Here is a 117,109-nt window from a genome sequence, read left to right as displayed (position 1 = left end):
AACATATATATATATATAAATTTTAAATTTAGTAATAATTATATTTTATTTACTATTAGATTTTTAATATAAATATATTTATTTAAAAATATATATTTAATATACATATTTTAGCATTACATTAATTAAATATAATAAATAATACTTTCTCATAATTTACGGATTTATTTAGATATTATTAAAATAATATATTAGCAACATCAATTACATAATACCTTAATATTTATATATTATCTTTAATATATATTATTAATTAATAATACTATATAATAAAAATACTATTTTATTTAAATGCTTAAAAAAATATTTTACATTAACTACATTGATTAAATAATATCTTAATACTTGTATTTGATTTATTATTATTATTATTATTATTATTATTATTATATATATTATTTTTATATATAACTTTAAAAATATTTTTTTAAAGATAATAATGAAAATAGTTTTTTAAGATATATAAAGTTAATTTTAGCAAAATTCATACTAATTTTAAAATTATAATTTAATATGTAAATTAAGAGATAATGATTAAATATGTTTGAATTTGTTAAGGAAGGAAAATGTTTATTTTAATATAAGGGAGAGTCGTGTAATATTTATACTTATGAGAAATTGTTAGTATAAAGAGTGTTTGATGATAACTTTTTTTTTTTTTTTTTGTAATGGAAGTTAGCAAAACTTTAATGAAAAAATCTAAAAATAGATAAAGTGATATACTTTAGAATCTGTTAAGGGAGGGGGCTATAATTTTTAATATAAAAGAAGAGAATATTGTAATATTTGTATTTCTCAAGAGAGGGGTATAAGAGTCTATTTGGTTTCACCATTTTCTATTTTCATTTTCAAAGAAAATAAAAAGTAAACATGAAAATATGTTTATTTTTAATTTTAAAAAATATTTTCTTTGAAAATATTTTCAAAAGAAGCCCAAAATTGAAAATGAAAAATTGTCATTTTCATTATTTTCTATACTTTTGAAAACATGGTGGCATGTAATGGTAATTATTACATCCTTTTACGAACTTCTAAGTTTGGAGTCTTGCATACATAATTCAGTAGACCTATTTTTTTTTTATAATGTAGAAAAGTTTTGTTTGATGCTTACATATGTATTATGTATTAATATTAATTTTATAAGATTAATTATATATAATTATTCTATAGAATTTTAATCAAATTTACTATTTATATTATTAAATTATTTTAATTAAATATTATTTATTAAATATGATTAATATTTAGTGTGATTAAGTTATGATTGCTATATTTTAAGATAAATAGTATTAATTAATTAATATTTATAAAGATAATATATATATATATATATATATATATATATATATATTTCAATTTGATATACAATTATGCTTGTTAGATAATAAATTGTTCACTTGATACAAAAAATATAAGAGACATTTATTCGTTTTTAATTAGAGTGAAATTCACCTATTATGAAATGAGAGTATTCAAATGAAAATAAATATAAGATAGAGTGGAAAGAGTGAAATATTTACAAAATAAAATATTATTATAATTCATATATAGAGAGAGTAATTTTGATTGTAAATTGTATACCAAAAATATTTTATGAACTTTTATTAAAAATAGTCAAACCAAACAAATTTTCTCAATTTTAAAATTAGAAAATAAAAAATATTTTCTAAAAATGAAAATAGAAAATGTTTTTCAAAAACCAAACACACCCTAATTTGTTCTATTTGAAATAAGCAAATTAAAACTCAAGAAGGGAATTTGAATTGGTGTGTTTAAAACCTTTTTGTCAAAAAACATTTTCCAACCACATTAGTGTAAAGTGTTAGACGATAAGGAAATAAAATACTTGCAAAAATATGAATAGTAGGGAAAGAGAGATTCACATAGGAGATTATACTAGTTTACTCTTACACTTTAAGAGTTATATGTCGAGTCCCTTCCAACACCGAAAGAATTCACTACTCAATCAAAAGTACAACTAAGTATAATCACGTCTTGAAGCTCACAAATTTCTAACTACAACACTTATTGAACTTTCACAAGTATTCTTTTTAAACAAGTCTCTTTAGGTTTACTAGCTACTCAAATAGTAGAAAGTTTTTTTTTCAAGTCTTTAAATTAGAGCAAGGATATGAAGGTTACAAAGATTTAACTAGGAGCAAACTCTTAACATGAAGGCAGGGTTGACCTAAGCATAAGGCAGGCCAAGCTCAAGTTTTAGGTCCTCAAAATATTTTTTAACTTATAAAATTTAATGAATTAGTTGTATCAATACTAACTTTTATTTGTTGGTCATTGTTTAAACTTAACATTGTAAGAACTAGGATTCGATCTTAGTACTATAATTTTTTGCTGAAAGTTCTCTTTTATCTATGGGTAACTGTTGATTTTCTTGTCACTTTTTCTTATCTTAAAAAAAGCTTAATTACTAAACTCACTTTAGATCTTAAAATATGCTGGGTCGGCCCTACATAAAAGTTATAAAAAGTACAAAGATGATCTACTAAGTAGTCTACTCATATTTCGAGTTGAGAGCTATAGATATTTCTTAGAATTAGTAAACTTTTCTAGCTATATAATTCACTTTCTTGAAGTGCTCAAAGCAAGGCAACTTTGTTTTTTTCATCCCTAATTGTCTTCTAAAAAGGTCTTTTTTTATAGCTTCTTGAAATGAGACGTTGGGAGATAATGTCAAAAGGACAAAGCATTCTATGTAGGCTTGATTTATCGCACTCTGAAAAGGTTCAATCGGTGAAACTTTGTCTTGTAGTGCCATGTGAACAAATGTAGGTATAGTATTTATTGTTGCATGGATCTTTGTTATGCACTCAATACCTTAAAAGGATAAGCATGTGAATATCCTTTCTTGTTTAATTCCAAAGAGAGTAAGGATAAGATCAATTATGCATAAAAAATAAGAGCACTATTTTTTTCTTAAAGAATGTGTAAGTTAATCCCAAGGAAAGATATGTGAATACACACAAATTATATGTGTGTCTGATATACAAACTAGATGTTTATTTATGTAGGATGACCACTAGACGGTTCTTTTTCTAAAATCATAACTAGATGTTCTTCTTTAAAAGAACAATTTTTCTTGAAAATTTGTTTTATTAAAACTCTTATTATAAATATTTTTAATGCCAAAACTAGATGTTCTTTTTTTTTTATAAAAAAAAAACAATTTTTCTTGAAATATTGTTTTATTAAAACTCGTATTATAAATTTTTTTAATTCCTAATATTATCATAAAAATCTTTATAGCAGAATTAAGACTTCCATATCTTTAGTTCCAACAATATTTAACTAATGAAACACTGTCTTCTACCTTTGCTTTTATTATGCAATTACATATGATGTTCCAAATACCACTGTGTTGAGGATAAAGTGGATTTTATATGTAGGTCAGTGTTGGAGAGGATTCGAGACGAATTTGACTAGCCAATATGTATATGGTGATCTTAGTGATTATAAAAATCCGTTTAAGCAATATCAATTTCTTGACGAGGAGAAATGATAGAGATTTCGGGAAATCCAACTGGACTTGCCTTTTTGGTTAATTAACAATTTTTATAATTAATTTTTTTAATTTATAAAACTAATTTATTTTGATTATTGAATGTATCTTTGTAATGAATACAATATGCAAAGAAAAATATCACAGAAAATACAGAATAATGTACGTTCACCCCACAGATTGTCTCAAGGGGGCTATGATCTTGCTTTTGTTAGTTACTCTTCCATCCCCATACCCTCCTACTAAGGCAAATGGAAGAGAGCTCGACAAAGAAGCTAAGGAAATTAAACATCAAAGGAAGAACATCTCGTAGCTTATAAGATTGTAAGTAAACATCCTCAAAGTCATTAATGTAATAATCTTAACTAAAAAAATTTAACACATGTATTTAAATTTTTATTTTGTGGATTCTTTGGTTTATCAAAGCACGCATGGATCATTTGTTCCCTAAGGGCATCATGATATATTGACTACTCTCATCGGTTGTTGTCATGAGCATCTTAGGCGTGTTTATGTCGTGGAATGAGGTGTAGGCTTTCAAAAAATTGTTTTTAGCACAATCTCGATCTTCTTTCAGTAGATCACAACTACGCAATGCAACATTTAAGCACATCAAAGAGGAGGTTCAGGTAGAAATGGAGCCATAAATAAGGGATGAGTAAATGTTACTGGATATTACAATGGAGTAAGTAAGCATTTCTTGATATCTCCATGCAACATACTAATAATGTGATCTAGTCAAGAACACAGGGTTCTGCTGTACGTGTCAGCACAAAGGAAAGTTATGTTGGTGTTGAGGATTTCACCGTATTCTCAAAAGCTTTTGATAATAACAATGAGCATTAAAATTTTATGAAAAATTAGTTCAGAAGTTGGATATTAATTTCAAGCTTAAAATTGATTATTGGATAACTAATTTCTTTTTTAAATATATCGTGATTAAATTTTTGTAAATAATGTCATTATTTTAAAATTAGTTGTGTTATGACCGATTCTAAAAGTAGCTATAAAATCGGTTACACTCTCCTCGCCGCCATTCACTTTGTTTGCATATCCTCCATTAACGTGTGCTTTGCCATAGTTCCCTCCATAGTTAGTGCATTTTGTCTTCTACTGGACTTGGTCACAGATGTACTGCTTAAAGTGTGGATTCGTAATTTTCTAATAAAATATTAACTTGTTGGAAGTTGGCAACTTGGTTTGCCTGTGTGTGCATTTATGTTGCTACTCTCTTTGTGCAATAGCAAACTTAAGTGGATTCGTAAACTTTGTGTAATTAAATTAAAGCTTAGATTTTAATAATTGTTGTTTTGATTGCTATTTATGTGGTTTCAGGTGAGTACAACATCATGGAAGAATGGGTGTAAATTTATTGTATTTGGATTCATTTGGTGGAAGTGGAAAGGCTTTTTCAAAGGAAAACTACAAATTATTTTAAAACTGTTAAACATGGAGAAAATGGCTTTTAAATTAAGTTATAAATAACTGATTTTGAAAGTGAGTCTTTTAAAATAAATTATTTATAATCGATTTTAAAAGTTTATACATATAAAATCAATTTTTTTATAATTGGACAAACAATTGATTTTAAGAGTCAAATTTAATTGAAACTTTTTTTCTTCTAGTGAAAGATCTTTGATAAAATGAGTGTTTTTATGAATATCTCGAAGAAAATCAATGCATCTAATGATGTTTTTTTTTAGATTGTCGAATAGTTTTTTATGTAACACCTTTCTACTCTAAATAAATAAATAATAATAATTTTGGAGATAAAATAAAAATAATAAAAAAAATCTTTCTCATAATTAGTTAAAGATTAACAAAATTTTATCCATCACTTTATTAACAAAGAAAAGTATATAAAATATTAATCAAAAAAGACACAACCTCCTAATTAATAATGTTCCAATAATAAAACATAATTAAAGAAAAATTCAATAATTCAACAACTACTAAAATTAAAACTCTGCCTTAATGTCATGTTGTTAGAGCATAATCTCCCTTTATGTCTTTCCCTCAGTAAACATTTCCTGTACTTGATCTAATCTTACAAATAGCATTCAGTCCAAATACAAATTAACATACAAACATAGGGAGTAAGAATACATCTCATCTATAAATAACATATACAAGACATAAAGGTAGATACACACACATTTATACCTTAGTAACATCTCATATACTCATAAACATTCTCACTTTATATCAATAATGACAATTAACATATTGTCATCCATCATTCTTTATCATTTCATTGCAAAATATAACACAATCATAATGTAAGACTCATGCAATGCATTCTACTAACGCCATAGGCATGTGGTATTATATATCATCAAGAATACAAAATAACCTAGGAAAAATGGAACAAGATCACCCCATCAAATAATGTAGGGACCCTCCATTAATAGTGATCCCCCTCGAACCACCTCAATTAGGGGATGTCTATCAATGTCTTGCCGAAGTGTTACACCTAGCCATGGTAGTCTCTCATTACCATAACACCCCACAGGACATGGGTAGATGACCTATGATATCCCACCTTGATAGACTCACACTATCTCGCAAAACAAAGTATAAATGCAAGGATTCAATATAACAACACAATATGCATACTTAACTCTTCGAGTGCTAGTATGTAGCATTGGACTTATTCATCATATATCATCATCAACATTCACACAATATTCATCATCACAGAATCTATCATAACCATTCAATGGTATCTCAACATAATTCTTTATACATCATCATAGGTATAGCATAGTTAATCACATCAATTTCCATATCATTATTCATTAATTCCTTTTATTAGTGTTCAATCTTAATTGCTCCTCATGGTCCCTCATTTATTAATTAATTCATAAGGAAAACATTTTAAAAGAAAAAAAAGGCATGGAGCCCAAAAAGATTTGATTCACGCTCGGTTTAGAGAGCTCAAGGCTTCTTTGTCAAACCCACGCCCAACATGGGATTAACCATGCCCGACATGGTAAGGTCTCAAACCTCTCTATCTTAGTCTTGCCCACTGTGGTTTGGGTCATGCCTAGTGTCACCATGCTTGTAAAATCAATACCAAATGGCATTAGGCGTAGCACCTCAAGCCCAACACTAAGAGGTTTGGTACCTCTCTAGTAGCCTCGTACTTAATGTGACCATTTTCACACCCAAAATTTCAACTACAAGAATGTTAACCTCTTTAAAGTGTTCCATCAATGAAAAATGTATACCATCTTTTTTAGAGCCCCACAAATTATTGGAGTTTATCTCACAACCCTCATCCTCCTTTGTTGACTTCGTCCTCCTTTTAAGTATCAAACATTTTGGCAACTCATAAATGTTAAGATACACCAATAGCCTAAAAATATGATCACATGGAAGGCCAACTGATTCCATTCTTTGACACGAACACTTAACCTCAAACATAGATGACTAAAATGATACATGGCAAACTTTTTTCCGACACTTCATACTTGGAAACTATATATATCAAATAGTAAGAAAAAAAACTCTTTAAAACCAATCACCTAAATAGTATCTGACTTGTCAAGCTTTGGGCAAATTAGTTTAACTATCTCCTTGTAAAGAACTTTGTAGCAAAACCTTCTAACTTACATTATGAGTTTGCAAAACCAAAACTCCATGAATAAATTCAAAGTCGAGTTCTACCTCACGATTCCACATTAAATTCAAACAATGTTGAAAGTGTTGTACACTAAAAAGATTATAGCTTTAGTACACAAACTTTGCTATCTGGGAGTGCAAAGCCTCACAACTAGAAGTTGTACTAAAGCCATCACAAAAAATTTCCCTTATATAAGTTATGCACCATATTTTTCTCTTTTTGTACAACTCTAACACCCAAGGATGATTATCAATTAAGTCCAAACTTTGAAATCATTTCTCACCATTTTCTCTTAAACTCACCAACTTCATGTTGATCAAGATCAAGTTAAAACTCTTATGTTTTGATGATTATAAATGTAAATGTATATGCCTCTTGATGTTAAGAGTGTAACTTATAATTTGTGTTATGTGTTTTTGCTTTTTGCATGTTTATTAGTTTTATGCTTTGGTGCTAAATCATTAGTTAGTCTAATAATCTTCATGTAAGTTGATGATTGATAATTTAAATTTGTAATTTTGAAGCTTTTAACTCAAGTAATCAAATATCTTTAAATTTAGTTGATTATTTACCCTACTTTTAAGTAACCAAAGACCATTAAGGAAATAATTGATTATTTCATAATGAATTTAAGAAATAAGTGATTAAACTATTGTTGGTGAGTTTTCAGATTTGTGAAGAACAAAAAAATTTGATTATTCTTGAAAATAATCAATTATACATTAAAATAATCGATTATCTCATAAAGAAAATTTATATAACAAATTTCATTTTCAGAACTTTAGGTAACTCATATTTTACATTTTATAAACATTTGAGTGAGCTTTTAAGCTAAGAATTCTTGATAGAAGAGTTTGAAAAACTGGGTTTTACTTATTGAGGTTTTTTTTAATCATGAATCAAGGAAATTGAATCATCATCATCAATCTACATGAAGTGTTAGGATTCTATGGTTTAGTTCTTACGTGTTCAATTTGTTATGTACATCAAGTGATATTTTTCCTTATTATTTCTTTGTTTCTTGAGTAGGTTTCTCAAGTTACAAAGGTTTCTTGTAGTAGGTTTCGGCAAGGAGTACTTATTAGGGTTCAAGATGTTGGCGACTTTAAATGTATGAAGAACTGCATTTGATTTGTGATTATAAAACTTTGGATATTAAAACTTAGTGGAAATACTCGATCAGATTGATTGGGAACTAGATGTAGGTCATAATGATTGTGACTAAACAAATATAAATTTTTGTATAAGCTTCTCTTACCCTTTCTTGTTTAATTTGAATAATTTTTCATTAATTTGTGTATTGAATCAAAAGCATAACATGTAGGGATTTTGATTAAGGCATGCATAGTTTAATTTTTAACATATCTATTCCAAATTTGGCTAAGATCAATTGATTTAGTTAAAAAATTTAAGAAAATCCAATTCACCCCTCTTACATTGGCCACATTTTCTAACAATTGGTATTCAAAGCTAGGTTCTTGAAAGTTAATCAAGATTGTTGTAAAAATAGCTAGAAATAATCTACCTTATGGTGAAGGATTTTCAATAAATAGACCTTTTGTTTTTAATGGTGAAAATTGTGTTTATTAAAAAATTAAAATGAAAATTTTTATTGAAGCAATTGATATAGCCATTTGGGATGTTGTTGAAAATGGACTATATATACCTATGAGTGAGGTAAAGGTGAGAAAATAGAAAAATATTGGAGTGAGTGGAGTGATGATAAAAAGAAGAGAGCATAACAAAGAACATTATCTACATTATCACATTATGAGTTTTTTTAGAATGTCACAATGTAAATCATCTAAAGAAATGTATGACACTTTGCAATTAACTCATGAACAAACTAGTGATGTTAAAAGGTCTAAGAAACATACACTAGTTAGAGAATATGAATTGTTACATATAAAGCAAGGTGAAAACATTTGTGATTTCAAAAGCACTTCACACATCTCATTAATCATTTGATTGATCTTGGCATAAAAGTTTGAGAAGGAAGAATTGAATCTTTAGGTGTTGTAATGTTTGGACAAATCTTGGCAAGCTAAGGTGACTATAATTGAGGAATCAATATACTTAACATTTATGTAATTAGCAACCCTCTCCGAAAAGTTGAGGGAGCATGCGCAAAAGTTGCATATATTTGATGAAGGTATGGGCACCTTGACAAGAAAAATAAAAAAGTTTCATTGAAAGCCTCATACTCTGGAAGCGGAAAAGAGATAGTTAAAGAATCAAACTTTGATGACTCAAATATGGAGCATTTTAATCTTATGGTGAGAGAATTCAACAAATTCTTAAGGAGGAAAAAATAGATCTACTCAAAATTTTAACAAGAAAAACAACAAGAAGAAAGAGGGAAATGTTGTTCCATTTACTTATTATGAGTGTGGGCATATCAAGATCGATTATCCTATCTATCTAAATAAGCGATAAGACAAAGAAGGCTAATATAGTTTGGGAGAACAATGATATGAGCTCCTCTAGTGACTCAAAGGAAGATAAAGAAATTAATTTGTCCTTAATGACTGAAGTGGATCACCAAAGTATAGTGAATGATTCAGATCTTGAATCTTTCCCAAAATATGATCAGTTGCAAGAGGCTTACACTTAAGTGCACAAGGAAGCACAAAGAGTTGGAGCCATAAATAGTAAGCTAAAAGAAAATTAAGTTGGTATGAAGATACCTTGATAAAAACTAAACAAGAGCTAGAAGATTTAAAATTGAAGCATGATGCTCTTAAAACAATTAATAAACTAAATGAATGCTCTTTTGTAGTATCTTCCTCTATGACAAAAAATGATTGTAAAACTTGTTTAGTATAAAGACAAAAATATTATGATTTGAAAATGATAGAGCAAATTTAAACATGTTGGGTGGGAAAGTAAAGATATATCTTTGATAAAGTTGGAATTGATTTCAATTCAAATAATAAAAATGTGTTTTATAAATTAAAAAAAAAACCTCTAGCTTTATTCAGATATATTCTAGGTCATCTATTACATGTTTTTATTGTTATAAGAAAGGTCATGCCACCACAAATTTCTATACTAGGAAATATGGTAATCTTAAATGAAGATTTAAGTTTAAGATTTAAGGATAGAGGTTGCACAATGGATGGTAATGGAGATTGTTCTACTGACTAAACATCCATTATTGTAGCTATAGTTTCTAGTGAAGCATCTGATATTATGACATATGTTGTATCTGCAATAGAAATACTAATCTCTATACATATAGCACACATAATAGAATCATCACAAGTACAATTAAAGTTAACAATAGATAACTCAGTTGCAATGTCAGAAATGTCAAGTTCATGTTCAGATACAAAGTCAGTAGTCACACACATAGAGGAATTAATACAAGATGAATCAATACTAGTATAATCAAGATCAAGAAGTCACTCACTAAGGTAGACATAGATGAACGTGGTAACTATAGTTGGTTGACATATTAGAAGTCAATTGATCAATTTGTATTTGCAAATCTTGAGATGCAACATTTCACTCTTGTTGAAACTTCTTATTGCATTCATCCATTTGTTTCATCATTTTCTCTAATGTAACTCCACAATTTTGTACAGGTGGTGGTTGAACATAATCCTCAATTGAACCTCAGTGATGTCCTATCTAGATAGAATTATACATCTCAGAGTATTGTTGTGGAGGATCATAATATGTTCCAACAATATTACCACAACTGGCTAATTGTTGGACTAAGGAGGTCAACTTAGTCAAAACATAATTCATAACAACTCTAAAATCACAATTTAAAATAGAAACAAGACTCACAATGCTACACAAAACAAAGTGATGAAAGTCAACAAAAAACTGAAAAGTCAACCATAAAGTTAATATCTAACAAAGAGAACCTATAACATGCAAAAGACTACCAAATAAATTTTAAAAAAAAAAAACACAAGACTACCCGGAACTCATTTAATATCAAATTTTCTATTTTTTGTAACTTTTTGGTGATTTTTAAGAATATCAAAAATAGTAAAAAAAATGAAAAAGTGGTCTAAATGATGGAATTTGGCAATTTTACGCAAAGTTTACTCCTAAAGGAGTAAGTTGTCAAAATGATGGTTTACCTTTGGAGAAAAAGTTTCAGCCCAAAGTGAAAACTTTGAAAAAGTGTGTGTGAACAAATATTACACAAAACCATAAAACTCAACAAAAATAAATAGAATCAAGATTAGTATATACAAAAGCAATTTCACAAACAGTTAGTAAGCGTGATAAAATCAAGACACAATGACTTGTGTCCCTGGAACAGCGTCATTTTGATAGCGTTGCCGAATCACTATAAAAAATTACTAGATTTTTTTCCAAAAAATTGTAATATAGGGGATAACCTAGGTCATTCTTCTCAAAGATACAAGCCAATTAGATCTAAAATTATCACACAATTAAGGAGAGAAATTTTATGAACAGAAAAGAGACTTTCGAATATTACAAACACAAACAAAAAACATTCAATCGAAAAATTTAATCAGAAATTACATCACTAAACAAATCCTAACATTACAATCTAAAATTAAACAGAAAATATTGCACAGGGCCGCAACCTTACAACGCAGTTTTGGATCCCTGAAAAAATAAAATAGCCTTTACTCCCAATAGAGAAGTTGTAGAACTCTCTTTTATCTTTTCATAGACACCAAGAACATCCAAATCTGATATCGAGAGCTCCAGAAATGGCCTACACAAGAACAAAGCGTAAAAGTGGGTAAAAATCCAAAATTTGAGTAAAAATTACAACAATCATCAAATAATACCACTATCATAAAGCTAAGCTAAAACATGAATATAAGACAAATAAAAAGGTCAAAAAGGCCAAATAAATGCATACAAAGTTGCTTTCCAAAATGCACTATCAATTACTATAAGTGTTTATGCCCCTTATGATCATGGTTTTCTTAGTGGCACATTGAGAAGCAATGTGGTCTCTTTCAAATCACTTAAAACACATTGTTATTCTTAGAACTAGTGTTAGGGGTTTCTTTCTTTACAGAGATTTTTTATTTGACCTCTTTTTCCCTAGGTGGCTCACTCTTAGAGTGACTCTAATATGAGTATTCCTCTTCCTTTAAGTTTTTAGGGTATAAAAAGGTAGAGGATTCCTTCTTGTGAGAAGTTTCCTCTTGATTTGTTGCTCTACCCAAATGCAAAGTTGGACTAATTCATTTAAATCTTTATAAGTTAAAAGTTCAACATTATCTCTAATCTCAAGATTAAGTCCACTTTGGAACATAGTAATAATGGTTCTTTCTTTCTCCCTAACTCTTGCCCTCATCATATAGAGCTCCATGATTTTTTTATACTCTTCTACACTAAGGCTTCGTTATTTGAGTCTTTGGAGATTGTCCATTAACTCTCTCATAATAGGAGGGTATATGCCTTCTTTTCAAGACACTTCTTAGCTCATTCAATTATTGGATTAAAGGCTTATGATGTACTCTTCTCTCTCTTTCAAGGGAAGTCCACTAATACATGACATACCCTTAAAAGTTAAAGGTAGTCATGAGAACTCTTTTCAAATCGCTAACATTGTGGTAAGTGAAGAGTTGTTCCACCTTTATTTCTCAATCTAGATAATCTTTTGCATTATCCTTACCATGGAAGGGAGGAAGGTCCATTCTAGGTTCCCTATGTGAGTATTGTTCTTGCCTAGGTTTCTGTTGCCTGTGGGGTCAGTCTTTCATAATAGTCATCATCATGATAACTACTATAAAACCCTTTACTTAAATAATGTGGATGTGTATGTTGGCTTTTGAGCCTAGAGGTTCCTTCTACATGTTTTCCTTTAGAAGGCTTGGAAATCCCTTCACCATCTTTTCTTTTAGGCTTTGATGGCCCAAAATCATCATGGGCTTTAGACTTATTAGTTTCACCCCACACCACTAGCTTAACAAATAAATGTTAATGAGTCAAACTTGGATAATCTTAATATTAGCAAATTTTATAGTGATTATGACTCATTTGTGAATGATACAATTGAAACACAAAAAAGTCTTAAATAAAGCTCTACTTGGAAGAAAAAATTTTGTCTATGAGTGCTACTTTTGCATTCTTGGATGGTGGAAAACAAATGGGATCAAGTATCCAATTTTGCAAAATATTGCTAAGGATGTTTTGATAATCCCAATTTCAACCGTAACTTCCACTACAAAAAAAAATTGCATTTAGCGACCACCAAAATTGGTCGCTAAATTGCTAAAATCGGTCGCTATTTGCCTTAGCGACCGAATTTAAGTAGTCGCAAAAATCCTAGTCGCAAAGCTATATAGCGACCAAAAAAATTTCAGTCGCTATTTAGCGACCAAAAAATTTGGTTTAGCAACCGAAAATTTTGGTCGTTGTTTAGCGACCGAAAATTTCTGTCGTAAAATGGTTGAAATGGTTTTGGTCGCTGATGTGTATGAGGACCAAATTAGTGACCGAATAAATCGGTCGCTAAAGATTTATTTTTTATTTTATTAAATTTTATAGACGTTACAAATTTGGTCGCTACGAAATACTTATATTTGGCCTCTCAAGGATTCTATTTTACAATACTTCACTTTTCAGCATGTTTTGTCCTTAATTACACAATTTTTGGGAAACTTCTCAAAAGGGAACCCATCCCTATACTACTCCAAGTCAAGCACGCTTAACTGTGGAGTTCTTATGAGATAAGCTACAGAAAGGCATATGCATATTGTTAGTATAGGTAGTACAAATTAATTCATTTAAGTCATCCTCAAATATACAATCTCATACTTATACTATCTTTGGATCCTTCTCATTTCGGTGTATCCGAACCGTTATAAAAATATAATAATATATTTAATAATTATATTACCAATAATAATAATTATATTATATTTAATTAATCTTTATTTATATATACTTACTTTTATAATTAACAATCTACTTATTTCTATTTACAATTAATATTATGATACAATTTAAATTATCTATTATAAATTTAAAAATTTATATAATAATTTTTATATTTTAAAATGAGAAGGGTTATAATAACACTGGTATAACTTTTACTAAGTATTACATTGTTCAATAACTTTATATTAAAAGTGAATTTTGTAAATCCAACCGTTAAATTGAAAGTTCATATCACTTTATATGTTTATATCAAGTTTTGTTAAAACTGAACAACAACTTGAAAGTAATCAAAGTGCTCATATTTTAATATATTTTGAAATGTATATGTTACGTCAATTTTATTTAACAAGAATGAAGTATCAAATCATCTTGAATTCATATAAAATTTTGTATATATGATCTAAGAGTAAAAAAATTTCAATCTAACGGTTGAATTTATAAAATTCACATTTAATATAAAGTTATTGAGCAATGTAATACTTAGTAAAAGTTACACCTGTGTTATTATAATACTTCTCATTTAAAATATTATTTTTATAAATTAAATTTTAACATTTTAAATAAATTATTAACTAACTTAATATATTTATTCATCTTAAATCTAAGATATAAAATTCAAAAAATGTATTTATCCTTGTTTTATTTTCTAATTATCAACCATTAATAAAATACTAATTTAAAATCTTATCAAGTTATATCATAATATTTTCATATGAAGTTTAAAACCAGATATTAGTTATAAAATATGTTAATTTGTGTTGGAATTTTATTTCAACATGAAACTTTAAAATAAATGTGAGAATAAAAAAATCTCCGTTAGAACAGTCACGTATTCTATTTAATAGAGAAAAAAGCAAGGAAACGCATTGTGATGTATTAAAAACTGATCAAAAAGAACCAGCGAGTGGTTTGCCCAATTAGTTAATGGGGAAGACTTAAGATTTTCTCCACGTAAGTATGTGTAATTGTAATAAAAAGGAGGTGTATATATCATAAGTTAAATACTATGAACATCTATGAGTAAATTAAAATCAAAGGATAATAATTTTTTTAAATTACTAAAAAATATTTCATTTTATAATTGTTTCACAAATTCTTACTAATTTTTGTATAAGTCAATTGCTTTTAAACAATGAAACTAGCACGATTATATCAATTGAATTGAATGATTAAGCCTAACTTTTAAAATAACAATTGAAATAAAATAAGATTCATGAAAATAATTTCAAAATATATTAGGTAAATAATTTTTATATATAATAAAATTAAAGACAAGGATTAAAATAATCAATGGAGTTAATGTATAATATTCATTTATAAATATTTAAATAAATTATAAGTAGCAAGGTATTATTTAATTGATGTTTAAAATAAAATATTTTGTAATATCTAAATGAATTGATTTTTAAGATAAACTATTATATACATATTTAATTAATATAATTTTAAAATATATATGTATAATTAAATATATTTTAAATAAATACTTTTTATATTAAAAATTAATTTATCATTAAACAAAATAAAAATATTTCAAAATATGGTTATTGATGAACCAATTTCCAATGGTGGAATCATATTCATATATAATAATAGAATCATGTCTCTTCAAAGAAGCGATATCTACCTCAAAGTAATACCAGCATAATCGAAGATAGATGGTATAACGTATTTTAAGTAATTGATCTCATGTATTATTGGTGTATATATTTGTATATATAATTTATTTTATAATTTTTATTTATTAAACTAATGGAACATTAATTATATTTTATCAATTTTAGATTTGTTTGATAAATTTTTATTAATCCTTATATAAGTTAATTATTTTTAATTTAATGGAACTAACGTGTTTATATCAATTGAACTAGATTTTTAAGTCAATTTTGAAAATAATAATGAAAATAAAATAAGATTTATGAAAAGAAGTTTATTTATCTTAACAAAATTGGAAAGCACAATAAATTATGTATTTTCATATTATCTAATAATGTAATAAAATATTAAGCATGGTAAAAGAGAAATAAATTTCTCAAGAGAAAAATAAATAAATTTTCTAGATAAATTATTATTTAAATTAGTCTAATTTTTTTAAAAAAGATTCAGTTAAAAATATTATTTAATTTTCTTTTATAGGATTATATTTCTCATTTTTTAATACATCATGATATATTAATTATCTATTTTAAATTATATAATTTGTATTATTTTAAAAAACAAATTAATTTTATTGGGAGGGTATTGATTTTTATTTCTTATTATTAATATTTTTATCATTATAAAAATTATATTATATATTTTTATATTTGCTTTCATTAAAAAGAAATATATTTCTAAAATTTTTAAAAATTTACATTTAGTCGCTAAAATTATTATAAATAATAATATTTTTTATTTCTTTAGCGACCTATTTTAGTTTGGTTGCTAAAATTATTATAAATAATAATATTTTTTATTTTTTAACGATCGATTTTAATTTGGTCGCTAAAATTATTATAAATAATAATATTTTTTTTAGCGATCGATTTTAATTTGGTCGCTAAAATTATTATAAATAATAATATATTTTTTTTATTTTTTTAGCGACCGATTTTAATTTGGTCGCTAAAATTATTATAAATAATAATATTTTAAATTTTTAGCGACCGATTTTAGTTTGGTCGCTAAAATTATTATAAATAATTTTTATTTTTATTTTTTAGCGACCAATTTTTATTTGGTCGCTAAAATTATTATAAACAATAATATTTTAATTTTTTAGCGACCGATTTTAATTTGGTTGCTAAAATTATGATAAATAATAATATTTTTTTTTATTTTTTAGCGACCAATTTTAATTTAGTCGCTAAAATTATTATAAATAATAATATTTTTTTTATTTTTTTAGCGACCGAAACTGTTCCGTCGCTATTTTAATCAACAATTACTATTTTAGCGACCGATTATTTGCTACTAAAAAATTCGGTCGCTAAATTGGTCGCTAAATTAAATTTGCAACCAAATCAGATTCGGTCGCTAATTATGTCGCTATTAGCGACGGAAAAAAATCGGTCGCTAAATTCGGTGGCTAAATTGACTTTTTTGTAGTGTTCAAAATTTGCATTTAACACAAGAGGTAAATTTTTGAGTCCTCATCATTCTAGACTTCATGAATTTACTTTGAACACACTTATATGTGCACAAGGTTGGTTGAAAAACACGCAATAAGGTAATAAATAATTAAATTTTATTTATTAATAAAAGTTATTTTATTTTTTATTGTTGATTTTAATTATTAATTTAAATTGTTGAATCATTCATTTTCTTGTCATATAATTTCTATTGGTATTACTAAACGAAAACAATATATAGACTTGGAAGACAAACATTTGCAAAAATATGGAGAAGTTGATTCCAATGATGAGGTCAAATATTGTCTACATATTTATTTTTTGAAATTTATAGTATATAATTTTAATCTAACTAATTTCTGTATATTTTTTTTTTTTGCATGTCTTGATGAATATTGTTAACACATAATTATGATGTTAAAAGTTTAATTACAACTTTTATTATGTTGAATTTTTTTAAAATTTTATTTACAAAAATTTAATGTTTTGCAATATTTATTTATAAGAATTGTTATGTTAGATATTTGTAATGTTAAAGACTTGAGAAATTAATATTATGTTTACTTGTATGAAATGTTATCTCTTTAATTTATTAATTTATTTACTTTATACATAAGTAAAATGTAGGTAGTGGGTGTGAATATGGATAGACAGTTATCCAAAAGGTACTGGAATAGGGGTTAAAATTGTTATCACGTGGGTATGAGACTAGATACAAGTATTATTTTTAAACATAGTTATGAGAACAAGTATTATAAGATCCTACTCAAACTCTATCCATTGTCATCCTACCCCTTATATGAAAATTTAATGACAGATAACTAGGGTAAAATTGACACATTGTAATTTTGTTTTATAAACTCAATAAAACCAATTAATAAAACTACTTATATTTATGTATGTGATTTGATTAAAAATGTTTTATAATAAAAATTAGAAAAATAATTAATTTTTTATGCATCCAAATTATAATTATGACATTCAGTTCATAAGTTCATAACCTAAAAGTCTGCACAAATTGTTTTAATCTTGCTGCAAAACTGACCTTCAACAAATAATTAACTACATATAATTTTCATTACTTCTTTTTAATATCAACCCGCTACCATATCATAGTCAAAATATGTACCCAAAAAAAAACATCATAGTCAAAATATCATGTGCAAAGATGGTTGATGTAAGTAATTTGACTCCATCCATATTTACAGTTGAATTATTGATTAGCAACTAATAAATGCCTTTTTCTTTGTAAAAAAAAAAAAGACAAAATCAATTCATTCAAATAACAATTTCTCTAGGCATTACATCCTCCCAAAGAAACAATCAACTTCCTTATCAATACCTCATGAGTTATAGGAACGTAGAAAGTTTTGTAGGCAATTTAGAGTGCACGCATGTACATATCTTAATTAATAATTGACTATTATAAGCTTGGTGTTCCCATTTCCTCTTTTTGTCTTCCTTTCAACAACTACAAGTGGAAAAGTTCGACACACTATTAATCTAACCATGCCAACTTAGAGAGAGAGAGAAACAAAGTATCATCATATGACAAACACCTAGTATTACCTATATATGTCGTGATTAGCGCTCAGTGCCCTTGGATTCTCAAAAATCAACTAGTTCTTAACCAACATTTGACCAAAATTTGTTAATACAATCATCTTTGTCAGAAATTTCATTCTATGCCTTGGTCACATCTGTAACCCATGTTCCTCCACGTTTTCATGAATAATAATAATAACAATAATAATAATAATAATAATAATAATAATAATAATAATTTACACCAACTCCTTGGCTTTGTATGGGTTTGTGTGCCACAGATTGTGATGTGAGTGCGTCTGTGTTTATTTACTTTGCTCAGGAGAACAAAATCCAATACGCCTCCATTCATTCATGTAGGAAACAAACATATATATCTAATTTACTGAGAATAATGAAAATAATTAAATTAGTTAGTTTTAATTAATATCATAATTTAAAAATAATAGCCAAGGGTTTGTGTGTCACAGATTATCTGATTATGAGTGCGTCTGCGTTTATTTACTTTGCTCAGGAGAACAAAACTTAACAAGTCTCCATTCATTCATATAGTAAACAAACATCTAACTTTTAACCAAAATAATTAAATTAATTAGTCTCAATTAATAATGTTATAATTTAAAAATATTTATTGGATTAAATAGTGTAAGTTGTATTTATGAAAAATTATGGTGTGTGTGGTAGTTATGCTTGTGAAACTATTATAAATGAAGGAATAACTTTTTTAACTAATGAATATTTTATATTGTTAGTAATTTAATGAATGCATTTACCTTCATTAAAAAACAAAAGAGTGAATAACCTGTCACAAGACTTATATAAATTAAGGGTACAAAAATAAATTACCAATTATTATATTCACTAGTACATAAAGGGTCTTTTAAGTCGTGTATTTTGACCCTTTTACGTCGGAAAAGGGTCCGACGTTAATACGGGAGTCGTAAATTTACGTCACCTCTGAAAGACGACGTAAATTTACGTCGGAGATTTTTCCAGACCGACGTAAAAATTGGCAAAATCATGCCACAATTTTACGTCGGACGTGGCGTTGTCCAACGTAAATTTACGTCGGTCATTGTAATGACCGACGTAAATTTACGTCAGACAAGGCCACGTCCGACGTAAATTGTGGCAGTTTTTTTTTAAAAACGTTTGTAAATTGATATACCCAACACCTGCATATAAATATAATCCAGAATACCAAATCTAAACCAGGCAGTCCAGAATAGAAATTCAAATTGTATTTCAAAATTGAATGACAAAAAGAAAATAATATATAAATCTTAAAAAACATAAATTATGACAATGTAAATCCTATTATCCTAAAAAAGCTATAAAACATGTTTGTCAATGCTATCTAACTAACTAAACTAACTATCAAACTATTAACATAATATCTAACTAACTAAACTTAGAAAAAAAGTTGCCCATTGTTCTCTTATCTTGAGCATCTCATCTTCGGGCAATGGAGATGGATCTTGAAAGACCTGAAAGGGTAATTTAAGTGTCATTAATATGCAATGTTAATTATTCTAAAGGTAAATATAGTTAAATAAATTTTGATATGAATTACCTGCACCCAAGAATCAATAATACCCGCAGAAACTATGGCTTTCATCCAATACATGATGTAACAGCCACATTCAAACGAGTCTTGTTGCTTATTACACTAAAATGAGAAACAAATAACTATTAATTCCAAAGTCAATAAATTTAAATATTATTGACTGTATGAATTAATTTGCTAACCTTAGGGTATATGAAATGCAATGACTTTGATGATCTGGCTCTTCCACTTAATATATTAGCTTCAGACACGATTCTAATTAATTGAAATAAAAACAAATGTTAGCCAATATATATAATTACAGTTTTAAAACATAATGAAAAAATTTAGTTACCCATGTAATTGGCTTTTAATTTCGTGGCTTGGTTTTCGATGAAGTGAACAAAACCACACCACGGTATATTCCTTAGGAATGATTACCATTAACTGCCAATGGGACCTACATTGTATGACAAACAAATCAGTTAAAAAATTACCATGATTAAAAAACCAATTAAAAAACTAACCCGTCAATGTATGGAGCCATGTATATATGTCTTCTTGAGTCACTCATCCATGTTTGCATATATTATTGGATCTGGACCTGAGTGTTTCCTGATTTTTGGATGGATTGAGGCTCAATAAATCCATATACTTCTGCTTGTGCTTGCTCCACACTCAATTTGTCCATGTACCTAACACAAATAATTATTATAAGTTAAATGTAATTATTGTAAATTTAGACTCATAAAAGAAAATATGACTTACATGGCCCACAACTGTATGACAGATATATTTAACATGCAGTTTCCCCCAACAATCTCTAATGCATCAGGCAGAGATATGTATAGTGGAACATCAGAGCTATCAACTCCAAAAACTCTAATGTCCCACTGCAATTGAATTGGATGCTTCTTTATTCGTGGTAATTTGATTAGAAGCTTAGATATGAGATCATCCTCAGCTTCTGCGATATTGGCATCATGAACATGAGGTTCTCTCATGACCTCCTTACCACGATTGATAAAATCCTAAAAAAATAATCAAAATTAGTTAAACAATAATAGAATTATATGAATCTAAAAGAGCAATAATATAATTACCTTTGCTCGTGCTGAAAGCGGCATGACCAAACGTTTTGGCCAAGCTAAGAATGTGCCGGTTGCTTGCCCCACTAGTTGAACCTCAGTATTGGGCAAAGGCACTGGAGCAACAGCATCTTGAACTTGGTCAACCACAACCCGTGTCCAGTCTGGCTGTAGAGGGACACCATGGATGGTTGAGCCACCCTCAAATACTCGGCCAATAGCCACTAACCGTGGGGGGTCATCCTCAACATATAACTCACACTGGTTTGGTACATCAGTGTGAGTCTGATCCGGTGAGGGATCTGGAGCAGCACAACTCCCTTTAGTGCTGACTCGAACACCATCATGTGCAGTCTGTTGCTGAGAACGAGCCAAAAGTTCAAACTTCTGTTCAAACTGTTTTTCAATATTCTTCAGTTTCTCTTCAAACTGCATCTCCAATCTCTGCTCCAATTCCTGTATAACCTCTTGACTGCAAGAGTTGACAGTGCTCCTCGATGATCGGCCACCAAAGAAATCTCGGTGGCTCCAAGAACCACCAACACCACGCACACGACCTCCGTGCTCTGGCTTTCCTATGGCCGTTGTGAGGATATCATTCCGACCATCGGAAACAAATGAGCCCTGGGTGCTCTCCTCAACTAAACCCTCCTGCAACAATAAGGAAGATTAAAAAATAGTATGAATTAAATGAGTTGAAATGAAGAGTCTTAGTTTGTATATTTTTACTTACTATTTTACTAGCAACGACTCTTGCAGACTCAGAAGTCATTTGCCCATCTGGTTTTGTCCGGGCTGCTATCCACATCTCATGGCGGGGAGGTGACTCCACACGGTCAGCATCCTCAACCCTTGCTGCCTGTGCCTTAGCCTTCTTCATTTGCTTTTTTTTTCTTTCATATCCCCCTCTTGACAGTAGATGGGGTGCATCATTCTTGGCCTGTCGTTCTTAGGCAGCTATTCTTTTAGCCTGTAATAATACAAAAAAGAAAATGAGATAAATTAAAATATACCTTAAGTATTTGTGTCAATGTAAAAGTTATCAATAACTAACCTGCCACGAAGGGTCCAATCTAGTGGCACGAAATTGCATCCACTCCTCATCAGTGATCTGGTACTTTAGACAGGGAGTCTCATTTTGGCGCTCTCCAAATACATACTCCCGTGTCAAGAAAGTCTTGAAGTCTCTCCACCTGGTGGCAAGGGCAGATAACATCTTCCTCCTCATGCCCTCAGTGTTGGGAATGTCAAAATTTTGCTATGAAAATAACAACAAATAATAAATAATGTATTTAAGTTATATAATATTGAAAGGATGTGAAAGTATATACCTGAATATCCTGCCACATGAGGTTCTTGTCAACCTCCTGAACGTCATCCCATGATGGAATGATAATAGAAACATGTCGTCGAGCTAGGACTCCCAAATAGCTCTTAAACTTGGCAGCATTTGGGCCTGATGCCTTGCCAGAACGAGGATCCACCTCAACCGGTGTCCTCTCCTTGGCAATGCGCCCAGCTGTCAACCCAGACAATCGGGTGACAGATCTACCTTCCCTTCTTCCACTGCCAGACCCAGAATCCTCCATAATCCTGAAAAAATTAAACTGTCATTATTAAAACAATGAATTAATTGAATAGACAAATAAAGTAAAAAAGATAATAACAATATAGCAATAAAATAACTAATAAAAAAATAAATAATACATAAACAGAAACCTATTAGGTTGGAATATTTTCCCATATTCCTTCATCATGATCTCTTCTTTAATGCATCTGGAACGGCCCGTACTGAAACTAGAACGGGCCGTTCCAGATCAACAAATTACAACAACAAAAATTCCAGCAGAACGCCCCGTACTGCTTGCAGAACGGGGGAGAACGGCCCGTTCTACAAGGAGAATGGCCCGTTCTGCAAGGAGAACGGCCCGTTCTCCTTGCAGAACGGGTCGTTCCAGCGGAACAAATAGCAAAAAAAGAACAAAAAAAATTACGGGGACAACAAACTAACCTCAAACGACCAACGTGCTGACACTTAGAGACTTGGATACGTTGAATGTAGCAGTAAACGCAGTGGGAGACTCAGAAATTCAGAGAAAATGAGAGGGTTGCTTGTAAACTGTGAGCGCGGGAATGGAAAATGAAAAGCGGGGGAATATAGGGCCATTTTTTACGTCGAATTGTGTTGCTCTGACGTAAATTTACGTAGGTCTGGAGGGGGCCTGACGTAAATTTACGTTGGACTAGTGGGGGCCCGACGTAAATTTACGTCGGACTAGTGGGGCCCGACATAAATTTACGTCGGACTATGAGACTCTGACGTTAATTACCACATTTACGTTGGACTGGAGGAGGTCCGACGTAAATTAGTCTCCACTTATTTACGAAACTGCCATCGCGTTTTTACAACGTCAGTGTTTAGTGTTTGCGACGTAAATTGGATGACGTAAATACCTTTTTTAGCACTAGTAATTTAAGAATAAATATATTTTCTTATAATTAGGATCAACAATCTCATATCTATTCCTTATGAAAAAGTGGCTGTAATTTGTAAAATCTGTTTAGGACACAAAATCAACCTATATTTTCAAGATCAATTTTATATTGTTCAAATGATATTTGATGAGTAAAAATTATATCTTATAAATATAAGTTAGTCCTTTAATTTTGAGATATTGCAGTGTGACATGTCAGTAGAAAAAGAAAAAGAAAATATTATATATATATATATATATATATATATATATATATATAAAGGGACTGTAGTATTCATTATAAGTATTATTCTTCACCCGTTTAGCTTTATTCCATTACCATCATGAGAAGAGGGGAAAGTGGAGAGCAAATTCACAAGGCATCCAAGAATAAGAATTTCACTTTGTCTTGCAAATGAAACCTCCACTCTAAGATAAAGGGCCATTATTAAGTCATTGTTTCACTTTCCTTGTACTTGGGGCATCGTGTGCAAATCAAGTGGCTCCAAACATAGCTCCCCAAATCTAATTTAATATTCCCATCTATGGTTCAGAGAATAAATTATTGCTTTTCAAGATAAATGTGACAACACAGTCACGGTTATCATTAATTGTATATGAAGACCACTTAGTTGCTTTTCAAATAAATTAACGATAATAATAAAAGAGAAAAAGAAAAAATAAACTTTCGTACTATAAATAAATTTATTCTAAAAAAATTTAATAAGTTGGCCAAAAAACCTTAATTATAAGTTTCTTAAATATTTTATCGAACATACTCTCAATATTTAAATATATTTTTACTTGAAACCTTCGATTCTTGGCTTCAGTTGATTTACTTACAGAAAGTTCTTAGTTTAATCTTTAAAATTTTAATATATATAATTTAGAAACAATTGATTACTAGATTAATCTTTTAAAATTTAAATTTATAATAAATTCTCATCTTTCGTTTTATTTGTTAAAGAAACTACATAAAAATAATAATGACATATCACATATGAATATCTTGTATTACTTTTTATCCAGTTTTCTTCACAATCGACACGTGATCGTCTCCACGAAGTTGTAGTAATCTATTCCTAGTGATTTTATGAGATTTGTCAAACCAAAATAATAAATACTCAACCCAATTTAATCCCAAAAGAAAGAGAAAGACAATAAATAGTCCTTCAAAGTTACAAAGTAGTTAGACACTTCCATAATTCTTCCATTTATTTGAGTTAACATTTTCAGTGACCAATTTGAGTCTCTATGATTTTGTTAGGGACTAAATTAATACACGATTCACATTTTTAAGGGAAAAATTGTGTATTATAAATGGAAAGAAAATTATAAAAGAACTAAAGTGACCAATATTTTTGTAACTTTTTTTTAATAGACCAAATTTAGTCGGGGGGAGATTTTTTGTGGCCTGAATGAGGTATTCATTCAAGACTAATTTTTATTAAATTAGTCTTTCAAATATATAAAATGTCATTATATTAGTTTAATTAAATAATTGATGAAAAAGAATATTAAATTTTTTAATTTGTTATTAATTAAATAGTTTTGGGAAAATATTTAAAATTTCTCTACTCTAGTCTTCATGTACCACTAAAGCAATGACAAAAAAAAAACACAATGACAAAAAACCTAAATAGCTGCAACCATTTAATTTTCTCTCTATATTATCATTTCCATTGTTTATATATATATATATATATATATATATATATATATATATATATATATATATATATATTATAAAAGACTTTGGTCCTCTTACAATATATTCGATCCGTTATTTTCTTTTCTAATTTTTAATTATATAATTTTAGTTCTTAATTTTATAAAATTTACAATTTTGATCTAAATATTAAATATTTATTTATTAACTAATAAATTTATAATATTAGATAAACTAACTGACACGATAATTATTATTCTTCAATAATATATAGATTAAATTTGTACTTTGCTTCTTATTTTAATGGTCAACTGATAGACATTTAGTGTAGGTCAAAATTGTATGCAAGTGCAATTAATGATATTCATATCTATAAGTATTTTTTAATGAAAAATTATTGAAAATTTCGTATCAGTTTTTATTGCTTTCTTTAATTTGTGCTGTATCCAATAATATATACCTAAAAGGACTTGCTCATATAGTTGACCAGTTGAGCATCCTCTGAGTTGTTTAATTCGTGTTATTCACAACGCACAAGGGTTAGACTTGAGATTGGATTCATTATATCAAATGATATTCTAATGATTATTTTGTTTTAATAAAAGTTAGGCATACTTAGCATTACTATATGATAGAAACATCTCAATAACGTTAAAATTAATAAAACAGATGGAAAGCTAGACCAAAATCCATAGTAGAGAATTAAAAAAAAAAAGCAAAAAGAAGGAAAACTATAATGATTACGAAAAAACTCTGATAGAATAAAAGATGACATTTAAAAAAAAAAAAAAAAAAAAAAGAATAAAAGATGACAGAGAATCCCATCAGACAAAGTGAACTTTTATTAAAAAACAATATTATATTCTAATAATTATAACTTAAGAGAGAAGGGGATTTAGTGTTTTTATTATCTATATTCTATAAATAATTTATATATATATATATATATATATATATAATATTAATGAATGAAATATCTTATTTTGGTGTTATATTTTTTTATCATTTTATCTTTTAACTAATTTGTTTAATTATCTGAATATTTTTAAATTTTATTATTTTTTATTTAATTTTTTATGAACAGGCACGAAACACTTCATTTTCATTAGTATATATAAAAGAGATACTTTTTTGGTGTTCATTTCTTTAAAACAATTATACTATATATTTTTTTTTGCACTAATTTATATTTAAGGATAAAATGTGAAAAATATATATACAAAAAGGAATTGTCTTCTTTAAAAAAAATAAATAATCACTTTTTTTATGAAACACTAATTTATTTTATTTTTTCACAGAGACAAAAAGTGCCTTTTTTCCTATTACTATATACTAAAAGGATACTTTGTTCGATAATTACTATTAGTCTCCACATTTTACAAAACATTATATCCTTGAATTATAAAAAAATTAAAAAATTATAAACTTTTTAATAACTACTATTTTCTATCACATACAATCAGAAACTTAAAAACAAACAAATAACTACCTATTATTATCTTTCTTTTTATTTTATTTTTTGTAATAATTTGTCAGGTTACTACACTTACTACGAAAAATCGAAAACAAAGCAGAAGTTAAAACATGCCTTATAAACCACCTAGACAAATCAACGTACAAAGATAACTTATTATTTATGCATAAGATAAAATGTATGGGATATACACAACTTATAAAATCTTGTACATATACTATATATATTATATTTTAAACAACTACATAAATATCTTCTAAACGGTCGATCAAGAACTCCAAAAACATGACTCCACTAGAAGAGTCATACAAAACAAGCCACCTTCAGTGTGACTCAACATTATCGATCCAACTAACTACCTAATCATGCCATGCTCGCATACCAAATATGGTAATAATAATCCTAATCACAATATAAAAAAAGGATAAGCTTATTAAGAAAACAACTTACAACAATATGATAAGTGCAACAAAAGCATATATCAACAATAGTACAACTCACAACTTAACAACGTGCTCAACATTTATCAACTTCATTATACTCGATGTTTATTTACCCTACTAGTTATAAAGAAAGGGTGTGTTATATGTAGCATTTAGAAAATATAATGGATTATATATTGCAGCGTTTATTGTTATATGGAAGCTTTGTGTACTGTCTATTGAAGTTACTTGCGCTGCTACGCAGAGCACTTGCCGATATAATAAATAAACCATAATCATGTAGTTGGTTGCAAAATGCCAACTCAACTTTTTCAATATAGTGGTCCAATACTTTTATTATTTTCAGCCTCATGATACGGTCATTACTATACAGAGAGAAATTAAGAGAGAGAAGAGCTTTATATGTTACATTGTCTTTTTCTCTTGCTCCCTTAAATCAAAGTTCCAAATTAAAACTTCATGTGATATCTTGCTCTTAAAATATCGAAATCCTCGGTTATGAACATGAAAACTATAGGAAAAAAATTGAAATTAATAAAAAAAATAGAAAAATAAAAAGAAAGAAAAGGTATGAATAAAGGCTCCCGATGGAATATATACCTTCCTACATAACTTTATGAAGCTAAATGAATTTCTTTTTGTGTGCTTGTTGTGGCAATAAATGGGGAGCACACAATTTAAATGTCATAAAGGCTTTGGATCATTGAAAGAGCACCCACTAGGCTATATGCTGCTATTTAAAAGAAGTGTGTATTTGGTGCTCGACAGATACCCGAAAATTTTGCAAACATATGCATAGTTAATTATGCATATATAACTAAATAGCACGTGTTGTATTGAAGATTAATTTCGCAAAGAATTATGTGTTCGATTTATGTAAATTATGAAAAATTTTGGATTAATAATAATCACAATACTACAAGTAAAATTAGATTGTGATTCAATAGGTTAAAAAAAACAATAGCAATAAGATTACAAGTCTTGTTTTAATATCGATGATTTTCTCTTTTAATAACAATAAGAATACAAGTCTTGTACAATTTTTGTTATACATGTAGCATAATTCCTCAACAAATTTGATAGATGAAACTATCTTACTAGGGCTATCAAAATGTAATCTAAGAAAGAAGCAATAGATTATAATTCATCATGTCCAAGTCATTACATTCACCGAATATATAGACAATAATTTATGCAACAAGCTTAACATCCTAGGCCTTAAGGCAAAAAAACTAATTATTCAAAGAAAAGGAAATGCAACGGAATGGACTAAAAGCATATAAGATCAATCTACACATAATCATTCATCCATGCTGGGTTGAATGTCCTATGTTTGAGCCTAAGTGTTAGTGAAGGTGGTCCACTATCATTGTCACTTGGTTAGGAAGAGACCTTGTCGTCAAGGTCACGAGGTCACATAAGAGAATTGGTGGAGAAGGAAGGCACATGGATCGGGGATATAGCATATGTGGTGGATAAGAATTTGTGTTTGTTGATGTTGGATACAACGAGAAAATAGCGAAACACATAGGCGACGTGGGTGATGGAACATGAGGTAGTGGAACATTGATTATAGTGAGAGGAAGTGGAGTTGTTGAGACAGACTTAGCAAGGTGAGTTAGATAATCAAACTCCATCAAGGTCGTAGGATTCAAAATAGAGGGTGGAGATGGCTCTGGTGGGTGGTATAATTCATTAATTAATGCCTCAAAGGAGATGAGTATTTTAAGGGAACGCATTATGGGTAGTAGCATGCATGTGATGAAAAAAAAAGGTCGTGAGAAGATGAATCTAGAGGGTCTCTTATAGAATTCAAAGAGGGAGGAAGAGTGTGTTAATAGACATTTGGATCGAAACCATGATAAGGACGAAGCCTTGACACATAAAACACTGGATGAATACATGTTGAAGGAGGAAAACCTAACTCATACGCCACAACACCTACACAAAGAACACAAAAAGGCTTGTAAAAATGCTTGGCGAGCTTCTTGGAGGTATGCCGGTGAAGAGAAATTTGTCGATATGGTTGTATCTTCAACAATGCCCAATCACCTACATCAAAGGTCAAATCACAGCAACTTTTATCAGCATAAGTTTTTATTCTCTAATAGGTGTTATTAAGACAATGTTTAGCCACTAACAATATTTCCTAATGCTCCTTCAGATGGAAGCTACAGAAGGAAGGGTGGGATTACTCTAAAGAAGGTCAATGATAGTGGGAGGTTGGCGACCATAGAGAACTCAAAAAGGAGAAATACCCAAACTGGTGTGGAAAGCCATGTTGTACTAGTACTTAGCCAAATGAAGATAGCAATACCACAAACATGAGAAGTTGCTCACAACGCATCGCAAATAAGACTCCAAACATCAATTAAGAACCTTAGTTTGTCCATTAGTCTAAGGATGGTAAGAAAAACTAAAACAGAGATGGGTGCCCTTGGGCTAAAAAAAAATTCCTTCTAGAAAGTGCTAAAAAACACAGGGTCTCTTTCCAAGATGATGGACTTATGGACACCTTGAAGTTTATAAATATTGGTCATAAAATGCATGGCTAACTAGGGCTCAAAAAACTTAGAGGTAAGGCCAAAAAATATGTGTGTTTCCTTAGTCTATCACACATGACCCAAATGGTGGTGTGACCGAAAGAACTCGGTAAGTTGGTGATGAATTCCATGGTTATGTCCTCCCACACTTTATTAAGATTCTATATAAGTTGTAATAACCCCCATTTTCTTTTGTGTAAGGTACTTATTGTGTTGTAAAACATAGCATTATTGTTGAATGAAAAGCTTCAAGTCAAAGGTCATGGAAGGCTAGTAATAGAAGGCAGCAAGCCAATAGTGTTTTGGTTTGAGCCTGAAATGACCTATGGAGGGAGTAGAATGATATTCAAACAAAAGTTGTTGACGAAACTTTGGAACATCAAGGACATACAAATGCCCCTTGAAAAAGATAAGCCAGCAGTGAACAAGGGTCTATGAAGAATCAACTATTGTTAATTATATTTAAAAATATTTTGTTTTTATTTTTAGATATATTATTTTTGTAATTATTCCTATCGTTTATTTTATTAGAAGTTAACAATTAAATTTATAAAATTATGAGAATTAAGAAAAATTAATATATATATATATATATAGATATAAATAAATAAAAATATATTTATTAAATAAATTAAAAGATAAAATTATGAAACTATAATACTCAAATGTCATTTTTTATTAATATTTTTGCTTGCCGACTGATCCTTATTATGAAGTCTTTATTTACGTAGATGTATAATAACATATTTCAGTCAATCAAGTCAGCAAGATACACGTGACACGATATTTTGAGATCATCTTTCCTTGATAAGAGATATAAATGTACATTGTGTTAAAGTCAGACAAACACATAAAATTTAATGTGCAAGAATTTTCATTTTATTTCTTTTTTGGGATTGAAAAAATAATTTTTTGATTAGAGAACATTGCATTTTGTTCTTCAGTTTAGAAATTAATTCAGCGTGTATTTTATGTATAGAACGAGATGTGTAAATAAATGTAAAATATAAAAAAATATATATAAGTTTTAAATTTTTACTATTTATAAAAATAAATTAAAATAAAACAGATATTCAAAAAATAATAATTTTAAAAATATTAAAACTAGCATAGTTAATGATGTTTTATAAATGTAATGCTTAACGTTGATTAAAAATGAAAATATATATTAATCAAATAATAAAAAATAGAAAATATGTTTTATTTGATAACTAAATAAAATAATAAAATATTAATTTGATGACATGGAATCCATAAGACTTGTATTACAAAATGAGAAACCAATATAAGTGTTTGTCAATTGGTTGACTAATGTATGTGAGTATTATAAATTCCTTAATCAATAATAGAAAGTTTGATTTTAAGATAAAAACAATTTTTATTGAAAGTAATTTATTGTCAGATTTAAAATCAATGTCCTGACATTTTACTTTTTCTTTCTTGTGTATATATTCTTTTTAACTATTTTATTACTTTTGACCTTATATTTTTGAGTCAAGTAGTTTAGGAATTTATATTCTTGTAATTTTTTTTATTTTAAGGGTGTAAATAATATTTTAGAGAGATGTTACTAGAAAATGAGATATAAACTTGTTGAACTTGAATGACCCATGAGAGAAAGCACCTTTTGATTGTAAGGTCCTTGAATAGGATGTTCACTTGTGGAGACAAGTGGTTAGATGTCCACATCCACTTGTGGAGACAAGTGGTTAAATGTTCACATCAATGGTGGATAAGGTGTCTCGTAGTCTATTCAAGATTCCAACAAGTCACGTGCCTTTGTCGAGTCACACCTTTGACACTTTGTCTTATGGCAATCTCCCATTGACTCTTTTACATTTAAGATAGTGATATTTTTAAGAGGAAAATTCAAATTCCAAAATGTAAACTAGAGTTAGTTATCTTGAGTACAAGTTAACCTAACCTTGGTTACACTTAATCATGGTTAGTCTAACTTGCACCCCAAGCTACCAAACTCTATATATAACTTCCTCTTATGTACAAGCCAATTTTGAGCATTTGAGAAATAAAAATTTAGTTTTCTCTTTCAAAAGTTTTAGTTATCTCTTTGGAGAAATTCCCTCCTTATGAACTTTTATCAAGGAATACCTCATTATGACAAATTCTTCACATTCATGCTTATCTTTACTTGAAGTGACGCACACCATCTCCTACCTCTCCATCATTTCCAAATTTGTTTTGGATTTTGGAGTTCCATGGATGAAGATAGGGAGCACCAATGGAGCTAGTTGAAGAGAAGCAAGCACTAATCATCTCTTCTCTAGGTTTATCATATTTGGTATCATAAGCTTTGGTTCATCCATGGAGGTTTCTTCTATAATTTTTTTTTGTGTTCTCTAGTATTTCTTACATGTCTTGTGTAGTGTTTGTTGCTTAGATATTTTTTTTTTGTATGCTATATGATAGATCTAAAATGTCTTGAAAAATTTTGGTTAAAAAAAAAATGAGTGCTAGTTTCTATGAACCAAATCTATTGCCTCATAATTTTTGTTCTGAGTTTTCCTTTATTTTTTGATGCGTAATATAGTGTATGGTGTATGATATATAGTTCACATGGTTATGTGTCTTTTCTTTTGAAATTTATGCAAATGTTGATGTCTTAGAAGTCTTATTTAGTATTTGTTTTGTCATCACTTCTAATAGTCCTTTTTGATTTTCAATCTTACAAAATACACACTATATGTGTTTGGACCGAATTGTATAATGTGTTTTTATTTAAAATCTTTGAGTTCATGCATGTTATCATATTTCCATATATCTTGTAGTTTTCACTATTTCTTGTTTCTTTGAATTTTTTGTTATTCAATTTGATTTCAAATTTTTGTCAAACATTTAGGGGGGTGTATTGGTTTAGGATTTCGTAGGATTTTAAAAGACTTTTTTAAGTAAAAAAGTTCATTGGTATTCAATCAGGATTTTATGTCACTTAAAAACAATCCAGTGGTATTCAATCTGGATTTTCAAGATTTTTTAAAGATTCCATTAAAATTCACTGGTATTCATTTGAGATTTTTTACAACTTAAAAACAATCCATTAGTATTCAAAAATATAAGGATTTTAAAGGATTGTTGTGTGAGAGGGATTTTGAAGGACTTTCTAGTGTTATCTATAAATACTAGATTCATAAAACAATCACATCCAAACACATCGGGTTTTGAAGGATTGTTTGAAGTGATTTTTCAAGTGTTTCAAGAATTTTTAAGTGAGTTTTTTATCTTCTTTTTTTCTATACTCCTGTCTTCTCCATTTTTTTCTCTACTAATAATACTACACTATTGTTCATTTCTCATATATAATATTGTAGTACTGTTCTCATCCCATTCTCCTATTTTGTGAAACTCTGATATGTAAATGATAGTGTCATTAACTTGCTCTATTTTTCTGTTCGTTCTCTTTAATTGACTTACTTTATTTTATTCTATGTAGTTGAATTTGTTCCTTTATATAACACAAAAAAAAATGCTTGAAATTTTAACTTTTAAGTGGTAATTTTTTTTATAACACATGTCAAGAAAAGAAAAAGGTAAAAGATGAAATTGATATCATAATCTCTACAATATATATATATATATATATATATATATATATAAGATGAATTTGTTAGGGTTTCTGTGAGTAGAATGAGATGAAAATGGATCTTAGTTGGGGGAAGAACCCTCTCAGCATAAAAATTGCGAACTCTCTCATTCCCTTGAATTTGTTACTCTTATCCCTCCTCCTTTTATGACTCAACAATTATTTTATTTTTTACTATGAATTTTTCCTTTTATTTTTATATTGTGAAATTAAGATTTTTTTTATATTTTAAAAAAAGAAAATTAACATAGGACATTGCAGTATCTAATTTTTTAGGGTTTAGGATTTATGCCTTCATTAGCTTATTTTTAAAAAAAGGAAATATTGTTAAAATATTTGTTAGAATAATTTACATTTATAAATATCGTTAAAAATTATATAATATATAACTAAAATAATATATATATATATATTCTTTATATCTAAATACTTTCGTTTATATAAAAAAAATTATATATCTAAATATTTTCTCAGTATCTGATTTTTTTTATATAAAAAATTATCTTATGTTTCTATATTTCTGTTTTTACATTTTTTTTATAATGACTGAAGTATTTGATCCATTTGGATAGCCAAGATATATTCGATCTTGTATGATTGGTGTGCTTCTAAAAATAATAATATAATTTTATTGATTTTGTCTCTTATCCATAATTATTTATATAACTAGTTTTCAACATATATTGTTTTAGTAATTCAAATGGGAGATTCACAAGGAAATAATAAAGAAAAAGGAAAAGAGAAAGAAGATTATGAAGCTTGGACCAAGGAAGATTTCGATGAATTGTTACAATTGATAGTAGATGCTATAAAAAGATGATAGGATATTATGGAGAATTATTATTATTATTTATCTAGACATTATTGTTTGTTTTTTTTTATTATTTTTGTCTTTGACTCTTTTTAAATTTGAATGTATGAATTTTTTTTTAAATCTTATCAAATGTCAAAACTCCACAAAATCCCACAGAATCCATTAAAATCCTGATTTAAAAGTCTTGCAGAATTCATTAAAATCCTGATTTTAAGTCTTGTAGAATCCTGCAAAATCTTAAAAGTCATGAAAATCCTACAAAGTCTTTTAAAATCTGCAGGATTTTTTTTAACTAAAAAAGTCCTTTAAAATCCTAATCCAATACACCCCCCTTAAACTCTTGAGACTACAATTAAATCATATTTAAACCCTCTCTTTGAAGTTCAAGAATTTTGAAAATCAAAAAGCCTAAGCTAAAACAAGAGCAGTAGCATTATTTTTTACCAATTTTTGAGTCATTTTAAATTTATCTACTTCTAAATTTTTTGCAATTTTGAGTGTCTTGTATTGGAACCTTCTGTGAAAATATTATAGACACTAGAAGAAGAAAAAAACACTACTACAAAAGCACTGTTCTACATCGGTTCTGGAAGGTAATTTACATCGGTTTTATAACTGATGTAGAATAGACCGATGTAGATTTGCGTTCAAATCTACATCGGTTGTCAGAAAACCGATGTAGATTTGCGTTCAAATCTACATCGGTTATAAATAAAACTGATGTAGATTTGAACGCATATCTACATCGGTTCTACTTTAAACCGATGTAGATTGCTTTTAAAAAAAAATTATTTTTTTAGATTCTTAGCTGGTGCTCCACCAAGTGCTCTCCCGCAGCCAAGTACCGCACTAGATCACATCTCTGCAACCCAGAATACACAAACCCAATCGCATTCACCGACAAACTATACCTGCAAAATCACACACACCACATAAAACCAATCAATCAAAACCTAATCACCAAAAGAAAAACAAAAAAACAAAAAAAAGTTACTACCATAATTCCAGTCATTTGCTAAAGAAAAATAGTAGAGGGAAGTCATATGCCTCATGGAACAAAAACTTGATGGTGAAGAATTGTATCATTAGGTAAAAACCAAACCTTGGAAGATAATAAGCATAATAGAGTTATAACATTTTATAAATAAATTACAATAAAACAATCTCTAAGGAAATATATTGCAAATTGTGAATAACATAATATAATTGGATAAGTTGTTTACCACACACTCACAAACTGAGCAGTAGTATCCAGCCTGCAATGTACATAATTGAATTAAAAAATTGTACATGATCTGTGTAAAGAAAGCAAAAACAAAAACTCTGAAATCATTGAATAACTCATATTCCTTGCACTCCTTGGTGCCTCTATACGCCTGACACACCAACAAGGCTGAAAATTTCCCCAAGGAAGAGGCAGCAAGATGATAATCCCAGGTCTCTAACTCTTCCATCTTATTTCATTTGTCACATAGTTTATAGATAAACTATCACACTACAATCAGGTATTAATAAGCCCAATTGGGTTCTCAAACCTACCTAAAGCCATAATTCAACTGAACCTGGGAACCATATGCAAACTGTGCACCAAAAGGCATTCTCATGGGTCACATAGAAAAGAGAGCTGATAAAGCTTATGGGCATTGACAATGGCATACATTTCTAACAGTGCTACTATAAAATGCCAGACTTCACTAAGGAGAGTTCGACAATGTCTTGGGTCTCCTGGCAATTAACAACCAGAATTGTGGATATGGTTAATTAATCTTTAATAAATTAGAGACTAAATCAGAGAAACAGGTGATCTTCTAGGCTGGATGTGACTGAGATGATGATGCCTTGGCTGAACCAAAGAAAATGAACAGAGACAGTAAAAAGAAACACAGGGCAGAATTGCTGAAAAATAAAAGAAATTGCAGCAAGGGCATATTGCAAGTATGAACTATGAAAAGAGTCACAAAGAAGGCACGGATTCAACAGAAGTAAAAGAGCTGCTAGAAAACATTGAGCTGCTAGAAAAGCAAGACTATCACTGGAACAGGCAATGCTGGCCAATGATGGGAGGACTTTCCCAACAACCTTCACACAGGAAAGAAAAACTGAGTATAATCAAAAAGTTATCTGTAAACAATATAATATCAATTTATGGTAAAGAGCCAAATGCACCCCACATATAGAGTATTAAATGTTCACCTTGGCAGCTCCAGTGTTGCTAGGAATGATGTTAAATGAAGCAGCCCTTCACGTAAAACCCTTTGTTGGCTTCGCATAACTTGAGAAACCTCTCGGCAAAGCGTAGATGAACCTAAGCATCAAAATGATGAGTTCAACATCTCAACACAACATAAAATCGAAGTTATTATCACCAAAACGATTGGAACAACAAAAACATGGGAAATCGCTCGATGGTACTGGTCGGAGTCCTTGTGAAGGCCGCGCAATGAGAATTCGTAGTCAACGACGGTGGAAGCGACCTGCGAGATCGAAGAGATAAGTGAAATTGAACTGTGAGAAGAGCTGAGCGAGGAAAAATAGAATAGAAAATGGAAAGAATTGGCACTGCTGAGACGACACGAGCGGTTGTGGGTGGCGTCGTCGGTGGCACTGGTGGCCTTGATGTAAACGTCCCACAAGATCTTCTTGTGGTCGGAGACGACCTAGAGGAGGAAGGAGGGGAAGTCATAGCGGCAGCGGTAAGTGTTGGGGTTAGGGCTGGAGCGGAGGTGGACGAGGGTGCTGTCGATGGCGCCGCACATGTTGGAGAGGGAATAGCGGGAGGCTAGGGTTTTGGCGGAGAGGTGTGGGCGAGGCGCGAGAGGACCATGGCGACGGCGTAGTCGAAGGGGAGGGAGAGGTTGGAGAGGGCGATGTGTGTCGAGAGGGTTCAATCTTGTGAGAGTGCCCACCAGAGTGTTGTGTCGAGAGGGTGAATGGGCCACGAAAATTTGGCTTGAGTTTTACATCGGTTAAATGAAAAACCCGATGTAGAATAATATTATCAATCGAATTTTACATCGGTCAGAAATAGACCCGATGTAGAATGGTTTACTTCTTTAATTTAATTACAAGATTACCACCGCTTTTTCTTATTTACATCGTTTATAGAGAAACCGATGTAGATGTAATGATGTAAAATAGTAATTTTGTAGTAGTGAAAGTAGTAAAAAAATAGCTCCAATAGAAAGAAAAATAAAAGTGTAATAATAATAATAACAATAAAGAAAACAAATAGAAAAGAAAATATAAGAAAAAAGAGGGGAAATATTTGTTATATTAAAAAAAATATATACGGAGCATTTTGTGAAAAACATTTCACGAATATTTGTCACATTTTATATTCATTCAATTTGCATTTAATTTGGAAGTGGATTTGAGTTTTTCTTGTCTTTGTAATCTAATTCTAGAATCAATCTTATGACTAATTCTTTGATGTTTTAGTTTCCAAATTGTACCTTAATTTTTGATCGCATATTTTCTTATAACTCTTTGAGTTTTGTCACGCCTAATAACTCTGGTGTAACGCCTAATCGTATTAATATTAATCTCAGTAATATTTTATATATAATATTTGTAGCTAGAAAACACATGTATAATAATATTATACATTATACTATACCATAAATATTTTTCACTACGCGCGTAGTTGCTTTCCTTAGATATATATAGTACTGATTATTACATGCCTATCTACATATCATAGTTTTTCTTTTTCTACTTCTATAATAATTACATGGGTGGTTGGAACAAATTTATGATAGGATTCACATGATTTGCTGGGGGTAAGTAAAAAGTAACAACGATGGGTCCATCTATCACCGTGGGAATTTCTTGATAGGGAGAAAAAGTGAACGAAGACACAGCTACTCCATTAAAAGTTACTGAGTTGGCTAGAGCATCAACACTATGTTGTGCCAGAGAAGACTGCATAAATTACTGAAGGAAAAGGAGCAGGAATTGCTAGAACATCCATCTATATTTATTTAATGATTTTTATGATTTTATTACACAAGAAACATAAGGAGTGAGAACGATTTTCAAATAAATATTTATAATCACATAACATGTGTAGCAATAATTAATAATAAAAAATATATGTATATATATATATATATTAATAATGATTAACATTAAAATTTGAATTAAACTTGTAGTGACTAGTAAGGAAGAGGGTATCCTGATCTTAAATCTATCTTAGAAAACACAGTGGCTCCTCTCAATTGATCCATCAAATCATCTATCCTAGGAAGAGGGTATTTATTCTTTATGGTAAACTTATTTAATTGCCGATAGTCTACACACAGCCTAAAACTTCCATCTTTCTTTTTAACTAATAAAACAGGATCCCCCCAAGGACACTAGGGCGTATAAATTGTTTTTCAAGCAACTCTTCTAATTGTTTCTTAACTCTGCTAATTCAGAAGGTGACATCCTATAAGGTGCCATTGAAATTGGTCCAGTTCCAGGTATTAAATCAATCGAAAATTCAATCTCTCTTTCAGGTGGTAAACCAGGAATATCATTGGGAAAAACTTCAGGAAAATTTTGAACAACAGCTATGTTTTTCAAGTTGACTTCCTCTTTAGTTTCCATAGAGGATAAGATTAAATATCCTTGAACTTTACCCCAAGAAAACTTGCTTATTGGTTTGGATAATGAAATCAATAGGTCCTTAGAATCAGAAAATATTATAGACTTTTTTGCACAATTGAGAAGAACATGGTTGGAAGATAACCAGTCCATACCTAAAATCACATCTAATTGTAATAAAGGTAAGCAGATCAAATTTACAAGAAATTTTTTATCGCCAATAAAAATAGGACAGTCTGAACAAACTTTATTGGCAATTACAGATTTGTTTGTAGGGGTTGAAACAATTAGATTATTCTCTAAAGAAGAAATTGGTAATCGGAGGTGTTGAACACAATCATTGGAGATAAAAGAATGAGTTACGCCTGAATCATACAGTACATTTAAAGTTTTGCCTTTAATGAAACATTTACCTTGTATTAGATCGTTGTTTTGAGCAGCTTCAGTTCCAGTCATGGTATAAACTCTCCCAGTTGTAGGAGGTTTCGTTTTGGGTCCAGAAGTATTCGCGTGCGCCTTTGGTTGTCCACACTCAGAAAACACATGACCAGGCTTTCCACACTTGAAACAAACATGTCCTTTGAGATGACAGTCTTTAGTATAATGACCATGTCCACACTTAAGACACTTAGCTTGATTATTCATGGGTCTACTGGAATTTCCTGTAAATTGAGAAGATTGGGGTTTCCATTGTGGTGGATCATAAGGTTTTCCTTCATTATTCCTTTTCTTATTAAATTGAGGGCCAAAAGATTTTGGTCTATTATCCTTATTATGATCAAAACCTTCCAAAAATCGACACTTGTGTATTAATGTGGGAAAATCAAAGATTTCTAATATTCCTACTGCCTTTCTTAATTCTGGTCTAAGTCCATCTTCAAATTTAATACATTTCATTCTCTCATCAGGGTGATAAAAGAAAGTAGAGTATTTTCCCAATTCCTCAAACTTAGAAGCATATTCTCCCACTGTCATGCTCCCTTGTTTTAACTGCATAAATTCTATTTCTTTAGCCCTCCTAACATCATTAGAAAAATATTTTTGAAAAAATTTGGCTCTAAATACTTCCCATGTAATGATTATTCCCCCTCCTTCTAATAATCTCCTGGTACTATCCCACCAATATTCTGCTTCTCCTACTAACATAAATACCGCATAGTTCACTTTTTGGTTATCAGGACAGTTCATAGCTCGAAATATTTTTTCTATTTCTTTAATCCATAATTCAGCTTTTTTAGGATTATATCCTCCGTCAAATTGAGAAGGTTTATTGCTTCTAAATTCTACCAGTCCTTGTGATTCCACCATTCTTTCCGGTCGTTGATTCCTTAACAAGGTGGCAACCATGTCCCTAATAGCTTGCATAGCCTCAGTCAGTTCTGTATTTCTCCTTCCTGCCATCTGAAATTTATAGATTAGTTTATTATACTAGAAACATGGTTAGCACATTTCCCCAAGTTACACATGGAACGTTGCTCTGATACCATTAAAATGTAACGCCTAATCGTATTAATATTAATCTTAGTAATATTTTATATATAATATTTGTAGCTAGAAAACACATGTATAATAATATTATACACTATACCATACCATAAATATTTTCCACTACGCGCGTAGTTGCTTTCCTTACATATATATAGTACTGATTATTACATGCCTATCTACATATCATAGTTTTTCTTTTTCTACTTCTATAATGATTACATGGGTAGTTGGAACAAATTTACGATAGGGTTCACATAATTTGCTGGGGGTAAGTAAAAAGTAACAACGATGGGTCCATCTATCACCGTGGAAATTTCTTAATAGGGAGAAAAAGTGAACGAAGACACAGCTACTCCATTGAAAGTTACTGAGTTGGCTAGAGCATCAACACTCCATGTTGTGCCAGAGAAGACTGCAGAAATTACTGAAGGAAAAGGAGCGGGAATTGCTGGAACATCCATCTATATTTATTTAATGATTTTTATGATTTTATTACACAAGAAACATAAGGAGTGAGAACGATTTTCAAATAAATATTTATAATCACATAACATGTGTAGCAATAATTAATATAAAAAAATATATGTATATATATATATATATATTAATAATGATTAACATTAAAATTTGAATTAAACTTGTAGTGACTAGTTAGGATAAATGAGCATTATCATATCAACCAATAAAAGGATATTTCACCTTAATCAACAATAGGATATTTCACCTTCATTTCTTACTCATTTAAATCCCCAAGGTCAAACTTCCAGCTACAAATAATTCAAATTTTATCTTCTATGACCATAGAACAATATTTATCTTTAAAACGAATCAAAGACAATTTAACAAAATTATATTATAATCAATCATAAAAATAATCACGCTAAATAAATTTGAGAGTTTATCATTATTTAAGCTTTAATCAAATAATATATACGTATATAAAATATTTTAAGAGCACCAATTAATTAAATGACAATGATAATTATTATAGAATAATTAAACAATATAAAATATAAGCACCTTAACAACTATTATAGATAAAAATAATCATAGATTAAGAAAATAAATGAGGTTAGGGACACCTCACTAGATAAATGTACAAAGAAAATAACATAAATAAATAAACATAATGGTATATAAAATTTTAAAGAGACAAGGTTCTCCTTCCCCTTACCTTGAAACGTAGACTTATCAAGAAGGAGTTGTGTAAAAGGAATTTTCTTACTTCGCTCTCTTTCTCTCTTCTTTCTCTCTTTTCTCACCGCTGTTACAATGTTTTCTTGTTTTTCAACTTTCCGTCGAGGTGAAAGCACTATTTATAGGCGCGGTTTCCTTTTCCGTTTCGTAAGCGCTTGCGTAATTTTTTTCTTATCTACTTATCTACTGCTGTACGGGGAATATTTACCCTGAAAATAATCTTAAGCATTTATGAACATTGTTATTCTCTGATGCACGAAAGAATTCACTGACCCAGGTCTATTGCTAGCATGTGCAGATAAGGTAATTCTTATCTTTGAGCTGTTCAGAGTAAATTCTTTAATTCCTTGTCCTTGTGCCACGTAAATGTTCACGGTACTATGCCACGTAATGCTCACGGTATTGAACTTGCACATCACATTTTTGGTAGTCACGTTGCACATTCCCTGCATATATATATATGCACATTTTCAATCGTAGCATTTTTTATATATATATAAAAATATATAATCCTAATATTATAAACATTTATAATATTATTAGATGTCATCTATATATATATATTTATTTATATATGTGTATTTTTAAATAATTTATATATATATATATATATATATATATTTATATATACATGATGTTTAAAATATTATTCTAAAAATATGAATTATAACTATCTAAAAAAATTAATACAACCAATATTTATTTTAAGTAAGGTAACTAAAATTTAAAAGAAATATTATTTTTAAATATATATATATATATATATATATATATATTTATATATATATATATAATATAACATTGTATTATAAATTTAGAATATTACATCTGGAGTTTAACCTACTTTTAATTATGCTTTTATTGTTTATCTTCTAAAATTTCCTTTATGGTTTGTTTGGGAGAGAGGGAGGAATAGAAGAGAATAGAAGGGATATGTGAGAATTGATTTGATAGGAAATAAGTAAGAAATAGAGTGAAATTTTTAGTTGTTTAATAGAGTGGAATTAGATGAGAAATAGAGTGAAATTAGTATTTTTTAGAGCTGTCAAAATGGGCTCAGCCCGGTGAGCCAACCCGGCCCACCACGGGTTCGAGCCGGGTTGGGCTAAAAAAAATTTGCAAATTTCAGTGTGGGCCAATTTTAAATAATTTTATATATACATATATATATATATATAATTTTTTATAAATAATTTTATCTAAAATATAAATAAAAATTATTATTATTATTATATTTGTTTATAATTATTAAGAGTTTAGTTATTTATAAATTTATTTAAGAGTATATAATTATTTTCATTATATATATATATATATATATATATATATGAGGAGAGTTCAAACGACACCGGTGTAACTTTTACTAAGTGTTACACCGCTAAATAACTTTATATTAAATGTGAATTTTGTAAATCCAACCGTTAGATGAAAAGTTCATATCTCTTAGATTATATATATATATATATATATATATATATATATATATATATATATATATATATATATTATATAATCCCTCCCCCAGTTTTGAACGTAATTTTTTTTTTTTTTTTTACAGTTTAAAACTGCTAAAATGTTACGAAGAAAATTGAATCTGGTTGTGTATCGTCAACAACAATCATGTTTTTAGTTGAGACTAGAGGATGAGCATGTTGTATTTTAACAAAGGATGAAGACACACAGCAATTCATATTCCTTATAAATAAAAGTATAGATCTTTAAAGGTAAGAAACATCCCTATTTCCCCCTTAAACTTAATTATCATATATTATGGATGTATAATTTTTTTTCCTCTTAATTATAAATAGAAATAAAGTTAATCACCTATATACTACTGTCAGTGTAATATTATTTTTATATTAATAATTAATCATATTTTTTAATAATAACATGTTAGTTACTTATTTAATAAAATTCTTTCTCGCTTATTGCATAATTATAAACAATAATTTATTTTATCCTTTTGGGCATTGTCCATGTCCAAGTCGATTCTTATGAATCCATAATTTCCCAATGCAAGATAATAAGCATTTAATGCTTTTTGATTTTGATAAATTAAGTAGTTTTCTCTTGAGGATTATGTGATGTATGTGCTTCTTTGCTTCATCTTAACCATCTGTGTTATCCCTTTCATGACTGATCCAGTGGGGCCCTCCGTGCAACTAAAAGCTAGACTTTGGGAGTAAATAAAATATTAGGGCATAGACTATATAAAATATTCAAATGAAATATCTTAATAGGAATTTGCTAACCAACTAATCTTTGCCTTTTTATTAGAAGAATATTTTAATGAGGGTTACAAATGTATTTATATGATTTTAATTTTTAAAATTTTAAAATTGTAATTTAAGTTCTTTAATTTTATAAAATTTATAATTTTAGTTTTTTTTGTTAAATATTCTACTATTGATATTTAAAATTGATCTTTGAAATTATAACATTGATATAAACAAAATTTAAGTAAATGAGATGATAATTAATATTTAATAATATTTAGATTAAATTGTGTTTTTAATTATTATTTTTTTAATCTTATTTTCATCTAATGATAATACTTTGTTTAAATATTATTAAATGTTAATTTTTTATCATTTATTTAAAGTTAGATCATTATTAACCATACTATTTTAATAATTAATATATAAATACTTAACAGTTGCAAATTTTATAAAATAAAGAGATTAAAATTGATGAATTTAAAAAGTCGTTGGACAGAATTGCACATTAGACATTACATAGATATTAGAAGTGTAATTTATTCTTCAATAATAAGTTAAAATTTTGATTTTTTTAAATATATCAAAGATATATCTTGTCAAATTACTTTTTTTGAAATAAAAAACTAAATCACCTTTTGTTTGTAATCCAATAATTATATATATAATTTATTTTTTTATCATAGTATTAACAAAACTATTTATTAACTTTGTTAGAAATTAATTTTTCTTGAGTTCTTAACCGGATTAAGGCTATCCTTTTTAACGTGATTTTTTTAGTCATTAATTTATAATTTGTAGGGTATAATGAATATTGATTTAAGAAATATATTGATTCTAGGTGTATAACGAAAAATTAAAATAATTAAAAATATATATAAAAGTCTAAATTAATGTTTAAGATTTTTTAATCAACAAATACAATGTACGAGGAATTAAAATATTAAAAAATAAATATAAAAAGACTGAATTAATATTTTCGAATCAACAGAATAGAGTTTAAATTATTTACAGAATAATTTTGGTGTTAAATATTTAAAAAAAACAGTTCAAGTATTTAGTGTATAAAAGTCATATAATTTTTTTCTTAGACATTTTTTTTATCACTTGAGTAGTGGTTAAAGAAACTAAATTCAATATACATATATAATAATGAAAATTTAATTAAAATACGAGTAAATAATGAATACACTCATAATATGAAAGAGTATTTTTTATAAACATAATTATACATAAATAAATATTTATTTTATGCAATACATATATTAAAAAAATACTATTTCTATATAAATATCTTAAAGTTGTTTATATCAATTATTAATTAACCATTAATAATTTAATATAAATATATTTTTAACAATATATAAAAATTAAATTCTCCTAATTATATCCAAAATGTTGGGTCAAAGATGACAATGGAAAAATTCAATTTAATATTATTTTTATTATTAAAAGTATTTTTTTATACAGAAAATTAAAAACTAATCTCTCATAATACAAAGATTCATAATAACACATATCAAACTCTGGACTACATAATTAAAGACCATAATTATATCCAACTATACTTCAATTTCAATAATGATTAAAGAATACTACAATTTCAATTTTAATATACTCGATAACGATTGAAACCCACCAAAATATAAAATGAAGGTATCATGAAATTGTTGCTTTGAAGTATTTTGGATTAATTTGGCTTCACTGTTTACAACATTCCCCTTGTTGCCTCATTCATAGTAATACATAATTTAATAGATTCCACCGAAAGAAAAATAAATTGCAGATTTGGGTCATTTGACCATGAATGATTCAATAATAATAATAATAATAAATCCTCATTAATAGAATAATTTCCATAAGAAAACTTTCTACCAGTTCATGATTATAACAACTAAAAAGAATTCTAAGGTGAGTCAAACGACCAAATAAATGTGCTTTCAGCTTTAATTTTCCCCCTCAATTGAAATGTTTTTCCAATCTCAAGCCACTTATTTGGCAAAACAAAAACAGACCCACCATGCAAAAATTCAAAAATATAAAGCAGAAAAAGACAGCCTTTCAAAGCCAATAATAAAATAAGGTCAAACTTGAAAGTTTAACTACATACCCAGCGAAAGCTTGATTATTTTTCCCTTTATTTTATTTTATCATATTTATCTTAATATTATATTTTAAAATATATTAACATTTACCTTTAGAGTTAAATTTAAGTATCTAAAAATAGTAATTTTCATTATATTAATATAAACATGCAATCAATACTTTATTAAAATATCTAAAATCAATCTTTAAAGTTTCTATTAATAAAATTTATTAATAAATAGTTGGTTCAAAAGTTATAGGGTTGAATGCCCTTAAGAAAAGTCTCATATCCAAATTTTATAAATAAAAAAAAGGACTGACAAGGAAAATCTCACCTAATATGACCAACTAACAACATTGTAATTTTTTTAACAAAATCTTATAATTTTTGTACAAAAGCTTAAATTTCTAAACCTGTTTTACTTGTTACATTGTTCCATATGAAATGGATAGTAATACTACATGTTAGTTTTTGTGGGATCAATAAGGACAGGCTGGAAGGATCCAAACCCAACCCCACTCACCATTATTGTCAGACAAGAAACAATACACACACACTCTCTCTCTCTGATAAAGTGTATTTCTACACAGAACTGTTCACCAAGGAAGCACTGATAACAACTAGAGAATAAAAAAAATTAAAATTGAAAAAAAAAAGCCTTACAAAAAGCAGAAAAAGGAGGCTTGGTTTTTTCTTTTCCTTGCTGCTTCTGCTAAGCAAGCATCTTCCTTTCCCTCACTTTTTCTTCATACTCTTCTTCCTTTGCTTTCTCCCATCATTTTTTTTTCTTCTTTTTCAAAAATTCCCTTCCTTCTTCCACCCCCAGAAGATCCTCCTGCAGATTAATTCTCTCAGTTTTTCATTTTTCATCTCACAAAAAGCCTATCTACTCCCCTCAAAAATCTCCCTGATTTTCATTCTGGGAATTCCCTCCTCATTTTCTGGGTTTCCCTAATCAACCCTAAAAAAGACATTTTAAAAAAAAAAAACAGTTCCTTCTCTCACTCTCTAGTGCATAACTCACTTTTTTTTAATTCTTCTGTTTTTCCCTTTTAATTTTCTTAATTTTACATTTGAGCTTCAAAAGGCCCAGAATTTAGAACTTCCCTAATCTCAAGTTTTGAACTTTGGTGAAATCTTTGCTTCATCTCCTCATTTTTTTTTGAAGTTCCTCCAAACAGTCCTCTCTCTCTCTCTCTCTCTATGTAACTACACAACCCACTTTATTATTTTTCTTTTTTCCTTTTCAATTTTCTTAATTTTGAGCTTCAAAAGCCTCTGAATTTGCCACTTCCCTGATCTCAAATTTCACTCAGTGAAATCTCCACTTCTCTCTCTCTCTCTCTCTCTCTCTTCTTTCTTCTTTTGCAACTGCTATTATTGTTTTGAGTGGTTCGTGATTTAATGGGAATCTGCCATGGCAAACCCATCGAGACCCAACAACAAGAAAGTTCTCATGAGTTCCCAAACGAGGTTGCACCTTCGACTACAAAGCCCACGAAGCCCGCTAAGTTCCCGTTCTACAGCCCAAGCCCGCTGCCGAGTTGGTTCAAAAACTCGCCATCGTCGAACTCGAACCCGGGCAGCGTGGGCTCGACGCCGCTGAGGATCTTCAAGCGGCCCTTTCCCCCTCCCTCTCCGGCCAAGCACATCCGGGCCCTGCTGGCCCGCCGCCACGGCTCCGTCAAGCCCAACGAGGCCTCCATCCCCGAAGGGCCCGAGTGCGAGCTTGGGCTCGACAAGACCTTCGGCTTCGCCAAACACTTCTCGGCCCACTACGAGCTCAACGAAGAAGTGGGCCGCGGCCATTTCGGTTACACCTGCTCCGCCAAGCCCAAGAAGGGGCCCTTCAAGGGCATCGATGTGGCCGTCAAAGTCATTCCAAAGCCCAAGGTCTCATTATTATTACCATTAGAGTAAATTATGCTTTTAATTTCTCTAATTATTATTATTACCAACCTCAACCTCAAAAGGTCCTTCTTATGAACTTTTAACTTTTAATAATATCAACCATGTAGTTTATATATAATCATGTTGTTTTCTTAGTATGTCATTAAATTAAACTATCACGTTGAAATAGTCAAAACTTTTAAATTGATCTTGTATGAATTAGATTCCCACTCTCATGTGGGATAACGTGTTTAGAAAAATTAGAATGTTCTAGGTTTTTACATTTATTGAAGAGTAAATGGTTAATTTGGTGATTGAAACTGTAATTGATTTTTTTTTATCCATAAAATGTAATTTTTGAAACTAAAAAAAAAACATGATTAGCTTTCTAATTTTTCAGGGTTTCATTTAATTTCTTAAAACTAACCATTTTTTGAATTTTGGTCACTGAACACAGTAGTTTCTCCATCTCAATTATTGCTGCAATTTAATATTTGAAGAAAAAAATTCAAAACAATTAATATCTTACTTTTAATGAAATATTAATTTCCTTCTCAAATTTATTCTTTTATAAATTATTCAATTATTAGAGTTAAAAATAATGTATTTATTGAGAAAGGAAAATTATTTTAGTAAAATAGCATTAGAAATTAATACATTTATTAGTGTTTTTAAAACATTAGTTTACCGAAATCGTGTAAAAACATTAAAAGTGACGTGATTGTAGTCATAGTTGGAACTAAAAACATGTGATTATGTTAAAATGTAGGTATTAAATTTTTTATAGTAATTAAATCTGACATCTTGAAATATTTTAAGAAACCAATCATTTTTTTCCATGGTACTGGCCTATGCATGAAGTGGATTTCTTTCACTGTTATTATTATTGGTTTTAGTTATTGCTTTAAGTTGTAGTTGCCGTTGTGTTGTTTCTAGTAAAGTTGCAGGCAAAATGTGTGGCCGTAATTGTCGTTGAAATACGGTTGTGAAGACCTTAAAAGCCTGCACTGTTTGATGTGACACTTGCGGTTGCTGGCCTTAATATTAAAACCATGTCTGATTTTATGTTTTTATTACTTATTGCTTTTCCTTTTTTTATTTTATTTTTATTTTTTTTAATATTTTTATCGGTTACTAGTTTTTTTTTTTTAATTTCATATATGTAGAATTTTTTTTACTGAAATATAAATAAAGGATAAAATAATTCATGTAAACCAAAAATAATTATGAAAAAAGGGTATATATATATATATATATATATATATATAAATAAATAAATAAATAAAAGGTTTGTGGCCATAACGTAAGTTTTTGGGTTTTTCTACTGTAATAGCAGACCTATGTTTTCTTTTGTTGAATATTAGCTTTGTAATTTTTTTGCAATACTGTGACTGGAATTTAAAAGCTTGGTTGTGTGCTAGTTACAGTTAGGTTTCAGGGAATTGTTGTGGTTGACCATAACTACTCTCATGATAGGAAGATTGTTTTTGTTGGGAAAATACTATTTTGTCAAGTTGATGGGAATAGCTGTTTTAGGAGTGCATTCAATGTGTTTTAAGTTGAACTCTCTAATTTTACCTTTGCATATATTCAGGTGTAAAATGGTTCAATTGGCCAAACCTAGAACCATAGTAAATATATAGGATTTTGATGTTTCTTTGGACCTTTTTTTTTTTTTTTTTTTTCTTATTCAAATTGGTGATGATTGGCAGATGACCACAGCAATTGCCATAGAGGATGTAAGGAGAGAAGTGAAGATATTGCGTGCTCTAACAGGACATAAGAATCTGGTGCAATTCTATGAAGCCTATGAAGATGATGATAATGTTTATATAGTTATGGAGTAAGTTGATATTAGTACTCTTTTAAACCATATTGTGAATCCCCTTTACAAGCTTTCATGCTACTGAACATGTTACTTTAATCTCAATCTGAACGATTTTTCTGGGGAAAAGAAGACTTATTTGCATGCGACCAATGTTACTAATACTGATTGACACATAAGGCTTCCTTTATTGGAATTTACTTTTACTGTAAAATAATTATGCTGTTTGTTTTGAAATGTCAAGTTTATTAAGAGCTCATATTCTTATTTATCTTATGGTATTCAGGTTATGCAAAGGAGGAGAATTGCTAGATAGGATACTTTCAAGGTAATGATGTTTGTCAATTTGCTTTCCTCTGTACCACAAAAGTGGGGAAAAGTAAAGAGACATTCTGATTTAATTATTTTACCCTTGCATTTATTAACATTCTAACCATGCACAAGTTCAATTGTGGTATGTAGGGGTGGAAAGTACTCAGAAGAGGATGCCAGAGTTGTTATGATTCAAATATTAAGCGTGGTAGCTTTTTGTCATCTGCAGGGTGTTGTTCATCGCGATCTCAAGCCAGAGGTGATTAAGTTATAAAGTTAATTAGAGTCTGTTTAGATACAAGTTTAAAAATGTTTTTGAGAATTTCTCTACGGAAAAATATGTATTTCTAGTAGAGAAGTTCTCAAAAGTGCTTCTAACTTGCACTCAAGGAAATTCTTAATTTTATTAAATTTATTTTTGGGGTAGCTGCGGAACTTAGACATTGGAGTTTTCTTTTCTTTGGGATTAATTACACCATAGAACTATATTTTCCACCATGTTTCATTTTTAATTTCATCAGTGCGCTAGCAAGTCCTGGAAAACTTTTGCTGGACTTAAATAATAGACAGGAATCAACTTGTTTCTTGCGCCAGTTTCCATACTGTTTAATTACCCAATGCAGTTTCTTATTAATTACTATGTAGCATTTATATCTCAATATGTTTCTTATAGCTAAGGATTAAGAATGTTGTTTTGCTCTTTCTAGAATTTTCAATAATTTGGTTAAATACTTCACAGTTAGTGGAACATAACCTAAAATTTATTCTCAGCTTTGGTTTTTAAGTTTAACTCATTTGGAATCCAGTTGTTACTGTTTTAGACTTTTAGTGATGCTCGGTTCATCCGAGTTTTGGTGTCCCTTTATCATATGTTACCACAATGTGTGTAATGCTTTCGAATGTACCTTTCCACTTTAGAAAGAAACAAGTTTTTATGCCACTGCTGGCCTGGAAATGATGGTATGAATGCCATATATTGGAGTTATTTCAAACTTCATTCTTTATTGGTTAATGATCATTCTAAATGAAAACTGTTTGTGTTAAAGTTACAAATCAAATGACAAGTTCCATTGAATATTTCCTTTACATGGGTGTCTATATTCCTTCTTGGTTTGTTCTTCTGTTTTGCTAACCATGAATATTGGTTTTATACTTCAGAATTTTCTTTTCACTTCTAAGGATGAAAATTCCACGTTGAAGGCCATTGATTTTGGACTGTCTGACTATGTAAAGCCAGGTCAGGCATATTTGCGTGCTTTCTATACCTGTTTTATTGACTGAATATGACAACAGTGCTAACAATCCGAAGCTTTTTGCAGATGAGAGGTTGAATGATATTGTGGGAAGTGCTTATTATGTAGCTCCAGAAGTTTTGCATAGATCTTATGGGACAGAAGCAGATATGTGGAGCATTGGTGTAATTGCTTATATTCTTTTATGTGGAAGTCGTCCCTTTTGGGCCCGGACAGAATCTGGTATATTTCGGGCTGTATTGAAGGCAGATCCAAGTTTTGATGAGGCTCCTTGGCCTTCTTTATCTACCGATGCAAAAGATTTTGTAAAGAGGTTGTTGAATAAGGATTATCGTAAAAGATTGACTGCAGCTCAGGCACTTAGTATGTCTTCCCATTTCCCATGGTGGTGTACATGGTATTGATATGCTTATTTATTGATCTCATTAACTCTATGCTTATAGCCTGATTTTATGCATAGGTCATCCGTGGTTGGTGAATCATCATGATGATATGAGGATACCTTTGGATATGATAATCCACAAGCTTGTTAAAGCTTACATTTGCTCGTCTTCTTTACGCAAATCCGCTTTAGGGGTATGTGGTACTGGTGTTATTTGGCTATAGTTTTGAATTTTATCTTTGGTATTGTAAAATTTTCTTACACTGTTATCCAATCATGCATTATGACATCGTTAAATAAGTTTGACTATGACAACTACTTGAAAAGTGAACCATGTATAATCATGTGCCAACAAATGATTTTGATGCAACATTCAATCAATATTGAGACTTCATATCTCTTATTAATAAAGCCTTATCTCACTAGGTGAGGTCGGTTACAAAGATTACTCAATAACATTCGACTTGGTTAAAAACCAGAGTTTAGAGATATTGTTAATCATGAGATTCTTCTTGACCACTTCCTCCAATGTCCTTGGTTTCCCTCTCCTCATTTTTCACAGGACTAAAATGTAAGCAATATACTTTTTTAATCTGGTGCCTCCTAGAGCCTTCTTTGTAAGTATATAAATCACCTTAACTGATTCTCGGTCCTTTCCTCAATGATCAATCGGTACTATACAAATCATTTGGTATCTGGTGGTCCTTTCTTGTGTGGCCACACATCTAACTTAATATTCTCATTTCTGCTACTCCTACCTTTTTCTCTTGTTCCTTTAAAGCCGAACATTCACTACCACAAAATAAAGCCAAATTATAGAAGTATGATAAAACTTATTTTTGAGTTTTGTACTTTGCAATCAGAAATAGCCCGTAATGCCTTTCTCCATTTTAACTATCCCACTTGTATCCGGTGTATGACTTCCTCATTAGTTTCCCTATCACTTAGTAAGTATTTAAACTAAGAAGCCTGTGGTATGAAACTTCTCCCATTTTTACTTCCTCATGTCTCTTGTTGAGATTGCAATGCATATACTTGGTCTTCGTCCTACTTAAGCAAAAATCCTTTGCTTCCTAACTATGTCTCCAAGTTCAAGTTTAAAGCTAATTGCTTCCCTTAATTCCTCAACCAAAATTATATCATCCACAAAAAGCATGCAATTAGGCTTTCAAATTTAAATGGGTTATTTTGAAATTTAATGTTTGAATTCTTAGTTGTTCTAGGGGCAACCACAATAAATATTCTGGCTAGTATGATAATGAGAGGGCCCAAAAGGAACATAAAAGAAAGCAGAAAGGATGATTGCTAAAATTGGTAGAAACTCAAACTATAATGTTTTCAGATAGGGATTTAACCGCACCTATCTAAAGGGAAAATTTTTAAGAGAAGAATGAAGCAGAGAGAATCTTAAAAGGCTCTTCAGGCTGTTCAATTAATAACTAGTTAACTTATTGATTAGTTGTGAAATGTTTTTTGTGCTTGTCTGTCATCATTTGCAAGTGTAATAAACTATTCCATGTTTCTTGATGTAACCATTAGTTATTTCTGTTAGAGAAATGGATAAATATTTGATTAAACGGTTGTTATTTTTTCAGGCTCTTGCAAAGACGTTAACAGTAACTCAGCTAGCTTATCTCAGAGATCAATTTACTCTGTTAGGGCCAAACAAAAGTGGGTTAATATCTATGCAGAACTTCAAGACGGTCAGCACATATCTCAAGCTTGTTCCTTTTACAAATTTCTTCCAGGCATTAATATTTTTATTGGCAGGCTATTTTGAGGAGCTCTACTGATGCCTCAAAGGATTCACGGGTCTTAGATTATGTGAACATGGTAAGTTTGTTGGAACATCCCTTCTCATTAAATGTTTTAACAAAATACCTTCACTGAATGTTAATTTGTTATTCATGTGGCAGGTTAGTTCTATCCAATATAGGAAATTAGATTTTGAGGAATTTTGTGCTGCTGCTATAAGTGTGCATCAACTTGAGGGAATGGAGAGCTGGGAGCAGCATGCAAGACGTGCCTATGAGCTTTTTGAAAAGGATGGAAATAGACCGATCATGATTGAAGAGCTTGCCTCGGTATTTTCACATCCCATTGTCTATTATACCATTATGAGTGTGTTTGGAAAAATTGTGAAAATTAAATTATTTCAATAATCGATTATTGCTATGATCAATTATAATCATAATGAAATATTGTTTGGATTAATTTGCTGAAAAATGAATTTAAAATGTTTAATTTCATTTGGATACAATAAGGAAATCAGTTTTAGGTAGTAAATCAGCTTCAAAGGAAAAGAAGCTGTTGAAAAATAATCACAAGCTTCAAAATTTTAGCTTCTTAAAAACATCTTATTTTTCAGATTTTTTTTTTTGTTTTTTTACAAATTTAAGTTGTTCCAAACATATAGCTTATTTTGTAAATAGCTTTTTTCTTGAAAAAACAGCTAAAAGTGAGAAAATTAATCTTCCCGAAACATGTTCTATGTTGCATGATTAAATGTAGTGAATGCTGCCTAAGCCGCTATATTATTTTTGTTCATTCTTTCTTTTGGGGCACGATTAGAACAAAGAACATGCAATCCTGATTAATTATTCCCAACCTGTTAACTACTTGTGTTTGCCCTCTTTTAATTGCAGGTTCTTCTTAAGAGTACTCCTTAACTTCCTTTTTTAATTGTCCTATGCATTTTATCAGCATGATAGATACCTCAAATGAGATTCTTTATTAGTTTTTTATAGTATAATACTTCATCGCATGCATAATGATACTAAGTACTAAGCTCTTTAAAATCGACATGTTTCAGGAACTTGGGCTTAGTCCATCAGTACCTGTTCATGTAGTACTTCAAGATTGGATAAGACACTCAGATGGGAAGCTTAGTTTCTTGGGGTTTGTCAGGCTTCTGCATGGGGTTTCTTCTCGTGCATTTCAGAAGGCTTGAGAGAATGCACACATAGTTGATATTATTTTTGCTTGCCCCTTTTACCTTAAAATATTTTAATGGAAACTAAATGCATGAGCTAACTCCATCAGCAACCACTATGATGGCTTCTGCAAGTTAAAGACAGTAGCTGATAGGAATTTGTAGCTGATGAAGCTGTATGCAACATCATATATTAATCCCACTTTTCCAAGATTTCAAACACAACCTTTTCCCCACCTTGTTTCTCACTCACTTTAGGTTGGTGGTTCTGGAGTTAGAAGCTTGTACAGATGAAAGCTAGACCAGAAATTGTACTTAGGACCATCAGAACCTCTGAAAAATGATGAGTTGTTTTAAGGGTTTACCCCTTGTGTACCCATGACACTTATCAATAAGCATTCTTATCACGTGAACTCTTTGATAGTCGACAGATTTTAGCTTTTCTTGTTGTATTTATGTTATTATTATTATTCAAAGCCACAAGGGATGGTACTTTTTATATACAATAGCAGCATGGAGTTTTGAATCTATAACTTGCAAACTAAGCAAATACAAAACCCTTTTCCTCAGGTATGGTTGGCATTTGATTAATGAGCTATGCACAGTATCTTTAAATGGTTCCAAACTTCTAATGATATCAGTGTAAAGTTTTGCAGACACTCGAAAGCTTCTGGAGTTCAATTTTCAATATGTTGGTGATTAAGTCTTAATTTTAGGATAATTATTTCAGATTTCTAGCATTAAAATTCCATTTCGTATAGCTAGAAGAGCATTAATTTTTATTATCTTAAGATGTCTTGTATACAGTTTCCTATTTTAGTTTGCTATCTTTAAGAGAAGAATGCCTTCTGTTAGTGTAGAACTATTGATCTATATTCCTATTTATCTCCCTTGTAATGAATCATTCATACCAAAATATAATTCTTTCTTCGGGGTATTAAGAGTTTGATAAACCATTGTTGATTCTAGACACTATCATCAGCTCGCATTAAGAGTGACAAACCAGAGGGTCTGTCCGTGTCTTGTTTAATTGAAGGACCTAACCTTCCTATTACAGCCACATTGAGTATTCAAAATTTCAACCAATGAACAAGATCAGTTTGAATTATTCTTCAAGGGAAGGGAGAGTAATTACCTCATTGGAGAAGCCAAACCCCAATCCCAAAATGGAAGCTCAAGAACAACTTGGTGATGCCATGGTTGCTTAACAGCATGACCGATGAAATTAGAGAAAAAAATTATGGATTATAGTATTGCTAAAGAAATATGGGATGCAACATAAGAGACATTCAGATTATGAAGAAATTGAATGGAAGTGACTTGAAGACAAGAAACAATACATAGCTCTAGTAGAGGAAGTCAAGATTCACAAATTTATAGTTGGACTGAATAAGGATCTTGATGAAGTATGCAGAAGAATCTTTGAACCTAGCCACTTTCAAAGTTTCGTGTTTTCGAAAGTTAGGAAAGTAGGAGAAAACTCATGTTGCATATATATATCTAAAGTGGAGCAATGGTAGCAAGAGGACATCAACCAAATGAGTCTGACTCAATAGGAAAAAGACTAGTTCATGGTGCGAACACTGCAATGTAAGATAATTATGTCTCATGTGAGAAATATGTAATATATAAAAGGATTAATAAATAATTAATTAAATAATTAAGGACTAAATAATAAATGGGTTTAATGGAGCAGTTTTGAGAATAATTGTTATTTGATGAGAATAACAATTTTTAGGGGTTATAAATATCCACTAATGTGAAACAAGGTCCACACTCCTGACAGAAAGTATTCTCTCAAATCCTAGCCATCATGGAAGATAGACAGTAGAAAGAAAAGTCAAAGGGAGTGAAATCTTGATTCTCTTCTCAAGAAGATCAAAGTATTCTAAGGATCAAAGAAGATTTTCATTATAGAGAAAGGTACACATTTTTTCTTATTTTTATGTAAGTATCATAAATTTCAAAGATCCTTTAATTTTCTATAATTAATTTATTAAAAAATCATTAAACTTACATGTAAGCCAGGCCAGGCCACACATAAAGGACAATTTAAAAAATTCATGGAAAACAAACTCATGCAAAATTATCTTGTAATAAAGAGTACCATGGCAACATAGCCTCAACATATGTTCAGGAGGTAGACATAATAAGGACAAATCCGATGCAACTCATTCTAGAAGAAATTAGATGGAAATTCCACAAAAACTACTTCAACAAACTATGCAAGAAACTGGAAAAAAAACATTGGTATAATAATTGTAGCACATTGATGACACATTTTCAAAGGTTAGTGGTAAAGGTTCAATTGTTATCTCAAAGGATATCTTTAGACTCACTCCTGAATGTTACTAGACTAGAGTATTTTGTGTTACTAGACTAGAGTATTTTGTTGTCATAAGTAACTTGATAAAAGATTTCAACTATGTTACCAAGATTCTACCAAATTTGAGCGTATTATAGGCTTTGGAAGTGAGGAAGGTAGACAATTGCCAGTGGTGAAGAATGTAATGTACTCTATCTCTTTTTGGCTGATGATTACGAGAATAAATATAAAATTAATAGTAGTGTAATAGTTTCTTTTTTCAAAGAAGTGTGTTAATCTATAGCTTGTATATAGAATACTTAGTTTAGATTCAATGCGAGTCTAAATTCACCCAATTCTTAATGTAATGTACATGTTTCGCAACACATAACAAGAAACATGAAAATAGAAATGCAAGAATGAAAATAGAGAAAAATGCTTGATCAATTTACATTGGTTCAGCTACATCATTTGTGACCTACATCCAGTCCCCAATCAACTCGATTGAGATTTTTTACTAATCTTTAATATCAAAAGTTTTACAATATCACGTGTAATACACTTCTATACTATCAAAGAAACCACTTCTTGAACTCCAAGAAGCACCTACTTGTAGTATCTATCTACAAGATTCTCTCTTCATAAGAAACATACTTTAGAAGACAACTAATATAGAAATTTAAGGAACAAATTCACTTGATGTATAGAACAAATCAGAGAAGGTGAATAACCATGTAGCTTAACCTTTCACTCCATTGAGATGATGATCAACTCAATTCTTGAAAACTTTCTTGAGGTTACCACAAAGGTTAAAGAACCTTTTCTTGTAGAGAGAAATGTATTTTAGAGACTGTTTTCGTGAAAGATATCACAAAGATTCAGAAGGTCTTTGTTTAAGGTATGAAAAATGATACATATATAAGTTTTCTTGTTGAAATAATCGATTATTTACATAGATAATCGATTATTTTGTTCTTAGCAATTCTGAAAATCAACCATGAACAATTTAATCGATTATTTTGAACAATAATCAATTATTCCATAACCTTATTTCTAAAATAATTGATTATTTTGTTGAATAATTGATTATTACAACGACTACTCTTTAGGTAACTAAAAAATAGAGCAAATAGTTGATTATTACTTGAAATAATAAATTATTTTAAGTGAAAATTTAATATCTTGATTTTTCATACCATTTCTTTACAAATCAATTTCAACTTATATCTAAGTTATCAATCATCATATAAATAGAGATAAAATGTTAAGTTACTTACCAAGTACAAAGCACACAAACAACAAAGCTTAAAACACACAAAACAAGATACAACTTGCACTATTTTTTATCAAGAGGCTCAAAACACAAAATAAACCACAAGTTGAACTCTTATCTCTCAAGAAGCTTATTTGTAATCATCAAAACCAATTAGGATCATGTCTTCATCTATTTAAAAGCCTAACAATTAATCCTAAAAAGAAAATACAACTAAAATAATTCAAAATAAATATATAGAAAATAAAAAGATGAAATATAATTTCAAACATTTGCATGGGCTTGCAAGTGAGTGCACACTTGTGCTAGTTTTTGTCTTGCAAGAGACCTTCTTTCAGCTCTGATTGCACCAACGTGCAAAATAGTGCATGGACATGCCATTTGTTGCCTTGTAAATTTTTCGGGTATAAGGTGGTTTGCACGAGCATGCCATTTATTGCCTCATGAATTTTTTTGGTACAAATTGGTTTGCACGGGCATACAACTAATATGCATGCCCACAACATCTGGTAAAGGGTTGAAGCTTCTTTAATTTGCTTATCCTTATGTTCGTGATGATTAATCATGCTTCAATGCTCCATATAGTTTTAGAATTTCTTTTTTTTTTTTTGCACCAAACCAAACACTTTTGACCCTTATATTTATAAAATGCAACACATCAATTAACCTCAAACTTAAAGTGTATGTTTAATAATAATCTAATAGTAAAAAAAATGAAAAGTAAAGATGCATGACAAAATGACAGATACAAAATAAATAAGCAAATGATAAATGAAAAAAATAAACAAATAAAAAATGACAAAAAAGGAAAGTAACATGTAAATTTAATGTGAAATTGATATTATAAATTAATTTGTAAAAGGAATAAAGTGTAGGACAAGAAAGATAATAAACTTGAATAAAATTGAGAAAATGGAAAATGGTTGAGATCACATTTGCATCAAGTATTATAACAAAATTATAAAACCTATGGGTGGCCATGACCACCACTACCACCACCCCCCCTTCCCTCACAAACAACACGTGTTAGTGGAAGCCACACTCATAATGCCACAAATGTTGGTCAAGGTTGTAGAGGATAAACTAGAAAAAAAAACATTTATTTGCAACATCATCCTTCACGACCAAGATTTGATGATGGTAAAATGTGTTATGGATGCAAGTCAAATAATATAATATGATGGAAATCTCAAGGAGAGACTAAATTGATGTAGTTCCTCCTTCAAGCTTCTAGAATGGATCTTTAGCTTCCTGGATTCCTTCAATCTCCTTCAATGGCTTCCTAAGGTGTTAGAAGCCATTCCAAACACACATGGAAGAGATAGGGTCTCCCTTGATGATGCCACACTTTTGTTGAGTGATAAGTCATTTCAAACTCTCATCACACTTAAGAGAGGATAAAAGAAAAGGAATAAGCTTCAAGGAGAGAAACAAGCTGTGAGAGAGAATTAGAGAAAAGTTCATATAACTAAAAAATATACTCTAAAACTATTCTGCCATTACAAGGAAAAAACCATATATAGGATTTGGTTAACTTATGGTGCAAGCTAGACTAACCATGGTCAAGTGTAACCATGGTTAGTTATCTTATACTTAAGCTAATCAATCCTAGTTAAGTATATAAAAACTTATGGAGCTAAGCTCATCCTAGTTTAGAAATAACTTAGGTTAGCTTAAGTTAACTCCAACTACCTAACCTAATCATTACAACTAGCAAACTAATGATTACTTTTAATAAGTTTGTTGAGGTTTCACTATCAAAGCCATGTGACTTATTTAACAACTTGAATGGCTAAATTGGTTAGGTTTGGATGTCCAAACCACTTGCATAAGCAAGTGGACATCCAAACCTATGGACCATGAAAAAGTTTGGGTCATCCAAGCCCAAACAAGTCTATGGCATTAGCTAGTTACACCTCTCCTAAACTACTAATTACACCCTTAAAGAAAAATTATACAAGGGCAAAAATTTCTATGCTACTTGACCCAAAATACAAGGCCAAAAATATCCTAATACAACAACTATTAAGAAAAATGTAAAACAACAACAGGAGCTCTTTAACGTAGGATAGGTCTCCAAAAAGGTAGGATACCTTACAAAATACGGGTAAATGCCCTATAATTCTTCAAACCATCTTTATCATCCTTCACTCTTCTTGGTTTTATGTTTTCCAAAGGGATCCTTGAGAAATAGGTTTCTATCATAATATCTAAAAGATAAGTTGAAGTAGAATGTGGTGGTGGACTAGTTTTACATGTGGTGTATAGTGTACCAATTTTATTAAATATTAATTATCTCATTCTTCCAATAATATAATTCTCCAACCACAAGGAATTGTTTTTTTCCTTCACTCTCTTTGCCCTCCATTGCTACATTTTCAATTATGTTGCCTCATTGGAGGTTTTTTTCCTCACTTTTCCTCTTTCATTGTTGTCTATCGATGCTTCGTCTCCTTTCTCATCAACACTAACTTTGACTACATTTAATTACCTTTCATACACCATCAAATCCAGTGATACTTAATTACCTTTTTGTGGAAGTTAAACCTACTCTTATTGAACACTATTTTTCCTCTTTAATTGTTAGAATATGGAAAACAAAAATCCAAACACGGGAGTAGTAGGTGGTGTTGTAGTGACAATCCTTATTGGCAATAGCGGAGAGAGAGAACAACAATAGAGGAGTTAGAGTGGACAAAAAAATAATCTTGTGTAGATGGTGTATCATTGTGAGGATGAGATGAATCTAATGATTAATAAAATTGGTAAACTAAGGACCATACGTAAAATTAGTTCACTCTAGCCTTACTTGATAAAATAAAAGAAGAAAAGAATAATGATTAATAAAATTGTTAAACTAAGGACCATACGTAAAATTAGTCCACTCTAGCCTTACTTGATAAAATAAAAGAAGAAAATAATAGGTTAGATTTCAATTATTTTTTTATACATGGAGTTTTTAAGCTAAGGAGGAATGTTGAATTGAATCACTTGAAATTTGTGGTACATAATTTTTGAAAGTCTATCTCTCCTAAAATGATAAAATAAAGTGTTACTAAGATATGTCTTTCAAATATTTTTCTTGTATGACGCATTTATTTTTTGATTATATTCATCGTTATGGTATTAAAAATAGTGTATATTTTGAGATTAAATTGTTGTCTGAAAACACATAAAGAGAAATGTAATTTTTACAATGATTTCTCGATTTAAAAAATATTTTACATTTTTCATACATTTATCGTGCTCCTAAAGTAGTAATATTGAAATAAAAATAAATAAATAAAAGGAGATTAAAAAATATCTGAAATTGATTTATTGATTCTTGAAGACTAAACAAAATAATGAGTTGCTCAAGGATTTTCACAAAGAACTAGTATTGATTTTGAAAATACATATTCACTTGTAGTTAATGCAAGTACTTTTCAATACTTAATTAGTTTGGTTATACATGAAGAACTTAATTTACATCTAATTGATGTAGTTACAACATATTTGTATGAATTTCTTGACACTGACATTTATATGAAGCTGCCTAAAGGATTTAATTTATCCAATGATACAATTTCTAGAGAAAATTAGTCGATAAAGTTGAATAAGTCTCTATATAGATTAAAGAAATTAAGACGTATGTGGTATAATCATTTAAGTGAATATTTGCTAAAAAAAGATACAAAATAATCCAATTTTTCCATGTATCTTTATAAAAAAGATCTGAAAATGAATTTGTCATAATTATTATTTATATAGACAACATAAGCATTACCAAAACTCTCAAAGAGCTTTCAAAAGTCATAAGTTATCTAAAGAAAGAATTTGAAATGAAAGATCTAGAAGGACAAAGTTTTGCTTGGGATTACAAATTAATTATTTAGAAAAATGGAATTCTTAAGCATTGAGAAACTTATATAACAAAGGTTCTTAAAAGGTTTTATATGGACAAATCAATCCATTGTGCACTCCTATGGTTGTAAAATCTTTAGATATTAACAAAGATCTATTTAGATTCTAAAAGAGGATGAAGAAATACTTGGTCCTAAAATACCATATCTTAGTCCTATAGGAGCACTATTGTATCTTGCTAATTATACACAACTTGATATAACATTTGTTGCTAATCTGTTAACAAGATATAGTTCTTCACCTACATGAAGACACTAGAGTGGAGTTAAACAAATCCTTTGTTATCTTAGAGGTACACTGAATATAGGGTTATTCTATTCAAATGTTCCCAAACCAGAATTAAATGATTATGCAAAAATAAATTATTTGTTAGATCCTTATAATGGTAAAATACAAAAAGGATATTTGTTTATAAGTGATAGTACAGTCATTTATTGGCGACCTACAAAATAAACCATAACAGCTACTTCGTCTAATTATGTAGAAATTTTAGCGTTATACAAGACAAGTTGTGAATGTATTTGGTTAAGATCTATGATTCAACATGTATGAGAAACTTGTGATTTATCTTTTGAAAAAAAGACATCGATATTTATATATGAAGATAATGTTGCTTGTATTGCACACTTCAAAGATGGATACATAAAGGGAGATAAAACAAAGTTTATTCTACCAAAAAAATACTCATAATCATCAAAAGAACAGTGATATAAATGTTCAACAAGTTCACTCATATGACAACCTAATAGATCTTTTTATAAAGTCACTTCCAGGAAAAAAAATTGAACAATTGATACACAAGATTGAATTTCGTTGTCTTAAAGATGATTGTATGCATGAAATGGTGAAATAAATATTTAAGAATGATACTTTTTTCTTTTACTAGGATTTTATCCCACATGATTTTTCCTAATAAGATTTTAACGAGACATATTCTAAATATTGGATATCTAAGATGAAGTGTTATGAATAATAACTGATGACTTAATTAATGGATGTCCATATTCAATGTACTCCCTTCATTTTTTTTTCATTGTCTTCAAGGTTATGCACAAGAATTAAGACAATTGATATTTTAGTTTTTCAAAGTATTTATTACATATTTTTCTGCTATACCCTTTAGGTGGTTGGAGAAGAAATAGGTACATTAGAAAATAAATAGACACATTGTTCAGTAAATATGCATTAATTATCAAGGGTAAAAATGAAAAAGAAAATTAATAAGTCATTGGTTTTAGAAAAACGACAATGAAAAAAAAATAACAAAATCTGAAAAAACGACTGAAAAAAAAACAGAGGGAGTACATTATTACTCCTCCATTTTTTATTTATTTTTAAGGGTATACATAAGAATTAAGAAAATGATTGATAATTTAGTTTTTCAAAGTATTTATTACGTATTTTCCTGTTATACCCTTTAGGTTATTAGAAAAGAAATAGGTACATCGAAAAATAAATAAACACATTATTCAATAAACACATATTAATTATTAAGGGTAAAAATGAAAAAGAAAATTAATAAGTCATTGATTTTAGAAAAGTGACAATGAAAAAAGAACAAAAAATAATACCAAAATGACTATGAATAAAAAATAGAGAGAGAGTACCATTTATATTTCCATTATATATTATTCTATTTTTGTATAATTATTCAACTACCATTATAAATAGGCTAGTCCTTTATTAGAAATAATACATTGAATTTTTCTCTCTCTTATATTATCTTATTTGTTCTCTCTATTATTTATTTTTTCCATAACATACATTGATTTTTTAATTAATATTTATTCTTACACTTTATTCTCTAAAATGAAATCTCCTCATTTTAGAGGAGACAAATCAAAAAATAAGATATGTATTTATGATGTTGTGTTCTTTATATAAGGCTGTTTCAATAAAAATATTATATGCTTTATTTTTTAATGATAAACCCCAAAAACAACAAATACCGATGCATTGCAAGAATAAACACAAACAATAGCCATAGATGGACAATGCTATTGTATAAAAAAGCAGCTGATAATGAATTTACATAAACATGATTTCATCAATCGGAATTTCCATGATATAGTGTTCGTGTCAATAATCAACATCAGCTCCAACACATTAAACAGATCATTCTTGAAAAATGAGAATCCTAATGTAATCAATCCTGAAACACAGGTTTTCCTTCAAATTTGTACATCCCAAGTTTCAAGTTTGTGAATGTGGCAGCTTCCAAATTGGCCTTACTTCTTTAGAAAGGTGAGCATACAGAAAAATGCTACTGCCCGAGCGATTACACCCATAAGAATGAGAATAGATATACACAAACCCCAATCATGAAGATTATAGCCACTTTTCAGTAGTGAACCACAACGAGTTAAGAGCCACACTCCAGGATACCTACAATATTTAAGCAATTAGCACAAACAGTATCCAGATTCAAATTAACAATTAATATGTACATCAAGTAATTTACTATTTTTGTTCCTATATATATATACCTGATATAAACTGTTGATAGCACGTTGATAAAAAAATAAAACTCTAGAATATATCATAGGCTTATTTAATCTGCAATCTTTTAGTTCTCTTTACACTCACTTGATGCAATTGCAACTTCAATTAGTCAAAATTTATGATTCACCGGAGATTTGTGCTAAACTACTCCTGGCTATTAATCATTCACTAGAAACAGGAGTTAGAAAAATAGTAGAAATTGCTTATTTACATTATTCGTTCAGAAAACTTCATCCAAAATTTAAATCGTGTGAAATCTTCAACTTATGTTTAAGTTTTTTTGGAGTTAATATGAGAGTTTCTATCCATTAGCTTATAGAAAAATTTATGAGCATGTTTATATATCACTTTGTAAAGTATAAATATATATTATAATTATTTTCTACAAGCTTTTATATCTACAGTTACGACTAGAACTAGGTTAGACTAGATTATTTATAATTTAGTAGGTGAATTCAACCTTCATTGAAAATATATGTTTCAAGTATGATTTATTTATCCGTAACAGACATTTTTTTTTAATGTTTGGTTAGAACTACAATCTCAAATACCTACTTTATAATAATTTAACACTAATAAAAAATAAAAATGTTAAATTTTATAAAAATCAAATTTAATTTATTTATGATATAAACATATTTTTGATATCTAATATAAACTTTTAAATGATAATTTTTTAAAAATATTTTATAATAAAAATTATAAATATAACATAAATCTTACAAATTTTACTAATTTAATTTTTTAATCAACGTGTATAATAAATAGAAAGCACCAAAGATAAATATGCATGTTACAAATTTTATTTTATCAAAAATTGATTTTTTTAATATATTATATTATATATGTGAGTATTAATATATATATATATATATATATATATATATATATATTAATTAAACTTTTAAAAAAAATTAATTCGTTATTAAGGAGTATTATTTATCATATATAAGAATTAATCTCCTTCAAAAATTTAAAATATATAAAATAAATAGACATCTCTTCCAAACTTAAATTTTATATATATGATAATTTAAAAATATATAATTTTATTTTATTAGAATATAATTTTTATTTTTTAAAATATACTATTTTTGAATAAAAAATATATTATATAAAATTGTAAAATGATAGTGGGGCAAGTGCCCCCACAATACTGCATCTAGATCCATCTCTGGGTACAAGCTTGAAAGCACCTTTAAGAAATTCTATCGTTAAAAAAAAAATCATTTCCAATAAAGAAGCTGACAAAAGCCTTTGTAGACTACAAGTGTTTTTTTGATAAATTTATCCAAACATACCCTTATTAACCCATGTATTTCCCTAGTTATATATTATGTACGGAAGTAATAATCTCATTTCTTACGAAATTGTACCCTTCCATCCCCTAAGTAACTTTTTTCTTGAATGAGGTCATTTAGCACTTGTTCGATTACGCAATGAAAAGACATGTAGTGCTTATAAACATGAGAGAATGGAAGCCATGCATAGTAGCTTTATTTGGAATTTTCCTTCATCGTGCTTCAAATCAAAATATATGTTTATTAAAATAAGTTCATATGCCAAACAAGTTTAATTTGGTTAAACTAAAAAATTAGTCAAAGTACCTCATAAGCTTCACCAAACACACTCGTAACAACTAAAAGCTTTGGAATATTACTTGATATGGTATAAAAGCTTTTACGACCATGTGCTCAAAAGTTGGACACTGATCCTGATCTTTTATGACTATAAGTGATACTTGCCTAATGACCTTTTACACAAGGGAGCTTGTTTGATGTAAAACTGAATAACAAGCCTGAACCTTTTCACCAACGGTTATGATGCAAGAAAAGTCCTATATAGTTCAAACAAGAAGATAAGTTTATATATATACAGTTGTCTCCATTGGTTGAGGCCCTTTTAATGATGTCTAAAAGCAAATTCGTGAGAACTTAGGTAAAAAACGAACATGGATGGTTAGAAGGCGTGCCCCGCTATCATGAACTCACGATAGAGTGACGGATCTAGGTATAAAATCCCTTATATCGAAAATCTTCCTGATATTGTGGATCCATATATGGAAGAGAGTCCTCCTGGTAACATGGATGGTTAGGAGATGTGTCCATTATCGTGAGTTCACAATGAAGCGATGATACAAGTACTTAGAACAAGATTGGACTTTATGAGCCACCATCAGATATACTTGTGGATTGATAGCTTTTACGTTGCAAATGGAGGGTTAAACCATGATTCTTTATTTGAGGGAAGAATTATTGGGATGGAAGCAAAGTCCCTTATCGTTCAAACAAGAGGATGAATATGGGTTTATATGCACATAGTTATCTCCATTGGTTGGAGGTTTTTTTGGTGATGTCCAAAAGCAAAACCATAAGAGCTTAAGTTCAAAGTGAACAATATCTTACCAATGTGAAAGCAATGTGCATATGTGTGATAACCCCCATGCTCAACACCAACAACCTAAGATTTCTTTAGTGTTGGTCCTTAACATTTCCAAAAATCCACCAATTAGCTTGAGCTATATTTCATCACCTCCACATCTAGCATCATTATCCTATGTTGGTTGATTAAACACTCCTATGACATCACTTTACAATCATTAAATTTTGTTATCAATCATTATTCCAAGTTGATGGGGTTATTTTATGGTATTTGTCTGAGGGGATATTTTAAGAAAGTTATTTTTACAAGGTTATTACAAAAACATACTTCACAATGATGAGAGGGGATATTTTATGAAAGTTATTTTTATAAGGTTATTACACAAACATACTCCACAATGATGAGATATTGTCCGCTTTGGACCTAAGTCCTCACGGTTTTGCTTTTGGTCATTACCCAAAAGGCCTCTTAATCATTGAAGTATGTTTGTGCTATATAAGTTGTTATTTCTTATCTTATTTTATTGATGTGGAACTTGTTTGTATTCCAACAATCCTCCTCTCAAACAAGGGACCTAACCTTTCAAGCAGCGGAATATGTCTTTATATATCACATTATATGTTATGAGTTATGAAGGGTTATGGGGTTATTGGTTGTCACCAAATCTAACATGCGGCTCTGATACCACTGAAGGGGTTATTTTATGGTATTTGTCTGATGGGATATTTTATAAAAGTTATTTTTATAAGGTTATTACACAAACATATTCCATAATGATGAGAGGGAATATTTTATGAAAGTTATTTTTATAAGGTTATTACACAAACATATTCCATAATGATGAGAGGGGATATTTTATGAAAGTTATTTTTATAAGGTTATTACACAAACATACTCCACGATGATGAGATATTGTCCGCTTTGGACCTAAGCCCTCACGGTTTTGCTTTTGGTCATTACCCAAAAGGTCTCTCAATCATTGAAGTATGTTTGTGCTATATAAGTTGTTATTTCTTATCTTATTTTATCGATGTGGGACTTGTTTGTATCCCATCGATCCTCCTCTCAAACAAGAGAACCTTTCAAGGTATTTGTCTGAGGGGATATTTTATAAAAGTTATTTTTATAAGGTTATTACACAAACATACTCTACAATGATGAGAGGGGATATTTTATTAAAGTTATTTTTATAAGGTTATTACACAAACATACTCCACAATGATGAGATATTGTCTGTTTTGGACCTAAGCCCTTACGGTTTTGCTTTTGGTCATTACCCAAAAGGTCTTTCAATCATTAAAGTATGTTTGTGCTATATAAGTTGTTATTTCTTATCTTATTTTATCGATGTGGGACTTGTTTGTATCCCAACACAAGCAAATAATTACTTTGTGCTTCTCCCTGCCTAATGGGTAAAGACTTTTGTTGGCGAAATCAATCTATGTTTCAAGCTTCCATTTTCCAAAAGCAACAACATATTACTAACTCTTCTTTCTTCAAATCTTTGGCTAATATGCAACTTCCACAATAGTTTGTCCTTCCTTTAGTTCTAAACACTGATCCACCATGGGCCCTCTTACTATAATTTTTTTCTCTTCCAACACATTTGTTTAGTTTAGATTATTTATTCTTCTAGTGAAATGGTTAGGATCATCCCCTCTAGATCTACATAAAAACATTTGATCTGAGCATCTTTCCAACTTAAGAGGCATAATTAAAGTATTTCCTTCAATGGACTAGCTTTATGGCAAAATTTGATTACCTTTCCTTTTCAACTATACTATTTCCTCCTTAAGAGAGTCACTCATAATGATACCCATTCCATTCCTTGTTCAATCTCTTTCTGAGAATCACAACTTAGAAGTAAAAAAAAAAGTGTGCATTTGTCTTCAACATGTTATGTTGTTGCTGACACTGACATAAAGTATTTATCCTTCTTCTAATCATTGTATCCTCTATCTCCATATTATTCCGATTGATGTTCCAAATGGTCCAAGTTTCCTTCCTCGATCTCTTAGTTCTAACAGGTTTTCCATTGCATTTGAGCCAAGCAGCTCATACTGAGGATGTTGTCCAACACAGCAACCCTTGTTTATTTTGCAGTATACCGTCACCCAAGGAGATGTAGTAACCTTGCTTACTTTTTATACATACAGGCAATTTAGCAAATCGCTTCAAGGGAACACAAAGCAAACACCAATGGAGTTCAATCAACATAATTAACAGTAAATTACCTTTCAGCATTTGCAATTATGAACGCTTCTAAAGCCCACCTAGAGTAGCATAAGTTAGCTATATCCTTCATAAATTTACCATCTTTTGGCTGTGTTGCAATGAGTGTGAAAACAACTGGAAGAAGTACTGAGCACTACAAGAAACAATAACATGTCAGACTGTCAGAGGGAAAGTGAAAACATAATGATGAGTAAAATTTTAATTGGGTGTTGGTAAAAGTTTTATTATTTGTTTCTAATACTCACTAGCTGGGCTGCGCCAGGTTCAAAGAATATGGCCAATGCATATGCTATGCCAGTCACACAGTATACAAGACAAAGCAGCACAATGTAATTATCTGCAAAAGTTGATCTTGGATAGGTAAAGAAGTAGAACATAGAGAGGTAAACCAAAGGTTTGATCACTGTGTTAAAATGATCAATTGTGTCTTTAGAGAGAAAATATGCCAAGCTGCTCATGCCAGAATCACTCTCCCTCCAGTAGTGTAGTTTATCCAGAGAAAATGATCTCAAGGCAGCTATTTTGCATAAAAGAGCTGAAATTAACAATAACAATAAATTAGAATAAAGCATTGTGCACATGAATTCTGGAAGTCAATTTGTAAAAGCATTCAATTAATTCTAATTCCAAAATGAAAATTCTATTAAAGTTTCTCATGCCTTAAGGTTCAAACAGAAAGTTTGAATAAAAGCTAATATAATTGTCAAAACAAATGCACAGAAATATAAGTTGTTAGAAACTAGATTTGAGCCTAACTCAACTTTATAAAATTGACTTGTAGGATGAAGATTGTCTCTCACTTGTTAAACAAAGAATTTGTCATTATTTTGTTTTCTAATATATGAGCTGAATATTAGAAATAATATTAACAATTATTATTCTTTACAAATAATTGTATCATGAATTTAGGAATCAGTCTTCCTTATAAATCAAGGGATGTAAATCAGTTAGTAATATTATAGAATAGAATATAACAAGAGCAGACAAGAAGCCAAAAATTCTTGACATGGTATTATGAGTCTCTTAGCTTGATATATCCTTTGATCACTTTTTTTATTTTTGGCTCTTGACTTGGTTTCTAATTCTAGTTTATTGTTTCTTGTGTTAATTGTGTACCATATTTTGGTTGAAGGTTTCATTGTTGACTCCTCCTTGTTCGTGGTCTAATGGTTGTTTCTTGACTTATTGCGGGTTCAATCATGCCAATGGATAATTTTTTGCATCCATTTCACTCGCAAAAATTACATTGCCTAGGAATTTCAATTCAAGATGTTTAGTAAAGAAAAAGGTCGTTATATGAAAAAGGTTCAATGTCTCTCTTGCAAGCAATTTGGCTATATTTTCTCGCAATTGCAATAAGAAATTTTGTAACTATTGTAAGTAACATGGTCACATCATTACAAACTATCTGATTCGACTCAACCAAAAGCCAGCGGAAGACTTACATGCCTTTTTTTGTTTCAATTCCCTCTACTTTTGCAACCTTTAATGCTAGTGTCTTGACCTTGGAGCATCCAGCAAATGGTATTGTTTACTCTATCTTCCTTGGGCATTCAAGGTAAGCCCAATACGTCTCTCAACTTTGGTTTGTTGCTTCTGGGGCCTCAAACCACATGATAGGTTCACCTGAACATTTACACAATGTTCATAGTTACATTGGTACCGAAAACATTCAAATTGTTGATGGTGATACTTTTTCTATTACTAAGGTTGGAGATTAATTATCTTTACGAGATGTCTTTTTCTATCAGTCTTGTTTCTAACTTAATTTTAGTTGGACAATTGGTAGATAATAATTATAATGCTAATTTTTCCCATGTGGGTTGTTTTGTGTAGGATCAAGTGTTCAAGAAAGTGATCGTGAGGGGGCCTAAAGTGGGAAGATTATTTCCTTTATACCAAGAATTTTGTCTTCTGCCTATAATGTTGTTCTGAATAAGTTTGAGGATTGCCATAAGAAATTGGTTCATCCTAATTCCACTATTTTGTTGCGTTTTCTGAAAAGTGGCTTGCTGAATAATAAAATTATATATTCTCATTCCTCATTAGATGTTCTATGTGCAAACTTGCTAAAAACAAAATTCTTCCATTTTCTTCTACGAGTCACCGTGTTGATAAATACTTTGATCTTATTCATAGTGATATTTGGCGGCATATCACCGATATTATTTCATGCAAAGTACAAATAATTTTTGACATTTATTGATGATTATAGTATATTTACATGGATCTATTTTCTTTGCTCTTAATGAGGTTTTGAACAAGTTTAAGAATTTTTTAGCACACGTCGACAATCAATTTCATAAGTGTATCTAGATCCTATGCACTGATTTAGGGATGAATATATTTCTCATGATTTTTAGGAGTATTTGCAGCAACAAGGTATTATTTCCTAGTGTTCTTGTCCTTATACGCCTCAACAAAATGGAGTCGTTGAACGAAGAATAGGCACTTGCGTGATGTAACTTGAGCATTGTTTCTTTAGATTTCTATTCCTTCTCAATTTTGGGTTAAAGCTCTAGCCACCGCTATTTATTTGATCAATTGCCTCCCGACCCCAGTTCTAAACTTTAATTCTCCTTTCTTTCGTCTTTACAATACACTGCCAACTTATCATTACGTTCACACTTTTGGTTGTGTATGTTTTGTCCACTAACCACTATTGGAACGTCACCAACTCGAAGCTCACTCTGTGCAATGTGCCCTATATGGATTATGCTCCCACTCAAAAAGGATTCTTATGTTACGCATATCCCAAAACGTGGCCTTCTTTGATAGTCAACATTTTTTATCTTCTTTCTCCACTAGCTCTCTGGGTTTGGCTTCCCTCCCTCAATTTGAAAAACTTTATCAACTTCCTCAACGTTGGAAACCAGGTCATATGTATGTTAGACGCTAGCATGATTCCTCCCCTCTCGTCACCTATTCCTCCTCTAATAGTTCCCCAACGATCCACTCGAGTTTCTCATCCACCTAAATGGTAAGGGTAAATGCCATGAATGATGAACCTACTTCTCTTGTCACTTTATATAGTATTTTTGTTCCTACATGTTATTCACAAGCAGTTAAATACTCTAGATGGGTAAAAGCCATGAATGATGAGCTACAACCACTCAAGAGAATTTTCTTGGGGTATTGTTTCATGTCCAACTAGTGTTAAACCCATTGATTGCAAATGGGCATATTCTATAAAGTTGAATTCCAATGAATCTTTCAACTAATTCAAGGCCCGATTAGTTTCTTTGGGCAACAAACAAGAATATGAAGTGGACTATGATGAGACATTTGCACCCGTGGGTAAAATGACTAGTGTGAGAACCATCCTTTCTATTGTTGCATCCAAAGGTTGGTGAATGTGAAGAATGTCTTTCTTCATGATGACCTTGCAAAAGATATCTATATGAACAACCCCCCCCCCCCCCCAAAAGGGTCTATTTTCCTCTTCAATTTGCGTGTGCAAATTAAAACGTTCTCTATATGGATTATGATAGAATCCAAGATGTTCGTGGGCCTCTTGACAGCTTGGTCCATTATGACAATAGGGCTCCCAAGGAATGGAAGGTCTATACACGTAGGAAGAAGAGAGGAGGAGCAGAATAAACATTAGAACACATAGGCAGGGTAGTTAGAAGAGAGAGAAAATGAGATCTTTTTGGTTATTTAGTAGCACGAGTTGGAGAGAGGGAGGTATGCAGTAATCATTTTCTTTTGTGAGAGGGTAGAGAAAACCTTTTCTAATATTAATATAATTCAGTCCCGTATTCCTTTTTATTTAGTGCTATTTTCTTCTTTGAGTTTGGGGTCTCATCAATTTGGTCCGACCTGCCGGATATTCTCTTGAACGGTGAATGCCACCCAAGAGAAGAGGAGGAAAAGGAGAATCAGCGACAATGGAGGCGCGATTGGGAAATGTAGAGGGTGAGCTAGGTTGGGTAGTGACGGCGATAGAAGAACTCTGCAAACAAGCTACGCAGCACCAGTCTACCATGGAGTTATTACGAAAACAATCAGAACAACAAACAAAGATGATGGAGATGATGTCTCGAAGCCTTGAGAAGGTTCACTTCCAGGAAGAAGGTGAAGGTTCGGTTGGTCAACACCAAGGTTCAGGAGGTCGACCGAGGATACTTGAAGGGGAAGCATTGGAGAAGTTTCGTCAATCAGTGAAAAAGATTGAACTCCCTATGTTCAATGGAGAAGACCCAGTCGGGTGGATCACGAGGGCGGAAATATACTTTCGAGTTCAAGAAACTAGCGAGGTGGTGAAAGTTAGCTTAGCCCAACTATGTATGGAGGGAGGAACCATACATTTTTTCAACGCACTGTTGAACGACCAAGGAGACCTGTCATGGGAAGATTTGAAACGGGAGCTACTGGATCGTTATGGAGGATTGGGAGAAGGAAGTGTGTTCAAACAACTCACTGCTATACGTCAAAATGGAAGCGTTGATGAGTATATCCAGAAATTCGAATCTCTGGTAGCTCAAATCCTTAAATTACATGACGAGCAGTATTTCGCATACTTCATTCATGGATTACAGGATGATATAAGGTCACGTTTGCAGAGTCTGCATGTGGCAAATCCTTTGACAAGGGGACGAATGATGAATACGGCAAGAGCTGTCGAGATGGAGTTGGCAAATCGTAGCAACAGATGGCAGGGAAGAAATAACACACGTGGAGGAGGAGGATCCCATTTGGGTTATAGAACCCAAACAAGCGTTTCGGGTCGGGTTGGTCCACGGAATGTTGGTACTGGGGGAGATACCAATGGGCCAGGCCCAAACTCACGTTTAGAAGGAGTGGGTAGAAATAAAATTGGGCAAAGGGATAGAGGCACTAAACACCTAGCATACCAGGACTTGCTAGATAGGAGGCAACGTGGGTTATGCTACAAATGTGGTGGGCCTTATGGCCCATTACACCAATGTCCAGTAAAGCAGCTACGACTCATTTTGGTGGATGACGAATTGCAAGTCGAGTACGAAAGGGATGACAATAAAGTCGAACAGCTGAAAGAAGAAGACAAATCAGAATCTGAAGGCGAATGCAGTTCTATATGCTTGCACAGGCTGGAAAAGGAAAGGAATCATCCGTTGAACACAATGAAATTACGCGGTCAGGTGCGAGGAATACCGCTATTCGTCTTGGTGGATAGTGGGGCCACCCACAATTTTATTTCAAAGAAATTAGTAGATGTAATGGGCTGGTCGCAGGAATCTACCAAGAGAATGAAGATTTTGATGGGAGATGGTCATAAATCAGAAACTTCAGGAGTGTGCCGTGGTTTGAGGGTGGAAACAACTGTTGGGGAATTTACTGTGGATGCATTTTTGTTTGAATTAGGGGATATTGACATGATTCTGGGCATGTCTTGGCTGGTATCTTTAGGTGAAATGGTTGTGGATTGGAATAAACAGAGGATGAAAATTGTGACTCCACATGGGACCAAGGTGCTTGAGGGTGCGCTGCGAGGAGAACCATTGTTGGCGTCCCTTAGTGAAACAATTCCGAAGGATGAACAAATAGGAGGAGTAGAACTGAAACAAGAGCAACAAGAGGCATTGAATGAGGTTTTAAAAAGGTTTAGAGATGTTTTTGTAGAACCAAAGGGCTTACCCCCGATACGAGCTAAGGAGCATGCCATCATTCTCAAAGCGGGTCAGGAACCAATTAATGTTAGACTGTATCGTTATCCTTACCACCAGAAAAATGAAATCGAACATCAAGTGAGAGAATTGTTGACTAATGGGCACATCAGACACAGCCAGAGTGAATATTCCAGTCCTGTGATTTTGGTCAAGAAGAAGAAAAATCAATGGCGTATGTGTGTGAATTATAGGGCACCTAACAAAGCCACCATTCTAGATAAATTCCCAATACCCGTAATTGAAGAGCTTCCGGATGAATTGCATGGAGCCAGCTTCTTCTCTAAGCTGGATTTGAAATCAGGATATCATCAAGTTCGCATGAGGAGAGAGGATATTCCCAAAACAGCGTTTAGGACTCATGAGGGCCATTATGAATACCTCGTGATGCCCTTCGAACTCATGAACGCACCCTCCACTTTTCAAGCTCTAATGAATGAAGTGTTTCGTGAGAAGTTACAAAAATGAGTGCTGGTTTTTTTTTACGACATCCTTGTCTACAGTAAAGGGTGGGAAGAACATCTGAATCAATTAGGATCAGTACTGGAAATTCTGAAACAACACGAACTTTTTGCGAATAAAGAAAAATGTAACTTTGGCCAAAGCAAAATTGAATATCTGGGTCATTATCTCAGCTCAAGGAGTGTCCGTAGACCCTGATAAGGTTAGGAGTGTGATGGAATGGCCTGTACCGAGAAATGTGAGAGGAGTGAGAGGATTTCTTGGTCTCACGGAGTACTATCGTAAATTCATAAGGGATTATGGGAAGGTAGCAAGACCTCTCACTGATTTAACAAAAAAAGATGGGTTCGGATGGAATGAGCAAGCACAAAGAGCTTTTGATGAATTAAAGAAGAAGGTCACCACTGCACCTGTTCTGGTGCTGCCTAATTTTGAGAAAGAGTTTGAATTAGAATGCGATGCATCGAGAATGGGGATAGGAGCAATTCCAATGCAAGAGCGCAGACCTGTGGCTTATTTCAGCAAGGCACTGGGGGAGAAAAATTTGACAAAGTCTGCTTATGAGAAGGAACTCATGGCTGTGGCATTGGCAATTCAGCACTGGCGTCCATACCTCCTTGGGAGGAAATTCAAGGTGTATTCTGATCAGAAGAGTCTTAGACAGCTAATGCAACAGAGGGTGACTACGGGAAGCCAACAAAACTGGTTAGCAAAGTTACTTGGTTACAATTTTGATATAATGTATAAACCAGGGGTGGAAAACAAAGGAGCTGATGCTCTCTCTCGTAGTATGGGAGAAGTGGAGTTAAGGGCAATGTCATATCAACCCATTTGGCTGGATTACAAAGAGCTAATAGCTGAGACTCATGCAGAGGATAAATGGATGTTAGAATAGTGGATTAAGCCTAACTCAACCCTACAAAACCGGCTTATAAGGTGAGGATTGTTTTCTACTTATATACTATTCAATTGCCTAATCTCTAGTCGATGTGGGACTTGGGTTTTTCCCAATACACCCCCTCACGTCCAGCACTATTGGGCTTGGTACGTGGATAAATGGTGGGTGGCCCTTTTTAATGATCTAGGATTGGCGGGACTTGGGTTTTTCCCAATAATGGAAAAAAGTTATTGATGATTTGAAGCACAGGAGGAAGACATACCCTGATTTTACATATGACCATGGGGTATTATTATTCAAAGGCAGGGTGGTGATTTCGAGAAGATCTGTGTGGATTCCTAAATTGTTAAAGGAATTTCATGAAACTCCAATAGGGGGACACTCGGGTTTCTATAGGACCTATAGAAGGATGACAGCAAATTTATATTGGCAAGGGATGAAAGAAGACATCTGTAAATTTGTGCAAGGATGTGATGTGTGTCAGAGGCAGAAATACTTGACTACTACTCCTGGAGGTTTGCTGCAGCCATTACCAGTGCCGAATCATATTTGGGAAGATGTTACCCTTGACTTTATCACAGGATTACCCCGATCCAAGGGGTATGAAGCTATACAGGTTGTCTAAGTATAGTCACTTTATTCCCCTCAAGCATCCCTACACAGCTAGGACAATTGTGGAAGTGTTTGTGAAGGAAGTTGTCAGGTTGCACAGAATTCCCAATTTGGTGGTAAGTGATAGGGATCCCTTGTTTATGAGTTTATTTTGGAAAGAATTTTTTAGGATGCAAGGTACCACTCTAAGGATGAGTACGACGTACCATCCCCAGTCAGATGGACAAATTGAAGTCGTCAATCGTTGTTTAGAAATCTACTTACGGTGTTATATCACTGACCAGCCCAAAGGATGGAGTCAACGGTTGCCTTGGGCAGAGTATTGGTACAATACGACGTTTCACGTAACCACAGGAACCACTCCGTTTGAGGCAGTATATGGACGTCCACCACCCATGATAATAAAAAGTGTGCAACGAGAAGTAAGAGTAGAAGCTGTCCTAAGAGAATTACAAGACCGTGATGAAGCTTTTAGATAATTGAAAGCACATTTGGTTAGAGCACAGGAGAGGATGAAGAGGCAGGCGAATAAACACCGAATAGAGAGGAGTTCTGAACAAGGTGACATGGTTTTTCTCAAGCTGAAGCAGCACAGACAACACTCTGTGGTTGCAAGAATAAGTCCTAAGTTGAGTGCTAGATATTATGGACCTTTTGAAGTAGTTGAAAGGATTGGGGAAGTGGCTTACCATCTGAAATTACCTCCAGAATCTAAAATATATATGGTATTTCATGTGTCCTTATTGAAGAAGGCTATTGGGAATTATAAGGCTGAGAGTGAGCTCCCAATGGGATTAGAAGATGATCGTGCAGAGTTAATGCAACCTGAATTGGTGCTGGCTTCTACTAGAGAATAAATAATAAATACTTTTATTAGTTGTTGTACTCAGTTAGTTTTCTGTTTTAGGTCTTGTTATTCTCTTTGTTGTAATTCTCTATATACGTAACTGTACAACACAATGTGCATTTTTAATTTTTCCAATAATATTCACTTCTAAATTCAATTTCTCCTATATGGTATCATCGTGAGTTCGGTGCGATCTTGGACCCATTCGCGTTTCTCTTGCGCTCTTCTTGCCGTCATTTTCTCATGCCGCCGTGTTGCGCCTCCGTATTGCGCCTTCGTGTTGTCACCTCCTCTCGACGAAGCGTTTTTTCTCTTACTGTTGTCTTGTCTCGTTATTGTTTCTTTCGTTGTCGCGTCGCGCCTCTTTGTCGTTGCTATTTCTTGACGGATCGTTGTTTCTTGCCGTCGCGTTCTCTCGACGAACCTTTTGTTGTTGTTTTCGTCGTTGTTTCTCTCGTCACTGCGTCGTGTGTTTGTCGTTGTCTTCTTCCGCTGAAGCGATTCTCTCGTCGTCGTGTTCGGTGTGTTTTCTTCGAGTGCGGTTCTTCAACTTGTGTTCCCCTGTTCAAGTGTTGTTTTCTCCATCTTTTCTTTTGATTCTTGAAATCAATTTCAATGGCTTCCACTTCTGCAACCTCCACTCAAGCTTTTGCTAGTATCAATAACACTTTCTCTCAAACTGTTACCTGCAAACTTGATGAGAAAAACTTCATGACCTGGCAGCAACAGGTCACTGTTGTCATTCATGCTCATGATCTTGAGCGTTTTGTTGCCAATCCAAAGATTCCGATGAAGTATCTCACCAGTGAGGATCGTGATGAAAATTCTGTGAATCCTGAGTACACTACATGGGATCGCAAGGACTCACTTCTGTTCTCCTGGCTTCTGACCACACTTTCATATTCGATTCAAGCGCGCGTCGTGTCTTGCCACCATTCATATCAGATATGGGATATGGTTTTTCAACACTTTCACTCTCTTACCAAAATCAAGGCTACACAACTTCATCTGGAACTTCGCGCTATAAAGAAGGGCACAAGGACTTGCTTTGAATATTTGCTTCGCATCAATACTATCGTTGAGATTCCAGCTTCCATTGGAAGTCCTGTTCCACCAGAGAACACGCTGAATGTATCATTGGAGGCCTTCCACCTGAATATGACTTACTCATCTCCACAATCACTGCCTTTGTTAGTCGTGATGATGTTCTTTCTCCTGCTGAACTTGAAACCATGATTCTTGCTGTTTCCTATAACTGGCCTATTCGACAGCTGGATATTAATAATGCATTCCTTAATGGAATGCTTGAGGAGGACATTTATATGTCTCAACCGCCTGGTTTTGTTAAACCTGGTACTAAACATCTGGTTTGCAGATTGCAAAAAGCCCTTTATGGTCTGAAACAGGCCCCTCGTGCTTGGTTTGAAAGATTAACCTTTGTTCTACTCATGCTTGAGTTCAGTAAAAGCAAATGTGATCCTAGTCTATTCATCTTATTTGATTCAACAGTCACTGTTTACATGCTTGTCTATGTGGATGATATTATTCTTACTGGCAATTCTCCTTCCTTATTGGAAAAATTAATTGATCAGCTCCATAAGAATTTTTCTCTTAAAGATCTTGGTACCTTGGATTATTTCTTGGGTATTGAAGTTAAATTTCTTTCTCAAGGAAGGCTATTTTTATCTCAAGACAAATACATCACTGATCTTCTTACTAGAGTTAAAATGGAAGACTTTAAAGGCATATCTACTCCTATGGTTGGAGGTCAACAACTTGCTAAGGAGGGTACATTGTTTGATGATCCAACCTTATATAGATCTGTTGTTGGTGCCTTGCAATATGCTACAATCACTCGGCCAGAGGTTGCTTTTAGTGTCAATAAAGTGAGTCAGTTTATGTGTTCTCCAATGGAGGAACATTGGAAAGCTGTTAAAAGGATACTTAGGTATCTTAAAGGCACTATTGGACATGGGTTACTCTTCACCCCTGCCACTTCTACTACCTTTTTTAATTTTACTGCCTTTACTGATGCTGATTGGGCAGCTGATCCTAATGATCGAAGATCTACTTCAGTAGCCTGTATCTATCTCGGTCCTAATCTAGTGTCTTGGTGGTCCAAGAAGCAGCTGCTCGTTGCCAGGTCAAGTACTGAAGCAAAATACAAAGCTTTAGCTCAAGCTTTCACAGAGGTTTTGTGGATTCAATCTCTCCTAAAGGAATTAAAAGTCAAAATAAATACTCCTACAGTGCTCTATGACAATCAGAGTACAGTTGCTTTATCTCACAATCTTGTCCTGCACTCAAGATCCAAACATATGGAACTAGACATCTTTTTTGTTCGAGAAAAGGTGCTAAGTAAAACTCTGGTTGTTTCGCATATACCTGCTCAACATCAATATGCAGACATTCTGACAAAGGCTCTATCACCAAGAAGATTTTTATTTCTCCGTTCCAAGCTCAATGTAGATGGGTTTCATCCTCCTTGAGCTTGTGGGGGGTGTATTAGAGAATAAATAATAAATACTTTTATTAGTTGTTGTATTCAGTTAGTTTTCTGTTCTAGGTTTTGTTATTCTCTTTGTTGTAATTATCTATATATGTAACTGTACAGCACAATGTGCATTTTTAGTTTTTCCAATAATATTCACTTCTAAATTCAATTTCTCCTATAGCTTCTCGCAGTTTAATGAAGGGAGGAGACAAAGTGAATCAATGGCTGGTGCAGTGGAAAGGGAAGACAGCTGAGGAAGCTACATGGGAAGATGAGATAGCTATTCGTAGTCAGTTTCCTGAGCTCAGTCTCGAGGACAAGACTGTTCTTCAAGAAGGGGGTATTGATAGAGTCCAAGATGTTCGTGGGCCTCTTGACATCTTGGCCCATTATGACAATAGGGCTCCCAAGGAATGGAAGGTCTATACATGTAGGAAGAAGAGAGGAGGAGTACAATAAACATTAGAACACAGAGGCAGGGTAGTTAGAAGAGAGAGAAAATGAGATCTTTTCGGTTATTTAATAGCACGAGTTGGAGAGAGGGAGGTATGTTGTAATCATTTGCTTTTGTGAGAGGGTAGAGAAAACCTTGAGGGTTACTCTATTAGGAGCATCGCTCTGGGCAGAAGGAGATCACACTTCTTCTGTATTTCCTTTTCTGATATTAATATAATTCAATCCCATATTCCTTTTCATTTAGTGCTATTTTCTTCTTTGAGTTTGGGGTCTCATCAGATTACACCAAGCTCCTCAAGCATAGTTTGAAAAGTTTCAATCTACTTTTCTTGAATTTTCTTTTACTTATGACTTCTTTTTATTCATATATCACACAATAGCTAGCATCGTTATCCTCCTCATTGATGTCGGTGACATGGTTATTATAGGGTCCAATCAAGCATCTATACATCAATTGAAACAACTGTAAGCCTCCTTCCATATGAAGGATCTTGGTCGTCTTCATTATTTTTTGGGTCTTGAGGTCCATCCTACCACCCAAGGTATATTTCTCAATCACAAGTATATTGATGATTTAATTTCCTTGGCTAGTCTCTAATCTATTGTTCCTATTAATACTCTTCTCAAGGTTAATGTTAAATATCACTATGATGAGGGTGATCGTTTGCCTGATCCTTTGTCATATCGTAAATTAGTGGGTAGTCTTAATTTTTTGACCATTACACATCCTTATATTTTCTTTACAGTCCATCAAGTCAGTCAATTCATACGATCCTCGTCATCTTCAAGTGGTTGTTGTATGTTGCATCATTAAGTAATTGAAAGGTACTTCTCAACGAGGTTTATTTTTTTCAGCTAGCAAATCTCTTACCTTACTTGCTTATAGTGATGTGGATTGGGTCGGTTGTCCTAATACTCGAAGGTCTATCATTGGTTGTGTTAATGAGGGAATCAATTACGATTACTGTTTCCTATTATATATTATGTATTTTAGGAATAGCAATCAATTTATTTATTACATATAATTAGACTTCCTACAAATTAGGAATTAGATTTATTCTATCATAAATAATTGAAAACATCTTTGTACTATTTATTGAGAAGAAGGGAATGAGATAGGCATCAAAGGCCAACTTTTCTGACATGGTATCAGAGCCTGGTTTTCTAGCCTGTAATTATCTCTCAGTCCGTTTAGGGCTCGTGCCTCTGGTTTGTGTCTCAGTCCGTGCTTCTCTCAGTCGTTTAGGGCTCGTGCTTCTCGTTCGTGTTTCACTTCTTGTTCGTGCTTCTGGTTCGAGGTTCACTTTTGTTTTCTCCCGTTCTTGTTCGTGTCTTCATGGCTATGGAGAATTTCTGTATCCGTTTCAGCGGCAAAAATTATGCTGCCTGGGAGTTTCAGTTCAAGATGTTCGTGAAAGGGAAGGGGATGTGGGGTCACATTGACGGGTCCTCTACTGTCCCCACAGACAACGCTGCTTTGACAGCTTGGGAGACCAAGGATGCACAAGTTATTTCTTGGATTCTTGGTTCCATTGAGCCTCAATTGGTTAATAATCTGCGTTCGTTTTCGACTGCCAAAGCCATGTGGGATTACTTGAAGCAACTTTACAATCAAGATAATGCTGCAAAACGCTTTCAGCTAGAGCTTGACATTGCAAATTATAAACAGGGTGATATGTCCATTCAGGACTATTACTCTGGTTTTCTTAATTTATGGGCAGAGCATTCAGCCATCTTACATTCTAAGGTTCCTACCGAATCACTACCTGCCATTCAAGCTGTTTACGAGATTAGTAAACGTGACCAATTTCTCATGAAACTTCGCCCAGAATATGAAGCTGCCCGTGCTGCACTGTTGAACCGCCATCCGGTTCCTTCTCTAGAAGTTTGCGTTGGTGAATTACTTAGGGAGGAACAACGCCTACTTACCCAAGGCTCCATGTCTGATATTTCTGATAATACGATCGCCTATTCTGCTCAAGGTCAAAGCAAAAGTCGTGACATGCGGCAGATCCAATGTTTCTCCTGCAAACAGTTCGGTCATATTGCTCGAAATTGCACTAAAAAATTTTGCAACTACTGCAAACAGCGTGGTCATATTATCACTGAGTGCCCCACAAGACCAGCAAAACGTCCCTTGAAAGCCTTTACTGCCACGGCTGGTTCAACATGTCCCTCTTCTGTTCCTACACCCTCCGACAATAGTGTTTTGACTACGGATATGGTGCAACAAGTGGTACTATCTGCTCTTTCTGCATTAGGCATCACGGGTAAGTCTACTGCCACTTCTTCCCCTTGGTTTGTTGATTCTGGGGCTTCTAATCATATGACTGGATCTCCTAAACATTTGCACAATGTTCACTCTTACAATGGCACCGAAAAAATTCAAATTGCGGACGGTAATACTCTTTCTATAGCTGCTGTTGGAGACATTAATTCTTTCTTTCGAAATGTACTTGTGTCTCCTGGTTTATCGTCCAATTTAATCTCAGTTGGTCAATTGGTGGATACTAATTGTGATGTTCATTTTTCTCGGGCTGGTTGCTTGGTGCAGGATCAGGTGTCGAAGACAGTGATCGCGAAGGGGCCTAAGGTGGGGAGATTGTTTCCGCTTCAATTTACTTCTCCTAGTTTTTCATCCTTTGTTTGTAATAATGTTCCAAACACATTTGTGACTTGGCATAAAAAATTGGGACACCCAAACTCTATTGTTTTGTCGCATTTAATAAAATCTGGTTTGATAGGCAATAAAAATATTATTTCTTCTTCGTCACTTCCTTGTTCTGTGTGTAAACTTGCCAAAAGCAAAACTCTACCTTTTCCCTCTTCTGCTCATCGTGCTGATAAATGCTTTGATATTATTCATAGTGATGTTTGGGGTGTGTCTCCTGTTTTATCTCATGCTCAATACAAATATTTTGTGACGTTTATTGATGACTATAGTCGATATACTTGGGTTTACTTTCTTAGATCCAAAGCTGAGGTTTTCACCATGTTTAAGACCTTTTTAGCTTATGTTGAGACCCAATTTCACACCAAGATTAAGACCTTGGCGGGGAGTATCTTTCTCATCAATTTCAAAAGTACCTTCAACAACATGGGATTATCTCTCAGCTCTTGTCCCTATACACCTCAACAAAATGGCATTGCAGAACGTAAGAATCGCCATTTGCTTGATGTCACTCGGTCCCTACTTCTTGATGGCTCTGTTCCACCTAAATTTTGGGTTGAAGCCTTATCCACGGCTGTTTTTTTGATCAACCGTCTTCCATCTCAGGTTCTTGGGCTTGATTCCCCTTACTTTCATCTATTTAAGGTTCATCCTGATTACCATAATCTCCATCCTTTTGGTTGTGTTTGTTTTGTCCACTTACCACCTCTTGATCGTCATAAACTTGGGGCTCAATCTGTCCAATGTGTTTTTCTTGGTTATAGTTCTACTCACAAAGGATTTGTGTGTTATGATGCCACTGCTTCTCGCTTACTCATATCTCGGAATGTGGTTTTCTTTGATCATCAATATTTTTTTCAGTCTCCTATTACTTCTAATGGCTTTGTTTCCCTTCCAAATTTTTCTAGTGGTTCTCGTCCTATAGAACGCTTTAAACCAGGTTATGTTTATGTTCGGCAACAGCCTACCCCGCCCCTTCGTGATGCTGATTCGCCACCTGAACCTGCTTCGTTAGCAGAACGTAGATCCCGACGCATTATTCGTCCCCCAGATAGGTATGGCTTTGGGGCTATTTCTCTTACTGCTACTTTATCTGGTATATCTATTCCTACATGTTATTCACAAGCAGTTAAAGATGCTCGTTGGGTGAAAGCAATGCAAGAGGAGCTTCAAGCCTTAGAGGAGAATTTCACATGGGACATTATTCCTCGCCCACCTGGTGTTAAGCCTATCGGCTGCAAATGGGTGTATTCTGTGAAGTTGAATTCTGATGGCACTCTTAATCGTTATAAGGCTCGATTGGTCGCCTTGGGTAACAAACAACAATATGGGGTGGATTATGACGAGACATTTGCCCCAGTGGCAAAAATGACTTCCATCCGCACAATTCTATGTCTTGCTGCCTCTCAAAGATGGCCACTTCATCAAATGGATGTGAAGAATGCCTTCCTTCATGGTGACCTCATAGAGGATATTTACATGACTCCACCTCAGGGCTTGTTTTCTCCTTCCCCTAACGTGTGCAAGCTAAAACGCTCTTTATACGGCCTACGACAAGCACCTAGGGCATGGTTTGAGAAGTTTCGATCCACTCTTCTTGGATTCTCCTTTGTTCAAAGTCAATATGATTCTTCTTTATTCATTCACCATACGACAACTGGTATTGTTCTTCTTCTCATTTATGTTGATGATATGGTAATTACGGGTTCTGATCATACATCCATCCAGCATCTTAAAGAGCAGCTCAAGGCTTCTTTTCATATGAAAGACCTCGGTCCTCTTCGTTATTTCTTAGGTCTCGAGGTTTCCATGGACTCTACAGGTCTCTTTCTCCATCAACATAAATATGTTGAAGACTTGATTTCTCTCGCCGGTCTCCACTCTACAACACCGGTGGATACTCCTCTTGAGATTAATGTTAAATATCATTGTGATGAGGGTGATCTTCTATCGGATGCTTTACTATATCGACAGTTGGTAGGTAGTCTTAATTATTTGACGATTACCCGCCCTGACATTGCTTTTGCAGTCCAACAGGTGAGTCAATTTATGCACACTCCACGTCATCATCATTTAGCTGCTGTTCGTCGCATTATACGCTATCTGAAAGGTACCTCTATGCGTGGTCTTTTCTTTCCCAACAATTGCCCAACTACCTTGGTGGGATATAGTGATGCTGATTGGGCTGGTTGTCCTGATACTCGGAGATCCGTCACTGGTTATTGTATGTTCCTTGGGCCTGCATTGATTTCCTGGAAAAGTAAAAAGCAGTCTCGTGTCTCTAAGTCCTCCACCGAATCTGAGTATCGGGCTATGTCAACAGCTTGTTCTGAGATTATTTGGCTTCGTGGTCTTTTGGCTGAGCTTGGATTCCCTCAAACAGATGCAACACCTCTCCATGCTGACAACACTAGTGCCATTCAAATTGCTACCAATTCAGTCTTTCATGAGCGCACTAAGCACATTGAAGTGGATTGCCATTCTATTCGAGAAGCTTTGGACAATCATGTTATCTCCCTTCCTCATGTCACCTCTCAACTTCAGCTTGCAGACATATTTACCAAGGTTGTTCCTCGTCCACGACATCAATTTCTAGTTCACAAATTGATGCTTCTTGATCAGCCGCATCAATTTGAGGGGGGATATTAATGAGGGAATCAATTACGATTACTGTTTCCTATTATATATTATGTATTTTAGGAATAGCAATCAATTTATTTATTACATATAATTAGACTTCCTACAAATTAGGAATTAGATTTATTCTATCATAAATAATTGAAAACATCTTTGTACTATTTATTGAGAAGAAGGGAATGAGATAGGCATCAAAGGCCAACTTTTCTGACAGGTTGGTGTATGTTCCTTGGTTCTACTCTAATTTCATGGAAGAGTAGAAAGCAATTCCAAGTTTAAAAGTCATTTACTGGGTTTGGAATATCGAGTTATGTCTATGACATGTTCTAAGATTATTTGGCTTCATGGTTTGTTGGAAGAACTTAGAATTCCTCAAACCACTGCAACACCCCTCTGTGCTGACAACTCTAGTACCATTTAAATTGCTGCAAATTCGGTGTTTCATGAACGCACCAAACATATTGAGGTGGACTGACACTACATTCATGAAGCTCTTGATGCTTATGTTATCACTCTTCCTTATGTAACTTCACAACTTCAACTCGCGGATATTTTTACCAAAGTTGTTCCTCAACCTCACCATCAATTTCTACTTAGCAAATTGGTGCTTCTTGATCAACCACATCAATGTGAGAGGGATGTTAAACAATGAATCTGTCATTATTTTGTTTTCTATTATATGATTTGAATATTATAAACAATATTAACAATTATTATTCTTTCCATATAATTGTATAAATTTAGGAATCAACCTTATCAACCTTAATTTCCAAATAATCAGCTAGTAATCTTATAGAACAGAATGTAATGAGAGCAAGCAACGAGCAAAAGATTCTTGACATCACTTATATACTCTTTTTTTGTCTTATGTCTAATTCCAATGAAGTTGAGTTATTATGAGTAGTTTGAAATCTATGTAATTTGATTATAAATTTTATTAACTATTTGTGATGGAAATAGTGACATCAATCAAAATGACATCGGGAATCATGAGTTAATGGATTATTGGAAAGATTGTAGTCATGATAATTTTATGTAACACTATTATTGTTGATTACTCACCAAAGCAATTTTCAGAACTTGTGTATAATTTCTCTTAAGTTCATCCTAAAGGCTTTTCAAGCTTGGTATTGTTTCTACTAAAAGTCTTGCAGTTCTATTAGCTTCTGTTGTAAACAAAACATAAAGAGAGGTGTATGACTAAAAAAATATAATAGGTTGTATTGGAAAAAGCTCAAGTCACACATCAACTAGAAATAAAATAATTAAAGAGTATATAAACGGGGGACAACCCTCACCTCACCTTATAATTATTGAAAGCACTTAAATACTAAAACTAACTAACTCCTAAGTAGGTCAAACTAAAAGCAAATTATGACTAAGCTAACAAGCAAACATTATTTTCATGCAGCTACAGTTTCCTTTTACTGACATAAGCAGTCTTAAACCAAACTTACAAGCAAACTAGAAAACTCAAGAGACTTTAAAATATTTAATTATTACAATAAAAAATCTCAACTGCCAACACTCCTTGAAATTTTTCTTCATCACTTTAAGCTTTCAACTAAATTATCATTCACACTTCTTTGTTAGATCTCCTTCAAGTAGACGAGCATCATCTAATTTAACATCTCTAAGCTTAACATTGATTATATCATCTAGAAAAATACTTCCAACCACCTTAATCCATTTTTGAAAGACCCTTGTCATGAAAGTTGTAGTAATTTTATGAACATTATTCTCCTTTATAAAACTTACTATTGAATTGATTAGAAGAAGTATAATAATCTCAACTAAGTTTTGCCAAATAAAAAGTTTATCTCCCCCAAGGCTCACCCTCAAAATTATTGGGATATTATTATAGAGAAAACAATAAAATTTGCGCATTATCACAAACTAAATTCCAACATAAATTCATAACATACAATAGAAAAGAAAAATGATATAATGAGAAAAGCATTCTAGACTAGTATTAGAAGTCAATTAACTTACATACAGCAATCACCGTATAGGTGTATCCAGCTGCACCAAAGTTATGATCACTTGCTTTAGTAAGTGATCCTAAGCAGGCTCCAGCAAGTAATAATATTAAATAATCTATAGCTTGGATCTTAGATTCTCGTAATCGCTGTTTTCCAACCCTGAAAACAACATCGGCATTAAGTAGGGGTCCCACCAACTAACAAAAGAAAGTGCTGACACCAAATTGAGAAGACATTATTAAAAGGTTAGTTGCTACTCTCTAATCAATAGAAAATGGTACTTAGTGAACTACAATACAAAAAAGACGGTGAAATTTAGCAAGCTATCATGTAGCTTAATTTGGAGAGAAAATTCCACTATAATTTTCCTTTATAGCAACTCTATTAAATTCCATTTTGGTTTCCCAAAATACAAGAAAGGAGTGGAGCAAGGCTATGACAATCATATACTCGGAAGAAAATTTTTACTTTGTACATTTCCTTTCAGTTCTTAAGGCCTCCCTTAAACTAACACAAAAATTTAGACCATGAATGTAAGAGAATACCATTTCTCAAATTTTATTCACTTGTTTTCTGTTTGCTATTTTAAGAGAATACTATTTCTCTGTTTTCTTTGTATTTTCGTTTTTGCTTTTGTTTATCTTGTTATAACTAACAACATATCACTTATAACAAACTCTATTGGACTCACTCCTCTACTATAAATAAGGTTCTTGTACAAAGGAGTGTACCTTTTGTATTGCCTGCTATATTCATTAATAAGATCAAATGGTATTCTCTATCTCTCTATTTATTTCTTGAACATGGTATCAAGGGCCTAGAACGTAGGGATTTTCTTTCTTGCATTTCCTTTCATGGTAGATGCTTCAGTTGCACTGCCAACCCTGTTGCACTCCTCTTCGACTGCATCAATTCCTCTATCAACACCATTCACCTTTTCTCATTCACTTATAGAGAAACTTACATAAGACAATTTCCTTCTATGGCGACAACAAATCGAACCTATCATGTTTAGCAACTCTCATATCCTTCATGGCAAATGACTTGTCCAATTGCTTCTTCAATTTGTCAATTTTGGAAACATCTTTCCCAGCAATAAGCATGTCATCAACATACAATAACAGGATTATGAATTCATCATCAAATTTTTTTTTTAACAAAATCACAATGGTCAGAAGTAGTCTTCTTGTAGCTTTGCTCACACATAAAAAACTCAAACTTCTCATACCACTGCCTCAGAGCTTACTTCAAACCGTATAAGTTTTTTCTCAACCTACACAGTCTTCCTTGCCTTTAACAAGAAAACCATCATGTTGCTTCATGTAGATCTCTTCCTCCAAATCACAATGAAGGAAAACAGTCTTCACATCCATTGCTCTACTTCCAAATCAAGAGTAGTAACCAAACTCAACATAATTTTAATGGATGTCATTTTCACCACAGGTGAGAAGATCTCATTAAAATTAACACCTTATCTTTGACTAAAGTCTTTCACCACTAATCTGACTTTATACCTCAGAGACATAGAGTTACTCTAATGTTTCACTCTATAGATCCATGTGTCATCCCAAGCCCTCTTAACCTTAGACAATTTCACCAAATCAAAAGTGTGATTATCATGCAAGGATTTCATATCATCCTTCATAGCGTCCAACCACTTTTGCTTGTCTTCACTTTCCACGACCTCTCCAAAGCACTCAGGTTCTCCCCCACCTATCAAGATCACATACTCATCAGAAGAGTACCTTATAAACAGTTGTCTCTGCCAAGTAAATCTCTTGAGTTGGGTTAGTGGTGGCTCAGGTGTATCACCAAGACTTTCATCCTATGATATCTCATGTTCCTCTTCATCAACATCATCAATAGGAACATCTACCTCATCTCCAAATCGTTGCTCACCAACATAGTCGAGTTGTTCACCATTCTGAACATCAATATCCACATTATGAATTGGCAACTAAATTGGATCGGCATTAGTTACGCCACTATCTCCCTTGGGTGTAGACTTCTCCACTTTATCAATGTCTTCAATGGTTTAATCTTTCATGAACTTAACATCACGACTTCTAATAATCTTCTGCTCAACAGAATCATAGAATCTGTAACCAAATTCATCCTAACCGTAACCAATGAAGATACATTGTCTTGTCTTTGCATCTAACTTGAATCTCCATCCTTTGGAACATGTACAAAGGCCTTGCAACCAAGGTTGTCAATCTCGAGAGTTTACGTAATCTCGTGGAGGCTCCGTAAACTCGTCTCGTAAACTCGTAAGAGATTACTCAATAAAAAATAAATAAATAAATAATTAAAAATAACATAATAATTGAACATTTTAACTTTATATTAAAGAGTAAAATAGTAAATTACATTAATAATAAATGTTCTAAACACAAGTTCTTAACAAAAGTTCACACAAATGACAAAACACAAGTTCTTAAAAATAGACAAATAAAAAACTAAGACATCAAGAGTTGGTTCGCGCGGAGGAGAAGAACATGAAGGCGCGCGGAGGAGAAGAACAACAGAGGTGGGCGGACGAGAGGAGGCGCACGAGGGAGAGGAGGCGCGCGGGGAGAGCAAGCTCGCGGGGAGAGGAGGCGCGTGGGGAGGAGAGGAGGAGCACAGAGGAGGCGACACGGAGAAGGAGATGCGTTCAGAGACTAAATGAGAGCTCCTAAATCCTAACACAAAACGCACGTTTTGTGTAAATGAAAAAAAAAAGTGATCTCTTAAACTTGGACGTGATCTCACGAGATTACCGAGATTACTCCGAGATTACCGAGATTACTCCGAGATTACTCAAAAACGAGTTTACCTCCGAATTATACAGGTAGGTTGTCCTAATCTCGTAAACTCATAAGAGTTTACGAGTTATCACTAGAGATTGACAACCATGCTTGCAACTGAAAACTCCCAAGTGATCATACTTGACATTTTTTCCAAACCAAATTTTATTTGGCATGTCACTGTTCAAAGAAAGAGCAAGACTAAGATTGATAACATGCACCGCCGTGTATAATGCTTCACCCTAAAAATGCTTGGGTAACTTAGCCTTAGAGAACATACATTTCACTCTCTCAATCAATGTTTTAGTCATCATCTTCAATAAACCATTCAGTTGAGGAGTTTTAAGAGGATTATTCTCTTGTGCAATACCATATTGCCTATAGTAGACATCAAACGGTTTACAATACTCACCACCATTGTTAGTATGAATGCATTTTAGCTTCCCACGTGATTACCTCTCAACCAAGACATAAAACTCTTTGAACTTCTCTAACACTTGGTCTTTTGTATTCAAAGCGTAGACCCATAGTTTCCTAAAACAATCATCAATAAAAAGTAACAAAATAAAATGCACCGTCAAAAGACTTTACCTTCAAAGGACCACAAACATCTGAATGCACCAATTCAAACAACTCAAATTTCCTAGAAGGTGGATGTTTCTTGAATGATACTTTAGTCTATTTACCAACCATGCAATGAGAACATTTATCCAACTTTGCATTCTTCAATCCTTGAAGCACATCCTTTTTGGCTAAACAATTCATTCCTTTCTCACTTATATGACCAAGCCTTTGGTGCCACAAAGATGCTTCCATATACACAAAATTCACACTATCTTTAACAACCAAAGCTTTTTTCCAGTAAAGTTTAGAATTTTTCTCACCTTTAGCCACAATCAAGATACCTTTGGTGAGCTTCCGCTTTCCAGAACCAAAGTGGGTTATCATAACCACCATCATCAAGCACTAGAGGAAAAATCAAATTAAAACAGACATTTGAAGCATGCTTAACTCCTTTAAGCAACAACTGCATCCCCATGTTGATTTGCAAGAAAACATCACTAACACCAATCACCTTGGACATGTCATCATTACCCATCTTCAATATTCCAAAATCATTACGAGTATAAGATGTGAAGAACTTCTTCTTGGTTGTAAGCTGTAACAAGCAGTGTAGCACCATTATCTATTATCCACATGCTCTCATCATATATATAAGATTAATTGCATCAAGATCACAGAGAAGAAGAAAATCATCACTAGTAGCAATAGTAACACAATCACTATCATCATGATCTCTCTCTCTCTACTTACCCTTCTTGTCTTTATTCTCTTTCAACAAAAAACAATTCCCTTGTGTATGTCCTTTTTTGTGACAAAAGTGACACTCGACATTTTTATATCGAATCTTGGACTTGCTCCTACTTTTGTCTCTAACACCCTTATGTTCTTTCTTCTGACTTTTCCCCTTGTTCTTAGTAACAAGCACATATAAATGAGATGAAGTACCTTGTGTCTTCCTTTTCATCTCTTCAATAAGTGCACTACTCTTTGCCATTTTCAAAAAAATATCACCATTAGGAGAAGCTCTAATCATGGAAACCTATAATTTCTCTTATGAATCAGGTAGAGAATTTAATAGGAACAGTCTCAATAAATCTTCATCAAATTTTATATCACTTCAGATAGTTGATCAAAGCGCTCTTGAAATTCACTTAAGTGATCTATAATGGGAGTCCCCCTCTTTGTATTTCAACTCCACAAAATTCTTAAACAAGTACAATATATTAGTCCCTGATTTAGAAGCATACAAGGATCAAAGCTTATCCCATACAGTTCTCGCATGTGTCTCCATTGCAATAAAATTATAGACATTATCATCAACAAGTTGCCTGATAAATCCACACACTTGTTGATGCGCAAAATCCCATTCTTCATCATACTTGGATTCTGACTTATTAGAAGCAAAGACAGGAAGATGAAAATTCTTCATAAATAGCAAGTCTTTCATCTTGTCCTTCCACAGGTGATAATTTGCTCCATTCAAAAAGATCATCTTCATATATGCGTCCATCATTCAAGCAAGTCAAACAGCCCCCTTAACCAAAGAGCTCTGATGGGAAAAGCTCAACACAATAACAACAATGAAAAAGAGAAATAATACAATAGAAATTAAATCTCCCTACTTGCCAAAATCTATAAGGAGCACCAACAAAATAGAGCATAAATAGATAACTCAAACGCATAAGAGAGGCAAATATTTTTAACGTTGAAAACCCCACAATGTAAGGTTAAAAACCTTGAGTCATCTAGACTAAAGAAAAACTCCATTATGATCAACAAAGGGTACAAGAGTCTCCAAAGAATGCACCAAATAGTGTTACAATCAGTCAAAGTAAAACTGAACACAATTGCTTATAATTGAGAAATAAGAAGATGAAAAGCCCCAAAACAAAGTTGCTATTGCGAGATGTTTTTCTCCCACTCCAAACTTTCTTTCAACAATCCAACCATTGAATATGAAATGCCACACCATACAAACTTGCTTTCCAAAAATCAATCTGAATCAACGGCGAATGAATCTCCAGTTGCAATTCAACAAACATTTCCTAGTGGATATGCAACTTGTAACTTTCTTCTCTTCTCGCTTTATTTTGTTGCTGTTTTTTCTCTCAAATTGAGTCACTCTCTCCCCTAGTCTGACCCCTCTCCACTTGGTTAAGTGAAACATGATGGGCTTATACAATTTGGGTTTATTCTCCACATAGGAAGGTAGTCCAAAACCCAACATTAACTTCAACAAATGTACCCCTTGTTACACCATAATATGTTGTTCCTTTATCCACCTTTCCTCCAACGAATAGTTCTATTATTACATCATCACCAAATAATTCCCAAACCCCAAGTCAACCATCTAACTCTCCACCAAATGTTTCTCCCATGGCACCCACCAGCAATGATCATTCATCAAGTCCAATTCCTCAACATCTCAATGTGCATCCCATGCAAACCAAATCCAATTCTGGTGTTGTTATGCACCACATCCATCCATCACTCATACTCACTCATTTTGAACCAAAAACAGTGAAACAATCCCTTCAAAACTCAAATTGGGTTGCACCATGCAAGATGAGTTCAATGCCCTTCAACAAAATGATAGATGGTCTCTAATAACTCTTCCACATGGTAGAACACCCATTTGCTGCAAATGGGTTTTTTGTGTGAAAGAGAATGTTGATGGTTCTCTAAACAAATACAAGGTGAGGCTAGTTGCCAAGGGGTTCAACCAATAATATGGGTTTGATTTTACAGAGACATTCTCCCCTGTAATCAAACCAGTCACTGTACGAGTCATTCTTACATTGGCATTGACTCACGATTGGTGTTTACAGCAATTGGATGTCAACAATGCCTTCTTGCATGGGCTCCTGGAAGAGGAAATCTTCATGACATAACCACCTGGGTTTGAAGTTAAAGACAAATCCCTAGTTTGCAAGCTTAACAAAGCAATTTACGGTCTCAAACAGGCTCCCCAAGCCTGGTTTGATAGATTGAGGACCACCCTGCATCAGCTTGGTTTTGTTTCCACTAAACGTGACCCCTCCTTATTTGTCTACTCAGTAAATTCTCAAGTGGTTTATTTACTTGTTTACATTGATGATATTATCATCACAAACAACTCTTCCTCTCTTTTAAAATAGCTCACTCATCAGTTAAATTTAAACTTTGCTCTAGAAGATTTTTGCCAGCCGAATTACTTTCTGGGTATTGAAGTCCGAAAAAAAATAATGATACACTTTTTCTTTCCAAGAGCAAGTACATTCATGATTTTCTCAACAAGGCTTCCTTGCTAGAATCAAAACCCATCTCCATGCCCAGGATCAGCAACAGTAAACTCTTCAAAGAAGTCACTAACTTTGCTCCATACCCCACTTTTTATCATTCTGTGATTAGAGCTCTCCAGTACATCACCATTATTAGACTGGAGTTAAGTTGTGTTGTCAATAAGGTTTGTTAGTATATGACTTGTCCTCTTAACAGTCATTGGGTAGCTGTTAAGCAAATTATTCTCTATTTAAAAGGTACAATTAATTTTGGCCTGTCCTTTCACTCAACAAAACCAGTAAAAACTTTGTCTCTTCATGCTTTTGTGAAGTTGATTGGGTGTCTGATCCAGACATAATATCCACTTGAGGTGCAAGTGTTTATCTTGGACCCAACATCATCTCCTGATGGTCTTATAAGCAAACTGTAGCTGCTAGCAGCACAGCTGTAGTAGAATACCGCAGTCTAACTCAAGCTACATCTGAAATTCTTTGGGTTCAGACCTTGCTAAAGAAACTACCTGTCCTCTTCGTTTGCAAAAAAGTTGCCAAATAGCTTTCTGTTGTTCATGTTTCTGCTGAAGACCAGTGGGCAGATATTCTCCCAAACCATTAGCCTCAGCTAAGTTTCTACAGCTACCGACCTTGCTTAATGTCTCTGAGCTTCAGTTTTCTTCAACTCACCCCCATTGAGCTTGCGGGTGTGAAAGAGAATACTATTTCTCAAATTTTACTCACTTGTTTTTATGTTAGCTATTCTAAGAGACTACGGTTTCTCTGTTTTATTTGTATTTTTGCTTTTGGTTCTAGCCTTCTGTTTCTCATTATAACTGACTACATATCAGTTATAACAAACTCTATTGGACTCACTCCTCTACTATAAATAGGGTTTATGTACAGAGGAGTGTACCTTTTGTATTGCCTGCTATGTTCAGTGTTAGAATAGTGGATTAAGCCTAACTCAACCCTACAAAACCGGCTTGTAAGGTGAGAGTTGCTTTCCACTTATATACTATTCAATTACCTAATCTCTAGTCGATGTGGGAGTTGGATTTTTCCCAATACACCCCTCACGTCCAGCACTATTGGACTTGGTACGTGGATAAATGGTGGGTAGCCCTTTTTAATGATCTAGGATTGGCGGGACTTGGGTTTTTCCCAATACACCCCCTCATGCCTATATAGTGGATTAAGCCTAACTCAACCCTACAAAACCGGCTTGTAAGGTGAGGGTTGCTTTCCACTTATATACTATTCAATTGCCTAATCTCTAGTCGATGTGGGACTTGGGTTTTTCCCAATATTCAGTAATAAGATCAGATGTTATTCTCTCTCTCTTAGTTTATTTCTTGAACAATGAAAATTCAAATAATATAGTCCAATCTCCAGCATTAACAAAATCCACTGCCACTATCCATGCTACATTTTTTTAAAAGAGAAAATATTTTCAGCAAGATATGTGAAGATCTTAATGAGTCGTCTGAAAACTTAAACACTCAAGTTAACAAATAATTGAAGTGACTAGATGGTTTACCGTATAAGGAAGTACTTGTATTGCTTGAATATACCAGGTGTTTTACGGTCAGATAAATCCTTTGATTTTAAAAAATTGACTCTTATTTTCTCCCTCCTAAGTTCCATATCATTTCTTGCATCGTGCCATAATTCTCCAACAAAGCTTCTTTCTTCATGGCCAGATCCATCAAGATCTGTTTCTTTAGCTGGGTTTGCAGCTACATATGTATCAAATTGAGGTGCATTCTGCCGCATATCAAGAGGTACAGGGTATCCATTATGAAGCATCCATCTAATCGGAAGCTCTTTATAACTGACTCCTGAACTTCCACTAGGTACTTCTATGCCCTCCAAAATGTCAATAAAGTAATCTGGAGGATTTATGTGCTTTGGGATATTTATACCAAGGTCTGCAAAGTACTCTTCAACTTTCTTGACTGATCCATGATATACAGTAAGACCACCTTTTGCCAGGAGTATCAAGTCATCAAACATCTTAAACAAAGCATAGCTACAGCAAAAGGTTAAATCATTAATTAATCAAAGGAAAAGCAATCATATTGTTCATAAGCCCAAATTGAAGCACGGAATATGAGATTAGTCATCATAATGGTTTCTCTATAATAATGCCCATGCAGAGATGCAGAGATATGTAACAGAAACTGGATCAGAATCACACAAAAAGAACAAAAACAAAGGTATGTATCTCCTCTCCTGGCCTAATATCAGTGGTGTCTAGTAGTGTGTTCACATATAGAACATTCAAAGTGAAAAGAGAACACAAAGACAAAACAAGCATTCAATTCTCACCTACATGAAAGATTCCTACAATGTGTCACATCTCTCGCTGCTGCAAGTGTTTATCTTCATGTATTGAAATAAAAAAATAAAATAAAATACCAATATCTCCTAATTATACCACACAACACACCAATTCCCATGGTGTTTCTTAGTTCTTATCCTCTCTCTTTGTTCCCTCCATTTTTCATTTATATTATCTGAGTCCCCTACAATTTCCTCTCTACACTCTCCAATTTTCCTGATTTTCTTTCCTAGAATATTTTAACAGACATTGTTTAGATCTAGCCTAAGCCCTCATATTATCCAAAATCCTTCCAGCAGCCAAGTTGGTCTTTGACCATCATCATCCTATTGCTTTCAGACAAAACCAAATATTCTGATAATAAGTCCTGAATTTCCCCACTTTATAAACCCAAATTATAAACCCTTAAATATTGTTTTGATTTTTTGGGCTATCCTGGCTCTCAACTTTCTGAACCAAAGTGATGATTAGATCAGTTGAATGAAATTTATTTCCTCAGGAAACATGTTAAGAATAAAAAGGCATAGTATTTTTAATGTGCAGCTACTATCTGCTGAAAATTATTCCCTGCTTTCATATTAGAAAATATAAAATCAACTGAAAAATAATATAATCATAATATAGCTGTATCCCCATGATGCAGAAGACGTGGAATTAAAAGTCACCTGGGTTGGTGAACCACCATGCAAATGTTCACTCCTTCAAGAGCTTCACGTCTTAGTGCTCTAAGAAGGAGTTGAGATGATGCACTGTCCAACCCTGATGTGGGTTCATCCAAGATCATGAGTGAAGGTTCTATGACCATTTCCAATCCAACATTTACACGCTTTCTTTGGCCTCCAGAGATCCCTCGCTTTTCTACAGTTCCAACCAAAGAATTCCGTACAGGATGAAGTCCCAAGAATTCAATAACTCTTTCAACAATCAGAACTTTGTCTGGTTTTGGCAAGTCAGCAGGTAGCCTTTCACAATAAGAATTAAGAAAAATTAAATTTATTACCAAATACTCTAATTAACAAAAGATACCACAAACAATAATATGTATGCAAGCATCTAAGATGACAAGTTTAAAAGTGCTGATTCTTGCTAGACTATCTAAATATAGATATGAATAGAAAACTTAAAAGGCTATTTAATGAAAGAACTTAAGCATTTCATTTACACAATATATGCTCAAATAAATTATAATCATAGTGCCACCTATGCTTTGAGAAAGGTTGGCAAATGGTTACCAAGAAACCCCATATTTTTCCCCTATTCAATAGTACTCTTTAATTTCTCCATTTTTCCACCTAATATAATGAATCATTAAGAATTTAAGATAGAATTGATTTCATATGATTCCTTTGTAATAGGAAACTTGCATAGCGAAAATTAGGGATTCTACTAATTATTACTTGTTCTTTTGTTTCTACATTTCCTTATTTTGTATCCTTATTCATTATAAATAGAGGATTACATGTATGGTGGTAATACACACATTTTCTCAGCATTTCTATATAAACTGTTTCTGTCTCTTATGTTTATACTTTATACTAATGGGTTTTCCTCTTTAGTGGGAGAGAAGAAGAAGGAGAGATAAATCATAAAAATAAGAAAAGAGAGAACAAGAGATTTTATAGAAACTCAATGGAAAGGAAAAGGAGAAAAACTCTCATTCACTTTAAGCCTCTCTTATAGTTATCAAATTTTGTTATAAAAGCGTATGTTTTACGTTATTTACATATCATCGTTTTTGAGAAACAAAAACGTAGAGCGTTTGTGAGAGAAATTTAATCTCACTTCTACGTGAGAGAGAACCCTTGAGTGAAATATGAAAGAATGTTTAGCCACAACTTTTGTGAGATTATTATTATTATTGTTATTATTGTATTCTTATTAATTATAATGAAAGTTATTCATTATATTGTCTCATTGTGATTACACAAAGAATGGGAAAAGTTTGATCTTGTTATTATTAATTATCCGCTAGCCTTGTATAAGGTGATTATATTTGGTATCTTTCCCAACAAGTGGTATCTAGAGCCTTAGTTTATTACGCAGTTTAACTTGTGTTATTCACAATGGACGAGTAAACCTCGACGTCATCAGCAACAATAATTAAGTTAACCTCTTAAACTACTCCATTTGTACTAGCCTTTGCAAAATAAAGGGACGAAGCCAGTCACCAAGTCTAATGATGACTGGAATTTGGTGAACAGGAAAACCATTGCACAAATTCGGCAATGGATAGATCAAAGTTTCTTTCATCACGTTGCATAAGAAACATTTGTGTTCACGTTATGGACGAAACTAGAAACATTGTACGAGAGAAAGACGATCCAAAATAAAGCCTCTACTATTTAGTGATTGGTGAACCTCAAGTATAGAGAGGCCTAAAGTGTTTCCGAACACTTGAGTGATTTTCAAGGAATGGTTAATCAACTCACCAATATGAAGATGGTGCTTGATGATGAATTGCAAGCATTGTTACTACTTAGTTCTTTGTCAGACAATTGGGATACACATGTGGTTTCATTGAGTAACTTGGCGTCACAAGGTTTTCTAACATTAGACAAAGTAAAAGATATAATGTTCAATGAAGAATCAAGAAGAAAGGAACAAGGAATGCCAGTAGAGTCTAAGGCGCCTATCACAAAGTATCGTGGAAGAAGCATCCACAAAAATTTCAACACTATAGACAAGTCAAGAGATAAGTTCAAAGGAAGGTCGAGGACAAGAAGAGATGTAGAATGTTACTATTGTTACAAGAAAGGCAACATGAAAAGAGAATGCAAGAAGCTCAAAAGAGAGCAGCAAGGAAATGGTGAGGTAATGAGGTAATCTTGTTTGCGGTGATGGTCTTGTTAATTTGACATCACAAGATACATGTTGGATCGTGGATTCTAGTGCATCATTTCATGTAACCTCACAAAGGAATTTCTTTTCTTCTTATACAGACACTGATTTTGGTCATGTGAGGATGGGGAATGATAATAGATCCAAGATTGTGGATAAAGGAGATGTTTGCCTAGAAACAAACATTGATTGTCGCTTAATATTGAAAGATGTGATACATGTTCCTAACATGTGTCAATCTAAAATCTACAGACCTACTAGATGAAGAAGGCTATACTGGTGTATTTAGGGATAGAAAATGGAAGCTAACAAAAAGTTACCTAGTGATAGCCCGAGGCAAGAAAGCATGCACTCTTTATGTGATAAAAGCCAAAGTCAGTACTAGTTGCATTAATGCTTCGAAGAAGACTCCTCGATCAAGCTATGGCATAAACGGCTCGTAAATAAGAGTGAGAAGGGGCTTCAAATTCTAGCTAAAAAAGATACACTGACATGTGTGAAAGGATCAAAAACATCACTTAAGCCATGTACACATTGTTTGGCTGGAAAACAACATAGAGCTTCATTTTGCTACAAGGCCCCACATAGATGACCAAATATTTTAGATTTGGTGCATTCTGATGTTTGTGGTCCAATGACCACTAGCAATCATGGAGTTGCAAGGTATTTTGTTACCTTTATTGATGACCACTCTGGGAAGGTTTGAGCATATGCCCTCAAAACAAAAGATTAAGTGTTTGTACTATTACTATTCAAATAGTTTCATGCTAGTGTTGGGCGATAAATTGGAATTAAGTTAAAGTGTGTTCACACTGATAACAATGAAGAATTTATGGGAACTTTTAGCAATTACTATATGAGTAGTGGAATCTGACATGAACTATCTGTTCCGAAGACACCTCAACACAATGGAGTGACTGAGAGGATGAATAGAACTATTGTTGAAAAAGTAAGAACGTTGTTATCTCATGCCAAGTTATCCAAGAGTTTTTGAGGTGAGGCTCTAATGACTGTAATTGATTTGATCAACTTATCCCTTTCAGCTCCATTGAATGGTGATGTTTCAAACAAGTTTCGGACAAGTAAAGATCTAACTTACAACCATTTAAAGGTGTTTAGTTGTAGAGCATTTTTTCATGTTCCAAAAGATGAGAGATCAAAACTCCACTTCAAGTCAAATGAATGCATCTTCTTGGGATACAGAAATGAAGAATTTGGGTACCGGCTTTGGGATCCTGTTGATAAAAAATTATTAAAAGTAGAGATGTTGTTTTCTTTGAAGACTAGAATATTGAAGATATTCAGAAGGGTGTTAAACCTATTAGTTCTAGAGAACATCCAATCAACTTAGGTCCAGTTCCTCTTATAAAGCATTTCGGGGGAGATGCAATAGAAGATGTTGGGGATATAGAAAATGAATCACCAAGTGATAACAATCCAAATGAAGAAATAGATGATGGTAACAAGAATGGTGGTACCAATGATGATATGACTAAAGACTATGAGGAAGAAGAACAAGGTATTCAAGAGCCCCAGTTAAGAAGGTCAATCAAGATGCTTAAACCACAAACCAAATATCCTACAACAGAATATGTGCTACTCACTAATGGGGGAGAACCAAAGTCTTGTGAAGAAGTTATGTTGGATGACCACAAGGGAGAGTGGTTAAAAGCCATTCAAGAAGAAATGCAATCCTTGCATGAAAACCAAACTTATGAGTTGATAGAGTTACCGAAAGTTAAAAAAAAACTTAAAAACAAATGGGTGTACAAATTGAAGATTGAGTAGAATAGCTCACAACTCAGGTATAAGGCGAGGTTAGTCATGAAAGGCTTCAGTTAGAAAAAGGTATTGACTTTGAAAAGATTTTTTCACCAGTGGTAAAAATGTCATTAACTAGATGTGAAACTGCATTTCTTCATGGAAATTTAGAAGAAAAAATTTACATGGAGCAGCCAGAGGGATTCAAAGTCAAAGGCAAAGAAGATTTATTATGTCAGCTAAAGAAGAATTTATATGAACTTAAGCAGGTTCCATGTCAATGGTACAAGAAGTTTGATTCCTTCATGATTGAACATGGATACCGAAGGACAACTTCTGATCATTGTGTATTCGTGAAGAGATTTATTGATGGTGAGTTCATCATACTAATTTTGTATGTTGGTGATATGTTAATCATAGGACAAAATAGTGAGAAGATCAGCAAGCTGAAGAAGGATATGAAGAAGTCTTGCTATGAAAGACTTGGGACCCGCGAAGCATATTCTTGGTATGTCTATCTGTTGTGATTGGGAGGAACAAAAGTTGTAGTTATGATAAGAAAAATATATCATGAAGTTATTAGAGCAGTTTCACATGGAGAAAGAAAAGCCTGTTACTACTCCACATGCTAGTCATTTTATGTTAAGCTCAAAGCAAAGTCCTACAAGTGAAATTGAAAAGGAGGAGATGCGCAAGGTGTCATATGCCTCAGCTTTTGGAAGCTTAATGCATGCAATGATGTGTTCAAAACCAGATATAACACATGCAATTGGTGTTGTTAGTAGATATCTGGCTAATCCAAGAAGAGAGCACTAGAATGCTATGAAGTCAATTTTAAGATATCTCAGAGGAACTTCCAAAATGAATTTATGCTTTGGAAATAGAAGACTTGAATTTATTGGCTACACAAATGTAGATATGGTGGGAATATTGATTCTAGGAAATCTACTTCTAGATTCTTGATTACATTTTCAAAGGGAGTGGTATCGTGGCAATCAAAGTTACAAAAGTGTGTTGCTTCGTCTCCCACAGAGGCAAAGTTCATTGCAATAATAGAAGCCTGCAAAGATATGCTATGGATAAAGCCTTTCTTGCATGAGTTAGGACATAAACAAAAGAAATACATCATGCATTGCAATAGTCAGAGAGCAATCAACATGAGCTAGAATTCGAGTTTGTACTCAAGGTCAAAGCAGATCGATGTGACATTAGATACATGATATACTAGAAACAAAGCAATTAAAGCTTGAGAAAATCCATACTGATCACAATAGCTCATATATGATGACCAAGTCCTTACCTAAGGATAAGTACGAGTTCTACAAAATAGTTTCTGGACTGCTAGAGCCTTCCACCTAAATCAAAAGGGGGAGATTGATGGGTTTTCCTCTTTAAAAGGAGAGAAAAAGAAGGAGAGATAAATCAAAATAATACTAAATAAAAATAAGAAAAGAGAGAAAAAGAGATTTTATAGAAAATCAATGGAAAGGAAAAGGAGAAAAACTCTCCTTCACTTTAGGCTTCTTGTATAGTTATCAAGTTTTGTTATAAAAGCGTATGTTTTACGTTGTTTACATATCATCATTTTTGAAAAACAAAAACGTAAAGAGTTTGTGAAAGAATTTTAACCTCACTTCTACATGAGAGAATCCTTTTGAGTGAAATATGGAGTGTTTAGCCACAATTTTTGTGAGATTATTATTATTAGTAGTATTGTTATTGTTGTATTCTCATTAATTATAATGAAAGTTATTCATTATATTGTCTCATTGTGATTATGCAAAGTGTGGGGAAAATTTGATCCTAGGATTATTAATTATCTACTAGCCTTGTATAAAATGATTATATTTGGTATCTTTCCCAACATATACCAGCAATTCCACTTAAAGTGAAGTGATCAGAAAGCAAGTCAGTGAAAGAGTATAATTGGAACTAAAATTTGATCCTTGATTAAATAGGAAAGAAGAAGAAAAGATACATCTAGGCCACCAAATTTAACAGCATAAACTTGAAAAAAAATAAAAGAATAAAAGAATTACAATATACAGCAGTTGGAATTTCCAACCGTGTTATTTACCTGCACAGTGCACTAAACCGAAAGTTTTCTTCCACAGTCAGGTTTCCATGAACTATATCATCCTGTGGCACAAAGCCAATAATTTTCTTATAGGAGTGGATCGATTCATTCTTTCCATTTATAAAAATGGAACCAGTCACCTTGCACCCAAATGCCTTCCCAGCTATTGCTGAAAGAAAAGTTGTCTTGCCAGCACCTGATGGACCCATAACAGCAGTGATGCGGCCAGGTTTAATTTTCCCTGTAACACATCTCAATATATGTTTATTGTGTGCTTTCAAAGAGAGAGTTAGATCTTTGAAAGATATTTCAATTAAAGGCCTTTTCCTTTGTTCACTTTTGGTAGCCATACTAATTACTCCTGATAAGGTAAGGTACCTGTTTTCTTCTTGCTGAGCCTTTTCTTTCTCAAGTTGAGCATATGCATACTTAAAAATTTGGGTATGTGTATGCGGTTGCTTTTCCTTAGACACACTTGCTGTAACATTTTTATCTCTAGTTTCTATTTCTACATGAACATTTTTCCTAATATTTGGATCATTTTCTGTATGCATCATCTGCATCATATCACTGGGTTCTTTTCCCTTTTCCTTTGACACTGCAGATGAACTACTGACCATGGTTGTGGTAATCGGATGTGAATTTGAAACCAATTCAATATCTGTTTCAGTAGATAGTTGATTCCAAATTTTAATTTCTTCGATGTCTACAAAGTCCTTTTTCCTAGAAAATGTTCGTGATAGTTGAGCTTGCAGTCCACTTGAACCCTTCTTAGCTAGATCTTTTGCCTTTTTCCATCTTTGGCGTGCATTTGCAGTCTTCCTTACACTTATGGCTGCTGCTTCTCTCGACTTAGCCATTCTCCTTTCCCTGGTAGTGAGAACTTGGTCGGAACAGCTGTAGATAATGAGTAGCAAAGTACTCAAAGCAGCCTGCATAAGCAGTTAAGAACTGTTGTTAACTTCTACTAAGATGGTCTGAATGTGTGAACTTGTATGTTTTCACTTCTGTATGGGACAAGCAATTAAGCATTAGCCATAATTCCAATATCATCTGTGCTTGTGATGGAAAAGGAACAAAAGGCAGGAAGCATAAAATATCAGAAATTCTTTTCTGGGTATGTTTCCATATGGCTTCTTTAGTCACAAATTGTTGGTACTGGTTCCTCAATAACAAATGGAAAATATAAGGCAATGGTCTAAATGATCCAATGGGTATGGGACAAAATGAAGGAAATAAGAATTTAAAAGGAATAGAAATAGCAAACAGGGAAGTAGTTACAGATGGAGAAGTTGAAGTGCAGGAAAATTTTCAATATTACATTTCAGGTAGAGTCTCTAAAACTCAGTACATAGCCATCCTTATGTAGGCAGTCCCAGATTGGTCATTAAGCAATTTTAAATATTAAAAACAGATTGGGCCTAACTTACTCCTAATAGTTAGCTCAAGGGAGACAGACTAGATAGGCTCTGATTCAGCGATTCCATATTAGAAGCAGACTGCGCCCAACTTACTCTCAAAAGCTAGCTCTAAGGGTGAATGATCACCCAAATCTCATAAAGACCATTCTGGCCATATATTCATAGTCAATGTCGACATTTTTAACACTAAATTACTAGAGTAATGCTACATGTACAACTAAAATCATACATCACTTCTGATTTATCTCTTTCCATCATTTCATTTATTATTGAGAGAGATATTTATCAATGATGGAGAAAAATAAACACAAAAGTAATACGGTACAAATTATTGTACAGTTTTTGTTATACATGTAACATTACTCATTACTAAAATCCCTTAATAAGCCCCAATTCATATATAAAAAAGAAATCACCCAAATAACAATAGAAATCTAGGATCCTGAAAAATGCACATATATAAATTATTGTGCCTACTCCATAATCCATCAAATTAAGTTGTAACAACTTACAATGAGCATGATTCCATATGCATGCATATTTTGGGTCACAGTATTTGAGTTGCACGAACTCAACTTGAAGCATCCTACAATACAAAGTCAAACAGTAAATGGTCATATGTAACCGGAAACATGTGCCATGTGTTATTGCCATAATTCACAATCCATGAGATCTTACTTTGCTCAGATGTAGAACCCATCCTGCAGTAATGCCTGAAATTTCAAGAGAGAAGTTTCAAAGAATCAGGGTAATGAACACAAAGGCAGCATAATTGTTTTTATAACCATTAAAAGAGCATAATAGTACAGGCATTATACTTGTGAATAAAGTGATCAGCTTTTGCTGACTAGATTAAAGTATGATGCGTTCAAGTGCAACTATGAAATGTCATATCTAATATCTTAAATGCTTTGGATTACTTCATCCAGGATCCAACTTTTGCAATTTATTAGGAGTAACCACAGGTTGGGACAAAATAATACCCACTACTGCAAGGAATTCTTTTTGTAGGGTTGGAGCAATACGATCCTGCTGAACAAAATATCTCACGACTGCTACTAACATCAGCCCAAATATTTGCTCCTCCACAGGTATGATCTGGCTGCATTGGAGGCAGTTGATACAGATATCTGCAGAAGTATCTGTCAGGTGTCAATTAATATTCTACACAAAACATGCAAGTAATAACTGTATATATTAACAGAGTGACTGATCACATAGCAAGAATTAGAACTCACGGTTCACAAACACCAGTTTCTTTATTGAGTGTAGCAAGAGGGCAATGGGAACCTAGAGGGCAAGCTTCCAGAAAAATATTTCAAATGCCACAAAAAGATCAAAGTGTTAGGGACATCATTTCCATAGATACTGATAATAGATACTGATAATCAGTATAGTTATTACATATAATGTCACTGTTTTAATTTTTCTACAGATATCATTGCAGAAAAGGAAAATGACTGACATTTTTTTTTTAATTTTAATGAAGAGCATAATATCAGATATAGTTTCAAAACCACTTTTACAATGAAATAGAGAGACAGTATCTTTTTGTCAGAATTTTTTGCTTGAATGAATTGGCATTGTTATTAACATTTGGATAGATAAGTGGTTCCCACTTCCCACCACATTTTCTTATCCAATAATCACACTTCAATCTTTGTAAATTCTCACTAAATTCTGTCAGAAACAAATTGTTTGTGAAGACCTACTCCTTTACAATAAACATTCTTATGAAGCAGGAAAATGCTGATTAAAAAATTTGTATATAATCATACAGAAGATATTTGCAGTTCAGTAATGAAGAAAAGCATATAGAAGTCTCTCGTCACACTTACGTATCATGCATGTGATTCCATGAGGACAGAAGAAACCCTCACAACATGCTTGACAGTTTGTAGTTCTGGCAGGTATCTCCAGTGAATTTCTTAGGTCAACTTGCTGGCTTGTGAGAACACTACAGGCCCATCCTGGCTCACAACCAGATACCCATGAGTTTAAATTGCAGTTCTTGTTAGGCTTTAAATAGTTGTCACTCGATCTCTCCAATAAGCTACTCAAGTAAAACTTTATTTCTGCTGCTGAACACACGCGTTGCGTAATATCTCCTGTTTTACATTAGAATCATCAGATTCCAAAGCATAAGAAAAGTGGTATTAGAATAGAAACAGAGTGCTAAAGAAGAGAAATTCATAACAATGGAATGAGCACATTCAGATTTTCTATTTTCTAACGAAACACGGGTCACATTGTGTTATGACCAGAACTAGGAATTCAATTTTTGAAATGCTTGCTTGGCTTCCACTGTCCAAGTGAAGTTGTCTTTTTTCAATAGTTCAGTGAGTGGTTTTGCAATGCCACGATAACCTCTTACAAATCTTCTGTAGTAGCCTGCTAGACCAAGGAACCCTCGGAGTTGTTTGAGAGTTGCCGGAAGTGGCCAATTTTTAACAGCCTCTATTTTTGAAGGATCAGTTGACACGCCTTCTGCACTGATAAAATGACCTGAGTACTCTACCTTGGTGACAGCAAAATAACACTTACTCTTCCTTGCAAACAAGTTATTCTGTCTCATAGTTTGGAGTACCAGTTGTAAGTGCTGCATATGATCTTCAATGCTCTTGCTGTATATCAATATATCATCAAAGAAAACTAGGAGAAATTGTCTCAGGTACTCTTGAAACAGAATTCATAAGGCCTTGAAAGGTTGCTGGAGCATTGGTTAGATACTCATAGTGCCCCCCATGAGTTTTAAATGCAGTCTTGTGGACGTCCATAGGGTGCATTCTGACCTGGTTGTAACCTGATCGTAGGTCTATTTTTGAGTAGATGGTGGATCCATGCAATTCATCCAAGAGGTCTTCCACAAGGGGAATTGGGAATTTACCCTTAACAGTAGCTTTATTGAGTTCCCTATAATCAACACAAAGTCTCCAGCTTCCATCCTTTTTCCCTACCAGAACTACGGGACTAGCATAAGGGCTGTTGCTAGCTTGAATGATACCTGTATTCAAGTATTCCTTGACCAGCTTGTCTATGACATCCTTCTGCTGTTTCGCATACCTGTAGGGTCTTTTGTTTACAGGGTTGCTGCCCTGAATGAGGGGAATTTTATGATCATGGTCTGATCTGACAGGTGGCAATTGCGTTGGTTCTTGGAAGACATCTTCAAATTCCCCAAGGATGTATTGTATCTTTGGTGTAAGGCACAGGTAGCTGGCCGTGTGTTGTCAGAGTGTTTAACAAAGCACCTTCTTGGTTGCATAATTGTATCATTGAAATATATACTCCTTTCTTAAGAATTCTTCCGAACTGTTTTCTTCTCACGGTCTTCATTCCTTGTAGCTGAGCACTTCGTAAAACATGCTTTCTGCCTTGTGCATAAAACTGCATACTTAATTTATCAAAGTTGCATGTGATGTCAACCAAGGTTATAAGCCATTCAATTCCCCAAGACTAAATCACAGCATCCCAGCGATAATAACATCATGTCCGATGTAAACATTGTTTGTTGTATTGTCCATTTAAAATCTTTGACCACCCATCTATATTTAACTTGCTGCCGTCTGCTACCATAACATGCATAGGCTCCAAATTGTCTATTCGACAACCTAACTTCTTGGCAATGTGGACGTCCAGGAAGTTGTGTGTACTGCCACTGTCTATAAGAATATGCAAGGGTTTCTTGTTGTAGTAACCAGTAATTCACATAATTTTGAAGTTGGGGATGCCTGTCAAGGCATGTACCGAAATTTGTGGTTCACCCATGTCAGCTGAGTCTGAATCAGGCAGTTCTTCTTCGAATGGTGGGTCAATCGATGCTTCTTCCACTTCAATAACATGTAGTTGTAGCTTCTTGTGTGTAAGGTTATGCGCCTGTGAGTATGGTTCATCACAGAAGTAACACAGTCCTTTTGATCTCCTATCAGCCATGTAGGTTGGAGTCAGATTTCTGTAAGGCTTTGCTTTATTCGAGGTGAATTCTGGCTGATTATACTTGACTTGGTCTGTTGATGTGGGCAGCAATGGTCTTGAATTCATAACGTTCTTGTTGTTTCTTGAATTCAAAGAGAAGGGTTTTGAGGCAATTGCCACCGGTCCCTGGGGTTGGGAAGCCTCATACATCTTTGCCAATGAGAATGCTCTCCGAACACTGTCAGGTCTAAACATGCGTACCATCATTTGGATTTCGTGTTTGAGTCCTCCCAAAAAGCAACTTAGCCGGTACTCCTTTGTAAAGTCTAATCTGGAAATTATTGCATCGAAGGCCTCATGATATTCGCTGACCCCTTTCTCCTGTCTTAACTTCATAAGTTCTGCCATGGGATCATCGCAAACATCTCCAAATCGGTCCTGCAACATCTTCGTATACTCCTCCCAAGACGGTTGTTGATTTGCCAAATTCTTGGAAATTGCCGTGTGCCACTGTAAAGCTTTGCCTTCAAGGTGAACAATTGCTAACCAGACCTTTACATCCTCAGGTGTGGCATCAATCAAGAAACAATTTTCGCATTGGTACATCCATTGATTGATGTTTTCACCGTTGAACCTCGGAAAATCAATTCTTGCAAGTCGTGTCCCACAAGAATATTGATTTGAGCCTCTGGCACCATTAGAATTTTTGCTAACGGAAGGTGAGTGACTTCCTGAATCAAACCGGGTCTTGAATAGGTCTTCCATCTTCTGTGATAATGCTTCAGATAAGGAATCTTGAATCGTGCCTGCAAGTTGCATTATCTGTTTATCAATCTGTGCTGACAGCTTGGTCTCCAATCGTTCTTCCATGTCTGCCATGCTGTGTTAGTTACGGGTTGTGGCCATGAATCGTTCTGATACCAATGTTATGACCAGAACTAGGAATTCAATAAGAATTCGAAGGACTAATAGAAAATAGGGACTCTATGTGAAGAAAAGAATCCGAATGTTATATTTGAAGAAGAAAGATGAGAATACCAATTTATGAATGAATTACTGTACCCCTAAAGCAGGATTAAAATACATTATATAGCCAACTGACTATAACCAATCCCCCACTACTCTATCTTATCTCTAATATATTTAAAATTACTAACTACTCTATCTTATCTCTAATATATTTAAAATTACTAACTACTCTATCTTATCTCTAATTTTGTAGATAAAGTATATTAAAAATTACTAATAAGGACTTGATTCTGTTTACATCATATCACATTGAACATGTTTAACTGGGTACTGAGAAACAGAATAAAGGAAAATGAGAGAGAAAAGAGAAAAATTGTGTCATTTCTTTTTCTACGCTCTTTAAGAAATAAAATGAACAAATGGTATCATTTCTCTTTGGTTGTTGGAGTTCATACCTTTAGTCTTCACAATGCAAGAAGACACAAAGCCCAAATCAGAAGAAAAATTAAATGCTGTATTCCAATCAGCAACCCTAAAATAAGAAAAGCAAACTTCATAATCAAATCGGTTTCAATTTTACACAATATTATGAGTCCATTTTAATGCATCATGTAATTGATAATAATGTTATACTTCACAAGTTTTATTCACCTGAAACTACATCTGAAGCCGCGACACATAAATTCATCACCATTAATTCAGAGGACTAACACACAACTTCTCTAACCTTAAATGTTTAAATAATTAAATAAGTATTACACAACCTCAATCAAGATTCAAGGACCCAAGCATAAGCAGTCAAAATAAAATATAAAAAAGTAACAAAGAAGAAGCATCTGATCATTTATCTTTCTCTCCACACTTTTTTCTCCTTTATTTCCACACTCTTTTTGGGATCATCTCTTATAACTTTAAAAAAAATATATATATATATATAGAGAGATCCGTTTACTCCAGGAGTAAAGCTAGACTTACTCCGTTCAATAATTCATGTTCTACATCAAATTTCAACAACCAAGTTTGCAAATTTTTTAAAAATTTGAAAATCATTTAGTACTTCATTTCATTAATTTAAATTAACGGATAATCATATATATATATATATATATATATATATATATATATATATATATATATTGAAACAACTTCTACATTAGTTTTAAATTTTTAACTTCTAAGTTACAGCTTTAATTTTAAAATAACTTTTAATTCAAACAAAAAAAAGTTGGACCAAATGCAGCCTTAAAATGAAGACAGACTTTAAATGACTTGTTTTTTACTATCCAAATCGATCACGTTAGTCTTTAACCCATTGTTTGTTTATATAGAAACAGAGTAGAAGAAAATAGAAAACAGAGAAATTCTACATAATAGAAATTAAACGAAGAAGTTTATCAGTTTAATTCTGAGAGGAAGAAAGATGAAATTCCAATTGTCATCTCTGATAGATGAAAAAGTTGATCAATTGAATTCTTTTAGTACATTAAATTAGTTCCTGAAAAAAGAAAAACTAACATCATCAACATTTTCACCTTCCAAAAGAAAAATAGATTACTCCTATCTTCATGAGACGAATAAAGACATGTTTGAGTAAATTTCTTCGAAATGACTTCTAGTTAGGAGAAAAAAATGAAATAAGTTTCTCAATAAATTAATTTAGAAAAAATTTCTCCTATTAATTTCTTCAAAATTTTATTTTTAACTTATACATGAGCTAGTTTTAATTTATGAAGAAACCTATTTTAATTTTTTCTTCTTATTTTTCTCTTCTGCAAATACTTTTGAAGAAGCTTTTCCAAATAGTCCCTTAGACCAAATAATATTTCACTTACATTGGAAATCCTAAGTCTTCAAATGATAAATCCAGAGTAGTATATATAATCTGGTCTCCACCTAACAAATTAGTTATTGTAAAATTGAGCTATAAAGAATTTGTCAAAATAAATAATATAAACTCCTAGAAGACCAATATTCGTTGGTCCAATTAGTGCAGCATTTGATTTTCAAATCTCAAGGTTTCAAGTTCGAGTTTAAATTTGATAAAACGACGGTCAGAGATAATCTTAATATAGTCAAGATCCTGAGAGAGATTAGTTCTCTCCAAAGCCAAGTCTTGTGAATACCATGGTAGTTAGAAAACTAAAAAATGTATATTATTAAAAAAAAAACACTCCTTAAGGTATGCATGCTACTAACAAAGTGACTCACGGGTCTTTGACGCAGAAACTGGAGGTGGTTTTGATTTGATGATTCAGAAGAGAGGTGATGTTGGAGATTTGAGCATACACGAGCTGGGTGACACGTGGCAGAACCAGGGGGTTATCGAAGTCACTTATCTGCTGGCAGTGCATCCCGCGGAACAAGAGGTGCAAGCAAAGAAGAACCACCCAAGTCATCATACCCATTGTGTTTCACAAATGCGGAACGGAAGGGAAGAGACTACTAACTCATTGAAGAAGCAATGCTGAGAAGAACTAAGAACTAAGTGTTGGAGAGTTTTTAACGCCGGGAGCATTTCACACAATGGATAGTGAGTAAGTCATACAAGTGAGCTTGACACCACAACATAACCTAAAACTTTAAGGCATTAGGTAGGTGGGTCTTTCTCACTTATATATTACTCAACATGCCCAACTCTAACCAATGTAGGACTTCACTTCACGCTTGAACTCCAACACTAAGAACTAAGAACTAAGAACAAGAACTAGGAAGTAGTCAACAAGACGACAAGGGGACCGAGTCCTAACGAAAAGAGTCAGAGTTAGCCTGCAGTGCCCAACAAGGAAATTGTTTCGATTGGTTTATAGGAGGTGGATTTTGGCCTGGTTAAAGGACTTTTCATCAGTGACCAGCTGAATGAAACAACCATGTTGAAACCGGTTTTGGAACATTTGCTAACCAGGCGTTTGGTGGTTACTATGTTGCTGTCTGTGGACGAGGCTTTGTAGTTTATACTACTGTGGGACTGTTTTTAGAACGTATTATTTATTAAAGTGGGGTTATATATTCAAGTAGGTTGTTTTGAAATAAATATTTCCTTTGGGATGGTGAATGAGATTATCTAGTTATTGTCACCGATGTTACGTTTTCTTTTTTTAAGGAATCTCTTCTAAAGTTTAATTAAATGACATATATTATTTTTATTTTTCTAAGGATCTCTTCTAATGTTAATTTTGTTTAACTTCAATTAAATTATAAATAAAATAAAACTGTCTAGACAAAAAATAATAAACTATTAATGTGTATGATTTTTCTCTTTTTTTATTAATAATTTTTTTCTTCATCATTATCTCTTCTTTTCAATTTTTCTATTTAAGCAATTCTTTTTAAGTTATTGATTTTTAGTTTATGCAAACAGAAATGTAATTTTGTAAATATTGTATAATTATTCTTTTAGTGATTCTGATGTTTGATAAAAGAATATACATTTGGAATTACAATGTCAAATCCTTAATTGTAAATAATATTATTATTGATAAGATTAATATTATTGATAAGATTTTTAAATGAAAATAATTACTTACTTGTGTATTTGTAAAGTCAATCCATAAATAACATTTCCTTTATATTTGTACTAGAGGAAAAATATGATATGAATAAGTACTAGTCATGTAGGAAATGTTCAAATAAAAAAAAAAATTAATTTTAACATGTAAAATGAATTAGAGGTGGTATATAAAACTAAATTATAAAATAAAATAAGTGAATGTGAACTAATAAAATAGAATAAAATCTAGTTATTTAAGTATCACAATTGTACGATTTTAGTTTCTTAAATTTTAATAGTACAATTTTAATATTTTAAGTATCGTAATTGTATAATTTTGATCCCTCAAATCTTAAGTAAATAATTTTAGTCCTCAAATACTACATTTGTATGATTCGAGTCATTCAAGTATTTTAATTATATAATTTTTTACTTATTTAAGTTACATATATTATTAATTTTAATAATAATAATAATACATAATTTAATATATGAATGAAAATTATAATATATGTAATTTAAATAAGTCAAAAGTGTATAATTGTGATACTTGAAGATAAAAATACAACTAAGCAAAAAAAAATTAATTTAATTTTTAAAAATAAGTTTCTTTTAAAATTTATCATTTTTTGTGATAAAAATAGAAAAGATTATAAAAAATAATTATAATAAGAATCAAATGCAGGTTATATAATATCTTAAGTATCACAGTTGTATAATTTTGATCCCTCAAATTTTAAGTAAATAATTTTAGTCCTCAAATACTACAATAGTATGATTTGAGATTTGAGTCATTCAAGTATTTTAATTATATAATTTTTTACTTATTTAAGTTACATATATTATTAATTTTAATAATAATAAATATATATTATTTAATATATGAATGAAAATTATAGGTTTAGTTACACTTTTGGTCCTCCTAATTTAGTGTAGGAGCAATTTTGGTCCTCATAATTTGAATTGCTTAATTTTGGTCCATAAATTCAAATAATGGACAATTTTAGTCTTATAAACAATTTACCATCCAAAATTTAACAGACGTTAATGATCTAGATTTTATGCTAAATAAATATTAATTATATATTATTTAATTTCTTACGTGTCAAATTATTTAATATTTAAATTTTAAAAATTTTAAATTCAAATTCGTTTTCTCATCCTCCGTACCCTTCCCTTTGTTTCTTCACCAGCACCCTCACCAGCAATGTCGTGTACTCCTCCAGCACCTCCGCCACGATCGCCACCAGTATCATTTCTTTCCAACAATCACTACGAGAATTTTTTACTGAAATAAAATTTTTTTAAATTTTTTTTACCAAAACAGCACCTGTTCCAATTTATTTACAGAAGTAGCACCTTTTACTGTTCATGCTCAGAATTCAATTCCCGGAGAACCGAATTATGAGTAGTGTTTAAATTTTTTTTCTTTTCTGTTTGTAGTTCAGGTTGTGTTAATGTTGCAACTGAAACGGCCCGTTCTCCAAGCAAAACAGGTCATTTTGCTTGCACGCATAGTCTATTAATTTTGAAACTGGAACGTGGAAGCAAAACGGCCCATTTTGATCCATTCATCATTGTGTATTTTTGCATCCGGAACGGCCCATTCTAAAAGGAGAACGGGCTGTTCTGCAAGTGTTGCATGGAGAACAGGCCGTTTTGAAAGTAGAATAGACCCTTCTAGATCCAGTTTTACACCATGCTCAGATCCAAAATGCAAAAAAAAAATTAAAAAAAAATTAAAAAAAAATTCTATTTTAATGAAAAATTCTCACTGCGATTGATATCAATACCCTTTTCATTTTGTTTTCAATGTTATTGGAATTTAAAAAATTTAAAATTTGAATATTAAATAATTTGACACGTAAGAAATTAAATGATATATAATTAATGTTTATTTAGCATAAAATTCACATCATTAATGCCTGTTAAATTTTTGGATGGTAAACTGTTTGTGGGACTAAAATTACCCATTATTTAAATTTATGGACCAAAATTAAGCAATTCAAATTATGAGGACCAAAATTACTCCTACATTAAATTAGGAAGACCAAAAGTGCAATTAAGCCAAAATTATAATATATGTAACTTAAATAAGTCAAAAGTGTATAATTGTGATACTTGAAGATAAAAATACAACTAAACAAAAAAAAAATTAATTTAATTTTTAAAAATAAGTTTCTTTTTTAAATGTACTACTTCTTTTAAAATTTATCATTTTTTATGATAAAAATAGAAAAGATTATAAAAAATAATTATAATAAGAATCAAATGCAGGTTATATGATTCTACTACTTCCAATTTCTCCTCCTTTAACTACTAAGCTACTCTAGTAGTCTAAATTTATTAATTTACTACTTATTATTTTATTAAAACTAATGATATTTTAATAAAATGATTGTTTTTTTAAAAAAGTATCATTAACTGTTTGTTTTATATGCACCCTTATTTAAAATAACTAAACTTAATATTTAAATAAAAAAATTACACTTGCAACTTATTTTAAAAGTACTTCAATAAAGAATAAATAACAATTGCATCTCATATTAAACAATTAAACTAAATATAAATTACTCCAACAAATAATTAATCACATTTACGTCTTGTATTAAATAAAGACATTTTAAACTGAACATATTACTATTTTACATTTATCAAATACTCGTTAATCTATGTACACTCATTCTGGACAAGAAGTATAGTAAACATTTTATGATGCATAAAGAAACAAATCTGCAGAGCAACACACATGTAGTTAGATTAACGATAAATCTGGATGAACCATTTGGATGGTGTTCTAATAAATGTAATCTGACTTAGGTTTTTTTTTATTTATTTAGTATGTTTTATTTATTTGATTATCTCAAAATTTGTCTAGTCTTTGAATGAATTCCAATTGTCACTTTTTGTGGTTATGTTTGCAAACGATCTCGGTAGAGAAGGACAATTTTGAAAGAGTCCAATTTGAAATAGACATTCTAACAATATAAATAATTTTTTTAGTATATAGTATAGCATGTAATGTAGTATTATTTGTGGTGTCATTTTGTGACAAGGTAGTGGGACAACCTCTGTTGGACCCAAAGGAGAAGAAATATCTATTTGTTGGTAAGCTCGTGAAAATTTGTTGGGAAGAATGAAAATCTTTTGGTGACGAAAGTCTGCATGGAGAGCTGTGAAAGTGAGTGGCTACTCGACTATAACTATGAGTTCGAGTAGAATTGGTTTAAAATAATTTGACTGATTTTAATTATAAAAAAAATTAGTTTGAATTACTTTTTATTAGATTTGTGATGAGGTGGATTGACTCATAAATTAGTTCACTTAGTATAATTTTCATTTTTTATTTTTATTTATTTTTAAGTCTCTAAATGTTAACTTAAGTAATTATATATTTATATTATTTACTAAATTTTATACATATTAATTGTGAATTATGATATTTAGTATAGATTTGATATTATTTGTAAATATTTTATGTAACAATTTTTAAATTATTTGATATTATAAGTTGATTAATTTAATTGTAGTTAATGTTTATTTTCTTTTTGTCATTTTTTGTAATATTATTAATGTAGTTGTAATTTTAAAAAATATAAGATTATAATATATTTTATAATTTTTAATAATTTTTTTAATATAAGTAAGTTAATTTGTTTAATCTATTAACATGTAATGTGTTGGATTGAATTTATATTTTTTTAAACTCTCTATAAGATGAGTCAAGTTGGATTGACCCATCTATTGACAAACTCGTAATGAGTTGGATAGAGTTACCAATTTGACACAGTTCTGTTATATATGATTACTTTAGAGAATTACCATGTCAAAACACTAATTATGCAAGTTGATGACAGATTTTGTTCTCCTTATCCCCG

At 32.1% G+C, this 117,109-nt stretch overlaps 5 protein-coding genes across 16 annotated transcripts; 2 read left to right on the top strand and 3 right to left on the bottom strand.

The window, feature by feature from the left end:
* Positions 1-20,588: 20,588 nt before the first annotated feature.
* LOC145949752 (uncharacterized) lies at positions 20,589-21,261 on the bottom strand. 2 transcript variants are annotated; one of them, XR_014428175.1, is made up of 3 exons: positions 21,003-21,261; positions 20,762-20,929; positions 20,589-20,694 (listed from the first exon to the last, which is right to left on the bottom strand). XR_014428175.1 is itself a non-coding variant. In XM_083060620.1 (2 exons), the coding sequence occupies exons 1-2, from the start codon at positions 21,236-21,238 to the stop codon at positions 20,824-20,826; spliced, it is 342 nt and encodes a 113-aa protein (XP_082916746.1). In that variant the 5' UTR covers positions 21,239-21,261; the 3' UTR covers positions 20,604-20,823. The 2 variants fall into 2 exon arrangements, 1 of the variants encoding a protein (XP_082916746.1); XM_083060620.1 differs by having other exon boundaries at positions 20,604-20,929.
* Positions 21,262-22,332: 1,071 nt separating this feature from the next.
* Positions 22,333-22,926, bottom strand: LOC145949710 (uncharacterized). The gene is made up of 2 exons (XM_083060519.1): positions 22,654-22,926; positions 22,333-22,580 (listed from the first exon to the last, which is right to left on the bottom strand). The coding sequence occupies exons 1-2, from the start codon at positions 22,909-22,911 to the stop codon at positions 22,365-22,367; spliced, it is 474 nt and encodes a 157-aa protein (XP_082916645.1). The 5' UTR covers positions 22,912-22,926; the 3' UTR covers positions 22,333-22,364.
* Positions 22,927-46,529: 23,603 nt separating this feature from the next.
* Positions 46,530-55,031, top strand: LOC109805697 (CDPK-related kinase 1). Its single transcript, XM_020367872.3, has 11 exons — positions 46,530-47,804; positions 49,514-49,644; positions 49,913-49,954; positions 50,089-50,197; positions 51,097-51,175; positions 51,258-51,554; positions 51,652-51,767; positions 53,169-53,276; positions 53,344-53,406; positions 53,490-53,657; positions 54,386-55,031. Exons 1-11 carry the CDS (start codon positions 47,316-47,318, stop codon positions 54,521-54,523), a joined length of 1,740 nt encoding a protein of 579 aa, XP_020223461.1. The 5' UTR covers positions 46,530-47,315; the 3' UTR covers positions 54,524-55,031.
* Positions 55,032-63,986: 8,955 nt separating this feature from the next.
* Positions 63,987-112,670, bottom strand: LOC109805696 (ABC transporter G family member 24). 10 transcript variants are annotated; one of them, XM_083060510.1, is made up of 14 exons: positions 111,953-112,664; positions 110,200-110,276; positions 106,699-106,968; positions 106,099-106,162; positions 105,844-106,002; positions 105,539-105,573; positions 105,373-105,446; positions 103,440-104,371; positions 97,429-97,725; positions 95,960-96,451; positions 87,823-87,971; positions 69,351-69,640; positions 69,105-69,238; positions 63,987-64,371 (listed from the first exon to the last, which is right to left on the bottom strand). In XM_083060510.1, exons 1-14 carry the CDS (start codon positions 112,147-112,149, stop codon positions 64,215-64,217), a joined length of 3,327 nt encoding a protein of 1,108 aa, XP_082916636.1. In that variant the 5' UTR covers positions 112,150-112,664; the 3' UTR covers positions 63,987-64,214. The 10 variants fall into 10 exon arrangements, 7 of the variants coding, with proteins under 7 accessions (XP_082916636.1, XP_020223459.2, XP_082916638.1 ...); XM_020367870.3 differs by having other exon boundaries at positions 105,844-105,990; positions 111,953-112,663; XM_083060512.1 differs by lacking the exon at positions 111,953-112,664 and adding an exon at positions 110,396-110,571.
* LOC145949709 (uncharacterized) lies at positions 82,321-83,295 on the top strand. Of its 2 annotated transcripts, none has more exons than XM_083060518.1 (2): positions 82,321-82,792; positions 83,077-83,295. In XM_083060518.1, exons 1-2 carry the CDS (start codon positions 82,336-82,338, stop codon positions 83,112-83,114), a joined length of 495 nt encoding a protein of 164 aa, XP_082916644.1. In that variant the 5' UTR covers positions 82,321-82,335; the 3' UTR covers positions 83,115-83,295. The 2 variants fall into 2 exon arrangements, with proteins under 2 accessions (XP_082916644.1, XP_082916643.1); XM_083060517.1 differs by having other exon boundaries at positions 82,321-82,921.
* Positions 112,671-117,109: the final 4,439 nt, after the last annotated feature.

The sequence above is a fragment of the Cajanus cajan genome, chromosome 7 (genome assembly GCF_000230855.2).
Source record: "Cajanus cajan strain Asha chromosome 7, NIPB_CcT2T_4, whole genome shotgun sequence".
NCBI classification, from domain to species: Eukaryota; Viridiplantae; Streptophyta; class Magnoliopsida; order Fabales; family Fabaceae; genus Cajanus; species Cajanus cajan.
This window is presented reverse-complemented; position numbering and strand designations above follow the sequence as displayed.

Bases quoted from the DNA above. Each gene is read 5' to 3' on its own strand.
- LOC109805696 (XM_083060510.1), bottom strand. From the start codon at position 112,149: ATGGGTATGATGACTTGGGTGGTTCTTCTTTGCTTGCACCTCTTGTTC. The intron at 110,277-111,952 runs GTGAGTCACTTT...TTCTTATTTTAG, and splicing joins AGTTTCTGCGTCAAAGACCC to GGTTGCTGATTGGAATACAG. The intron at 106,163-106,698 runs GTAAGTGTGACG...TTTTTCTGGAAG, and splicing joins TGGAATCACATGCATGATAC to CTTGCCCTCTAGGTTCCCAT.
- LOC109805697 (XM_020367872.3), top strand. From the start codon at position 47,316: ATGGGAATCTGCCATGGCAAACCCATCGAGACCCAACAACAAGAAAGT. The intron at 47,805-49,513 runs GTCTCATTATTA...GATGATTGGCAG, and splicing joins AAGTCATTCCAAAGCCCAAG to ATGACCACAGCAATTGCCAT. The intron at 53,407-53,489 runs GTAAGTTTGTTG...TTCATGTGGCAG, and splicing joins TCTTAGATTATGTGAACATG to GTTAGTTCTATCCAATATAG.
- LOC145949709 (XM_083060517.1), top strand. From the start codon at position 82,336: ATGAAACTTCGCCCAGAATATGAAGCTGCCCGTGCTGCACTGTTGAAC. The intron at 82,922-83,076 runs GTAATACTCTTT...TGCTTGGTGCAG, and splicing joins AAAAATTCAAATTGCGGACG to GATCAGGTGTCGAAGACAGT.
- LOC145949752 (XM_083060620.1), bottom strand. From the start codon at position 21,238: ATGAGAGAACCTCATGTTCATGATGCCAATATCGCAGAAGCTGAGGAT. The intron at 20,930-21,002 runs GTAAGTCATATT...TATTTGTGTTAG, and splicing joins GTCATACAGTTGTGGGCCAT to GTACATGGACAAATTGAGTG.
- LOC145949710 (XM_083060519.1), bottom strand. From the start codon at position 22,911: ATGGAGGATTCTGGGTCTGGCAGTGGAAGAAGGGAAGGTAGATCTGTC. The intron at 22,581-22,653 runs GTATATACTTTC...TTATTTTCATAG, and splicing joins TCATGTGGCAGGATATTCAG to CAAAATTTTGACATTCCCAA.